Raw genomic sequence first — 144,179 nt, 5'->3', positions numbered from 1 at the left:
AGATCTGACATTCTAGACTCTTAAAATCTTGCAGACATTCAAATGGTTCAGGTTTGGATGTATATTCACCTCTGCAGGCCTGGACCAAATTCGATATAGTCACCCGGACAAGTTCAGCAAAATGCAAAGACATTTTTCTCTCTGCAAGACTGATATATCTGTGAAGCTATAAAAACTTCTGCATCTACAAAAATAGGGAGCCAACTCATCAATATCATATCTATCCATAATGCATGGCCATTTTAAAAAAATACTGTATTTACTGCTGTTAAATTCTATCCGGCTTTTGCCAAATTGTGTCCTAAACTGTAAGGAAAGTATATAAATGTAGAGAATTTTTGACCTTTTAAGAGAAAAACGAACCCTCCTACTCGGTTGGTGGGAATGTAAATTGGTGCAGCCACTATGGAGGACAGTATAGAAGTTCCTTAAAAAACTAAAAATAGACTTCCGTGTGATCCAGCAATCCCATTCATGGGTATATGTCTGGAGAAAAATATAATTCAAAAAGACATATGCACCCCAATGTTCACAGCAGCACTATTTACAATAGCCAAGATGCTGAAACAACCCAAATGTTCACTGACAGATCACTGGATAAAGAAGGTGTTGTATATTACATATATATGTATATATACATATATACATATATATACACACACATATATACACATGAACACACACATACAATGGAATACTGCTCGGCCATAAAAAATAAAATAATGCCATTTGCAATAACATGGATGGACCTACACGGTATTATGCTAAGTGAAATAAGTCAGAGAAAGAAAAACAAATATTCTATGTATTAAATTATATGTATATCTAAAAAATAAAACAAATTAATGACTATAATAAAACAGAAATAGACTCACAGGTACACAGAACAGACTGGTGGTTACCAATGGGGAGAAGGAAGAGAGGGGAGGCAGGAAGGGGTAGGGGAATGAGAGGTAAAAAGTACTACGTATAAAATGGATAGGTTACAGGGCTGTATCATACAGCACAGGGAAATATAGCTGTTATTTTATGGTGACTTTAAGTGGAATATAATCTATAAAAATGTTGAGCCTCTGTGTTGTACACCTGAAACTAATATGATATTAATCAACTACTCAATTACAAAATTTTTAATCAAAGTTTTCTTTTCATATTATTTGCAATAAGTTAGAAGCCAGCACTGTCAATAGGAACATAGTGCAAGTCACAATTTTCCAGTAATCCCATTTAGAAAATAAAAAGGAACAAGTGAAATTAATTCCAGTAATAATTATATTTATTCCAAAATGTCCAATATACTATCATTTCAAAGGTGTGATTAACACTTTTAAAACTTCTTAATAAATATTTTACATTATTTTTGATGTACGAAGTCTTGAAAATGTATTACGTATTTTCCACTTATAGAACATCTCAATTCACAATAGCCACATGTGGCTGGTGTCTACCATACTAGACAGAGCAAATTATACCATTCACACTTATAATAAATTACCTGCTCTTACTTATTTAAAAAACTTGCTGAAAAGGCTTTAGCTATTCCCTATATCAAACAAAGCAACCTTGACGGCTGGGGAGTATCTTCATTATAAAGTGAAAAATAAAGGTAAGAGCCATGGTTACATGTATGTTAATGTAACAACACCTTCTTAATTCATTCAGGACTTTACAATCTTTCTTCATATGCCAAGGATTCACTGTCACTGTGCAATGTTTTTCACTATTATCATCTTTGGAATTGAGAGGCTTCTGATGACCCTGCTTTGTGCATCTGTACATAAAAGAAAATAACAAAACAGAGAAAAAGACCTTATTAAAGATAATTTAGGGGGGAGGGTATAGCTCAAGTGAAAGATCATATTCTTAGCTTGCACAAGGGCCTGGGTTCAATCCCCAGGAATTCTTTCTTAAAATAAAATAAATAAAAAATCTAATTACCACCCCCTGCATAAAATTAATTAATTACTTTAATTAAAAGTTAAAAAAAGATTATTTAGTGCCTGCTTATCAGGCTACAAGTGCTACAATGAATGCCCCTCCCCCCATTAATTTAGAAGAAGTCTCACAGTATTTCCCAACATAAAGGCTAAAATATAATTCAGAACACTTTCTGATGGTCAGCATGATTTTAACAAAAATGTAGATAATTACCTCCCTGGTGTCAAAGCTCTGTCAGAGATGGGCACAGAAAATTTAGTAAAAATGATTTTGCAACTACCTTTGAAAGAAATGCTGAGAAATGATCTTTTCTGTTGGAAATTAGCCTGCTTTTACATTCTGCAGTAGGCATATGTGTTTACAAACCAGGCAGGAACTGGATCCTATTTTACACATACTTTAGAAACTGATTTGAATTTTGCTCTCAACCTGCAAGGCTACTTTTTAGGTAATAACATAAGCTGGCCACTATACTAAATTTTGTTTCCCTGTTTGTTTAATCCTCACAACAACTCTGTAAGCTGTTATTATTACCCCCATATAACAGATAAAGAGCTTGAGGCAGAAAATAATTTGGGTAACTTTGTAAGTGGTGGAGCTGGGTATGACTGCAGCCAGTTTGACACTCAAGTTCATTCTTCTCACCAATGTCTACATTCAGCAATGACCATTGATTTCATATTTAAGTGTGTCATTTCTAAAAGTGCAAAGCTATATTAGGACTGCTGTGTAAATGATTCTTTTGAGATGTGATTGCCAAAAAAACAAAAACAAATAAAATCAGGGTGTCACTGACGGGAGAGTGAACTGCATATGGACGGACACAAGGGGACTTTTTGAGGACACAGTTGCACAACTCTAGAAATAGCTAAAATGGCTGACTTGTACAATTAAAATGTGTGAATTTTATGGCCAGTAAATTACACCTTAATACAGCTATTAAATTAAGAACCTGGGATACCAAATTAAGACTAAAACAGATATATATATCACACAAAGAACAACAGGCAAATATCATTATTTACTGCACCATTTCCTTCTTGCAGCTTCCTTTCCTCACCCAGTCCTGAAAGGGTGATTCATTTTTAAAATAGTCTTTTAATTTATTCAGCAAATAATTTTTGACTGCCTACTATGTACCCAGGACTAGTCTAGACACTTGGAATAGATCAATAAACAAAACAAAAGCCCTGTCCTCATGGAGCTTGGTTGGAGTCTAGCTGGGGTGGGGGGGTGGAGATGACAATTCACACAACAGAGAAGCAGAGGAGGTGGCATGTTAGGAAGAAGGAACCACGGAAAAAAGTAAAAATGGCAAAGTAAAGAGAGTTGAGGGTATGGGATGAGGGTGATGTTGTATTAAATACCACAGCAGGCCACACTGAGGACTGAGGTTAGAACTAGGACTAGGAGGTGAGAAGTCCCAGGTGGACAGAATAACCATCACCAAGGCCAGCATGCTCCTCGCGTGTTCCAGAATGGGGGCATGGCTGGAGCTGCGGAGAAGGGTCAGTGCAGATCCTGTAAGGCCTTGGAGGACGTTGTAAGGACTGTGGCTTTTACCCGGAGTGAAATGGGGAGGCACTGCAGAAGGACGACACAATCTAACTTTGGTTTTCAAGGCTCACTTTACTGCCGGGTGAGAATAGTCGAAACGGGTCAGAGATGAAAGGAGGGAAGCCACTGAGAAGGGCTGTGCAGGAGGAGAAGACAGTGGCTCAGGGCAGGGAAGCAGCAGTGGAGGGAGGAGCCATGGTGAGAAGTGGCTGGGTTCTGGATCAGTTTTAAAGGCAGTGTTAAACCAGATCTATTGACAGAATTCATGTGGTATGTCAGTCAAAGTCAGAATAACTCCAAGTTTTTTGACCCAAGCAGCTGGAAGGATTAAGTTTCCACTAACTGAATGGGGGAGGTGGCAGAAAGAACAAGTTTTGGGGGGTAGGAGGACCAAGAGATCAGTTTTTACACATGTTGGTTTTAAGATATCAGAGTCCCAACTGAAGATGTCAAATCAGCAGAAGATTGTAAGAGTCCAGAGTTGGAGAGAAAAAGTCTAGCGGGAGACAGAAATGTGGGAATCATGGGTCACACAGGTGGTACAGGAAGACATGAAACCCAGGTACTCAAACATTAAGATAACCTGGCATTAACCATAGAAGTTATCTTTGAGGGCCTGCCTACTAGGTGTGGATATCAGTCCTATTTCCCGACCACTCGATTTTTAAAAAGGAACTTATGAATGAATTCGTGCAAGACACTGCCTCCAGTGGGTGGGTCCAGAGCTGGAGTGGGAGAATGGGGTGGTGCACGCTACTCCCTACGGTAGAATGTGTGTGTATGCATGTGTGTGTGAGCACTGGGATGAGTTACACCTGGCTTAAGAAAAAGAGCTAGTAAGTCTAGAAGCTGAAAGATGAAAGAACATCCAGATCTGGTAGAGGGAACAGGGGAAACACTGTGTACTGTAAGACATATCCCCATAATGCCATTTCCCACCATCCTTTCATCAGGAACACAGTTGGAAAGGGGGGAATTATGTAGATACGTATGATGTACACAAACTTTCTGACTATGTACCATTGAATATCTACATATGTAGCAAGTTAATGATATTTGTATCTGCTTCAAGTTTAATAACAAGTTCACAACAGAGGGAAAATAAAATATTGAGGACTGGTAGAAGTATCCTAGAAGGCCTTTCAATGCTCAGAATGGAAGCAAAAGCAGCTTCACCCCACAAAGAATGTCATTAAGAGTAAAGAATGTTTATATTTGCTTAAGAAATTGAGAGTTACAACTTCCTGCTTTAAAGAATTAACTTTAATACAGACACAATACTATAAGCAACGTCTATACTGGTGCTTTCTTAAAGCTATTTTTAGTTCCTGCTTGTTCTGATGTACTCCAGAAACTCTGCAAAGAAAACCTTCTATTCAAAGGCTAAAAGGAATAAAAGAAGAAATAACGCTGCATTCTTTTAAGTGTTCTCTGTACTGAAAGTCACTTGCAAATGCAGCACCCTGCCACAGGTCTACATTTTTAACAATAAAGTCCTTTGCACAAGTTTTCAATTGCTATGTGACTTTGTGTCATTCTCTCACTCAGAAGCAGAATGGAGTACCAGAAAATGACACATCATGTCTAAAACTACAGACGTGGAAGATGAACGTACACCAAGAAACAACTAAGTGGGAGGGTAAGGTTTACCTTTTAAGTTACTGTAAGTGCAGTTACACCTTCTCCCTGCTTCCCCTGTGAAGTGAAGAACTAGTCTTTTCCAGAAAAGCTCTCATTCTGAGAACTGTCTTCTTTAAAATATTTGGAGATTCTTTTTTAAGGTTCTTTCACTTTTAAGTCTCCCCCAACTCTACATCCCATAACAAGTGTTAAAATTATCCAATAGCCTATTGTTACAGAACATTCTCTACAAAAGCTGAGGTTCCCCAGGGTTTGGATCCCAGAACTCTGCTGCCAGATAATCCTAAAGTCTTCCTTTCGTAACTGACTCTTCTGCCAATTCCCAGCTGCGGGCAAATTCAGCTTGTCAGGCCAGGTAAGTTTCTAACTCTGCCTACGAACACTCTGCTGCCAGTAAAGGAAATCTCAGACAGGAAGCAAACAAAGCCCCTAGTGAGGGTTGCCTCCTTCAAACAATCAAGATGCCATCACCAAGCAAATATTTAAACCTACTGCAAAACTTCTGAAGACAACTTACAAACAATATAGTTTCTATAGATGCATACTATTTGCTCTGTAAAAGTGATTTCCAATGGAGGGAACAAAGGACCACATGACCCAAGCAATTTTTTAAAACTGCACATAACCGTCCCTCTTCACATGAGGATTCAGGCAAGCCCGTCTTACAGGTCTAGGTGTAACAGAATGACAGCACCTCTAGGAGTAGGGTGAAAAGCAGAGAGGTAGACTTTTAGTGAAAGGGGGTGATGTAATAGGCCCCATCGCCCACTTACCTCCCACCACAGGACAATCATCTCAGATCGAGAACAAACACTTTGGGAAACAGAGTTTTTTTATGTTTTTATGGTTTTCTGGTGGAAATAATGCCCTGAGTCATGTGAAGTTGCAGCTGCAAAATTGAACAGGGGACCAAATATTTTCACATTCAGGACACAAATTCTCAGCCCCCGGGTGGCCACCACATCTGCTCTCCCGTTTGCCTGTTCACCCCAAAAGCTGCAGGACTCTCCTGCTTGCAATGACACCCACCACTTCTCACAAATTCCTGCCAAGTTCACGTCAGCAGCTGGTGGTATCAAAGTCACCATTAGTACTGTTTTGAAGTCCCTCCATTACTTTATATCCCTTCTATTTTCTCTGTTGTCTTCCTAGCTACACTTGCATTCAGAAGCTGGTTACCGCACTAACATTGCCTCTATAATCAGTCCAGGATATAGGAAGTAGAGATTCAACTGTATCCAGTCCAGAATACTTGTCATCCCACTCTAGTTTCCCAACAAAATACTCTGGCATCCCTCATCTCACCCAAACAACCAACGCATTACTTAGAGGTTGTAAAAGTGGAGGGCTTTCTCTACTGGAAAACACTGTGGCTTGTGGTAGAGTTGTGATTTCAGTTTTTGCAACTAGTTACAGGCAAAAAGACATGTTCCACAAATTTTCTTCAAGCGTTTGGAATTTAAACTTTTATTAGATACAGAGCCGGCGCACTAACTGTAATCTATGAACATATGGCCATATTACCAAATAATGTTCATGTCTGCCATACAGACATGTAAGAACTTGAATTACACCTGCAGCCTGTAGGCTTTTAGAACTGGATGTGAAGCATCCTGTGAGATAAAAAACCTCCTATCCAGTCCCAGAACACCTTACAGACAACACCACATTAATGCCACTGAATACATTAGTATAGTCCATGTATGGTTAAGTTACATCTCCAATTTCTCAGAGCTGGAAAGGAGATGTCTAGAAAAGCTGGAAAAGCCCAATTACCAAAACAGCTCAAAAGTTAAAGCAGACTCCTGCACCTCCCAGAGTTGGGGGCGGAGGGGGCCTTGCCCACCACCCTGTCCTCCCCCAGGACATGGCATGTGGGGAAGCAGGCAGGAGTGGGTGGCTGGGACTCTGAGGTGGAGAGGTGATGAAAGCAAGAGTGGAACTGCTCTGGTCCTAGAAAAACAGAGCTGTAAAAAGCTCGGCTTCAGTCCTACCCGCTCCCTCTCCCAGGTTCCCTCCCACCTACGTGACAAACAGAGCACAGACAGGCACTTTCTGCCCATGATGGTGATTACTAGCAGGAAAGGGACCAGGATAAAAGCATGTCCTATAAGAGATCAGTCTGATTTTAAAGACTATGTTATAAACAATGAAGAGCACTGTCAGACTGGGACACTTGTGAGGCGCTCAAATAGGGAGGAGGAGGTTGAGGATCCATTCCCAGCACTTCCATGTCTTTTATCACTCCTATTTCTGACCTTTCCTTTGCCATTTTTTGTAGCTCTGCCATCACTGGCAGGTAAAGGGGCAGCAATGTGACTTGACCGTTTGGCTGATGGGGCTACATTTCCTAGCACTGGAATGAAAAGGCACTGGAAGAGGATCAGCTGGAAGATACGAACCACAGTCCTGGCCTGTGACAAACACTAATCAGGTGACCCTGGGTTAGTCTCTTACTCTCTCTGGGCTTCCGGCTGTTTACTTATAAAAGAAGGTTTAGTCATTCCACAAATATATCCAATATGAAATGTAATGTGAAAGTCAAACATAATGACATCTCACCTGCTTGCCTCAGGGAACTGTACAAGCACTGAACACTATGTGAATTTAAACACAGAGTTAAGAAATCTGTTGAGGTAAAGCACTAAACTGAACATGGAGATAAAGTTTTATGGATTTTCTTGGCTTTCTTTTTTAATTGCAACACTGAATTAATAGTTATTAGCTATACTCCACACCACCACCCCTGCAAATAAATGAAGTAGGTAAGCACTGCCTGGATGCCTGCTATTGCCCGATGCTAAGCAGGGTGAGGGGTATAAAGGAGGCTGAACAAGGGAGTCTTCTCCAGTTACGAGCTAAGTGAGGAGACACGTAGGAAACCACCCGGGAATGGTACCAAGTCAGTACTCAAAGCCAAGATTACAGGCTACCGATCATAAACACTGCAGGACTACAAAGAGGAGCTAGAAGTATTTGGAGTAAATAGGGAAGACTCTATGAAGGGGATGGGGCTCCAACTAGTTCTCAGGGAAATTCTAAGCTGTTTTAACTGAGTACTGGATAGGAAACGGCTGGTGACTCCTGGTTTTTAATAAGGCACAAGTTACCCTAGTAGGCTAAGTCACATAATGATTGGAACACATAAGGTAAGGCCAAAATGATGGAAGGTCGAGACTACCTGGCTGAGATCTGGTTGTGGTAAGTCCTTGACTTGACTCTAGATGTTGGAGTGTCAAAACTGTAGGTTGACTGAAAGAGGGGGGAGAGAATATCCAACAATTCAACAGAAGGAAAAATTCATGTATCAGGGATGAAAGCTCTTCATCAGAGTATCAGCAATCAGAATAGACACTTGAGACCAAAAACATACAGTTCCAGCAGCTGACAAAATGTGGAGGGTGGTGAGAGAAAGATAAATCAAAGACCATTCCAAGCCTTTGGGTATTCAAGGCTGGAAGAATGATTATCCCACTGAATAAGTGGGGACGCTGCAAGAAAAAAGATTATGAAATCAGCTTTAGACATGTTGAATGTGACATATGAGCTAAGAGTAGGTGTTCTCTAAGAAGCTCGAAATTCAAAACTGAAGCACAGATCTAGAGGACAGGCTTAAGATGCAGATGGACAAGACATGATAAATCTCCTAAAAGAAAACATAGGCAAAACATTATCTGACATAAATCTTAGCAAAGTTCTCCTAGGGCAATCTACCCAGGCAATGGAAATAAGAGAAAAAATAAACAAATGGGACGTAATTAAACTCATAAGTTTCTTCACAGCAAAAGCAACCATAAGTAAAACAAAACAACACCTACGAATGGGAGAAAATATTTTCAAATGATATGACTAACAAGGCTTAATTTTCAGAATATATAAACAGCTCATACAACTTAATAACAAAAACACCAACAACTCAATCCAAAAATAGGCAGAAGACGTAAACAAGCATTTCTCCAGTGAAGACAGAAATGGCCAATAGGCACATGAAAAAATGCTCAATATCACTAATAAACAGAGAAATGCAAATCACAACTACAATGAGGTATCAGCTCACAGCAGTCAGAATGGCCATCGCTCAGAAGTTCATGAATGATAAAGGCTAGAGAGGCTCTAGAGGGAAGGGTACCCTCTTACACTGCTGGTGGGAATCCAGTTTGGTGTAGTTATTATGGAAAGCATGGAAATCCCTCAAAAAACTAAAAGTAGACTTACCCTATGACCCAGCAATCCCACTTCTGGGTATATAACTGGAAGAAATTCCAATGTGAAAAGATACCTGCACCCCAGTATTCATAGCACCACTGTATACAATAGCCGAGACATGGAGGCAAGCTAAATGTAGCAACAGATGACTGGATAAGGAAGTTCTGGTATATTTATACACTGGAATACTATTCTACCATGAAAAGGACAAAATAAAACCATTTGCAGCAACATGGATGGAGCTAGAGATCGTCATTCTAAGTGAAAGCAGCCCGAAACAGAAAAATACCAAATGATACCACTCATATGTGTAATCTAAAAAAAGAGAGAAAAAGACACTGTGAACTCATCTACAAAACAGAAACAGACTTGCAGACTTAGTAAACAATCTTAAGGTTACCAGGGAAAGGGGATGGGAAGGGATAAATTTGGGAGTTTCAGATTTACAAATGTTAGCCACTATATATATAAAAATAGATTTTAAATAAAGTTTCTTCTGTATAGCACAGAAACCTATGTTCAATATCCAGCAATAACCTATAATGAAAAAGCCGATACAGCCACCAACTGAGGAAGCAAGAGAAGAAAGGAGAGTTAGTTATGCTGGGCTAGAGCCCACTTCTAAAACCCTTGTCAGCGACTGAGGCTGCCCCGGGTACACTGAGCCCTCCTCCCAGGGACAGGCTGACATGACCAATGCCTCCTGCAAACCTGGGGCAGCAGAGGCCGTCCCCAGGTCTGGCCCTGGAGGAGATGGGAGCAAGTCCACCTGCTCCCCCTGGGGCAGAACCCCTCCCCGCAGCCCCCGCCTCCTGACCGCACCACACCTGCCTCTCAGGAACCCACTGACTTGAAAACAAGTGATCCACGATCCTGGGGCTTTAGAGGCCGCCCCCAAGGTCAGGCCATGGGGAAGATGGGAGCAAATCCAGGGGCTCTCATGGGGCAGGCCCCATTCCATCCGAGGCCCCGTGACCGCACTGCACCTGCCACCTGGGAGCAGGCCCTGGTCTGAGGGCCAGTCGGAGATGCTCCGGAGCCGTCCGGGGCCCTCCCACCTCCCAGGGCTGTACCTGCTCTCCTAAACCCGGGTGTAAGCGGCGGCAAAAATGCGGGGTTCAGGAACTAATAATAGCGGGGTTACCACGAACCACAGCGGCGGCTGGGACCCGCCTCAGGGTCCTAACGGGACGCGCGGCCGGGACCTCACCTCCACACCCCTCCCTGTTTGCCTCCCACCTGCACAGCCCAGGCGTCACCCACCGGCTCCCCGAGCAGCACGCCCCCACCAGCGCCCCCTTAACTGCCCGGCAGCGGCAGCCGAGCCGAGGGTAAGCGGCGGCCTAGACCCCAGGCCGTGTTCCTCTTCCAGGAGCTGGTCCAGGAGCAACCGTCTCCCGCCAGCTTCCACGCCTTCTGGGCGGGTTCCGGCGTCCGCGCGTCTGTCCGTCTGCACGTGCGCGCCCCTCCTCCTCCCGCCTGCAGTGCAAACTGCTCGGGTGGGTCTCCTGCTTTACCGGACCTGGCCACTGGGGCCGGGAGGAGCCAGGTGGGGCCCCTCCTGCTCGTCCCGCCAGTTCGCCATCCCCAGAGCCTTCACCCCACCACCGACTGGGTCCTGACACTGAATTAGAACCATGACTGCCCTGGGCCAGGCCACACCCAGCCAGCCCCACTTCCCCTGCTCACCTTCCCCTCCCTGTTACTACCCTCCCACCCCTGGCCAGGCCAGGTTCCCACCAGACCTTGAAGACAGGGCTCCTTCTCCTCACACCGAGGTCCCTGCCCTGACACTCCATCCTGCTAGGTCCTAACCTATGGCCCCTACACCCACAAGCTTAGCCCTCATGCCTCACCATAGGACCCCCAACATCCTGAAATTGTCCCCCTCACCTCTCAGCCAGGTCAGTTCCACTCTGAGCGGGCCCCACACCCCTCAACCTGTACCCCCTCACCATGGGATCCCGTTCACTCTGAGTGCACCCCTACCCTGAGCTGACTCCCTCATCCCTCATCCCTGTGGTTGGGGCGGGGAAATCCGGGCTCCAGTAATGATGACTACTGCCACCAGTGGGGGATCCTGCCTAGTGTACACCTTCATAGTTAATGTCTTAGGCTACAGGGTGAGGCAGGCTGGGCTGAAGGAGGTTCCAATTCCCGCCCTGGCACCCTGATCCCCGCACCTTGTGCCTCAACTGACCCGATGGGTCAGGGTGATCCCAGGCTGCCAGCCACTGGCCTGTGGGCCTTGGGTGGTTGATGGTCCTGATGGTGATCTGGACCCCTAGGGCGGAGGCACTGGTCACGTGGAACTTTGGAGTGGGGGAGCTCAGATGGTGCACTTGAGCCCAGGGGTAGACAGCAGATGGTGGGCTGTGTGCATGGGGCTGTGTGCATGGCCTGAGCTCAGCCCAGGTGTGTGCAGGGACCTTGTTCATTCACACCAGGCCAGAGGGAAGAGGGACGGGAGCTTTTAAAAAGTCGAAGTTAGGAAGCCAAGGCTGGAGAGCAAAGTAGGAAGGTGCACTGGTCAGACCACCACGGAGCCCGCCACGACGCTGGTCCCTTGCATCAGGTGAGACTGGCAGTTGACTGGCCAATGAGACATCCCCTGCTGTGGTATAGTTTACAGGCAATTGAAGGGATTTTGACAGGTAATTTTAATCCAATAATTGTCACTTTCTCTGTGGGAGATCAGGTCCAAAGTCATGGTGAATCTGGCAGGGATCCTGCCTGAACTCCAGCCTGGGACAGTGGAGGACACACCCAGGAATCATCCTCTTAGCTCTCACCAAAGTCACTGTAATAGAGAAGAACAAATCTGACTCCATATTGGATCTGTTCCTTTTCTTGAAACCTCTGTCGTGTTTTCTAGGCTTAGTCTTACTAGTTCTGCACCTTTTGTAAAACAATGTTGCCTTTAGCCTGAAATGAACAGGAGAGCCTATTCTCAAAACTCTGACCTTTAAGGATATTAACACTTTTGCACTCCTATAAAGATAACAAGTTGCAGAATAGAAAAAGTTTGTTTTGTTGCAGGTTTTACGGGAACACCATGATCTGACCCACGTGGACAGCTGAAAAGGATTCCAAGAACAAAGAAATCCTACACCAAGAAGTTTGCAACAACCAACCACAGCCCCTCTCCTTTTTAGTAGAAAAGGAGCCTGAATTCTGACTTGGGGAAGATGGTTCTCCAAGATATTAGTCTGCCATTATCTTGGTCTGCAGCTGTCTACGTACACCAGGTCATAGTGCCTCTGTAAATCCTCTAACAAAACAAAAGTTATTTTCTATTCTGCAGCTTGTTGTCTTTATATAAGTGCAAAAGTGTTAATATCCTTAAAGATCAGAGCCTTAAAAATAGGCTCTCCTGTATATTTCAGGCTAAAGGCAACATCGTTTTACAAAAGGTGCAGAGCTACTAAGACTAAGCCCAGAAAAGGGGGCACAGGGTTAAAGCCAAAAGAACAGATCTTCTATGGAGTCAGATTTTTTTCTTTTCTATTATAGTATATTCTATTTTTGTTTTAAGTTTATAAGAATAAAGTTTAACCTTTTCCCATTTTAAATTGTGCAATTTTAAGGAACATTAAGTGCATTCACAATGCTGTGAGACCAACACCACTGCTTTCAGACTATTTCCTTCCTCAAAGTAAAAGCTTGTATACAAAGCGCACCCCACATCCTACCTCCCCCAGCCCACGACAAGCCCTAATCCCCTTTCTCTCTCTATGTCTTTACCTATCCAGGAGGTTCCCTATCAATGAAATCATATAAAAGGTGGCTTTTGTTGTTTGTTTGTTTGCCCACATATCTTAAGTAGGGACGGGTGATTTTTTTGTTTGTTTGTTTTCACGTGAATTAACATTTTTGTATTTTGAGAGGAAAATCCAGATGGATTAAAGATGAGACATACCAAATGAAGCCTTTTTAGTAACTCTGTGCCTAATCTCGTGGTAGGCACTGCTGTTCTAAGTGTGAAACCAGAGCCAGAAGGGAGATGCTTAGCTCTTCTGGTGGCAAAATAAAACCAAACCAAAGCAGAAAACAAAGGCCAAGAAAGACAGCTGGAAAGACAAACCACAGCCTGGAAAAAGCTTTCCTCATGACCCAAGGTCCGAGAAAAGCTTCACATCCCTGTGGTCCAAAAACCTCTTGAAGCCCAGTGTTCTGAAAAGAAACAAAACATACACAGGCAGTTCCAACGAGAGGCAGTGCAGGTGGCCAGTGTGTGCTAGAGATGCTCGACCTCTCAGGTGAGGACACAGGCAGACGGACAGACTGCAGGGATAGCATTGGCCACCATCACACTGGCAGGTCTTTAGCCCGGTGACAACCAGCCCTGGTGACAATGTGAGCAGGCAGAGGCCCCAGGATGTCCTATGGAGGGAAGAGCAAATGGACGCTTCTCTCCAGCAGAACAAGGTGCAGGATACATCAAAGTGCCACAGGTGCATCCCTTCCCCAGCAGAGCTGATCCTTAGAGAAGATCCCACCAAAGATCTTGCACAATTTTCAAAGATAATTTTTCTTCAGTAACATGAATTCAAAATAATCAATATGTCTTCAAGGGATTTTCAGAAGTGACCTGCCCTGGGCCCGAACGATACACACACATAAATACACACATATGCACATAAATATATACACACATACATACAGGGAAAGAGACATACAAACTGAAACACAGAGAAGGAGGGGGAGACAGAAACAGAGAGACAAGACAGAGAGAGAGGCACTGAGAGACAGAGACAGAGAGAAGGAACACTGGAGCTGGTAATGAGTGGAACTCACGCACATTTTCACAAGTCAGTCTACATGTCAGAACCTGGTCCTAAAGTCCATCCACCCTGCAGGGGAGTGTGTGGGGATCACACAAGGGTGTGGGAAAAGAAGGTAAAAAATAGGAAGACATTGTGGGGCAGCCCACCACAGAGGCCGAGATGGGACACTGGGCCTGTATGTCAACATGACAGAATGACCTAGGAGGTTGTATGCCAGAGTGGACGATGTCAGAGTTGTATTTAATTTCAGTCTCACGACTGGGACCTGAGAAGCAAGCAGCAAGGAAAGGGACTTTCTCCAGACCTCAGGGCAGACCCAGGCCCGTGTGACATGTGCTCTGCGCTCCGCCAGCCCTCTGTGGGGCCCTTCCTTTGCTGAGTCTGTGCACGAGCTCCCTGTGAAGCCAGCCCATGGGGGTGACAGATGCAATAGGTGTTTCTAGGTCTAGAGACAGGATGGCTTCTCTAGGAAGCAGGGGCCAGAATGATCCCCAATGTGCCGATGGGGGATTGGGGAGACCCTGAGAGGCATGTGGCTTGTCCAAGGTGACAGCACTTCTGAGTTGGGAGAGCCAGATCTAAACCCAGCTGAGTCCTCAGAGCTGCGGCACTGGCTGCACCCAGGCCTCTCCAGGGCAATGGGGGGGGGCTGAGTTGGAGTCACTGTGTGTGGACATGGCATGGAGTGAGAAATGAGAGTTTGGCAACCCAGAAAGGCACTTGGGGAGCTATGTGTCAGGAGGAAGCTTGGATAAGTGGACCCCAGTAAGTGACCTCACTTCCCTGGCAATAGAGCCCAACAGAACTTGGAACCGAAGTCACCAGGCACCCACTCTGTAGAGAAGTACCTACTCAACTCACTTGGTTGGAAACAGAGGCATTTTCTGCTGCATCCCAGTATCCTGAGGCTGCAGCCCCTGGAAAGCCCGCAGCGAGGGGCTGTACCAAAGCTGCCGGTGCTGGGTCAGGTCTCACCCAAGGCACCTCTGGCCTTTTGGCCAGAGAGACCCAAAGGTAACACAGGGAGGCCCAGGGCAGGCCCGCCCAGGCCGGGCCATCACTCAGATCCCACACAGGTAGACCCACGGCCCCTTTAATGCTGGTTGAGGTGGAGCAGTCATGTTGGGAATGGGTTTCTGCCTCAAGCAAGAGTAGATCAGAGCCCTGCAGGGCCGGTCACATCCACAACCCAGGTCAAAGCTGGCTGGATGTGATGTGGAGAGCCTGGGAAAGGTCCTGCTTCCCGAGGTGGAGCCCATGCTCTCTGGGTATGTCTTTTCCCTCCTGGGTGTCTGAGCTGAACAAGGTCCCGGTCTGGCCTGGCAGCAGAGGGTCGAGTGGACAGAATCGGGAGTGTTCCTGGCCGGGCAGGGCTCTGAGACTTCCAGGCCGGGTCAGCTGCTGGTCACTGTCATTGCAGAGCCAGATACCACATACTGAACAGAAACTGATGAATAAGAACACCAACGCTCCCTCCCCAAGTGAACAGCTGGTGTGCCACTCTTCTGAGGGCCACTGCTGCTCCAGGTGGGTCTGGATATGGAGGGGTCCCCACCACCATGGCCCAGAAATCAGTGGGGTAGGCCTCCAACCCAGACATCACCCAGGGCTCTCCCCAGGGACCTGCCCGGGGCTGACGGGTAGCTCAGCACACCCGGCTCTGACCTGGAGCACTGTACGCATCTCGCTGCAAGTCAGTTGGAGGACCAGGAACCCCTGAAGCAGAGCCCGAATGTCAGAAATGCAGGGCTGGTGCAGGTGTGTAGGTGAGGGAGGGGTGAGGGCTGGGCCACACAGGGAGGTGTCCCCAGAGGCTACTGTTGGGACCAGAGCAAAGAATGGCCTCAGACCACCTGTCTGGAAAAATTCAGTCACAGAACACATCTTGTGGGCACTTTCTGGGTGGGACCTGTCTGGAAAGCTCTGGGAAGGCTTCTGTCCTTGAAGAGGCACATGGAAAGGGAGGCAGGTGGGTAAATTTTTCCTCTCTCACAGCATGAGCTCTTCCACAAGACTTAAAACTCTCTCCACATCCAATAGTTACAGAGGAGGCAGGGGCAGGGGAAGTTGTCAGAGACCAACAAAAGGACGATCTGGGTCCAGCAGGAGACCCCGAGCTCCCTCCTGCCACTCCTGCAGCTCCTTCTGACCCTGAATCTGCACCTGGACTGCTGGGCAACGGAGAACCAGTTCAGGCATCACCACCCCCTGGGGCAGAGCCCCCTCTGCGACCACCCACATATTCTCCAAAATGTTCTCCAAAATCCCACCATCAGTCCCCTCCCCCTCCCCCTCGCAAACGAGGTCCCTTCCGCTGGTGATGTTTTTGTTTGGTTTTCTTTAATTTCCTTTGTTTGTTTCACATCATTTATGGCATTGTTTATTTTGCTTTTTAGAGTTTCATTAATAAAATATAGACTTTTCCTCTTTTAAATTGTGCAATTCAGGAGCATTAGGGGCATTCACAAAGTTGTGCGACCATTACTACCATCTAGTTTCACACTATTTCTTTCCTCAAAGTGAAACTATGGATCCAGTGCGCCCACTCCCCTCCCACCTCACCCAGCCCATGACAACCACAATTCCTCTTTCTCTCTGTGTGTCTTTACCTCTCCTGGGTGTTCCCTGTCAATGAAATTTTAATAAAGGTGTTTTTTTGTCCCTGCCCACATGTTTTAAGCTGGGGCTGTTGATTTTTGTTTGTTTGTTTTTACTTGAAGCAGCATTTTTATTATTTTGAGGGGATATCCAGGGTGATTAAAGATGTGATGTACAAAATGAAGCCCTTTTAGTAACTCTGTGCATAATCTCAGGGTAGACACTGCTGTTCCCCTTGTGACACCACAGCCAGAAGACAGAAGGGAGATGCTTACCTCTTCCTGTGGCAAAAACAAAACCAAACAAATCAAAAAAATTAGCAAAAGCCCAGAAAAACTGCTTGAAAGACAAACCACAACCTGGAAAATGCATTCCTCATAACCCAAGTTTGGAGAAAGGTTTCCTATCCCTGTAGTCCAAAATCCTTCCGAAACACAGTGTTCTAAACAGAAACAGAACAGACATGGGCAGTTCCAATGAGAGGCAATGCAGGTGGCCAGTGTGTGTTAGAGATGCTTGACCTCTCAGGTGAGAACACAGGCAGATGGAAACACTGCAGAGACAACACCGGTCACCATCACACTGGCGGGTCTTTAGTCAGGTGACAACCAGCCCTGGTGACAATGTAAGCAGGCAGAAGCTCCAGCAGATCCCCTGGAGGGAAGAGTGAAGGGACGCTCCTCTTCAGGACAAGAGGGTGCAGGACGCATCAAAGGGCCACAGACGCATCTCTTCCCCAGAAGTTCTGATCCTTACAGTTCATCCCACTAAAATCCTAACACACCTATTCAAAGATGCCTTTTCAAGGGTGTTCATCACAGCACTGGTTGAAACAGTCGGAATTAAAGCAACACTTATGTTGATGGAGAGGGGATGGGGTCCACTCGTTCTGGTTCATGTGGATGAATGAATGCTGTGCAGTTGGAAAAGTGGGTGTCTGGTCTCAACCCAATGTCAAGGGAGGCCTCAGGGTGGAAGTATGCAGACCCACTGTCTGCACCCAGGGTCCCATATTCACTACCACATATGTGTGAAATCAACACAGATGTAAATTGATCTGATTGTGAGTGTGTGAGAGACAGAGAGGGAGAGAGACATACTGAGAGACACAGAGACTGAGACATAAGCACCAAATAAATCATGACAGTCACCTCTGTGGGTGGGAATTACAAATCTCTTCTCTTTTAGGCAATATTTCAATTTTTTCTAATGTGTCTGTATTACTCTACTAATTCTAAAAGGATTAAAATCCTATGTTAATGTGACCCATTCATTACTCAACTATGGAGTAATTAAGGTACATTAATCCTATTTTTAAAAGAATTTAAAGCCTTCTCAGGACTAAGTTCCATGTCAGCCCCGTGACAGTAGAGGTTCTCCAGGAGGTCGTGTCTGTTCTCAATCAGCATCCAATAGAGGTGAGGAAGAAGTACCAGACTTGGACACTGAAGAATACAATAGATTACTGTTGAGAGAAATTAAGACCTACATTCACAGAGAATAATCCCATATTCATGGAACAGAAGGTCTCATTCTACTAAGATGACAATAGTCCACGAATAGATCTAAGGATTCAAAGAATGCTTACCCAAATCCCAGGTGGTGTTTTGCAGGAATTGACAATCAATCTAAAATTCACGTGGAAAATCCAGGGGCTCAGAATACATGAGTGATTCTTGAAAAAGAACAAAGTTTGAGGAATGGAAATTCAGATGGAACCCACGGTTAATACAAAAGCACTTTAAGCTGAAGATACCTGAGATTCAATAGATGTAGAAGAAAACCTGTCATGGAAGCCAATTCTCTCCTCTCCATTTGCCCTGTTATGTTAGGTTGATAAAAAAAAGCCTTTAACTTTCATGATTTAACATGGTAGTTACTTTTCTGGTTGGCTCCTGCGTGTGTATAAATAAACCGTTTCTCTCGTTCATCTCCTCTTTACCTCTGTGGGCTCTTTGGGAGGGACTCTGGATGATGGGGACCTGCTCTTTTCTCACCTTCTTTAGTGACATCTTTTGTCCATGGTGAAGTGCTTAAAAAAAAGAAAAGGCTCCTTGGTTTTGGGTCAGATTTGGAACATGTATACCTTTGGAGACCCCCTGGAGGAACAAGGAGGTTCAATATTGCTGGGAGAATTTACTGGTTGTCTTGTCCAAATGCCTAACAAGACGTTATTTGCAAGGTTCTTTTTTTTTTTTTTTAAAGATTCTTACCCTAAAACAAATACCCTATCTAAACCTCTTGGATGATCAAATAGAAAGAAAAAGGAGAATCATGTCTGGCCTAAGAACGCTTCCTTAACAAAACAGAAGGACAGAATCAGGTTCAGAGCAAAAATTAAAATCCATTTATACCATCAACCATCCCACTCTTCTGTACACTGTCCTCATGTAATCTGACAGATGGCGCCCTGGAGAAGGCCCTTTGCCCGGAACTCGTGCTCATTTTCAGAGCTCAGCCAAGCGGGAGGTTGTTCCCCAGGGCCTGAGAGGGGCTATTTGTGAAATCTTCTCTGCTGAGACCCACCGGACTGAAGGGAACTGTGTGCTCTGAGGGAGAGAGATCACACCCAGCCTCTGTGGAGGCATCTCTGAGATCATCCCAAAGGCACACAGCTCTAACTCTGGACACGGGAATTTTTCATTGACATCTTAGTTGGAAATCTCCTCCTGGATAGAAAGAAGCAGATTCAAGATGTTGCAATTGGATGGGCAGGTCGGCCTCTCGAACTTCTCGATGAGGAGGACACGCAATTATCTGCAGAAGTAGGAACACCCATCTCTGCTCTGCTGACTTCATCTACAGAGAAATAGAGACGCGGCCCTAGGGGGAAGTCAACACCCACCAACCCTTCTTACTGACGTCAACATCCCCTTTATTCTCCTGTCAGGTCTCTGCACAAAAACTGCGACTTAGCACCAAATATCACATACCCATCACCCTGAACCACTCTGTGTCTGTGTCCAACTCGAGCATTAAGGCCTGTGACATTTACTGTCAAATCGTGTCCCCCTTTCAGCCCGTCTCCCGCCATCATCCCAGCCCAACCTCGGTGTCTCTCTCCAGGTCAGCAGCACTCTTCCCACTGGCTTCCCATCAGCTTACCTTGCCCTGCTTCCATTGCTTATTCCCCATATGTTACCCACAACGGTCTTATTAAAGTATGAATCGGATCAAGTTGTTCCACTTTGCAAAATACTCTTGTGATTTTCCATTGTATTCAGAAGGATATCCAGAGTCCCTACCAAGGCCCTGTGTGATCCGGTCCCTCACCCGCCTCTGCAGCCTCAGTTCTCACCATTCTGCTCCAGCCCATCTTCACCGCCCAGATGGTCCCCACCAGGACAGCAGTGTTTGTAACTCCAAGTCTCGTACTTACACTTCTCCCGGCCTGGGAGGCTTTTCTTGTCTGTTACCTACGTGGCTTATTCTTTTGCTTCATTCAGGACTTTGTTCAAATTATTTTACCCTCAGAGAGGACTTATCTGACCACATTATTTAAAATAGCATGCACATATTTCCTATTCAATCATTTTCTCTCCTAATATGCTTTATATTTCTTTCTGGCAGTTATTAGTACCTGGCAGTACATCATATATTTATTTGCTTACTAGTTTATTGTCTGTATTTCTTACTAGACCTATATTCATGGAACCACAAATAACTGTTTTAACCAGTAACTTTCAAACCGCCTTTAAATGAATTCTTTTATAAGGTTAGAATTTCAGAGGCTTCCACGGGTTGCTTAGGGGAAAAAAGAGAAAGGATTCAGGTTGAAATAGGTTATTAAGGACCTGGGAGTTGGTTATTTATTTTATACATAGTAGTGTGTACCTGTTAATCCCAAACTCCTAATCTAGCAAAAGACCAAGCTGATTACTATTTTTAAAAGACTTTTTTTCTTTTTAAACTTGGGTTGTTTTAGATCTCTTTTCTTCTTTGTTCTTTTTCTTTTTTTTAAAGAATTTTTCTTATTTTTTTTACATTTAGGTACTGCGAATTGAACCCAGCACATACTCTACCCCTTGAACTATACCATCCCCTTCAAAGACAATTATTTTTATACTTTGATAATACCACATTGAATTAAGATTTTTTGTTCCATTTTCCCTTCATAGAGTTTATAACTGAGGGAGAGTCAGAGGAAGCCTTGGGCTATCGCTTCCTTCTCAGTGGGTTTCTACACAGCAGAGGAGCTTGGCTGTTGCCAGGCCCAGCTCACCTTTCTGCTCTGAGGGCCTATTCAGGCCACTTCTCTAAACAGCAGCATGTTAGAAGCAGCAGAAAGCCAACTAGCGGGCAACAATGACAAAACTGACCCACCAGCAGTTGGACATCATCTGCTCTGAAACAAACCTCTTAAAGCTCTTCTTCCTATTAGTGGATGGTTTTCAAAAATATTCCCAAGGAGATGAATCTCACTCTATTTTTCTGGATTTCTTTGGCCTTCTATGAGTTTAATTGCAGGCTTGTTTTTCTGCAGAACGTCTGCAGGGAAGCCAGGCAGAACATGTGAACAGACCCTGAAGGCCACGGCTGAGGCCTCCGGTCAAAACATCCTTGTTGTGCAGAGCCTACGTTCATGGGACCATTTTCATGACTGCTGTAATTAGTTCTCATCCAAGTGTCCCACCTAAAATGTTTCTAGATAGAAGGTGGTCTGACGCAGGTGAGCAGTGGGGATGTGGGATGCAGATGGCAGACAGACTGGAAGGAGAGAAGGGAAATGTTTCTTCAGGCTTCAGTTTGGAAGATTTCTGATTTTTATATGGACATTAAACTTGGTCAGGCTGAAGCACCGTTTGCTTTAAGACGGGGTGATGTACACGTATCCCTACAACTTCTAAAAAATATGTTGAAGCTGGACGTGACAGCCTAGGGGACAGATAGCTTAGAGTGACACCTACGTTCCAGGATGCCTATGATCTTGGGCTCACAAAGAGGAAAAGAATACACATATTTTTCCTGTGTAGTTCTATGTGAAATTATTTTGACCCTTGCCGGATGGTGTAAGATCAGAGATCATGTAGTCTTTCTTACATCGCAAAGATGACAATTCTTGATGAGTCAGCAGACTGTTTCTGATGGCCCGGGGTCTGTGCCAGGCATTAGCTGTCTAGACAAGTACCACACCCCCCATCCCTCAAGGAGATCACAGTGTGTCGTGGAAGAGACAAATTTAAATAGGTTTTCAAAACAATGTAGTAAGAGTCCCTTGGCATCATGTATACTGTATGTTCAGAGGGGCCCTTACACTGCCTGGGGCTGGGTTCTAGAAGGTAGGGAAGGTGTCAGAGAGGAAAAGCTTTCTGCACTGACATCTGATGGATTCCAGCAAATCTCTAGACCAGGAGAGTGCGTGGTGGGGACGGGATTCTCAGCAGCTTGCGTGTCTCATGCAGACACCTGTACGTGTCTAAGGGCACTTTGCACTTAGGGAAGGAAGGTCAGTGAGTCTAGAGGCTGTGAGGAACTAATGGAAGCTGAGGCTGAAAAAAAGCAGCAACTAGGTTATGAGAAGGTTTGACGTTAAATCAGGGAGCGTGAACTTCCTCACATAAGCAGTGGGGAATTCTTTGGGGTTTTAAGGTGGAGAGTGACACAGATTAGTCATTAAAAGTAAGCAAAGTGGATTGTTCACTCTAAAGAACAGCACTGGGGAGACTAGCAAATGGTGGGAATTAATGCAGTGGGGAGCGAGGGGCAGGGACTTAGTTGGGGGACATTAAAGAACAGAATTGTAGTACTGACGGGGGTGAGGGAGTGGAAAAGGAAAGGAAAACCCCCAGATGTATGGCACGGAAAACAGATGGGATAGTGATGCCATTGTTTGAAGAAGTAAACCTAGTTCTGAGCGAGTGTAAATCCAAACATACAGAGCTTGTGATTTTTATGGGCTAATCAAATGGGAATGTCTACTTGTCAATTATAAGTATATTTCTGGGACTGAACTGAGATGTCCTTGCTGGAAAAGATTTGACAGTTAATCATTGGACAGAGAGCAGTTGAAGCCACGGGAATAAATGCCACCCACTGACAGTTTACCAAAGAAAAGGGAAGGAGGGCACTTATGGTTCAGAAAACATGGCAGACCAGAAACTTGAAGACCCACTCACTGAAGACACATAAAAACATAGGACACAATGCCGCCAATCTTTTCTTATTTTTTTGCAGGCACCTTTATTGTGGTATGATTCCTGTACAGTAAAGTACACATATTTCACATGTTCTATTTGATGCATTTGATAAATGTTTACACCCAGAAAACCATCACCACGATCAAGACAGCTAACATTTCCATCACTCCCCAAGAGGGGCACTTTTTGAATCCCCATATTTATCCCTCCCCATCCTCTTCTCTCCCTGGTAACCCTAAGTTTGTTTCTCTATGTCTGTGGGTCTGTTTCTCTTTTGTAAAGTTCATTTGTGCCTTTTTTTAGATTCCACATATAAGTGATATCTTATAGCATTTTTCTCTTTTTCTGGCTTACTTCACTTAGAATGACTATCTCTACGTCCACCCATGTTGCTGCAAATGACATTATTTTGTTTTCTCATGGCTGAGTAGTATTCCATTGTATAAATATTTTACTACTTCTTTATCCAGTCAGCTGTCGATGGCCATTTGTGTTGTTGCCATGTCCTGACTATTATAAATAGTGCTGCTGTGAGCATTGAGGTGCATGTGACTTTTTGAATTAGAGTTTTCTTCTGACATATGCCTGGGAGTGGGAAGGCTGGATCATGAGTTAAGTCTATTTTCAGTTTTTAAAGGAAATTCCACACTGTCTTCTCTAGTGACAATGCAGCCCGTTTTGTGAAAGCAGAGCCATGCTCAGAAAGTAAAGGGTATTTCTAGGGGCCAGACATGAAGCGCAGTGAGTGTGGCCTGTTCAAGAATCAGAAGGCAGTCTGCCAGGGCTGGAGGAGAGTGACAAGGGAAGTGTGGTACAGGTAGGATCCTGACCACTTGGGGACCTGACAGGCTGGGATAAGGAGCCTGGACTTCCAGTCATCCATTGGTAACCATGGGGCTTTGGTTCCAGGACTCCCCCCCAGACGTCAACATCCATGGATGCTGATGCCTCTTGTATAAAATGACATAGGACTTGCATGGAACTCATGTACATCCTCCCATGTAATTTTTTTTATATATATACACAAACATTTTTTTATTGAGTTATAGTCATTTTACAATGTTGTCTCAAATTCCAGCATACAGCACAAGTTTTCAGTTATACATGAATATACATATATATTTGTTGTCACTTTCTCTTTCACTGTGTCCTACTGTGTACCTTAAATTATCTATAGATTACTCATGGTATCTAATACACCATGAATACTATGTAAGTAGTTGCCAGTTTATGGCAAATTCGTGTTATTTTTTGAAACTTTCTGTTTTTCCCTGAATATTTTCAATCCACAGTTAGTTGAATCTGCTGGATAGGGAGCCCCTAGATACGGAGAACCCCCAAGCTCCCCCTTCCCACCTCCTAAATTTCCACTGCAAGCACTGAAGGGGTCCAAACATAGAAGAGCACCATCTACATGCTGGAAACCCTGAGGAATTCCTTCAGTGTATGTAGCGCAGGAGAGAAGGCTTAAGACCAACTAGTGGGAAAGGAGGGCCTGCCTGGAGAGGAAGGAGGAAAGTCTGCAGTGGAATCCAGCTCGTACCCTTCTTGGAGCTAGCTGCTAGCAGTGAGGGACAATGAGGAACTGGAGACACGTCACGTTAGGGGCGATTCTGGCCGTCAGGTGCAGGGGTCACATAGCTGGGACCCAGTTTGCAAGATCAAAATAACAAGGGGGGAGAGGGGCTGCCTCAGCCCCGGGATCCTCACAACGGCCACAGCGCCATGACCCCAGCTAATGCGGCTCTCCTAGTAAGCCAGAAAAAGGAAACTCTGAGCCACGATATTGCAGATTCCAAAACAGCCACACAGATAACTAGATTTCTATGCTGACAAAATGTAACCACAAGAAACAGGAATCTTTCCTTTTCTCTTCCTTTGGACCTTTGGACAGGGAGCCACACATCTCTGATGGGAACCACCTTTAATCTGATAGAGAGCTCACTTTTTCAGGAATAAGCATGGAGAAAAAGAGTGGGGTGATGGTTTAAAGCGGAAGTCAAAGTGGAAGCCCATCTGAGAAATGGTAAAAACATGCTTCTCAATGAATTCGAGTTATGGCAAAAAGAAGGAGGAAGGTTAAGGAAATCTCTATTAATATCCATTCAGCATACAAGACTGGCCAGCCATAAAAAGACAGCACCTTAAATTAAGAATTTTTTTTTTTTGATGAAAAACAATGCCTTATTTTAAAACAAGGCTTGGGCCATCAACAACACGCTGAGAGTTGTTGATGAGGAGAACATAAATCTGCATATAGATATGTAAGTGTTCCAAGTCCACCGCTCAAAAAAATTAGTCAATCATGTGTCCAGTTGATTGGGAAATCCCGATAAGTAAATAACTCAAAAGTGGGAAACACATGGGATTAAATAGTGGTAATGAGCAATGAAATCCAAGATGTTTATACCTATATTTACTTTGTTAATGTAACAAACTTAAAGCAACTGTCTAAAAAGTAACTGGAGCACACAAACACACACACACACACACACAATTTGGAACAGCAGAGAGGTAAAATATGCTAAATTTATCATTATTGAGGAACAGGGTCTAATAGATTATTTCATTTTTGAGACTCTTATAGGAATACTGGTCCAATTGCATATAAAGTTATGAACTTAGAAATGATTTATAAAAATTTAGAGAGAATTTTCACTAAGAGGCAATATAGCTTCCAAATCACTGAAGAGAAAATTAACAATAAAAAAATTAATCAATCCAGGTGATATGGAGTAACAGAGACCATGTTTACCATCCTAAAATAAACCACAAAATGGATAAAATATATGAAGCAATGATTTTTAAGACACGTGAAAACGATCATCCACTAAGACCCTGTCCTGCCACCTCCATAACAAGGCTGCTTAGCCTCCTACTGCCATCACCATGGATGTCCACCAGGAGGCGACATTTCCTTCCTCTGCTCCTACTGCAGAGCCAGTCCTGAGCAGTCCTTTTCTAGGTTTTGGCAGGCAGCTCCCAGAAGTGCTCTCGGGGGCCTTTGTCACTTTTAGCCACCAGCAAAGGATCAAGGATGAGTAGTAAGCTTCCTTCCTCATCCAAGACCTAGGAACCTATCTAACTTCTGAGAAGCCCTTCACTCTTGTCTGCTGTCTGGTACTCTCTGCCCGGCTTCCCGAGTCCCTGGCTTGGGCAGCCTGCACGCTGGCCACAGACCATCAGAATCTGTTCCCCCACCAAGAGGCCACGTGTGATCGTGAGCAGGGCTCCAGGCCTCTGGAGCAGCGTGGCTTGGACTGCATCCTGGTCCTGGGCTCATGAGCTTCACGCCCTTGGTTGAGTCAGTTAACATCTCTAAGCTACAGTTTCCTCATCAGTAAAATGAAGACATAATCAATATGGAAAAAAAATCAGAATCTGAGGGGGACTAAATTTCTGGTGATTGAAGATTATTTTAATTTTGAATTATACAGCAAAGGACATCATACAATTTTTACTACTTCATAATTCTAAAGGACAGCTTCTACTATTAAAACTAATACATGCACATACACACAAACACATGTGCAGACACACTGGCTCTGCTCCACATACAACCCCATGGGCACACACACATGGAGTCATGTAACACACACACACTCATAACATACACACAACCACACACGTCCTCAGGTGCACACACATACATAACATACAGAACCACATACATCCCCAGGCGTACGCATGCACACACACACACACACACACAGTCATGTACCAAACACGTCCCCAGGTGCGTGCATGCATACACACACGTCTTACACACTTTGGCATTATTCTAAATCAATTTACAATTGAGGGTCACAGTGTCCATTGTTTTATCTACTCAGAAGATCCTGACTTTGGAGCGTGAAGCAGGAACCCCTTCTCCCTGGAGATGGTCTTTACCGCTTACAGTCTCAGTAGAGCCAACATAACTGCTCTGGACCTTTGGAAGTGCAGGGCCAGAGCATACCTGGGAGCTCACATCCTATACATGTAAACATGTTAAGTGCAGTAGGGTCTAAACTCCTGCCTTTACAAATATACATTCATTATAAGGGGGAAGGCCAGGTTCAAATTTAGAATTCCCAGAAACAGGGGAGTCCAGCAAAGAAAGTGAGCGTGTGGGGAGAGCTGATACCCAGTCTCTGATCACTATTCTGACCCTTTTCTTCCCAATGCTGGGTCCATCCCTTGCCACAAGGGGCCTTGTATGTGCACAGGGGGACACTCAGACCTCACGTCCATGCTCTGCTCATACCCTCCATGCAAACAGCTGCCTTTTGGCCTCTCTGTGAGTCCTGGGAATCTGAACTCCAGGGAGAGCCGATGCAGGCACTAGAAATGGGTCAGGGGCTGCTGAGACAGGGCACTTGGGGTCCTGGGTTTCTAGAGCATGGGGCGGAGCCAATGACCGTGTCCCCTTGGCCCTGCTGACTCCACCCCATGGAGGGCGTGGCCAGAGGAAGTGTCAGGGCCAGAGGGACCCTCTGTAGTGCAGGACCCAGGGCAGAGTGTCCCCTTGCCGGGTTCTAAGGGCAGAGGCCCTAAGGAAATATCTGAGGAGGCTCTAAGGTATCTTCATTCCCATTAATTAAAAAAAATAAAAGCATACGACAGGCGTGGGTGGAAAGGGTTTTGTTAGAACAAGGGAAGGCACTTGCCAAGGTCTGGCCATAGAGGGCTGGTGGGTTTGCCAGGTTGATGAGGAACCAAGAGGCCGTTAGTCTCCACTGGGTCTAAACACCTCCTGAATTCCTCCGGGTGACACTGAAATGCAGTGAGACACAGAACCCTCTTAAGATGTTAAAGTCTTCATGGTGAGCCATTCAACTCTCTCCTCATTCTTGGCTAGGAAAGCACGATAAACACAGGCCAGAAACGCATCAGCCTGTTGGTTGGTTCACTATCCGCCTGGTGCTCCCTCTTGTAGGAGCCTTTATCACATCACCCAGGGCTGACCCGGCTCAGGATTATAGCTGATTTTCCGCAGGTGGCATCACTTGCTGGTGACACGAAGCTGGCACGTTAGCCACCTCCAAAACTCTGAGGCTCCCTTAGGAGGAGCCTGCAGACCCCCAGTCTAGCCTCTGCACCACGATGCTCCTTAGTGCCACTCCCATCTTGCTGCCCTGGCCTCAAGCTCTGACCAGAACCTCGCTGGATTGTCGATAAATGTCACCCATATACCACGTCTAAGCTTGGGGTCCAGATGTAACCATGGTTCTTATTTACTTCCCATCGATTGATTGATCTTTGTGTAATCGTGTTGGCAGGAAGGCTATTACCGCCCTCTTCAGGCCTCCCCGAGCCGCTTCTGTCTATAACTGTCCTAGCACCCCAGGGGATCGGGTCTGAAGCCTGGAACTCAGACAAGATGGCACCAGGAGAGACAGGAATCCACTCCTGCTGTGGCTTCTGCTGAGGCTCAGTGTGGCCATAAAAACGGATCCCACAAGCCCTGACGTCACTTGATTTGCTGCAGGGATGCTCCCACACAGCCCCGTTTTCCCCAGAGACCGACGGCTTTCTACTTGTTCCCGAAGGCCCCACCCCCGTGGGGGCACCGGGTCCAGTGGAGCATCCAGCCTGGTTCCCCGCCAGCCCTTAAGGCCTTGGTGGGGCCTGGAACATCAACTACCCTCCCTTTAGGGGCCCGTTTGTCCTTTCCAGCCAACAGACCTAGGTCATAAGCACTTTAACTCACCTGAGGGTGTTTTCCTCAATTCAGGGGCAGTGAGGACTGGGCTTCTTCACACTCCAAGAGCCCCAGGTCTGGATGCAGACAGCCTGGCTCTCCCCTCAGTCCTGCAGGTACCGGCCACACCTGCTGCTGGTCACTGAGTCTGTGCTGTGTTCTCTTCCAGGACAAGAGGTGCACTCTGCCCCCCGCCCTGCCCCCACCAGCGGTGGCAGAGGTGGCGGACAGGCAGGTGAGATGGGGCCTGAGACCATCCCCGGAAATCAGTGCCCCAGAGGCCGCTGGTGACTAGAGGGGCCACGGGGCGGAAGGCAGCATGAGATGGGAGGAGGAGGAAGGATCAGGACAAGGAGATGAAAGGGGGAACAGATAGCACTGTGAGGACCTTGGCCATGAAAGTGAAGAAAAAAGATAGTGACAGCTGAAGCGGTGTTGGCATTAAAAGCTGCGGGCTTTTTCATTTAATTTTATTAATTACCATTACATATAGTGGCATCTTTTTATTTGATTAAAGATTAGGTGCCATGTCATATAACAGGATATAGTATGTTATTATTTATTAAATAATACATAATAGTAGATATACTAGCATATTATGTTCTGTTTATTTATTATCAGATAGTATATAATACATATGTAGGTATTTATATACATAATATATAATTCATGCATCTATATAATATATAATACATAACAATGTAGGATTATGATTAATATATTTTATAACAAGTTTACATAACAATAATGATGTAATATTACCCATTGTATGTCTTGGTTCTTGATACATTCTCACCTTAGGTGCCTTTCAGAAGTATTTATGTATTAAAATTAATATTATAAGAAACAGTTTTGGACCTATCACCCAGCATCAGAACAGGACAATTGACAGTGACATACTGTGTCCTATCCTGCACTTGGCCTCTTCTCGCAGGAAGTAACCAGCATCCTGAATCCTGGCTTACCCTTGCCTTGTGTTACTTTCACACACGCAACATTTAAGATCAGTTAAAAAAATTGAACTGCAGGTACATGCAGCGAAGTGGATGAATCACACACTCTATGTTAAATTGAAACAATAAGCCCTAGAAGGTAGGCGATAGTGTGCTATGCTTTTAACTGTGTATATATATGTCAACTAAACTCACTGAATTAAGATCAACTACAGCTCGAGTCCAGGTGGGAGAGGGACAGATAAAAGGTGAAGTGAGCAGATTTGCTGCAGGTGAGCAAGTTCCTTTCCAGTGAAATGTCATTCTCTCTGAAGCAGGAGGGAAGGCCATCTGATGGGAGTCAGGGAAGAGACAGAGGCAAGGTTAGAGGTGTGCAGAGAGCAGAGAATGTTGACACCACTGAGTGATAAGTGGGGAAATGTTCTCACTAGAGAAACCCTGGAGGATTGCCTGGCAGTGGCAACATGGTGGGCATTGATTTGTAGTCTTAGAAACCTGTGCTGGGAGAGCCTGCTGCCTGCAGGCTCAGAACAAGTAGAGCTGGGTGAACCGAGATGGAAGTCGTTCTGGTGAGGAACTGAGAAGATCAAGGCTCAAGGGGGTTTTGTTTGTCCTAAAGAGAGTGCTGACTATGGATGCAGATCTGGAAGGTGGGGTAGTGGAAGTAAGAGGAACGTGGACAGGCAGGAAAGCAGACGAGTCAGTGCACGATGCCTCAGTGAGGGTGAATGAGGGCCAAGGAGGCTGGTGGAGAAGCATCTGGATGGCTAGAGGTGGGCACTTAAAAGAGAGAGGCTGGACCTAGGGTGGAGACACGCCCGGGTATGAGCCCGGGGCTAGGGTGAATGGGGGGTGGCTGGCTCAGGCTGACAGCGAAGAAGACCCTAAAATAAACATACTGGGTGGTGGAGGGAGAATGAACTTTGACATCTTGATGGTAGGAAGCGAGGCAATACAGATCTGGTGGTCCAGTTGCTCCTGACTGTGGCAGATGAGCAGGGAGGCCAGGGTGGCAGGCACTGCTAGGAATGGATCTGGGTTTTCCAGGTGCTCCCAAGAGAGGAGGAGCAATCATCTGAAGGGGGAAAGTGAGCACAAGGAGCCCAACCCAGGCTCCTGATCAAACGAGGGGTGTGAGGGGGCAAAGTGTCAACTCCATAGATGGTGGCCAGGAAGCAGGGACCATGGGTGAAGTGAGGGGACACTCAGAGAAGAGAGGGAGAAGAGTCTTCTGGGTGTAGGGGGAAGAGAGGCCCCAGGACAAAGGAGCACAGGGGCACAGTGATGAGGATGGACTGGCTCTATGGTGACACTGCAGGGCTGGCTGGATCTTTGTCCTGAGGGCTTAATTTGGGGGGGGCTGCTGGCCTCACGAGGACACCCCTCTGAGCAGCCTGGACAAACGCTCCTGTTCCTGAGAGCTGTGTGGCCAAAACTGTTCTCGGAGGGGCTCTGCCTCCATCTTCTATCAGACTTTCCTGCCCAGCCCCCGACCGCCAGCGAGGGAGCTTGGGCCTCGCAGCTGCTTCCCATGGAGGGAGACAGGCTTCTTGGAGAAGCAAGCTGATCTTACTTTTCTCTGTAACCCAGGTCCTAGCAAAGCACCAGCGTGGCCCATTCAGAGGCTCAGATACTTAATAAATTAACTTAAAGCAGTAGAATAGCAGAGCTGGAGGAAGTGACCACTGAGCTCACAGAATTCACTGCCCACACCCCCATTCTACAGATGAGGAAACAGAGACCAAGCGGTGAAGCAGCCTTGGCCAAGGTCATGCTTGCTCCTTAATGCTGGCCTGTGTCGGGCATGCCAAGTGATGAGCTGCAGTGAAGGGCATGAGAGGGGGCTCTGGGGCCAGACAGCTTGGGTTCAAGTCCCAGCTCTGCCATTTACTAGCTGTGTGATTAATGACTGTCCTTCCTGTAAAGTGCCACCTCATTGGGTTGTCATGAACACAGAGATCCTGGAACAGCAGGACAGAGTTCTGTAAGGGTTTGCTGTTGCTTTGGTTACTATTATTATCACCAAGTGAACCCTGAAATGAAGAACAAAGACAGCAAGAATTTTTATTTTAAAGGATTTTAAAATCTGATGATGAATGTTTGATTTAGTCTATTCAAGTCTGCATTTGACCCTTATTAACAACTACACAATGGATGACTTTTGAGGAAATGTTGCTTCATGTATTTAATTCTCACTAACGACACAGGCTATTCAACAGGAAGCAGCTTTTTTCCAGGAAGAGGGACAAAAAGTTAACAATATCTCGGTAGCTCTTGGTCCCCAGTTAATTGGTTGTGACCTGTCAACCCAACTCTGGGGAACTGCCCGCTCCTCCTGGGCTTGCTGCACTGCCCCGCGGCCTCCAGGGGGCGCTGTACCCCACACGAATCCAGTCTCTTGGTTCATATCTTTGCTTCAGATCCCTCAAGGACTGCCCATGCCCCAGGGCCTCATCTGCCCGGCCAGCCTCGCCTGCTGGACTCCAGGACACCATCCTGGGCCTCAACCATCCTCTCCTCCTATCCCCGCCCCACTACTCTTCACTTTGTCCTTCAAATGTGGGCTCCTGTGGCTCTCCACCCAGCAGGGGTCTCCCCGTCCTCCACCTCGTGTAACTGCATCATCCTGCACGGTGCGTAGCAAACCCATGTGGAGTCAGGAATAATACAGAACAACAGGTGCTCAGAGGGGCTGCCTTTCCCACTGCAGGGGCCCTGGAGAGCTTTCTCCCGGCTGGTTATTCACAGGCGCTGAAGCTGTGGAATCTCGATCTCACCAATTTAAAGGGCATCATCACTAATTACAAAAGCAATCATTTTTTCAGTAGCAAAAGGAGAAAAGACTTTGTGCCCCACACCTCCAACTTTCTTCCTCCACATTCAGAGGTGATTCTCACTCTCTGGGCAAGGGTAGAAAGCAACACACAGAATATTATATTTCAATGTTTTTTTTTTTTCCCCCACTCTGAAGATTGCTTTCCCAGAACCGATGCAGGCTAGGATGGTTTGGCTTCCCTGGACTGAGGATTCAGAGGCACAGGGGGCAGGGGGGTGGGGAGATAATTCAGCATTTTTGAACCAAACAGAGACATTTAAAGGTTCTACTCTAAACAGAAAGGAATCAGGATGCTATAGAAATGGGAAAACCATAGTTGGAAATGCAGTAACGAGTTACAAGAGAATAAACATGAAGATGTAAAAAAAAAAAAGTACATCAAAATACAAAAATGTGGAAATGGGAGACGGTAGCAAGAAAAGATAGATTTTTCTCTCTTTCTTTTTTTTTTTTTTCTCATTATTCTTAGGATGTGTTGGAGCCTACGTGATTATCAGTCTAAAGGAAATAGATATAGTAATGGGTTGATATACTTCAAAAATAAGGTAACCACAAATCGAAAGCATACAATAGAGTCGCAAAAAAAAAAAAAAAAAAGAAACAAACTCAAAATGGCTTAAAGACTTAAACATTAGACAAGACGCTATAAACCTCTCAGAAGAAAACATAGGCAAAATATTATTTGATATATATCTCAGCAATGTTTTCCTAGGGCAATCCACCCAAGTAACAGAAATAAAATACAAAATAAACAAATGGGACCTAATTACACTTATCAGCTTTTTCACAGCAACAGAAACCATAAGCAAAACAAAAAGACAACCTATGGAATGGGAGAAAACTTTTGCAAAAGGTGAGACTGAACATGGCTTAAATTCTAGACTATATAAATAGTTCATACAACTTAATAAGAAAAAAAAAAATAAAAAACCCAATCCAAAAATGGGCAGAACAACTAAACAAGAAATTCTCCAATGAAGATATACAAATGGCCAATAGGAATATGAAAAAAAGGTTCAATATTGCTAATTATCAGAGAAATGCAAATCAAAACTACAATAAGTTATCATCTCACACTATTCAGAATGGCCACCATTCAAACATCCACAAACCACAAAAGCTGGAGAGGCTGTGGAGAATAGGGAACCCTCCTACATTGTTGGTGGGAATGTAGTTTGGTGCAGTCACTGTGGAAAACAGTATGGAGAGTCCTCAAAAGACTAAAAAAAGACTTACCATTTGATCCAGCAATCCCATTCCTGGGCATATATCCAGAGGGGACCTTAATTCCAAAAGATACCTGCACCCCAATGTTCACAGCAGCATTGTTTACAATGGCCAAGACATAGAAGCAAACTAAACACCCACTGACAGATGACTGGATAAAGATGTAGTATTTAGATATAGAATAATATTACTCAGTCATAACAAAGAAGGAAATAATGCCATTTACATCAACATGGATGGACCTGGAGATTATCACACTAAAGTGAAATAACTCAGACAGAGAAAGACAAGTATCATATGATATCACTTGTATGTGGAATTTTTAAAAATGATACAAATAAACTTATTTACAAAACAAAAACACACTCACAGACTTAGAAAACTAACTTAGGAGTTTGGGATTAACAATTACAAACTACTATATGTAAAATAGATAAACAACAAAGATTCACTGCCGAACACAGGGGAAAATATTCAGTATCTTGCAACCTATAATGGAAAAGAACCTGAAAAAGAATAGACTATGTATATGTACAACTGAATCACTATGCTGTATACCTGAAACTAACAAAACAGCTGTATATCTGAAACTAACAAAACATTGTAAATCAACCACATTTCAATTAAAAAAAAAGATAAGCTCTAAATACCATTATTCAAAGAAAATCTTCAACTCTTACCTCTTACAGAAAGTAAAATGGGAAGCTTGAGCAGGACCAAATTATACTGAATGAGAGGTTACATACCTTCTCCAGCACGTGGCCCATGCTACACACACATCGTGTTTTCCTTCAGGTAAGAATGGCCCTTACTGCCCAGGGATTGAGTCCTCCTGAGACAAGGTCTGTGTGGCAGTGGCCTTCTTGTCACCACTCCATCTCACCAGGAGGCCAGGATTTTCAGAGGGGAGGGAACACAGAGCTCATACACTTCAGATCTATTTCCTGAGAAAAACTATGAAAAGACCAAATTCACCTGCAGTGCGGGAAACATGAGCAGGACCCCTTAGCAGACCGACAAGCCCGAAGCAAGACGGCCCGATGTTCACATCGGAACCAGAACAAAAACCGTCTGGCCCGTGTTAAATGATCACCATCTCACCTGCAATGAACTGTTCATGCTCAGTGTCAAGGATGTTTCTTTTGAGACTTGAGAGATCAAAAAAGTCAGACCAGGGAATCCGGACCTGGTGGATGTCCAGGCTCTGCCAATGGTAGAGGCGGCCCCAAGGGGGTAGCACCAGCACCGACTCCTCCATCTTCAGCAGGGTCTTCAGGAGGAAGGCGATGTGGATACAGACGCCCCTATGGAGGCTGAAGCCCTCTGGAGGGTTGACGTCACACGGAAGGTAACTAGCAGGGAGCAAAGGAGAGCAGGCCTTCAGGGCCAGGCCTCTGCACAGGAATCCCAGCTTAGATATAACAGATACAACGGGAATCCCTGCACAGCACATGGCCTAGACTCAAGACACGTTCACCAGCTTCTGGTTTGTATAGTGGAGGCACTGCCCACCCGTCTCCATGTGGTCAATTACTTCGAGTCCGGGAGCACATGCAGAAGACATCTTGGCATCTGTCTAACAACGCTAAGCACCTGACGAGTACCTGAGCACCCGTTCTCCAGGGGCTCTCAAGCTTCTTGGCCTACAGACCCCTGTACACTCTTAATTACTGAGGACTCCAAAAGGCTGCTGTTTATGTGGGTTAAATCTATCAATAGTTCCTGTGTTAGAACTTAAATAAGAACTTTAAAAAATGCTTATGAGTTCACTTAAAAATAACAACAACCTACTACATGTTACCATTAATACTCAAGCAAAAAATAAGTATATTTTTCTAAACAAAAATCATTAATGAGAAGAATAGCAGTGATTTTAATTTCTGCAAATCTCTTTTGGACTGGTGAGAGCTGAATTCTATCTGCCTCTACATTCCCTGTTTTGTTATATCACAGACCAGGTTTTCCCTGGAAATCCCCACAGGAAACTCGGGAGTGCAAGAGTGTGCAAAAGGCAGGTGACATACTGGCGTTTCTACGAAAATAGTCTTGCATCTCAGGGGCCTCAGACACACTTTGATAACTGCTGCCCTACCCTAGGCGAGACTCTCCTACACAAGAGCCAGGCAAGGGTCCTGGCTTCTTTAATTTGTTACCGCAGCCACACCCCTCCCTTCTCTGTGTTAATGTTTCCCACAACCTCCATTACTGCAGATGAGGATGTAATCCTCAACTGGGGCCTCTAATCCCAGAAGACTGCCAACTTTGAGAGGGAAGGCCCATCTACCATCCCTACACCCCGCACAGTCTATTTTGAGTCAAGCCCTAGATAACTGCTAATCGGCACTGACCCTTGTCTTATTCCTGAGGTTTACCGAAGGAGCCAACATCTGGATGGAACTGAAATTTCCCTGCAGATAAACAAGGCTGATAAACCACCCCATTCCAACATCTGATTCTGGGGCTCTTCAAAACCCGGATAAGGCCCCGCTTCATAAAAGACAGGTCCTCTGCCTGCCCTTCCCGGGGGTTCTGGGAGGCCGCGGCCAAGCAGGGCTACCCGGATTCGCGGTCCCAGCCCCAGTGCCCGAGGGGGAGGAAAGCCCGAGGCTGTGCCCCAGCCCTGTCCTCCCCGCCCCAACCCGCTCCCCGGCAGCCACACCAACCCGGATCCCACCTTGGTCCATGTCCACTGGCCCCGCCAACGTTTACCGTCAGTGGGACGCCGCCCCAGACAGGATGTCAGCCGCCGACTGACCAGGCCAGAACTAGTCGCCAAGGCGAGCAAGCAGCCAGCCCCAGCAGCAAGCACCGCCATGGTCCCTGGCAGCTGCACACTTCCAGAGCCCGCTGCCCACCCCAGAAGCGCACACCGGCCCCCGCAGTGTGTGGCGCATGTAGCCATGGCAACGCCGCGGGGCCCTCCCCTATCGCTTGCGTCTTTTTCCTCCCGAGGCTTGACGTGAGAGGGCAGAAATTGCAGAGCCAATGGGAGCCAAGGCTCGGCCAGGATGGGGGCTGGGGTGAGGCTTATGGGGCAGCTGGGCGGGGCCGGGGCAGGCGGTGCCGATCAGACGTCCTCACCTGCAGATGGCGCCGGTTGGAGGCTGTGGCAGTGCTGCCACTAGTGGGCGGGATGGCGGGGAGGCGGGGCAGCGGGGTGGGGGCACCCTCACCTGTCCGTGTGTGTGGCTCAGCCTGGGCTCTGAGCCTCCCCTTGCATCTGACGTGGACCCAGGCTGCCGTTGGGCAAGATAGAGGACTGAGCCAAGGCACAAACGGCTGGCCAGTTCGGGCACCTGAAGTGCAGATCCGCCAGGCCCGCTGCCGGCCTTGAATTCACGCTGCTGGGCAGTTTCCAAGGAGACGGTATCTGTCCCAAGTGGGGAGGTAGTGCAGGGGTGCCAGATTCTGGGTTAGGTGCGGTCTTACAGGCGAGACACGGTGAGAGGGTTCAGAGAAGCCTCTGTGTTGGCGGGGCTAGGAATTTGGGGTATGGGGTGGGGATGGTGTGTGCCATGCTCTGTGGTCTCCCCAAGAACTCTCACCCCCAAGCAAGGGACCCTGCTCCCTCCACCATTCACTGCATCCCCTGCCTTCCCCAGCACCAGTGTCCCTGCCCCCGGAGTGTCCCATGACCTCTCCCCACAATGGGCACTGTCCCTGTTACAGGTACTGAGCTCCTGGTTGTTCCAGCCCGAGGGTGGGGGCTGTATCTGACCAGTTAGGATGCCTGGAGCCTTGTATGAAACCTCAGAGCATAATGCAGACGTGCACAGAGGCCCCTCAAGCAGGATTCCCTGCATGGCCCTCCCACCACGGACCCACAGCGCAGCTGCCACACCAGGCCAAGCCTGCTGGAAGACCGCTGGTCCCTCTCATCCTGTCCCTGATCAAGAGTGCACCGCCCACACTGCTGGGTATTTAGGGAGCCTTAGAAGAGCAGCTGGTATTTACATGGGCAAATATTTGCTCTTTTGGGAAGATTTCATGCAAAGGGATGTAGGATATGCTTTTTCTGTTGCCCTGGTACTGGTGACTAGGATGCAAACTTAAGTCAAAACAGGTTTTAGAGAGAGCTGCAAAATATCTAACCGAAAGATCACTGTTCCCCAACTAAGGCAACACCACCTGGCCGGTGGGGTCCTGGTCCCTCTTTCTGGAGGTTGGGGTTTGCATCCTCCAGCTGGGACAGAGCCCGAAACAGCTCTGAACACGCTACAACAGGCTTTCCCAGCACAAAATGCCTTTATTTTGAATCTGGGTGAAGGAACCAGCTGAGAAATCTGGGTAAATCTCCCCGGGTGTAACCATGCCTTTTATGCTGAATGAAGAGCGGCTCTCCACATGCTAACATCTTAGAACTGAATGTGTGTCGAAGCCTTCATGCATGTAGCATGTTGGGAACAGCGTTTCATGGTGAGGGGAACTATATAACTTACATGTGTATGGGGAAGCCCTCACTCCAACAGGCTTTTCCTGCGCAAACTGCCTTTATTTCGAAATTGGCTCTTGCTGAGAAATCTTGGTAAGCGTTCCTAGGTGTGACCATGCCCATTATGCTGGATGAAAGAGCGGCTCTACACTTGTTCACATCTCAGAAATGAATTTGTGTTGAAGCCGTCATTCATGTAGCGTTTTGGGAACACAGAGTTTCGTGGTGAGAAGAACTATGTAAATTACATGTCTGTGATGAAGCACTCGCTCGAACTGGGTATTCCAGCGCATACTGCCTTTATTTCAAAACTGGCTTCTCAGAAGACCTGTGGTCTCCACTGCAGGTCTGTCTCCAAGCCCAGGGCCAGCATGGTGACTCTGCTCCCCCTGTTTATTCTGGGAGGTCAAGGTGTCTTCCATGGCCCTTCCACCATTGTTTCTTTTGGAAGCAGCCCACAGATGAAATGGGCCTGAGAACAGGAGAGCTGGATGCCAGCAGCCACTGCCCAGTGTGTGGCTCCTGGGAGGGGCATCTCTTCTCCGTGGGCTCTGATCTCCCCTCCCCTCTCCCCCACCCCCACCCCTCTCCTCCTGCATTTCCTGATTGATCCCTGGATAATGGTCCATACCAGGAATGACCTGGGAGAGGTTTTATGAGTCTTTATGGGAAAAAAGAAAAAAAGAAATCTTTAGACAAATTACTGAAAGTAACTTCCAGCTTTCCCGGGAAAGTCCTCTTTCCAATGTTTAAGCGTACTTGACAGGGTGTCAAATTGCCTAACCTCTCACATCTGAGCAAGTGCTACCTCTCTCTCCAGCTCCCCGCAGCATCCACCTGTGGCAACTTGGCCACAAGAGGGCTAGAAAGCTATTTCCCCATGCCAGCGCCAGCGTGGCTTTGGAGGCAGTGGAGGCTGAGAGAAAGGGTCCAGCCCTGAGGACTGGGGGGCCTCCAGCCACAGCCAGAGGAGCGGGGGTTTTCAAAGTGGCCCAGCAGGGAAACCAGGCAAGGCTGCCTGGCCCAAGACTTCCCTGCCCAGAGAGCCCCATGAACTGCTTTGGGCCCCACTCCCCATTTGGGCCCCCTGCAAAAAGGTACCACGGGATCCACACCTGAGAAGGCAGAAAGACGGCCCTTTGGCCTGGGGTCCCAGCAGGTGTGTCCTGTGAGACCTGTGGCCACATATCTTCCTTGTCTCTCCAGGTCACTGAAGGGTCTGTGCTGGGCACCTTGGTGCTCAGGAACATGAGAACAACTATAAACTCAGAAGAAGGACAGAGAGACTCTGCCTGGAAGCAAGGATTCCAGGGAGACACCTTGCCCAGAACTGGGGGACTGTGTGCTGAGTAGACCCCTGGGAGGCAATGTGGGGCTGTGGGGTCCTCTTCAGAGAAGGGAGTAGTTGTGCTTTCCAGGGGTGGGGCCCTGCTTTGTCCAGTCATGTCCTTGTGTAAGACTCATTTACAAACACCTCCCAGTCCACCTAGGGGTGGCCTCAGGGTTGGGGGTAGAGGAGGAGAGTGAAGGGTGCAGACTTAGGGCCCCCTGACCCACCCAGGGAGCCAAGGGTCAGTGGAAACATCTTGGGAGTCTAGTGCAGGGGTGGAGGACGAGCACTAAGAACATGCCAAGTCATGCAATAAAGTGACCCATGTTCACGAGACACAGGTGGCTGTACACAAAAAGAGGGAGATAGATATTTAGACCCAAGCTCTGAGAACCTTGAGAGGGGCTGGAGGGTCCCAGGAGCCCTGAGGAACAGCTCTTCTAGGGGCACAGATATCCCAGTACACACATTTCTCATGGATGCTCTTTGGGGTGCAGAGTGAGTTACCAGGATCCTGAACTTAGTATGGAATCCCACCCCCTTGTTCACCACGATTCCTGGCAATAAATTGCTGTCATTTGTCCCTGGACATGCACAGGGGAGGTGACTGCTGTGGGGGTCACTGCAGGACTAGAATCTTCTGGTGTGGGCTCTGTGACCACAGAAACCCAGGGGGATTTCTTAACGGGAGCACCTGGAGACCATGCCTGCAAGGACCACCCTCATGGGATGGCCAATGAGCCCGTGGTACCCAGGTCACCAAGTGACGAATTTGTGCCTGGGGTAACCTGGGGGCATGTAGGTTTCTGTGGTCAGCACGTGGGCCCAGCACTGCGGGATGGTCTGCACAAAGAGGGGCCTGCCCTCCTGATGATGGCTTCTAACACCTGCAGGGAAACTGCTCCCTGGGCTCCTGGAGGTCCATATTGAGAGTGTCCTGCCAGCCATGTGGGATCACCTTCCCCTGATTCAGAGGCAGACCTCTCCCCCTTGAGGCCCAGGGGACACCTGGCTCAGGTCCCAACTGTGTGCCCTGGATACGCAGAGCCACAGAGCTCTGACACAGCCTGGGGTGTGGTCATGTCGGGGCAGGGAAGGCCCAGGGAAGGGGCTCATTCAAGGGCAGGGGCCACTCTGCAGGGATGCTGGACCTGACAGCGATGTGGTGCTTTGGAACTCCCCTGGGCTGGGTTTCTAACCAGTGGGATGGAAGGGCCTCTCCTTCCTCGGGTGCAGTTGGGGGAACTAGGTCCTTTATGAATGTCAGCCCTGAAAATGGAGGCTGCGTTACATCCATTCCTGGAAAGAAAAATCAGGCCCCTCCAGCCCAGGTGACTCAGAAATTCATTCAGCAATGTTCGGGGTCCCCAGTTTAGGCTTTGAATTAGAGCTGAGCGGCTCAGGAGGCCAGATACCTGTCCGTAGCTCCAGGAGTAGGCTTTATGCTGGGGGCAGTATCCTCACAAACACCTGTGTCTTTGTGAGACACTCCCCTCTGACCAGCTGGGAGGCAGGGTGCAGTTGTGGGAAATCGTGTTTCCATGAGCAGAGGGCCACCAAGTGGTGGGGGCACAGGAGACTGTGAGAATGATTCCCGCAAAATTTCTGGAATCAAATAACTGGCAAATGTGAAAAAGTGCATAATTTGTTTTATTGAACAGGCTGCTTATGTACATTTGGAGGGCCAGGTTCAAGGACTCTGCATCCATCCAGGACAATAGCATCAAGAGAAGAACAGACAGAACAGGAGGAAATCTGGGATTTCCCCCAGGAATGAGGTGGAACAGGGATTTCTGCAGATTTGCAAGGAGTCCCCTACCACTGAGCATGGGGTTACAACCCCACGTGACCACCGTTGTGTTTGGCTTGGGCTCTGTGTCTGGCCTGCTCTTGTATTCTTCCAGCTGAGTTCCAGAAACTCAGAGGGTGGACTTAGAGGGGCTGCGTTTGGAACCTAGTGAGGAGGTGGAGGGTCCTTTATATTGAGTCCCTTCATCCTAATCACCGTAGCTGAAGCCCAACACACCCCAGGCACCAAGGGTGGCTGTGGAGGGAGAGAAAGCCTGGCAGGCGACCTAGGTGTCCCACTGCTCTGTCCCTCCCTTGTCTTCATTCCCTTTCACCCCCGAAGGTGTGATTGTCTCGTGTCATGGTGGCCACCGTAGTGTCCCTCCCAGCAATCTCTCTTCTCCATCAGGTGGGGTTCCCACCCCCGCTCAGCATTCTCTCTGCATGGATGCTGAAGGACCTGGCCCACCTGAATTTCTGAGCTTGAGCAGTAAGTTGGAAACAAAGAAACCAATGGAAACAAAGAAGCAAGTGATTGTGGCAAAACTCCCCACCACAGAGAAGCTGCCCTGAGTGGAAGGGAGTGTGTGGGCATGCCCATTTGTTTCCTGTCTCCCAGTGCTCTTAGCTTTCTTATTGCAGACCTGCATGGTTACAACAAAATGATCTGCAAAACTGAAAATATTTACTCTCTTGCTTTTACAGAAAAGGCTGGCCAGCCTCTGGTCCGGTACCAGGCAAGTGATTGGAGTCCCTTTCCAGTTTGGAAACATCTGGGCAGGCCCAGGTTTGCAAAAGTCTTTAAGAGTAGTTAAGGAGTTTTGCTTCTAAAATTCTTTACGGCTGTATATACTTCTGAGATGCGGTTGTGCTGTGTAATTCTGAGCCGGGATTTTCTCAAACTGTTTCTCACTTCTTATACCAGACATTCGTAAATTCCAAGGGGAACTGCATATTAAGGAAGCCATGGAATTTAGGAAAAGGATACAGATCTAATTTCCTTTTAAGCATCAATATACCTCCATCATGGCAGTATTGGTTATGAGTTATTGATAGGGGAATTAAATAGTAACCAGATTAATAGAAAATAGGGGATTTTAGGTACACAGGTTCATCTTTTCAACATTTCTTGTAATATTTGCAGTTTAAGATGACCATTCCTGAGAAACAGGTAGCCTCTTAGAATGAAATAGCATTTCCTCTGAACCATACTTAATTTTTATTTCGTAGACAGCAGGAAGGGTAATCACACATCACACATTTGGGGACGTCAAAGAGAAAATGTAACTTTCTGGGAGTGCACTCCCCCATCTCCCCTGGCTCTTTTCACTGTCCCTTTCTCCCTGGAAGGCTCTTTCTTATCTTCTTCTCACGGCTGCAGTAACTCTTTCTTCCTCCTCATCCCTCAGCTGGTAAGGTTACTTTTCTACTTTGAACAAGCAAACAAGCCAACAGATGATAAATTTCACAAGCAACTCCCAGCACGTCCGCTCACCTAGTTTTCTGTGACCTCACTCTCTGTGCCCCACCTCTTATTACAGGTGACATCGAAAGCCAATTCCTCGAAAACTCCCCAGGGCCCCATCCCTCCCATATTCTCTGGGTTGTCACTCCCAAAACCATCCTCTCTTTCACTACCTCATCTATTTTGTTCTCCTGCTAGTTGGCTCCCATCAGTATATAAACGTCCATCTTCTTAAAAGAAACCAACAGCACTCCTTGACCCTAATTCACCCCCACCAATTGCCATCCTGTGTCTTTGCAGCAAATCTTTAAGGAGTTGTTTAAACACACTGTCTGCATCTTCTCTTGACCCATCCCCTTTTACACCCACTCTGGCTCTTCCCCTGATCCCTCGCTCTATGGAAACTGCCCTGTCAAGGCCATCAGTGACCACACGTTGCTAAATATAGCGGTCAATTTTCAGTCCTCATCATGCATAGCCCCTCGGCAGCATTTGACCCAGCTCTTCCATCCCTCCTCCCCCGTGTTCCTGCTTCACTCAAACTCCAGCCCATCACTCTGTCTGCTTTCTGCTTTTGGTCTACTGGCTTGTCCTTTGTCAATGTCTCCTCTTTTTCCCAAACATATACTGTGGGTGTGCCCCAGGGTTGGCTCCTGGGTCTCTCATCTCTGTCTCTACTATTCCTTTGGTGGAAGCAACCCAGCCTTGGAAATTGGCATACCATCAATTTCTCTATTTCTCCAAAACTCCCTGATTTGCCCTTTCCATCTGGACCTTTATCCCTGAGACTCACATTCTTTTTCTTTCATTAATCTTGCTTTCACATTCATACATATGTTCTACTATGTAATTACTTTTCCAAATTTTGTATCAGTAAATATATATATCATGTAAAATGCTCAAATCTGTATTATTTCCACTAAGATGCTTATTCTAACTTAGAACCTTTCTGCATTTCTGTATTTATATGAAAAAAGCGAATAGTATTTCTCCAAGCCTCATAGTTATACAGTGTGTTTGTTTGGGGCTATTATGTAACATGAAATAATGATACATCAACATAGTCCTTTTTCATTTATTTTTATGTAACACCAAGATGAGGTTTTTGCACTGAAGACTGCTTTTATTGACATTTTACCTACGTTATGGACAGTCAGTTTATGTGAAAGCCCTAATTTCTCCCCTTTTCTGATATATTTTCCATTTGCCTATATATAACATATACCTTGGCATGAAACAAAATTCCCAAATCATTCACATAATACAATTAATACATTTAAATTTTATTTTTTAAATGTTAAAAAGAAAAAGAAAACAGACTCCACTACCTATTAGGCATTTCTGTGGCAATATGTAATACACCCCTTAACCAAGACATTGAAGAACTGAGCTGATAATAGCCCCTTTCCACCTGCTCAGCCCCACCTTGTCCCATCCCCTGTGGATGGAGAGGACATCCCTCCCATTGTCCAGGTCCAGATGTTGGAACAATGTTCTTTCTCTCTTTGTCTTACAAACACAGACAGCAAATCCAGCTTGTTAGAAAATTCTGGGTACTCTGTCTTCATTAAACTCCTGCTCCCTGCTCCCCGCCCTCCTAAGAGCCACCTTCAGCCCTTCCTGGACACCAATAGCCTCCTGTTTCCATCTTTGCTTTCCTACAATCTCTCATCCACACAGAGTCAGAGGTAGCCTGCAAAAGCATACATTGAGGGGGTGGGTGTAGTTCAGTGGTAGGGCGCATGCTTAGCATGCAAGAGATCCTGGGTTCAATCCCCAGCACCTTCATTAAAATAAACAAATTACCTCCCACAAAAAACACAAACACAAAAGCATAAGTTGGACTACATCACCCCTCCCCTCAAAACTCACTAAACGGGTCATCATTTCATTAGGAGCCAAAGTCGTCACAAAGGCCTCAGGACCCAGCGTGCTCTGCCTCTCTGCCCACACTCTCCCCCTCACTCTGGGGGCCTCTGGCTCCGGCTCTTCCTCCTTCCTCCGGATCTATTCTGCTTGAAGTTCATTACTCCGTGAGATCTGCCAGGATTGCCTTATTCCCTCCTGTCTGCCTCCCACCCCGCTGCCATCACTGGAGTTTGCTCATATCACTCTTTTTTTTTTAATTTTTCCAAGCTCTTGCTACCCCCAACATGCTGCCTCTATCCTCTACTAAAACTCTGAGCCCCCAGTGATGGGGAGTCATGTCTATTTTGTTTACTGATAAAGCCCGAGAGCCTTGTGAATGGGTCTAGTTAGGAGATTCCCGTACGTAGTAGGAGCTTATACACATTTGCTGAATGAATGTAGAGGCCCTGGTCCAATCCGATGGAGCACTTCTGTGTCCTGCCCAAAGAATAACTCTCCTTTCCACCTGAGAGTGGGTGACCACTTCCTTGGTGATCAAAGGCAAGATCTTTTTGCTTTATGTTGTTAACCTTAGGCGGGGAGACTGGGGGATCTTCATATATATTTTTAAATTTGTTTCACTCTGCAGTTTGTCTTTGGTCTCTGTATAATTTTGAGAAACTCTTTATGAGTGATCATTCTTCCATCAGATTGAACAGGGTCCAGGGGGAAGGACCAAGCCTGTCCCATCGGCCATCCTATGTGTCATGTCCTGGGACCTAGTGGATGCTCAGCACGTAAGTGAACTGACAGGAGTGAGTGAAGAGATGGGAGCATCTCCTTATTGTGGTGGCTGCTCTCTGTCAGATGCCTTGAGATTTGGGGAAGGGTTTACAAGTGCGGAGAGGGGAGATCAGGTACTCTGTGCTCTTCCTGAGTGCCCTGGCTTTACCCATTTCCCCAGCCCACTCTGGGCAGCCAAGCCAAGGAGCTGGGCCACCGGGTGTTGTGCTGATCAATAATCCACCTTCACCCCAAGTCCGGGGGGTAGGTACCCCTTGTTGTAGTCTCTGGAGTCAGGTCCTTGGAGGAATTCCTCACCGAACTATGTTTTGGTCCTTTTATTTTTCTCTATAACCTCCAGCTGAAGAAGATTGTCTTAGACACATGGAAGCTGAGGACGCCTACTGTCCCCTCGGAACCCAGGTGGGGCTGCGAGTCTGCTGTTTGTACAGCCGGTGGGCTCGTGTTGCTTTGGGCATACCTGTGCCTGAATTCCTGCAGTACACTCGGTGGTAAGGACAGGGGTGCCTGGCAGGGAGGGAAGTGGGTCGGGAGACTGCACAGCTGGGGCGATGTTAACCTGGGGTGAGTGGGAGCCTGCTGATGCATGGCATCTCGGTTCAGGGAACTCTTCATGCTCAAAGGGGTTCCCACTCCCGCAGGGGCCCTTTGATCAGGGTGCTGGGCTTTCAGGGGACCACAGGGGTCCCAGTGAGGATTAAGGTGCCTTCAGGCAACGGGAAGTGAGGGATCCAGAGGCAGTTGAATTAACTGTGCAACCAAACCCAGCCCCCACCTCTTTCAGCCTTTTTCCTAATCTGCAAAACTGGAATGATATTAACCATCCCGTGGGGTCGTTGATGGGCTGGGACAGACTAGACAGTCAGGATCTGGAATTCCTCTGTCCCCTGATTGTTTTCCTTCTTTCTGACTATTTGCTCTCACAAGCTCAGTCTCTCTGTCTCTCTCTTTCACTTCTAACTTTCTCTCATGCTCTGGTTTCATTTGATTTCCAACCACCACCCTCGCCAATCCCCAGATGAGTGAATTTGATTTCTGTGTGTCAGTTCCAAATTCCCAGGAAAGATGCTCTGTCTCCCTCTGGATCTGTTGTCCAACCCATCAGTTGTGGCCAGAGGAGCGAGTCCCTCTGGGACCAGCAGAGGGTCTCCGCCCAGCCCCCCAGCCACCACTGTGGGAGCACATAGCTCCCTGAGGAGGAGGTATTGGCTGTGACCTTGTGTCAGTCTGTATGAATTTATGTCTCTTCTTGCCCCTCCTTCATCCTCCTAAACAAAGATGAAAATTAAACACTCCTGGGATTTGTGTCATGGAACAGTCAGGGTGGGGGCTAAGGGGGCTGGAATCTCTGCTGCATTTAAAGGGCTACAGTGAATCCCCAACGAGAGCCTGCAAAGGGAACACCACCAGCCCCTCCCGGCACTTAGGGTGCTGAGTCTGTGTGATGTTGAGCTAGGCTTCTGACCACAGCTCAGGGGTCTGGTCTGACCAGTTAGCCTTTGAAAACAACCAGCTTTGGATTCCTCAATCCCTCCCTGAGGTTTTACCTGAACCACCAGCTTCTGTATCTCTGAAGATAGATGATGAGGACCCTTCACATAAGCCGTTCGCACAGCCCTTTGCAGGCCTTTGTGCTGCACAGTCTGCCCGGTGAGATAACTGAGGTTGGAATTTTACTGATGTTAGAAATAGTTTGGTTTCCCAATGCACTGTTTCACTGAACAAGCAACAGAAGCCTCTTCTCGCTGATAAAAGCAAAAAAGGGACTTAATGAAAAGATGCTGGGAGGGTGTGTGGAGTGGCCAGGATCGGAACCAACCCAGGAAATGTAGGAGGTGTTAGGGAGCCCCAGGCACCAGGCTGAGCTGGGTGCTACCGGGCCCCCTGCCACCCCAGAAGGGACCCCTCTCCCCCCGACCCTCCACCTCACTCACTGCAGGTTCACATCCCGGCAGATCCAGGTAAAACTGAAGCCACCAGCGCACACCTCAATGGGGGAGTTGGCCCCATCTCAGCTGAGGGCGAGCCCAGTGTGGGGAGATGCCCAGTTAGAGGAAGGCGGTTCCCCTACTGTTCCGAGTTAAGGTGCAAGTCAGTGGCCATCAGGAGAGCCAGGCTGGACGGACCTCATTGCGGTGACTAGGCCGTCTGAGTTCACTTATTACTTTCTATGTTTGAAGGCCCTGGAGGGAGAAAAAGTGAAGGTTCTAGTACTTATTTTATGTTTCCCACGTACCAGGTGCGGTAAGCAAGCCACTTCAGACAAGGCCCAGAACAACCACGTTAATAGGCCACGAAGCAAGTCGTGCAGTCAGGCCTCTGTGGTCCCGAAACCCGTGTCCCATAGTTACCAATGGAAACTGGGGATATTTATGGGACTGTGTGCTCCTGTGGGGGCTGGGATGTGTGTGTTTAAGTCCACATCTTCAGAAACTCGGCTAGAACCACAGCCACTGATTGCAGGGAGGCAGAGGAGGGGAGGCTTCCAGCCTCTGGTCCAGCTCATGTGGAGCTCAGAAATTGCTCCTTCTGTCCTGAAAACAACACCAGAGCTGAGGGAGCTGCAATCCCACTGCACTTCTTGGATCCCAGAAAAATGGGGGGAAAAGCTGCTCCCAAACCAGAGAGGCAGCCGGGCAGGTTTGGAGAGTCACAGCTCCCAGGGCATAACCCGCTTTTGTAAGAACCCCCGGGGCAGGCAGATTTAACAGGTCCCTGAGGCCAGTGGGAGTCTCAGCGTGGGGAAGTCCGAGTGTGACAACTCCAGGGGGCCAGTCAGAGGGGCCCCATGCTCTTTTTCAAGTATTTTACCTCCAGGACCGTGTCCTGTTCTCAGAATGAAGGTCAGAGGATAACTCCTCATGCTTCCTGCCTGGAAAGGAGAAAATAACTCTATTAAAATACACCCAGAACATTCTGTTTCATTGGGGGAAGTTGTTTTTTATTTGTTTGTTTGTTTGTTTGTTTTAATGAGAAATTATTTTACCAGAGCCTAACCAACCTGGGAGAAGGGAATCCCTTCTGTGTCACCCAAATTGGGGTGGGGGGAAAGAGACACACTTGTGGAGGTCACAGCTCAGGGCACAGGCTCAATGAGAACTAATCACAAGACTACAGATGCCCTGCTCTGTCCCGCTCCCCCAACACCTTACCTCCATGTCAGTAGGGCCCCTGTGTAATGACAGGAATAAAAGTAAAGGAAGTAAATGTCTCAGGAGTGTCTAGGGAAAACCCAAAAACAGCGGGGAGATGAAAACAAGGACACACAGGCTGTTTTAGCCTCTCACACCAATAGCTGTAGCAAACTACACACAGCCTAGCCCCAGTAGATAAACAGAAAACCTCACAGAAGAAATTATTTATTTTGGTTCTCTTACCCAGTGCATTCCAAGGTGCATCCTCGCCTAGAATTGAGTGGAAGCAAGTCCATCTCAGAAGGGACATAACTGAAGAGGAATGGCTTTCCAGACTCTGATGGACAGAGAGAGCAGCAGCCTGGGTGAGAGCACGGTGAGGGGTGGGGTAGGGGGTGGGCTGCCTTCTTCCCCAAATAAGGAAACTTCTTGAGGCCAGCACAGGAGGGAGGGCCATGGGGTGGAAGCAGCCAGACTTCTTCCTGAGAACTGATGAGATGCCTCAAAGGGACCATTCAGGTACCCAAACTGGGCCGTGAGGGTGGGAGCCAGTCGGTCTGACTCAGAGCCCAGGACTGAGGTGGGCATACCGCAGGCCGGTCTTACTTGGCCGGATCCATTTCACTTCTCCGAAGCCCTGTGTAAAACATGAAGCGTCGATGGCCTGGTTAGCACAGCTCTGCCCTCAAGACTGGTTTCAACTCCTCTCTTCCCGGAAAACAGCATCTCTGAACCCGTCCTTGTTGACCTCAGAGAGATCACCCTAGTGGCCCAGGCTAGTGACCGGGAACATGTACCTTCCTGCAGCCAACCCCAGACGTCCACTGATGCATCATATACTGGCAAAGATGTGAGTTCCTGTGCATTGGTCTAACAGCAAAGACTCTGCCACAGGCCCAAGAGGTGGTGTGTGGGACATGCAGGGGTGCAGGAGTGTAGGCAGTGCAAAAGTGTAACTGCTGACAGGGGTGCAGGGGCTATGGAGTGCACAGGCAGTTCAGGGGATGCGGGGGTGCAGGAGTGCAGAAGTGCAGGCAGTGCAGAAGTGCAGATAGTGGCAGGGGTGCAGAGGTGCAGGGAGTGTAGTGATGCAGGGAGGTGCTCAGGCACGTGGCCAGGATTAGAAGGCAAGTGCACATCCTCGCAGTCAGCCTGACCCCGGGAGGCTAGTGCAATGGTTTGGGGCGGCGGAGGCGGCGGCGTGTGGGAGGCTGCCCGGGCAAGCCGGTCGATTTCTTCTCTTCCCTGCAGCCTGTCCTTGGGGGGACCTTGGCCGCCAGAGATTCACCAGATTTTGGACTCCAGGTAAGCTTGCTCCTGGGAGGTGAGGCGGTTAGGTCAGAGGGCGGCGGCAGAGGCAGAGGGGCGGAGCGGGGCTGCCCCTGGCGAACTGGTGGAATAGCTGCCTTCTCCCAGCTGCCGGGCCTGGGAGCAGCCTCTGCTGCCCCAGGTCGCCGGACACGCCTGTCCCACTCAGCTTGCTGAGTGGGGAGTGGGGACGGTGACATTAAGGTGCGGGGCCCACGGGGGTAGGGGGGCTGCCTCGCGGAAGCCGGCCAATTAGCTCCGCTCTCCCCCTCGGTGGAGCCAGGGGCGGCTTCTGCTGCCCTAGAGGTGGGACGCCAGTCTCTAGGTGAGCTTGCTCCTGGGAGGCGGCGGCGGCGGCTGCAGGGGGAGGGGGTCCGTTCCAGGGAGTTGCTCCATTTCTTCTCTCCCTCGTGGCCTGGCCTTGGGGCGACATCTACCGCCGGGAGATTTGCCTGAGGTCCGATTCCAGGTGAGCTTGCTCCTGGGAGATGGGTGCGGTGCAGTCAGGGGGCTGGTAAGGTGGTGGCTGTCGGGATAGGGAGGCTGCCCCTGGGGAGCTTGTGAATTAGCTCCCATGCCTGTGCCACGTGGCCTGCAGGCAGCCTCTGCTGGGCCAGGTCCCCGGACACCCCTGTCCCAGTTTGCCTGCTGGGGGCGGGAGGCAGGGTAGTCAGGGTGCACGGGTGGCGGGGGTCGGGGGCCTGCAGCGGGGGAGCGGGCCCATTTGCTCTCATCTTCCCCGAGGCTTGTCCTGGGGGCGGTCTCTGTTGCCCTGGGTTACGGGAGACGTGTATCCTAGTCCGCCTGACCCCGGGAGGCAGGCGTGGTACATTGGGGGTGGTGGCAGCAGCGGCAGGTTTTCCCATGGAGCCGGTCCATTTGCTCCCATTTCCCCCCATGGTTTGCCCTGGGGGCGGTCCCTGTTGTCCCAAGTTCGCCGGAAGTCCATCTCCAGGTCAGCCTGCTCCCTAGAGGAGGCCACCGTGAGGTCAGGGGGCAAGAGTGGTGGCTGCTGCAGGGGTAGGGGGCTGCCTTGGGGAGATGGTGGATTGGCTCCCGTCTCCCCGATGGCCTGGTGTGGGAGTGGTCTCTCCTGCCCCAGATCACCAGACACGCCTGTCCCATTCAGCCTGCTGGGGGAGGGGCGCCCTGGGCGGTGCCTTTAAGGTGCGGGGGTGGTGACGGCGGAGGTAGAAGACCTGCAGCGCGGAGACTGTCAATTTGCTCTCCTCTTCCCCGCTGCCAATCCTGGGGGCGTCCTCTGCTGCCCAAGAAGCTGGATGCCCGTCTCCAGGTCAGCTTGCTCCTGGGAGGCAGGCGCGATCCAGTCGAGGGACAGAGGCAGCTGAGACGGCTGGCTGCCCCGCCTAATGAGGCCACTTCTTCTCCTCTCACCTGACCTGGCCTGGGGATGGCCTCTCCCGTGCAAGATTCGCCTGACACCCCACACCCAGTCAGGTTGCTCCTGGGAGGTGGGAGCAGTGAGATCAGGTGGTGGAGAGGAGAGAGGGGCTGCCAATGTCGAGCTGAAGGATAAGCTCCCATCTCTCTGGAGGCCTGACGTGGCCACCCCGCGTTCCCAGGTCACGCTTCTCCGGGTCATATTGCCCCGGGGTTGCCGTAGTGTGCGAGGGCGGCAGGGTGTTGGCCGGGGTATGGAGCCTGCCGCTTGGGAGCTGGTGGTTTAGCTCCCATCTCTTCCTCAGCATGGCCTGGGGGCAGCCTCTTTTGCCCCAGGTCGCAAAGCACAGTTTCCCTGACAGCTTAGCCACCGGAGGTGGGCATGATGTGCTGAGGGGGCGGAGGCAGCCTCCAAGGCAGCGACGAAGGGGGCTGTCCCTGGCCAGCTGGTCAGTTTGTTCCCATCTCAACCTTTGCTGCCCCAGTTTCACAGAACGCCCTTCTCCAGTTTATTCTTCTCCTGGGTGGTGGGCGCAGTGCATGCAGCCCAAGGTCTGGGCTCTCCCCTGGGAAGGGGCAGAACTCTCTTGTTCTCCTTTGTGTTTATTCTTCAGCGAAGTGGTTACTGGACGCAATTCTTAATTCTGAGAAAGTGTAGCCTGTGTTACGGAAGAGCTGCTGGACAGTGAGGTTTCTGGGTGGGTTTTCACATCAGCTGATGCCCCAGGAAGGCAGGAAAGCTATTACTCAGAGCTTCTTAGTCTGGAGTTGGGGGATGGCCCCGCCATCCTCACCATGCTTTTTAAAAATGTGTTACTCCCCTCTTTTTCCTAGGTGACACTTTAGGTTATTGGGTCACAGATTGCTGGCACACTCATCCCTGTTCTCAAACATCTTTTAAACTTGGGTGAAGTGATAAGTAGGGGAAGATAATTTACTGAAAGGTAAGAATACTTAAATTTGCATTAAAGCTACATTCTGCCAATCTTTCTCAAATGATTTTTCTCTGATTCAAAATCCACGACCTAATGAATGTTGTACTCCTGTGTAAATCATTGATCTTCACATCACATTTGTTAAATGGTCAATGAGATTTGTTAAGTAGATTATTCCTGAAAGGAAAAGCTCAGGCTTTTGAGAATTCCTTGTCTGATGTCACCAGGCAGTCACAGTAGAAGACAGAGCTGATATAAAAATCCCTCAGCTGCCTGAACTGCAAAGCTTCTAGGATTACTGATCCCTGAAATGCAGGTGACTCTTGATGATATTCTGGGGGATGGTTTACATGATCAGATTCTTCCAGTCCTGTAAATGGGTTCTGTGGCCCTAGCCCCGAGAGAACTGGTCATAAGGGCCATATCGTGAGGGGTGGGGTGGGAAGGCAAGGTATAAGAGCTGGAATCACTGAGATTCCACACTCGCTAAACACAGACTCCAGAGCCTAATTGTTGTCAGGTTCTGTTCTGGATTTGAGAGTGTGTTCAGACATGATTCTTGCCCTTCAGGAGTCACTGCCTGAGTGGCAGTAACCTTTACGTAAATCTGTGGAGGATGGCAATTAAGTAGATGGGCTGTTATGGTTCTCAGTGTGCCCAGGCTCACTCTTCTGGGCACTCGTGGGACTAACGAGAGTCATGTTATTCACTCATCCACTGGTTTATTACCAGTGGTAATTGTATTGAATTGATCATTTGTCCCACAGTAAGTGAATTGATCACTTGTCCCACAGTAAGTGAATTGATTATTTGTCCCACAGTAAGTGAAACAAGGGATTGAATTGATCATTTGTCCCACAGTAAGTGAAACAAGGGATCAGGAACCTGAGTTTTGTCCCCTCTCCTATCACTGATTGTATCTGTCAGTCGGGCGCCCTGCGTATGCATTGTGAAATGGTGGTATTTCTTGCCCAATGGGGCTGCACTGTCAGTTCTGTGAATCAGGGGAGACACGTGGGTAGGACAGCACCCTGACACACATGGCACCCCCCCACCCCGTGAGACAGCATTGTCGATGCTCAGGTGACCCGATGTAGACCGCGGTGCTAAACCTGAGCATGTTTAGTGATCTTGGTGGCTATGAAAATACAGACTACTGGTCCCTACCTCTGGAGACTCTGAGGGTGTGCACCCCATAATTCTGCATTTTAAGAAGCACTTTAATTCTGATGAAGATGATCTGAGTGTCCCACTGAGAAACACTGGTGTGCGATGCACCAATATTGAGGATTCTCAGGGAGCGATGTCTTTTCAGGATGGTCCAAGGGCCCACACTTGGGACTTTTGCCTTGGGTTTAATTGTATGTGTTCAGAAGTGATGTCTCTCACTTCCAGTGCTTGTCAGCATGCTCTGTGCAGGGACTTGCACTCAGTAGATGGCAAAAACTATGATTCCTCAGGTCACCGAGCTAGAGTGTGAGCGGTCTTTTATTTTGGTTTTCTTTATTGCAATGCAGAGTCTCCCGAGAAGAGATTCAGACTGAAGACCGCTGGTGCCCAAGGTGTTATCTGGCAGGGCAATGAAGAATCTAGGTCCCTCTTTCACTGCTACATCAATTAAGTGGACCACTTGGAAAAGGCCAAAGCTTGTATCCCAACCATAGCCCTTGACAGTGATATTTGGCTCCAAGAAGCCATCAGATGCAGCAGGTGGCCAGAGGAGGAGCCGAACAGGCTCATGAATTGTGACATCCCCAACTTCATCAACACGGACCAGAACTCTTCCTCTGGGGAAGATAATCTCCTGATTTTGGAACCACCAATTGTTCTAGAAAATAAGCCAGTTGCCCAGACCTCACACAAAGACTTGAATTGAGAAACGTCCTTTGTCAAGTGTCTTTCTGAAGCTGTGAAGTCTGTCTTTGTATGGCAGGAAGTTCCCTTTCACAAAATTGTATGTGTTTGTGTCTGAGAGAGAGAAATGGAGACAGACAGAAAGACGAAGAGACAGAAGAGAGCCCCCTCAGAAGAGAGCTAGTTAAGGTGAGTTTTTGTGCCTTTAAAAAACATGGGGTTTTGGGGGGAACAAAGTATTTACATTGTCTTATTCTTCTCGTTGGAAACCTTGGCACCGTACTCAGTGTCAGCGTCCTTGAATGAGGGTTTCCACGGTGCGTTTTATCTGGCGCTACCACTTCCACGCTCTGCCTTTAGCATGTTGCTTTGCCTGTCAGGGCTGCCACCCTTTTAACTGTAAGGTGAGGAGTCTGGAGTAGATGATCCATCCCAGCTCTGCTGTTTTGCAAATTTCTGATTTCGTATTTGGATGAGGCTGGGATACACCCAGAGCAGTATAAACCAGGCCCTACCTCCTGTCTCTTGCTGGGTCATCCCTGAGGTCTGTGCCTTCTACTCAACCCTTTACTGAGCCCAGCTTTTGTCAGGAGCCCAAATGCCTACTGGGATGGCAGGAGACTTGTCTCTCGTGGTCATGGTGGCCGACATTTCTATTGGTTGTGTTGAAACAGCTCTTCTGAGATCCTCCGGCCACCCTTGCTCAAACCTGAGGACAGCCCTACCATTCCTTTCCTAGGAGAAGGATCAATCCATGGTGCATTTTATGACAATACTGTCCCCAGGAATGCACGGAAGGTTATCAGCTTAGTGAGGGGAGGTGCCTCTGTGTCTCTGTGTCCCTGTATCTCTGTCTGCTCACAGTGCCCTGACACCGGCTACTGAACAAGAAAAGTGCTATTCACCATGCTGTGTGTTTTGCAATTGTGTAGGTGATGGTCTTGTGGCTCGTGTGTGGGCTTTGAGCTGGGAGGGTAAAGGGCTTATAAATACCTCATCAACATATATTTGAGGTGGCCTGGTGCCACACAGACTTGATTCATGAAGGCATCAAGCCTGCACACTGGTTTGGAAACAACTTGGTTTTGATCAGTCACACTGCATGCATGACTCGCTGCTAATCTCTGGGTGTTTTTTTCATTTTATATTTATTCACCGCATGTCTTGGTTAAGCTGGAAAATACATTTATTTCACCAGAATATTCTCTGATTCTTTGTTTTCACACATCCAGTTTTTTAATTCCTTTAAAAATGATACTGTGTTTATAATGCCTCCTAATTTCTATCACTTCTAGGTTCCCAGTGGCCTGAGCCATGCACCAGATTTGATGTAGGAACTGTTCTACCAAAAGAAATCCCTTTGACATAATATCTTTTGAGGAAAATATTATTCTTTAAGACTCTAACACTAAATCGTAGAACAAAGCATGGGACATTTCTTGTAGTTAATACATGTTCATGCAAAAAGAAATTATATTTCCATTAAACAATGTTGATTTTAATAACTTTTACTAATGTGAATATTATTATTCATAATTTAAGTAACCAAAAAAAACCACAGTTATTTATTATGAAAATTGAAAACTATTTACACGGTCTCTCAATTAGAGGTAGCTTTATTAGAAGACTGAAGTGTATTTAAAAGATGGAAAAATACCCATGATGACACTATCATTTTTATTAACTAAATATCAAGAACTGTGCAGGGTTAAGATTTGACCCTCTGCAAGCTGCCTAGTTAGCATGAGGTAGTTTGTGGATGCTGCCAGAAGACAGGAGACTCCCCCAGGATCAGAGACAAAGGACTTCCTGCCAGCACAGCAGGCAGCTTGTGGTTCATGTTCATGTTGGTTCCTGAGTTTCTTTCTTATTACTGTTGTAACAAAGGACCACAGACTCAGTGGCTTAAAGCAATACACATTCATCGTCTCGCTGTTCTAGGGTGCAGAAGTGCAAAGTCAATGTCAGTGGGCTAAAACCAACGTGTGGCCAAGGCTACATTCCACACCGAGGCTCTAGGGTGGGATTCGTCTTCCTACCTTTCCCAGCTTGCAGAGGTGCTCACACTCCTTGGCCAAGGGCCCTGTGTCACTGTGACCTCTGCTGCCACTTTACATCTCTGTCTCTGACTATATAGATATAAAGGAAGAGTCTTCTAAATCTGGTATGGACACTTTTTCCTAAATGGACATTGTATCCCTATGTATGTGCAGATTAAAACCCCTTCACTCCAGGGTGCAGTGGCATCAGCTCACAAGATTATCATTCTGGGCTTTAAGTGTCCTCTTTGTATTGTCACCTGGGAACTTCTCTCTCCATAGTTAGCTCTGTGTTACTTTTGTTGTTGTATTTTACCCCACATTACTGAAAGTTTTACTTAAAAGGGATCCTAATTAGTTCTGTTTACCTGTTTCCGGAGCTGAAAGCTTCAGTTCTAGAGTATCTGTTTGATTTTTCTTAAAAATACATTCCAGTATATTTCTCTGGTGAAAGTCTTTACCCTGTTATCTATTCTCCCATTATTTCCTTATTTTCTTGAATATATTAAAAGTATTTTATAGCCTTTACTGGTAACTCTGATGCCTACATCACCTGGGGGTTTGCGTCCTTTGTCTAATGTTTCTTATTCTCATATTATCCGTCATTTAGTCTTGACATGTTGCATGTCTAGAAATTCTTTATTACATGGCAGACATTGCAAATGAAAAATCCATATGTTATCTTCCGTGAGAGGTTTTCTACCTTCCCATTAGGCAGACAGGGTGAGGGACTTATCATGTCACTCCTATCAGGCGCTGAGGTGGATCAGGACTGAAGTGCCTTTTTTCTGAAAACAGCTTTGAGGTATACTTGGCAAAATAATTTTCACACGTTTAAAGTGTACAGCTTAATATGTTTTGACATAAGTATATCCCCAAGAAACCATGACCACACTCAAGACAGTGAACATACCCATCACCCACAAAGCTTCTCTCCTGCCTTTTGTTGTCCCTCCCTCCCTCCCCATCTCTTCCCCTGGAAACCATTGATCTGCTTTCTATCAGAACATATTGGTTTGCATTTTCAAGATCCTTGTATGAATGGATTCATGCAGTATCTACTCTATGTTGTCTGACTTCTTTCATTCAGTGTAATTATTTTGAGAGTCATCTGTGTTACTGTATTAATAGCTTATTTGTCTTATAGCAGAGTATTATTTAGAGCTGAGTTTTTACTGAATAGTTTATTGTGAGCAGTGTTTGGATAGACCATCATTTGTTTCTCCATTTACTTCTTGATGGATGCATGGGTTATTTACAACTTGAGCTATTATAAATAAAATTGCAGTGAATATTTGGTTACAAGTCTTTGTATGTACATATGCTTTTCTTTTCTAAAGCACCAGATGAGGAATGTCTGGGTTTATGGTAGATAGGTGTTTACCTTTTTTAAAGAAACTGTTAAAGACTTTTCCAAAATGGTTGTGCTAATGTAAATTCCTCGTGCTGTGTATCAGTTCTGGTTGCTCTACTTCCTTGCCAGCACTTTGTAAGGTTGGTCTTTCTAATCGTATTCATTCTAGTATATATGTGTACTAGTATCTCACTGTGGTTTTTAAAAGCATTTCTCTAATGACTAATGGCATCTTTAATCAGCATCTTTTCATATGCTTATTATCCACCTGGATATCTTTACTGAAGTGTGTTTTCTGGCCTCATTCATTCATTCAGGTGTTTGCATTATTATTGAGTTTTGAGACCTCTTTATTCTGGATCAGATACAAAGAGAGACCTTTATCAGATATATGATCTGCAAATATCTTCTGTCTATGGCTTGTCTTTTCATTTGCTTAGCAGTGTTTAGAAGAGCTTTGAAGGGTCTCCATTTTGATAAAGTTCACTCTATCAGTTTCTTTTTAAAATAGATTATACTTTCGGTGTCATAACAAAGAAATATTTGCCAAACCCAAGGTCATAAAGCTTAAGCCTATGTTTTTTCTCCTAGCTGTTTCATAGTTTTAGGTTTCCTGTTAAGATCTATGATCCATTTTGAGTTAATTTTTGTATATTTTGTGAGGTGTGGATCAAAGTTCATTTTTTTTTTTTTGCGTATCACTAATTGTTCCAGCACTACTTGTTGAAAAGATCCTTTCTCCACTGCATCCTTTTTGAGAATCAATTGTCTATATAAGTGTTGGTTTAGTTCTGAACATTCTATTCTGTTCCAGTATTCTATTTTCCTGTTTTACACCAACACCATACTTTCTGATTACTGTAGCTTTATAAAAAAAGAAGTCTGAAAATCAGATAGTGCAAGTCTTCCAACTTTGTATTTCTTGTTCAAAATTGTTTTGGATATTTGGGATCGTTAGAATTTTTATATGAATTTTAGAATCAGTTTTTAAATTCCTTACATCCTGTTCTGCCAAAATTCCACCCATGTCTTTGGCCATCTCCAAAGTCACATTTTCTGAAGAAGTCTCCCTAGATCCCAGGTGAAAGGAATTTCTCTTTCGTCTGTGCTTCAATCACATTTGATAATATTTGATTACATTTATTCATATTTGTCTGTATGTACTTGTCTGATCTTTCCTGCCATATAGTAAATCTCTCAAGATTAGGAATCTTGACTTGGTTCCCTCTGTCTGCTGAGAAAACTATTTCTGTGCTTTGCAGGAGTAAGCCCTGCAGTAAGAGGTAACTGCAGCACACATCTAGCTCATTGCTTGCATATCGTCAAGGAATCCTGCCGATTTAGAATTGTTTATTGATTGTTGTCCCCAAGACAGCTCAGTCTTTTTTATTTCTATTGCTACTGCTGCAGTTTCAAAGAACAATGGGCTAATTATTTTCCAAATATCAAAACATACTGTAATTGAGTTGTGATGCAAATTATGTGCTGCGGTGTCTTAACAACCTGCTTAGTGTTCACAGGCTCCTTCACTCATGGAACTTTTGGGAGAATGTCATATCCTTAGAGATAGCAATACTGTCTTTGGCGACCTGAGCAGCAGTATCTGAACTCACTCCTGCTGTTTTCCCAGTGTCCCCTCTAGCCCTCCTCCAGCCCTCCATGGGGGGACCTGCAGTTCTGCCCTTGAAACGCCTGTTGCTTCTCAGGAAGACTTCCCTATGAAACATAATTATGTCCTTCTTGTGGGGACACTCAGTCCAGAGACCTGACAGCAGGGGAAAATGTTTAGCCTGTTTTTGGTAGAACCTAAATTCTTCCATACTTGTTAGAAGCAAATCCAATGAGGAAACTGTGTTGGCATCTAACAAATCAGCATAAATGTCTGATGAGGAAGATCAGCTTCACCATCCCACTCAGGCGTCATGTTGATGTGACACTCACCTTGGCTAACATTTTCTCCTGTGAGCAACGTAAAGTTCAAGACGTTATGAATGGCTTTTTGTTTTTCTTCCTTAGTCTTTCCACATCACTGTTTCTGGTGAGATTATATGAATCCTGCTTATTTTCAGCCCAGCACTAAACTTTTTAAAAGGATCACGTGTTTAAAAGGCTAGTGGACAATTTGTTAGAAGATAGAAATCCTTAGATTTTGGTCCTAGAATTGAATCTTGGTTAGTGGTGAATGAAAATTCCTGTTAAAATTTTAAATTCAGTGATATAAAGTTTTAAAAATAGTTAAATTTTAGTCAATTTCATTAAACACTATAGCAGTTATCTACTTTTAAGCCTGTTTCTGGGGCAATTTTGCAGTGATTCCCTCCCTTTATTGATTCCCTCTTTATCAGAATCCTTGAGAGGCCCCTGTCATCATTGTCAGTATCATCATCATCATGGAACTGATTCCTCTGGAAGATTCTAGCAAAATAAAGAGATGGGTGGGGTTATGTGTAGGTCAGTGTGTGTATATACAATAAGAACAGTTGTCAGACATTAGATGCAAGATACCCATTTCATTTAGAGAAGAATCTGGTCATGAAATCCTGATGTGGTCAATGAAGGAAGCAGTGGGAACAGGATAGTCAATGGAAAGGAGGAGGAAGTGAGCAAAGCAGGGAGCATAGATCCTTGATGAGGTGATCAGCACATTGGTGAGAATGAGGGGAGTGTGATGGCAGAATCATGTCCCTCCCTGGCCACAGGGTAGCCACCTGTGACATGTTACTGTACATGGCAAGAGGGATGACAGATATTTTAGGACAAAAATCTTAGAGGATTTCTGTCTCCTAAATTGTCTATTAGTTAGCCTTTTAAACCCATGATACATTATTAAAGATTAGTGCAGGGGCACAAATAAAAAGGATTCATATAATCTCACCAGACATACTGAATGTAGAAAGCCTAAGGAAGAAAAACAAAAAGTCACTCATAAGTGCCTTGAACCATAAATTGTTCATGAGAGGAAATGTCACACAAGGTGAGTGTCACAGCCACATACATAATGCCTGAGTGGGATGGGACAAGGGGATCCTGAGATGAGACAATAGGGTGAGTAGCCTGGATTGTCCAGGTGGGCCCAATGTAATCACAGGGGTCCTTAAAATGGAGGATATTTCCCAGATGAGTTTAAAATCAGAGGGAGGTGTAGCCATGGAGCAGTGTTCAGAAAGGCTGCTGACCATGAAAATGGAAGAAGACATTGGGCACAAGCTAAGGAAGGTGGGTGAACTCTGGAAACTGGGGAAAAAAAAACATGGAATATTCTCTTCTAGACCCTCTAGAAGGAAGGAACCCAGCTGGTACCTTGAATTTAGCCCAATGAGAACTGTGTTGGATCTCTGACCTCCACAGCCATAAGCTGATAAATCTGTGCTGGTTTAAGCTATTAAGCTTATGGAAATTTGTTACAGTGGTAGTAGGAAAATAAAATAGTGAGCAGTAGTGCAAGGGATTAAAGTCTAGGCTGGGGTGTGGAGAGGATTCTGACATTTACACCTAAAAAACAACCAGGTGAAGTGGGAAGTTGTTTTAAGGAAGACCTACCTGGCAGGGCTGTTAAGCAGACTGGAGTGAGGGGAACATTGGAGTTAGAGGAATCAATTAAATCTCTACCAGAAAAATAAGGAATAAAATGTAACAGGGCTTCAGTGTTAGTGGATGTAGGAATGGAAATGGGCAGAGAGATATAAACATTACTTTGAAATTAGCTACAGGTTTGATGACTGCATGTTGGGGAGAGTTAGCCGATGTGTGGACTGAATGTTTGCATCCCCTCAAAATCCATATGTCGAAACCCCATCTCCCAGGGTGATGGTATTGGAAGGCAGGGCCTTTGGGAGGTGACTAGTAAGATAAAATGAGGTCATGAGAGTAGAGCCCTCATGAATGGGATTAGTGTTCTTATACAGGGCCCCAGAGTGCTTGCTTCTCTCTGCTCTCTGGTCCATGAAGATAGTGGGAAGACAGCCATCTTCGAGCTGGCAATCCTCTCCCAGATACATTGACCTTGAAAGACTCAGCCTCCAAACCGTAAGGAATATGCTGGTTGTTTAAGCCACCCGACCCACGGTAATGTGTTACAGCATCCCAGACTGACGAAGACAGTGGAGAATGCCTCTGAGTTTGGCACTGATTGCCTGGAGAATGCTGAAACCCAGGGAAGTGGGCATCACAGACGTTTACTCATTTAATCCTGCCAACACAGTAGGAGATAGAGTCCACATATTCCTCGCTACTTAAAAGGTAAGGAAAAAGAGGCACAAATAATAACAACGACAACAACAAAAACAACAACAATAATTTGTCCAAGATTCATACAGAACCCCCTGGAGGCAGAGTGAGAATTTATACTCACACAGGCTGGCCCCAGAGCCCCTGCTCATAACTACTAAGTCAGATCACCTTGCTTATGTGGATCAGTTTTCTTCAACTGTGATATGAGGGTACTGTGTCCAGTAACTTATAATTTCAAAATACCTCACTGGAAGGGAATCATTAGTCGCAGGCATTACAAACCACAGAAAGCTAGACATACAAAAATAACTCATTAGGGCAAGATAACCAATAATGTTTTTAAAGATTATACCTGCTGAGCCTTTGCAATAAAATATTTATTTATAATTCGGTCTGGCTACAGAATAACTTCATAATCCTGCATGTGGCTGGTGGCTCCCATGTTGGACAGCAAGGGCCTAGAGAATTTAAATAACTTGCCCAGCCTCGCCCAGGAAGCTCGTGGTGGGATCAGAGCTATAGTCTGGGACTTTTCCTTCCTATCCAACAAGTCCCTCATGTAAGTTTAGAAGCTTCTCCTTTGGTGCCCAGCTGTCTATCCGTACTTATGACATCATGTCAGGTGTCCCAGCCTGCTCCTGAACATCAGCCCGAACCCACTTCTGCTCTTTTTTGGCCAGGTAATACCTTCTAGCAACTTCCATTGTCTTCTTGGCATCTGTTCTTACCTGGAAGGGTAGTGGCTAGAGATGGAAATGTGTCCACATGACAGGTTTTTCATAAACATAGCTGGAGTGGTCAAGAGAAGAAAACGTCAGGAAGACGAGTGGAAGAAGGTCACTTAATATACCAAATGGGTACTTTCAATGTATGTTTGTGTTTCCGAGTCCAGGCTTGTTCTGCTCGTGCATTACAGGCCAATAAATCTGGAGACCAGGTTTTGGGGCAAGAAATAGTGACTTTAATTTGGAAAGCCAGCCGAGAAGATGGTAGACTAATGTCCTGAAGAACCATCTCCCCAAGTCAGAATTCAGGCTCTTCTTATATTAAGGGGAAGCGGGAATGAGTGGTTGTTGCAAACTTGGATTATGAATTCTTTGTTGTTAGAATATTTTGTTCTTGCAGCTCTTCACCTGGGTCAGATCCGTGTAAACCTCCAACAAACAACTGTTATTTCCTATTCTGTAACTTGTTATCTTTATATGAATGGAAAAGTGTTAATATCCTTCAAAGTCAGAGCCTTGAGAATAGGGTCTCCTGTATATTTCAGGCTCTAGCCAACACTGTTTTACAAAAGGTGCAGAACCAACGAGACTAAGCCTAGGAAACAGGGCACAGGGTTAAATTCAAAGGAGCAGATCTAATATGGAATCAGATTTGTTCTTTCTTATTATAGTAGTGCCATTGAGAAGGCACTTTGGGCAGCTTTTTATAGGGTCCTGGAGGCTTTATCTCTCAGCCTGTGAGCGCCTCTATTGAAAACCCTTCATAGCTGTCTGGCCTGCTGGGAAACCACTCCACCTGTTTTGCCCTGAAGATGTGTTCTGTTTATAACTCATCTCTACTCCTTGGAAAACAACTCAATAAAAACTCAGTTGGTTTTCCACCAGCCATGGGCAGGGGTGAGGGATAGCATGTTATTATTTTATAAAAAGGTAAAAATAAAAGAAGTCTTAAAACAGCATGGGCACATAGGAGAGAGTCAATAAATGCTTCCTGGCTTAAATCAAAAGTGATGGCTCAGTGATTCCATGGCTACTGTATTTGCTGAGCTAGTTACTCCTTTGCTCCATTACACATTTTTTTTAACTGAAAAAGAAATACATGTATATGGTTAAAAAAATCTCAAACAGAGAACAAAAATACACAAGTGAAAGAAATTTTCCCTCATCCTCTGTTCTTTCAGCCCTCCCTGGAGATGCCAATGTTTACTATCCTTTGTGTGTTTTCCAGATATTCTATGCACATTCCCACCTATGTATGTAAATTCCTTTAAAGTTTTACTTATTTTTAACTTAAAGGGATTTAAATCCTCAAGTGGCTTCTGCCCCAGGTAATAGAAAAGAACAAATCTGACTCCAAATTAGATCAGTTCCTTTGACTTTAACCCTGTGCTCTGTCTCCTAGGCTTCATCTTGCTTGTAAAACAGTGTTGCCTAGAGCCTAAAATATACAGGAGAGCCTATTCTGAAGGCTCTGACCTTTAAGGATATTTAACACTTTTCCATTCATATAAAGATAACAAGTTACATAATAGAAAATAACGTTTGTTTTGTTGGAGGTTTACAGGGATCTGACCCAGGCAGATAGCTGCAAGAACTAAGGATTCTAACAACAAGGAATTCCTACACCAAGAAGTTTGCAACAATGAAGCACATAGGAAAGGAGCCTGAATTCTGACTTGGGGAGATGGTTTTCCAGGACATTTGTTTGCCATCTAGGTCTACAGAAACTTCCTATTCCATGCCCCAACACCTGGTCTCCCAACTTACTGGCCTTTCCTGCACTGAGGAGAATGAATTTGGACTGAGTAACACTCCTATCTACCTAGCAAGCTGGACACTGGAACTGAGGGCAGCTCTCCCACACCCAGGGACCTTTTGTGAGCCCTTGATGGTTCCCCGAGGGTGGGGTGTGGTTTACCCAGGAGGGATGGGGACTATGCACCAATGCTCAGGCAGTCTGCTCCTTCTGGGGTTCTGACCTTGTACCTCCCGCTCCCCGCCAGCCCAACACCTGCGACAGAGGAGCTAAGGCAGAGATCGTGCCTGCCTGTTTCCCGGCGTGTAAAAGGGGAATATGTACTCTTCCCAAGGTAGTTCTTAGCGACAACACCCGAGGGTGCTTGGTTCCTGGAGCAACAGGAAACCCAGCTCCGCATGGGGGCAATGGGTGTGATACCCGAAGGGGTTCTGCAGAGGCCTTGGCTGGAGGGCTGGACCAGGGAGGTAAAATATGAGCTGTGGGCCTTGAAGGGTGAGGAGGCAGGACTGCCGCCTCTTTCGGGGTGGCCCCAGAGGTAAAACTTTTCTCCATATCTCTGCTACTCCCCTCCCCACTCCACAACCCTGCCTTCGCTCCTCCTCCTGTCCATCTGTCTCCCTCCACTTTCCCCCTCCTCCTCTCCTCCTCCTGTCTTCTCCCTCCCTCGCTTCCCCACCTTCTCTCCCAGAACCCAGAGCACATCGCTGGCCTTCCTGTGCATGCACAGTCGGTGCCAGCTGGACAGCGGGTTGGAAGCTCCAGCTCCAAGCCTGGGATCGGCACCAAAGTCTTCTCAGCTCTGTCGCCCGGTAGGCCTTTGGCTCCTGCCCGGGGCCGGGGCCTCTGGCTGTGGAAGTGCAAGGTGGTGGGCTCCTGGGAAAGGGGTTAGGCGGCTGCGGGAGGGCGGTCTGAGTGCCACAGCCCGCGAGGGTGCGAGTCAGCATGTGTTCAGCTGAATTGTTCGGGCCAGACCCCTCTGCCCGCGCCACCGGCCCCGGCGCCCTGGCCACACCTGTCCAGGGCCAGGTGTTCACCTGCCACTTCTCACCCCAGCTGGGCTCCCCTCAGTCCGCGGATGGCGTCCCCTTCCTTTCTCCCGCCCATGAGTCCTCTCCTACCGGGCTTCCTCTCCTCGGCCGCTGACCAGTTCCCGCCACCGGGCGGGCTGTGTCCTGGTCCGGCAGGGTCTGCGGACCCGGACGGGGGCGGGCGGCTGGGGCTGGGCTGGCCTCCGAGCGGGGCTGCAGCCCGCGTCCCTCACCCCACTTTCCCTGCCCCGTGACCCCGGGGCTGCCCTCCTCTCCCTTTCCCGATCCCTGAGATCCAGCTCAGCGGTGTGGGCACTGCTCCCTGGGCTGAGAGCCTCCAGCTGTAAAGCCCAGTTTCTCCTGGTGGAGTTGGGAAAAGGAAGCACCAGTGCTAAGCGAGCTTCTCTCTCCTCCCTCAGTGTTTCTGTCCCAGGTAAGTACCTTAAACACTTTCAGGTGTTATGATGGTGGTGCTTGTTGATGCCACGTATTTTTATACTGAGAGGGATTACAGTGTTGAAAGCAAGGCTTGGTTCTGTTAAAAATGAGCTGAAGGCATTAGGCTGTGACATCCTCCATCCTTCCTTCTCCCAGGGTGAAACGTTTGATCTTCGATCTTAAAAAGATAGTTACAGTCCCTGACTAGTCCAGCCCAGCTAGTGTGTGTTAACAGGAACAGCACCACCAGAGGCGTTGGAGACCCAGGGACATTGCAGTCCTAAAGAGCTCCTGGCAAAATCTGGTTTGTTTTGTTTTTTTTGTTTTTCTTAAATTGTGCGGCAGACTAGTTGTATAGAGGAAAAATAATTGTCAAGAAATAGTTTTTCATATAACAGCTTTATTGTGATATTTTTCACACACCATGAAGTCCACCCACTTAAATGGTACAATTCAGCAGCTTTTAGCATATTCACAGTTGTGCAACCATTATTATTCCAGAACTTTTTCATCACTTCAGAAAGAGCAGTGGAAATGAATGACTTATCCACCCCTTCCCAGTGGCGGTCCTAAAGAAGTTTCTTGGCTGTTCCTGACCATAAATTAACTTGTTACATTCCATGAAAAATCTGGTAGGAATTCTAATCAGAATTGCATTGAATCTGTCTATCAAAGCAGAAAGAATGAATGTCTTTATGGCATAAACTTCTTCTACCGATGAATATATCTGGGACCTTATCTTTTCATCTGTCCAGAGCCTAGCCCATGGGAAGTCCTCACTAATTGTTGGGCTTGTGAATGATGAGATTCTATACATCGTTAGTTGCAAATGTAGCCTTTCACAGAAGAGAAAAGTAACCTCAGTGAAGCCAAGTGACTCTCTGATGGTCAGAGTGACAGCCAGTGCTGGAGTGATTCAGTGGACTTGGTGTTTGCAACCAGAGTTCTCCACCACCTACAGCTAAGGGGATAAAAGTGTTCTTTTACTTTTTTTTTTAATGGCGTTGCTTTTATTTTTACTTATTTTTTAAAATTATTTTTTATTGAAGTGTAGTCAATTTACAATGTTAGTTTCAGATGTACAGCAGAGATTCAGTAATAAACATATGCATATGTATATAAATATTTTTCAGATTGTTTTTAGTACAACTCATTACAAGAACTTGAATATAGTTCCCTGTGCTATATAGTAGGTCCTTGTCATTTATTTTATATTTATTAATGTGTATCTGTTAATCCTCCCTTTCCTGCCTGCTAACCACAGTTTGCTCTATGTCCTTGAGTCTATTTCTAGCAGCACCATTTTTGCTAGTAATATATGCTGGTTGGCTGCTTTCAGTTTCAGTAATTCCATCTTATCTGTGGGCGTTTTCCTTCTGGTGCGCCTGTGTGTGGTTTGCACACGTGATAATAGAGATCTGCATTTGGGAGAACTCCAGGCCTTGTGTAGTCCCTGGTGCAGAACGCCCACTGAGCTGATGCTTGAACTGGGAAAAAAAAATAGTAAATGTTGGAATTTCCACTATGGTTGAGACTTCCAGGTTTCTATAACCTGTTTAGCCCACCTTAATTTTGGCTGCACCCATACTGGATAATTTGGTGGAAATTCATGGTATGATGGTGTAGACACAGGGCCTTGTATGCTTCTTCTCTTTCCTTTTTCTAACACTCATTCTCCTAGGCCTTCCATATCCTCCCCCAGAAGTGCCCAGGGATGGCTTGGTGCTGCGCTGAGGCAATATTTGCTTATAAGGCTCTTTCCTCATCTCTTCTGAGCCTCCATTTCCTTCTTTGCACAATGAGGGTTTAGACTAGATAAGTGCTTTTCAGTTTCTTTTAAAGCCATGTTTCCTTTGAGAAACAGAAATTGCAAATCTCTCCTCCCATCCCAACCCTGTTAGATTTTGACACTTCCTCCAAGGAGTGGCATAGCTCTTTGTGGAAAATTGATGTGATTGTGATTCCAGGTGGCACACAAAAGACTCTTCAGAGATTTCCTGCAGGGAGAGGGCAGGAAAGGGGCAGTATGTCACACTTTCTAGTGTGAGCACTGGAGCAGGGCCTTGGGTTAAAATACGGTGTCTTACATGGCCTCTCTCTAATCTTGCACAATGTGATAAACTTCTCTCCCTCAGTTTCTTAATGTGTCAAGTTGGGGTGATAATATTTTAAGGCTTTTGTGAAACATTATACACAGAAACCATTTGTGTCTCGGTAGGAATAAGACCTGCTAGGGAGTCAGGGATTTCTATAAAAAAAAAAAAAAATCTTGTCCATAGCACTCTGTCTGTGTGTATTTTGAAGTTCCTGGAGGGTGAGGGTTGAGTCTAAAGTCCATCATGGGACAGGTAGCCCATGGGCCTGTGTGCCTCATATTGCCCCATCCATTCCAGTCCTCTTCCTCTCAGTCCAGGATGAAGTTCCCTAGTAGATTTACACAAAGGTCTTGTGGAAATGGCTTTTCATTTTATTGTTTCCCCAAGGAGGGCTGTTATCATGATCTCTGTGGTCAGATTTTGGTGACCTGAAGGCTATGCAATTGGGGGTTTTTATTTAATAAAAAGAAAAAAATTACAAGTACAAAGTTAGACTTAGGGTGGTGGCAAGGGCTATTGAAAGTAGGGACCATTAGCTTTGTTAGCTTCAGTTGCAGTGGCCTCTGGCCACGAGGACCCATCCTCGTGCTCTGAAGTTGGAGGGACCAGTGGGTTCAGTGGGAATTTTTACTGAGTGTATCTCATAGGCTGGGCATTGTCATATTTGTACTGTGTGTTCCTTATTTGAAACAGTGAGCTCATTTAATCTCAATAGCCTCTTTAAAAAATTAGACTTTTTATTATGAGATATAATGTAGATTCCCATGTATTTGTAAGAGATAATATGGAGAGGGCCTATGGACTCTTTGCCCAATTTTCTTTAATGGTTCCATCTTGCAAAGTTGGGGTGCAATTCATTACTGACTCACTAACCCTTTGAGGATTGTGTTATTGCCCTCATTTCTATTTATGATTAAACTGGGGCTTAGAGAAGCACACAGGCCTGCCCAGGTCACCCACATGGTTAGTGTAGAGTCGGGTGGAACGTGGGCTTGGGATTTCCAGTCAGTAACGTTATGATGGTCTGTGGCAGGGAGCATCATTCACTTTGCTTGTTTATTCAGTCATTCAACAAGCATTTATTGAGTAAACTCTGTGGGTCACATGCTTTCATAGAGTTATCTGATTCTTCAGCAGTATGGAGAATCAGGTAATATTTTCTTTTTTTTTAATCTGAGAAAATTAACTCTGAGAGGTTATAAACCCCCCAAAGGAAATATAGCTCGTAAATGAGGGATAGTAAATTTGTACAGTTCCTACTTCTTATGCAGGTTGTACCCTAGGCATTTTACATTTGAAAACTTCTGTAATCCAGATATATTCTTGTAAGACAAGGATTTTTTTTTTTTAATTGAAGTATAGTCAAATTTACAATGTTGTGTCAATTGCAAGGTGTTTTTTATTTTTTTGAATTTTGAATTAAAAAAATATTTTTTGAGGGGGGTAATTAGGTTTATTTATTTGTCTCATTTTTTTAAAATGAGATACTGAGGATTGAACCAAGGACCTCGTACATGCTAAGCATGTGCTTTACCACTGAACTGTACCCTCCTCCCCAAAGCAAGTTTTCTTATCCATTATTTTGCAGCTTAGGAGATCAAATAAATTGGAGTTGAAATCCAGATCTTTTGATCTCACTATGGTTCTTTGAATTATATCCTGCTGAGGGGTGGGGAAGCAGTTCCTTTATTCATTCCTTTATTCAGCAGTTTTGAGCACTGACTTTGCATCAGGGCCTGGCTAGGTGCTTGGAACCAGAAAAAAAGAAATGATCCTTTTCTGCAGGAGCCAGAAGCCTAGACCAAAAGCTGCGTAATGTGATCTGAGCTATGTTAGCCATGTGCAGACCCTGAGGACAAACTGTACCCCCGGCTTTGCTTGGGTTTCCCTTGCCTTCTGTCTGGTACACACCAGGTCACCGCAACCCAGTGAGGCCCACAGCCTGCAGCACTGTATATACCTCGATCTCCTCTCCCCTCTAGGTAGGGCCTGCAACATGAGCATCCCTGACTTCATGTAATGTGCTGAGGACCACCAGAATCTCCCCATGGTGGTCCAACCTGTAGGGATAATCTCAGAGGAGAATTTCTTTTGCATCTATAATCTAATCTCCTTGGTAAGCCAGATCAGCCCGTGCTGCTCCCAGTGGACACTCTGTATCCAATATAGGCACCACTATGCACCCGAGAATGGGTGGAGAGCCTTCCAGACCCACCGCAAGGTAATGGGCCTTGTCACCATTACCGACTGCCTCTTGGCCAAGACCTTCGAGAAGCTCCACGTGCAGAGGAGCTGTATGGCACCACGCTCTACGACTCTCAGCTCTTTGTCTTTGTGCTTCATAGGGAGGTGGCCGAGCAGCCGTGCACCGAGGTGGCCTTCAATTTATGAGGACCGCAGGGTGGTGGAGAAGAGGATCGAGGACTTCACTGAGTCACTCTTCATCATGCTCAAGTCCAAGTAGCTGGATGGGGCCTCCAACAAGTCTGTGGACAAGATCCCCCTCCTCTGCATCCTGTTTGAGCAGGAGGACTTCGTGGGACTGGACACAGACAGCAGGTAAGCCTACCTGGAGGTCCGGCCACCCTGGCTGTGTGAAGGGTTGCTTCCCTACATCCAGAAAAAGATCAGCAAGGAGGATGGCTGTCTTGTAGCCAAGGGGGGAAGGAGGTGCAGCCCGCCGGTTTTCAGACATTTAAAAGTGAATCTGCCTTTGTTTCAGAGAGATCCTTTTACGTTTAGTATGGACACTTACTCCCCCTTTACAGCCAGGAACGTTGGTGGGACCCCTGGAGTTGCTGTTCAATAGAGTAGCCACAGCCACTGACGCTAGGAGTGCTGGGGAGGAGGCTGGTCTGAGCTGAGGTGTGCTGTAGGTCAAATGCACATCAGACGCTGAGACTTGTCTAGTAAAAAGAATGTAAATTATCTTGTTACTTTCTATATTGATTACATGTCAAAATGATAGCATTTTACATATAGTAGAATAAGTAAGATCTGTTCTTAAAATAATTTCCTAGTTCTTTTTTTTTTAAATTTTTAAATGTGGCAACTGGGAAACTTTCTTTACATGGCTCTCATTTCATTCCTGTTGGACAGCCTGTCCTGGGACAGTCTCATCCCTTTGCTTATAGATGAGATGCTGAATCCTGAGACGCAGAACGAGGTGCTGGTTGAGCTGGGGGTGGAGCCAGTGTCTCCTGCCTCCCAGGCTCAGCACCTGCATGGCTCAGGCCTTCTCTCCCTACCTGACAGCCACCATGCCAAGTTAGGACATCAGAAAAACTGCCAGGGGTTTCCGAATGAGCTCCTTACTCAGGGAAAGTTGTGTCACGGAGTATGGGACAGAGCAGGGAAGATTCGTCCTCACTTTGTCCCTGTGATTAGGTCAACAGCCCCACTTTGCCTTGAAAGGGCAGACGAGCTCTTCTGGGCTGCCTACCCCCTCACCCTTTGCTATGTTTCCCTGTGTATCTATCCAGCTGTCCCTCGGGCAGAAGAGGGTGAGATGCCTTTGCCGAGAGGTGGTCGCCCTTTGCTGAGAGGTGGTCCCCCTTTGCTGGGGAGAGTGAGGGAAGCTGTGTCCCCCCTACGGCCTTGGGCCTTGAGTCTGGACAGCGCTCATGGCAGTCCCACAGGTGACGGTCGGAGGACCTGCCACGTGCTGCCAGGCCCTCTGTGCAGACGGTGCTCTGTGATTCTTGAACTTACCTAAGGTCAGATCCTACTTTCTGGTTGTTATTAAGTTGGAGGAGAAGATGCCAGTGAATTGATAAAAAGAAAGTCCAGACCAGTCCTGTGAGTGGCAGGCACAGGGGACCCGAGTCCCACCTGTGTGTGGTGCCTGGCGGGCTCTGGATGAATTTTCAGTTCCTCCCCGGACATGCCTCTATGGCTTAAGGAAGGGGCGAGGCATGTTGTGGCCATGAGCTGTACTTGTCCACGCAGGGCCCTGTGATCTACATGCCCATGCTCCCCTTCTGCTCCTTGGAGATGAAGTGGCAGGTTTAGTGGCCTGAGCAAAGCTGAGGGCACAGCTGCCAGCACCGGGCCACTAGCAGGCTGGCTCCATTCACCTCAACTGTCACCTCCTGCTGAGGCCTGAGGCGTTAATCAAGGTAGGTGCATCAGTGCAATGTAAGCAGGGACCACCTTCTCCCCCTGGACAGACTGGTGGGTGAGCAGTGGAAACCTGGAGCCCTGCCCCAGCCACCTGGCCAGTGCCTCCTCTTTTGTCATAGGAGGCACTGGTGACATTTTTGCTCAGCAACTGCTTGGCTCTGAGTCTGCAGACCCACCAGAGGATACCATCTTGTTTTTGCCTTTTGAAGTCTGTCCTTGGGATTTGGCGGACTAGCTGGATGTGTGCTTAGCCCATAGTGGTTGACACTGTCACCATTGTTTACCCAGAACCTCATGTACCAGGCATGGCTCTCGGCATCAAAATACAGCAGCGCATTAAACCTCCCTCCTGGTGGGTCTGTCTGTTCTGGTACCATAAGGGCTCAGCCAGCATCTGAACGTCAGTGAGATAACGCGGCCAGTGAGCTCGGGTCAAGCACGTTCTCCTCCAGTCACTTTTACTCCATTGTTGCTTTTACTATTCCACAGTCATTAATTTTTAAAACAATGCTTTGGTGCAGGAGCAGAGCCTAATTCTCTCCTGTTACTCTTGGTGGGAGTGAGTAAAATTGTCCAGCTTGAAGTGTTACCACAGTTTGTAGCTCAAAAGCTCTCTACAAGCATCTAGGTTAAGATTTGGTTTGGGGCGCTGACCACGTTGGTGTCACCCGGCAGTGCCGTACCCCTCAGGCCCCTGCCTTCCCTGGAGCAGGAGGTGAGGGTTGGTCTCACCATACCCGTGTCCCTGTCCTCATCAAACTCACGTAAATTTTCGTAAATGCTGTCAGTTATTTTTGTTCTCTTGTGTTTGTAATTTTTGCTGTTCCTCTTTTCCTTTTTCTATTTTCCTTTTTCTCTTGTTCCGCCCTGTGAGCATGTTGTTGGGTCTGAAAAGGTGGGCTGTGCACACCCTGTATTGGAAATAGCCAGATTGCCCTCAGTGCTGTCTCCATCGCTTTAAAAATCAAAAACTGAACAGTTGCCTTGATCCATATATTATCCTAGTCATCTTTTTATTTTCTAGGTTTTTGGAACTTTTGCTCTGTTAGCTCATCACCCACTGGTGCTTGATACCTGTTAAAATCCTTGCTTTGAGGAACCTGTTTGGTCCTCCTTATATTTGGTGACAAATGCACCCTTATTAATTTTGTTTATTTGTTTTGAAGAAGTGAGATGTGAATTGATTTAGGTGGCTGCTGAGGGATTTTTTTCATGGAGTATTTAAACTTGGAAATTCAAAATCTGCAGCACCTTGCTTGATTCTGGCTTTTACACAAATGTGCTCGGCACGCGGTTCCTGGCTGTCACTGTGTGACGTGCGTGATGGCACTTCCTGGCCGGCGGTCACTGGTGAGGTAGTGGCTGGCTTGGGGGTGAGAACCTGCAGGGGATGATGTTGCAGGAAGCAGTCACTGGTTTTTTGTTTTTTGTTTTTATTTTTGCATTCACCATCCCTGTGCTATTTACTTTACTTTGCCTTCATAGAGGGGCAGGAGCGGGTTTAAAATCCATGCCACACTTTTGTTCAATTTACCAGGCTGGTTTTCCTGAGTATCAGGACAACATGGCCTTCTCCTAAGTAGCTGGTTCACTTGGATCTGGTGGACACAGGGACCGCTAAAGGGGACCGTATCTTCCTCTCTGCTTCAGCCAGTGGGCATTTAGAGCCGGGTCTGTGGTTTGTCTCAGCAGCCATGCAGGCCTCCCTGCACCGGCCTTTACTTTTAACCCATGTTGGCAGTAAATAGCTGACTCTGTGTCTGTGCAGCTGACGTCCACCAGTGTCGGCCGTGTCGTTAGCTTGCTGTAGTGAGACTCCAATACTCCAGTCAACCGTGAAGGGACCTTGCATTCTCACAAACACCCTGGTTCATCTCACCCAGGGGAAGGGTTTCCACCACCGTCATGCTGGCCATGAGACCTGTTTCTCCTTTCATGCTCTGGTCCAAATGTGGACACTTCATCCTTCACTGACTTGGTCTCTCTTGAGACAAGCCAGACTTTCTGAAAGAGTCCATCACATTCTGGGGAGGGGAACAGAACAGAAGTAAGTGTCGCAAGTAGGAGTCAAGGCTATCTGGGTTGGCAAATGCAGGCTGGGATCTGTGATGGCTGGGCTGTGCCCTGGACACAGGCCTTTCCCGTGGCTCCCGAGAGCCCAGGGGTCAGAGTGAGAACAGCCTTGTGTGGGTTCCCCCATCCTCATCTGCTCACTGGCAGGTGTGTCAGCTAACTAGGAGCTCCCCCAGACCTCGGGCCCTTCAAAGTTCAGACCACGGGAGAACCTTGAGTCCCTTCTCCTGATCCTCCTTTGTGAGAATCCAGTGCCTTCTGAGGTGACCAGCGGCAGGAGATGCCTCCCCCTCCAGGGAGCTCCCTTCGGAGGACTGTGACTAACTGCACCTTGCTGTGAGCTTGTTGGGTTCCGTCCGTGGTCCCTGCAGAACCAGACTTGAGACTGGCTTAGAGACAGAAATGACAAGACTGATTCCAGGGCAGGACCGGGGGGAGGGAACAGGGGAAATTGAATGTGAACTCAAACACCTAGGTGGGTCCTGGGGCTGTAACTAAAATGGGGAGCCTGGGGGGTAATTGCCAGGAATCGAAGTCTAGAGTAAATGGTGGACATGAGGCATTTTTTAGATGCCATTTGTCATCCAAGTTAGGACTTCAAAGAGGCACTTGGGGCTATGAGACTGGGGCTTAGGTGAAGGAGCGGACTAGAGATACACATTGGGAGTCGTCATTCTTAGCTGGTGTTCACAGCCAAGCAGGTGGATTAGCTCATCTCGAGAGGTGCAGACTGAGGCTGAGTGGGGGCAGGGCTGTGCCTGGGTTGGAGGAAAGCCCAGACCATGCAGCTTTTGTGTGTCAGTCAGCGGCGTTTGGGATTTTCAGAGCAATGGCATTTATCCTTAAGGGTCTGGGGGTTGGGCAGTGCCACCCAGGAAGAAATCTGAAGGGAGGTTTTTGTACACATGTGCGGGTCTTGGGATGATGCAGAGGCTGCAGGGTCAGGGAGGGGAAATTCCTCAGAAGCTGGAGTGGGAGTGGGGAGTGGGGAGAAAGTAGTCACATACACCTGTGAGGAAGAGAGGGAGGCCTAGGGAGTCCCCACCCTAGAGGACTCTCTTTCCCACGAACAAAAGGCAATCAGACAGGTTTGAGGTGAGAAGGGATGGGCGCTGGGAGGGGAGCCAACCTGGAGAATGGTGCTTGGACAGTTCTGGAATAGTCTCCCTGCAAAATAGAATTAAAAGAAACCCAGACTCTTAAGAACATTGATAGTGACTGGGGAGGATATAGTTCTTTTTCTGGCCTCCTAATGGTAAGGCATGTATCCGGGGACACACAGAAGAATCGGGCAGTCTGTTCCAGGGGCTTGACCCTTACCAGGGGGAACAGTGCAAGTTTAAAGGGGGAAAAGAGCAGCGGAGGGAAACTAGCCAGGCCCCGTGTCAGGTACCAGTCGGCCACCCTACTTGCGTGTTGCATTCACACCCATGCCTCCCAGGTGGGCGGTGGCAGCCCCCTTTTGCAGATTGGGAAGCTTTCTCAGAGGGGTTAAGAAATTGGTCCATTTAGCAGCTAGTAAATGCTGTAGCAGGATTCAAGCAGGGCCTTGTCAGACTTCAAGGGCATGTTCTCTCTACTGATTCCTGTACCTCCCTGTTGTACCTGGAATGGTGAAGTGGGTCAGTTTTGGAGACTTTCAGAAAAAGTACGATTTAAGTGCCTCAGGACTGTTTCACAAAGCTCAGTGTTCTTTGATGGTTCGGAAGCACCGCAGTGCTTTACGCTCCACAGATGTAAAGTCTTACTCCTTTGACGATGACGTGGTTATAAATGACGTACAGGTGCAAAACCAGACTTAGCAGCTTCTGAAGGGAAACTCTCCAGTTCTCCCTTGATCAGCTTTCTTCCGCGTGATGTAACTGTGCTGCAGCGTAGGCCTGAGCTTTCCATATGGAGTGAGGGTTTGATATCCAAAGTTAGCATAGAACGGTCAGGTGGAGAAAATCGACGTTGACAATTTATTTTTGGGTTTCATTAGACAAGATGCAGTATCGCTTAATGGCCCATATAACGTATGAAATTGAGTACAGAACATTGCATTTCTTACTTTCTACTGAGAGCTGTCTTCCAACGTAAGTTTGTCTGCTTTGGAACTTCAGCTCAGCCAATAGGGCGCCTGTCAGTGTGTTGGTGTGATTGCATTTACACAGTGCCTGTAATCTGGGCTTCCTCAGCCCCAAACACTCCAGTGCAGAATCATAGGCTGTAGCCATCACTTAGTTATACAAATACTTCTACAACTATATGATTTAAAAAAAAAAAAAAAGAGACAGAGAGAGAGATTGCCTTTATCAAATTTCCTTTCAATTCTAACTGCAAACTGTTGTTGAGCAGCTCTGGTTTCATTTGGATATGAATATATACATTTCTTTGCATGTAACTTGGATTTAGACTAGAACACCAAGCTCTTGCTTTCCATGAGCCACAAAAATCATAGCCAAATGACACACGTATGAAACATTTTATTCTTTTTTTCTGAAACAGAATCCTTGAATTTGGGACTTGGGCTGTGATTTTGCTTTATGCTATTCCCACCCCTCTTGTCATCTCACTCCTTTTTCCCATGTGGCCTCCAAGAGTTCATGGTCTCAAACGAGCAGGTGGACAAACACCAGTTGGTCACCAAGCAGTGCTGCTGTAGAGGGAGTCCAGCCAAGAGCTAAAGGACATTTTCAGAGAAGATTTCCTGGAATAAATGGGCTCTACATTCAATTCTGAGGACAGAGAAAGAATCATCCAGGAGAAGGAATCAAGAGGGTGACTCAGGTGGCAGGAGCAGCCCGGGTAGAGGCCTGGAGGCTTGTGGGGTGGGGACTAGGGGAGAGTGACTTGTGTGGTCCAGGGTGGAGGGTGCGCCTGCTGGGGAGGACACTGGAGAGGGCCTAGTGGTGGAGGGCTTTGGAGGAGTTTGGTTTCTACTATAACTGACACAGAGGAGGCAGTGAAGGGTGTCAGCAGGAAGTGACCCTCAGGAGAGGTACTCCTGGTTTTGCTTCTGATGTTCTACAGAAAGAAGGGGTCGGGATGGGCGAGAGCAGCTCTGCCTGTCCTTTTGAGGCTCAACCCTTCATTCATTTATTCATAACACACGCAATTCTGAGTGTCTAGGGGAGAGGGGTTGGACCCACAGTAGTAAGCAAAATGTACTTGTTTCTTGAGAGCTTAGCAGTGTCAGAAGTTGACTTAGTGTAGAATGTTCTAGAAACACAGCAGGGGCACCTAACCCAAAGTGCGGACTTTGAGGGAAGGAATGCTTCCTTGACAAACAGTCAAAATGAGCCTGGAGGCAAGTGGGAAGTAACAGCAGGTCAGGGGGCCCCTGAGGTCACTGGGGACCTGGGTACTGAGGTGAGGTTGGGTGAGCAGGGTCGGGGGTGAGGCTAGAACTCTACCAGGGAGTCTCTGAAGGGTTTGAAGAGGGGGGGTGATGTAATCAAATTTGTGCTTTGGGAAGGCTGCCCTGGCTCTGTGTGTGTGTGTGTGTGTGTGCGCGCACGTGAGCGTGGGTGTGTGTAGCGGGGAAGAGAGGGAGGGTGCCACCAACTGGGGGGGTCATTAGAAGACCATTCACAGGCTGGGAGGTGACCAGTGGGAGAGGGGCTTAGGGGCTGCTTGGGGATGGCAGGGGCAGTGTGAATGCCAGATTTCCTTATGGGGAGGGCTTGTTAGCATGGTCGATCTAGCGGCACCTTGTGGCTGGAAGAAAACAGATGGAGGCAGCCAGGTGGAATTTCCTCTTCTATCCTTCCCTGCCTTGCGTGATGATCTTAGCTCAGTCAACATATGGAACAGAAGAGCTAAGTTCCAGGGTAGCCCAGGACTTTGTTGAGCTTGTTCGAGTGAGATCTGATAGGATTTAGGCTTGTGTTGAGATCTGCATGTTCACTTAGCTAGAAACGTCCCATCTTTTGGATTTCCATAGGGGTATTTATTCTTGATAAAGATTGCTTCCTTGGTGAGAGGAAATTTAATACAGCTGCTGTCTTTCTCAAAAAAAAATCTTATATTTTAAGAACTTTAATATTCAAAAGAATAGGAATATTTAAAAATGATAAAGTAAGGCTTTGGTGTAGTTTCTTTGGTTTCTGAGTTAATGTAGAGTTAGAGCCTTTGCATTAGTTAATAGCACATCCTTGTCAGTATTTAAAGAGCTGTTAGTGAGCGCCCCAGGCCCCCTTCTCAAAGCATCATTAAAGCTTGCTCTGAAATAGTGAAGTCAAAGTTCTTGTTTGCAGAAGCCAAACAGTTGGTTTATAATCTGCAGCATAGCCCCCTGTATAAAATAATAATAGGTTCAAAATTAAGAAAGTGGAAGATAATTGATTTTTTTTAAAGCTGAAACAAACTTTCTTGTGCTAATGTTGCAACTGGAAATTTTGAAAAGAAAAATCCTACTCTAATATCATCTACGTGAAATACATATATGTCTATCACGTTTGAAAAGTAACTGCGCAGTGGTTTTTGAAGTCAGGACCATTCCATCTGAGGTACTGGCAGTGACGGTTGCTGGTTTTCAAAGGAAGAGCCTAAATTTGCCTTCTTAGCATTTTTCTTTTCTTTTGTTTACTTTTCTTTTATTTCCCTCTCTCTCTCTTTTTATTTATTTATTTACTTATTTATTTATTTATTTATTTATTTGTTTGTTTGTTTGTTTATTTATTTATTTGTTGGTTTTTGTAGTGAGAGTGTTGAGTAGTGCTTTGCCAGCATGATTTGGGGGCAATTTGGGGGCAGATATCGTGCATCAGCAGTGAGATATTTCCATGCATTTTACTTTCCGGACATCACCAGGGCACATGTGGGGGTTTGTGCCTGCAGGCCGGGATGCTGCAGGACTCCCTGGTCCATCACCGTTATGTCTTGGAGCTGCTCCAGTCAGTGAATGACTTTCTGTGGCTTGGAGGTAAGGTGATCTGATGCAGATGATCAGATGTGTAACTAAAGTACTCTTACTTGAAATAAGAGAAAACCTAGCAAAAATGGCTCTAAAATACAGGATGAGGGAGGAGTATTTGCTGAGCTGCTTGCAGTGGGGAATATTCTCAGGTGACTCCTTCATTGTGTCTCCTGTCACTCTCCCCCACAGCCCTGCATGGCAGTCATGCAGAAGCAAGCATGCACTTTCTCAGAAACGCACTGAATTTCCTTGTGCATCTGTTTGTTGGCTTTTTTTTTGAAAGCACATCTTGCCCTTTGCTTAAATGCCATCCCTGCTAGTCACCTCTTACACTCATTCTTCTGGACCTTGTCCATATATAGCTGCTGAATAGATGAACAGAATGTAGTATCTCCATGTAGTGGAACATTATTCAGATGTAAGGATGAATAAAAAAGAAAAATAAATAAAGGGGAATATGAAAAAGTTCACCTGCTCTGGGAAGTCCACCCTGACTGCTCAACCCGCCCTTTTCCCTTTGAAACCCCACCTCTTATACTCCTCTCTACTCTTTTTGATAGTATTTACCACCTTCTAATAAACATTAACATTTTCAAGAAAAAAAAAAAGAGAGATGCTGATACCACTTCAACATGGACAAGCCTTGATAACAGCACGTTAAGTGAAAGGAACCAGACACAAATGACCACATATTGTTGATTTCAGTGATCTGAAATGCCCAGAATAGGCACACGCAGAGGCAAAGAGCAGGTGATGGTAGCAGGAGGCTAGGTGGAGGGGGGTTGGGGAATGACTGCTAGTGACAGGGGTGTTCTTTTGGGGGCGATGAAGTGTTCTGGAAATAGATGGTGGTGAGGGCTGCACAATCGTGAGTGTGCAGAAGACTGCTGAGCTCTGTCTCTGGGAGTGCCTGTGGTTGGGGGCGGCTTGATTTTGTTCTCATCCAGCAATGTGAAGAGTCATCTTGTGCTGAGGCCATTCTACTCCTGTGAGTGGTGAGGCTCAGAGACTTTGCCGAGTCATGTTTCTTTTTTCCCCCTTGCTGAGTGTAGGCAAAAAAGGTTTAAGCCTGAGAAAGTGCTCCATCTGCAGAAATGTCTTTTAGTTTTGCATGGTGTAAAAATCTTGAGAGCTTTTTAATCATTGAGGACAGTCTGTTGGGGGAAACAGCCCGTAAAGCCTGGGTGAGACCCGGAATAGCCACGCTTCCCTCCCTGACAGGGGTGGGGATTTCACTCCCATTCAGGCAGTGAAGGGCCCAGACCCGTGAGCGGAGTTGACAATCATGGATATTTATGTGTATCCGCTGCTTCATGTTGGATATTAATTTCAAACTGAGTCAGTTTGTGGCGGCAGCCTCATCCTGCATAAGGAATTTATAGTATCTGCTCTTTGAGGTGAAGACCTGACCGACTTGATTATTTAACAGTCTCCCTTGAATTGATATCTCAGATTCCTTTGTCAATAGCAAAACAGCAGAAATACAGACGTCCTTTAATGCCGATGTGACCTTGAGCAGGTTTAGTCTCTGTGCCTCAGTGTCCTTGTCTGCGGGTGGGGAAGATGATAACAGTGCTTCCCTCAGAGAGGCTGGTGAGGGGAGAGTGAGAAGCACAGAGGGAGGACTTAACACGAGATGCTCATGAATGACAAAATTTAGTGCTCTCAGCCTGGTGAGGCCTCAGGGGCAGAGATGTCAGAACAGAGCAGTCCTAGCCAGAGCTCGAACCGTGTTGGCAGCTGTTATGATCAGTATCACCACTGTGGGTTATCAGGTAGTTTTAAGGCTTGGTAATATGAATTCATGAATAGTGTTAAAAGACTAGACATCTCAGATCCAGTTTACATAGTTCTCAAGATTTCCTCTGAGAAATGGATATTTTTTCCCCATCTTAATTCTGAGTTGAGTGTCTAAAAAAATTTTGTAGTACTCCATCTTTTTGGTTTAATACTCCATTTCTTAAAAAAAAAAGTTTTAAATGGAGTTACTGGGGACTGAAATGAGGGCCTCATGCATGCTAAGCACATACTCTCCAAAATGAGGTATAATCTCCCCCCTGATTTTTTTTTAAACTTAACTTTCTTAGTATTCAGAGGTTAGAGGCCTCTAATTCTTTTTCTGGAGACTTGTCCATGAACCTGCAAATGTATAATTAGTGGACAAAATTTGATTTATTAAAAAAATCAAAAGAACATTCTGCCATCCATCTGAAAGGAAATGCTCATTGACTTGAAATGTTTCTCCTTTAGAGTGATTTCTAATTTTTGGTCAAGCTTAACTTATTAAAATTAATCCTCATCTTCATAATGACCAAGCTTGCTCTGAGTGGACACCTACCTAAGGCTAAAATGCTTTCCTCATGTTTTACTTCATAGCAGGTGTTTGAGGGTAGGTATCAGTGTCTCCTTTTTTGCAGCTGAGGGACTGAGAGGTGGGGCAGCTTGTCCCTAATCTCACGCAGCTGGCGGTGGCAGGCTCAGGGCTGGAACCCAGGCTGCACGGGATGCATTCTCAATTACTCCTCTGATCAGCCTTACGTTGAGTGGTTTCCCGAACTCCTGTGAGTCCATAAATGACCGATTTTAGCGATCTCAGCCTGATGGGGCTTTCAAAGGAGAGACACCAGTGAGAATGTGAGACAGAGCGGCATAAATTAAAATTGTACATTTTCACAAATGTTGCATTCTCGGGTAATGACTTAAAAAGTTTTTATTTTCTTTATTTTAGTGTTCTTTAAGCACTAAAAACAAAACATTAAAAATGATTATAGTGCAAAATAGGAGTGTGCTTTGAAAGTCCAACCATTGCTAATGATGTTGCTTGTTTTTTTCTAGTGGTGTTTATTGACAGAAAAATTTACAAAGACTGAATTGGTTTTATGTAGTCTTAGTGTGGAGGAAAAGTTTGTCAGTGAATATTGAAAGTAAAATCTTTACTCTTTTCTTTCCTGATGATGAATATGTAAGTTGTTTTCATGGCTTAGGTACATTTCCTCATTTGTGAAATTTGAGTGATGCCGTTTACCGTGTCTGACTGTGACAGGTAGACGCCTTGTATACAAAGCACCCAAAAGCTGCCTAGTAAAAATGTGCTGTCATAATGACAGATAGTTTAGAAGGTTCAACTGTGAATACTAAAGAGGGTGGCTTGTTTCTGATGCATATTCAATATGGATATATATGAATATGGATTAAAGTAACAAGGATTCAGGGTTTTGTGTGTGTGTGTGTGCAGTATGAAGTTTTAATGAAATCTGTAACATTCTAGTAAGACAGGCACTAGTTAAATTGCCTTAAGCAGACGATCTTGAAGATTATTTACACAGAATGTGTATTGTTACAAGTCAGAATTCATGTTGCTATGTAACCATTCACTCAGACATTTAAATTCGTAGGAATCTGACCAGAAGCATTAAGTTTAGAAAAATCCACATTGATCATTTTCAGGGAATAAGCTTCTCTCTTTTGTGATTAAAGAAAATTTTGATTTATTTTACTGCACTCTTAATAGGTTTTAAAATATCAAAACATTGATTTGACATGACACTTTTTTAATAGAGTAAAGTTCATGCTGTTTTAATATATAAATAAATGTTTTTGTATTTCAATACACTTGTATGATTTCCTGGCTCTTTGAGAAGTATTTTGCAAGATACTTAGATTACCTACTGTTGGAAAAATACAGATGTGACTTTTATGAATATATGCCTAGTACAGATCTTTTGGGTTTTGCTACAGTGCAAGACATGAAGCCTAGGAGAGCTTTGCTGCTGATTGCCAGGAGGACAGATTCCAGATCTCAGTCTTCCCTCCTGTAAAATGAAGTGGCTGGACTGTATTCTTTTCTCTTCTAAGATGAGTTTCCATGAGCCTGTGTCTTTTGTTTATATTCAGGAGTATTAGCAATATCAGATTAAATACTGAATACACCTCCCTTCCCCAAAGCGAAGTGCTGTATGTGCTACATAAGCTTTTAGTTATCTGATTCTTGTTTCTGATCCAACAGGCAATTTTTGTGTTGCATCTTTCCCGGCAATCTGGAAGGTCTTTTTAGCCATAGATGGCGCTATTGCACCTTCTTACAGTCTTAATATTCCTGTTTATAAAAGAAGGCTTAAACAACGTTATTTTGTTTTGATTCCTTTGCTTAATGCTTCAGGATAGCACAATGTCCATTATGTCTGTCTACCTGGAAAAATTATTCTGCTTGTATCTTAGTTTTATTCTGTCATCTCGCTGTGAACATTTCAGATTTGCTGTGCAAACAATGGCAAAATCGGACTTTTCTTCCAGTATTAGAAACCAGTGAGCCGGGATTTTATAAAACAGCTAGAAGCGGCCTCTGGAGCACCTTAAAGATGAAAAGTGCACTGATTTCCCTGAGTATTGACCAAGCCGCTGAGTGTCAATTGCTGGGAGGTGATTTGGTACATATAGGAAGGGGTGTAGTTTTTTGATTTGGGTTTGCGTGCACGTGCTGCCACTGAGCCACGTAAGCCTGAGTCAGTTTGTTCTGAATTTTTCCCTCGTCTGTGAGATGGGGATGCTCTTATCTGCTTTGTAGAATTGTGAGAATTAGAAATTATGTAAAGTGTTTACCACAGTGGGTATGTCAAGAGGGCTCATAAACTTTAGCTCCTGTTTTGTGTGAAGCCATCATTTTATAGTCTTTGGCAATTGCTAAGAAACAGGAGAATAAAAAAAAGCTTGTTTTATGATGAAAGATATTTGAGGAGGTTCCATGGTTCCTATAAACATAATTTAGCATCAGCAGAGTCAGGACCGTTACACAGTAGCACTGAACCAATGTTAAATCACAGAATTTTTTGTTACTTCATATATGTTGGGGCTTAAGTGGACCCAATATTATACATATGTTTTCTCCAGCAGCCAACTGAGAGATGGCACAGAAGAACAGGTAGGAGATAAATGTCTCCTTTATTACTGATGAAGCCACGTTCTCCATGAAATTCAGGGCTGTGGGAGAGTAGGTGTCATGATACTGTGTCCCAGAATAAGAGACTCATGCAGTCCCAGTTAGCTCTGGGCCACAGCGAGCCTTCCCTTGAGAGGATCTGCCCCAAAATGCACAGGGCTGTCCTGCCATGGAGCTGAGCATCCCGGGTGCTTCCCAAGGGTGGCCAACACTGGAGGGAAAGAAAAGGTTTCATACGCCCTGCTTGTCTCTCCGGACTCACACCTCAAACTCTCAGTGTGAGGAGGGCTAGACGTGGGCCAGGGGTCAGGGGAGTGAAGGGAGAATCGCTCTCCATGGACCAGAGGAGTGGGGAGGAGGCATCCTCTCCCTCAGTTTAAACAGGTGGTGGGATGGAAGAGAAGGGTGCTCCACAAGAGTTTATAAGAGGGGAAATAAGGATATCCTTTGGCACTCAGACTAGCCTTGAAACAGAGAAGATGATTAGAAGGGAGATTTGTAAATCACTTTCATATTAAATTGACATTTGTTGAGCACCAAAAATGTGCTACATTCTGTTCTGAGCGTTTTACAGAAATGAATCCTTCAATGTTCACAACAAGTGAGTAAGGAAGGTTTGATTGTTATCCCAGGTTTACAATGTGGAAATTGAGGCACACTGAGGGTAAGTAAGTTGGCCAAGGTCACAGAACTAGTAAGTGGCAGAGCTGGTATTTAAACCCTGGCTGTCTGGTTTACAGGCTTTGGGTGTTTAGAGGTATCTGCATCCCTGGATCTCTGTACCTCTGTGCATCAGTTAGCCCAGAAAGGTCAGGGAAACGAGAGTTACACAGGTGCTCACAGTCGTGTCTCAGACACTGTCCACGGAGAGTGCACAGTGATTGAAGTTAATTGTCTTCTGGGCAGCAGATCTGTTCGTATAACAGAAATTTAGTCCATTGAGTTAATCTAGAAACCCTTCCTGCTCTGCTTCTGTCCACGCTTGCCATGTGACTGCCTACCCATGATAGGGCCATTGAGGAGAAATTGTACTCATGGTTGAACTCTAATATTTCAGTCTGGTTTGTAGTTTCACATCTCTTGTTACATTAATAATTTAAGTTTCTGGTTTTCTTGCATCAGTGTCTCATGAGTTTGGTTACTGTGAAACCAGTCCATGGGAGCCCAGGGGTGCTGACAGTATAAGTTCTGAGCACGTTGTGGCACTTCTACCCATGCAGACCTAGCTGGAGGATTTCCGCCTTCCTCACTGATTTCCCCCAACAACAGGGTCCTCTCCCACCCCCGGATGTGAGGCTGGGATCTCTCTGAGTAGGCCAGTCAGAGACCAAGTCCAGCAATCAGAAAATGATGAGGTACCTGGAAGTGGGTTTAATAGAATAAAAGGGCTTCCAGTTAGTCCGATGGGCTGTTCGAGTCCGTTTGGTGAAAAGCTAGCTGTCCACTGTTTCTGATTGAGCTGCTCCTTTCCTGTTGAAAAGGCTGGATTAGATGAAGGGATTTTAAAAAGCAGAAAGGTGTGATTTCAAATGGTACATCCACACTGGTGAGAAGTGATGGATGACTGTGTGAGGCATAGACAGAGTCTTACAAACTTCATAAAACAGCTTTAAAAGCTCTGCCATCTGAGTGCACTTCATAAGGGTTCCAGTTCATGACTGGGCGTGCTGAGAGGGCCAATAATTGATGATGGCAGAAAGGACACGGAGACATCAAAAATGTCTCAGTCATGTTCCCTGTTTAAAGGATGTGGCACAATGTAATATATTTGAGCTGGTTCTTCACTGAACAGTTTTGAGTGTTTTCTGGGACTCCCTAGTCCCCCAGGGTTCCATGCAGCTGGGTGTCCCCTCATTGCAGCTCTGTCAGCGCTCATCCTGGGCTTACGTGGTGTCATGGGGACCTTGATGGTCAGCGTCCCCGGCTCCTCCCAGCTCCGTCTCCTCATCCGCAGTTTCTCATCCATGTCTACTTAGTAGAGTGTCTTAGAATCACAAGTGATGGTTGTCAGGAGTGATTTGTGGTTGTCTCTGTGATTGGCATATAGTCAATATTTGATAGAAACACTTGTTGTTTTATTATAATTGTGGCTCCTAGACGGCAGTGGTTTTTAGTCTGCATTTATTTTTTTTTATAACATTATTCTTATTTTTAAATAAGCACTTATTTTTATTTATTTTTATGAAGGTGCTGGGGATTGAAGCCAGGACCTTGTGCATGATAACCAAGCGCTCTACAACTGAGTAATACCCACCCTCCTTGTCTGCACTTAAAAATAAATATTTCATTACACAAAATAGCTCTTAAACACCATCATGGGACCTATTTTCTGTATAGACAATTGAATACATATGCTATTTCAATAAGAATAAATGTTGTTGGGACATACCTTTCTGAATCTGTTTATGTGTTTAAAAATGATCATAGGTAGTGAGAAACACGAGTCTTGGATCCACTACTTCTTAGGGTCTGCTTTGCCATCATGGGAAATTACATTCTACAGAGAAGGCTAATTGGGTCTCGTTGATATTTGGATGATTTAGCAGATAATCAAGGCTTTCAAAAGCTGACAGTTTTGTATTTTAAACTAACTACAAAGTTATCTTCTAGAAGTTGGAAGTCCTGAGCTTGTGAAGTGCCCAATAATTCACTGTGTATATGTCTGTGTCTCTGTGAATGTGTGTGTGGTGATTTCAGGAAGGTAGAGATAAGTTCCATATAGCCTTCTGATACCTTTCTCTTCCAGTTCAAGGTGTAGGCATATACTTACACAAATAAATTGATACTCTTTTGTGATTTGGCATATTGGTGTGAATAAGAGGTTCTCATACTTGTTTCAGAAGGGTTGGGGAGAATGAGCTTAGAAAATGGGAGGAGATAGAGGAAGGGAGGTTCTTTACACTTTGTGTAGGATGAGAAACAGTAGCTTTTCTTTTTTCTTCTAAAGCAAACTGGCACTGAATTGTAACATACTAGAATTGTAACATACTATTACTCAGAATTGCTTTTCTGACCAGATACGAGTGTCTCACATTTTTCAAGGCAACAGGAATGATGAAATGTGTTTTAGCAGTTATATATAAAAGTAGTTTTATTTTTCAAGTAAAAGGCTGTAGACTGTTCTTTTTTCCAGCTGTACAAGAAGTTCTCATTGATCCAGGTACATGATCAATGTGCTTAGTTTCTTTGGTTTTTTTTTTTTTTTTTTTTTTTTTTTTTTTTTAAGTGCTTGTTTCATTATGGTGTGAATGAATGTTTAAAATTTCTGGATTTTGATCTTTAGAACATGCTGATTTATCAGAACTGTTAAATACTTGATTGTTCTTTGGTCCTCGTTTGGTGGGGCACCCTATTGATTTCTGTTGTCTGTTAAAGAGAGAAATTCTTCCTCTAGCCTGCAGATCATTAAGTTAATGGTTTGCAGTGTGCCTTTAAAATTCTTTGAATTCATTGAGCTTGTTTGTCCAGTGAATTTTGAATTGACTCATAGTAATGACTTTACTTTGATTCTGTGGCTTTTGCTCCTCTCCACAAGAATTTGAATTCTCTGTTGCATTTTGTATACGTGTACTTAACAGGGGAGGAAATTTTGCATTTTTTACATAGGTGGGTTTTCCTACCCCCTCTGAATGCCTTCTGTAATTGATACAGCGAAAATCTGTTACTGCAGTGCTTAATTATTTCATAAACTATTTTTTGGCTTAATCAGAAACAGTGACAAAGAATGATAATAAAAAATATGAAAACCTTCCTTCCTTTGAAGAATAGAAATGAAGTGGTCAGGCTCACGCATGCTTTGTACCTGACACCCTTACTTTCATGTCATTGTGTATCATGATTCAGAGATGGAGTTGCTTCAGGTTTGTAGATTTTTGTTTTAACTTTTGTGTTGAATTCATTCTCTACGCTGATGTTTCCTGTTGCGTTTGTGGAAAGTGTAGATGAAGGGAAACAAATGTTTTGTTTTGTTTTCAGGAGGCCTGAGTTGCTGATGAGAAAAGAGTTGAGGGTGGGCTGAGGAAAAGAGTGACACTCCCTCTCTTCCTGGCTGAAATTGATGAACAATGAAATCATTTAGGTGTATTTGTATTTGACCAATAGAAGTCAGACAGCCCAAACTGTCTAGTTATGCACAATGGAATGTACTGAATTCACCTGCAGAATTAGATGCTTTACCAAGTAGAAGCAGCTTAGAGCAATCAGAAAAATCAGTCCTATTATGAGATATAAACAGAATATAATAACTTTTATTTCTGAAACTTTTCTACGTTGTTGGGTAGAGCTAGAATTAAGTTTCAAGCGCCAGGAGTTAAGAGTGTGGGTGGTTCTGTGTGATCGTAATTCAGGGATGTGTCTTGACCCTGCTGGAGTGGCCGAAGCTGGCAGGAAAAGACCCAGAGCCAGGATTTGTCATCCTAGGGTGTCCTCCATAATGGTTCCATGTGGGAGCCCATGATTGGGTTAACAAATTGTAACAGACCCCAGACGCCTGTCAACTTTAAGAAGAAAAAATGTGCTTAGTAACTGCTTTCAAGCAAGCCCCTATGCATCCTTACTCCTGTCTCCTTGCCATAAAAAGCAGAGACAATGCCTTGCTTGCATAGTTGAGGTTTTAGATAGCACTCTGCTCATTGCACAGCAATGACCCAGGCCCTCAGCTATAAACGCTGGGTGTGCATGCTGTTAGATATTCTATTATCCCCAAAACAAGGACTTGGCTAGTCTGGTGGTCTGCTTTGTAATGAACATATCTAAAGAATGTATTTTGTTCCTCTCTCCCCATGACTTCCCTAAAGGTAAACTAAGCCTTTATACTCTTTGTGGATTCTACAATCTCTGTCTTATCCTGTCTTTCCCCAAGTTCCTGTTTACTATCACACACTGTTAATGACTTTTTCCTTTGATTATACACAATAAATATGGGAGCATTTGAGAGGTTCCTGGAGTTGGCTCCCTAATCCCTCTCGCTTCCTTTCCTTTTGCCACAGTCTTGAGTAATTCATTCCGTGTCGGTAAGACTTCTGTCAGCCAGAACCCACAGTTCCAGGTGAGAAGGATGCAGGCTTTATCTCTCCTACCTGTGGGAGAGAAATAAGAGAATTGAGATCTGCTCCCCCATGGTCCCTTCCTGCCCCAGGGTCACTCCAGTTCACCTGCAGCCTTCTGGCCTCTGCTCACAGGGTCTCTGTCCCAGGGCTGACCACAGTCTTTTCTTCCCTTGTCAACATTTCCTGTGCATTTCAGAAGTTGGTCTCTTCTCTGCAATTCAACCCTGGCAGATGTGATGGTGGTCAGCGTGCTGGTGGGCAGTCCCTTGGGGACTGCCAGGAGCCATGCTGATTCTCCTGAGTCTCTCACTCGGGGTTACAGAACTGTCGAGCACTGGAGGAAGCCCATTCACGTGAGGTCAACATAGCATTACATCACTTTCATTTTATTTTTGAATTTTCAGTGGAGAAATTATTTGTAGCAAACTGTTCCAGATTTTCGGCCACCTGCTTTCCTCACCACCATTTCCTTGTTGGCTCTGGTGCTTGTTTTAAGAACCAGGTTTCTTCTCTGGTCATTTCTAGTAGCTGGGCTTGCCGAATCCTTGATCTGCATTTGAAGCAGAATTCTTCTTCGTGATGTATAACTGATTTTCCTTGTCATGTCGGAATATTTCGTGTACACTCAGCAACTGTTTCAAGTGAAATGCTCTTGTCCAATTTCGGTTAACTCACATTTGCTGATCTGCTGCTTTCATGCTGTTGGCAGTTTCTTCTTCCTGAAATAAATGTTAGTAATTTGCATTTACTATGGGAAGGTACTGGCCCAAGGTGCTTTTGTTCTTAACACTTTTAATACAATTCACCCATTAAGATGTACAGCGGATTTTACTCTATGCCCAGGATTGTGCATCCCAGTCAATCTAAGAAAATTTTCATCCCCCCAACAGGAAACCCCGTATGCATAAGCAGTCCTTCCCAACTTCCCCATCCTCCCCATCCTCCCCCACCCCCAGGGAGCCACTCTTCTCTCTCTGTGGATTTTCCTCTGCTGGGCATTTCATGTAAATCAAATCACTTCATGTAAGTGGAACCGTCTATTGTGACTGACTTCTTTCACACTGAGTAACGTTTTCAATATTTGTCCACGTTGTGGCCTGGGTCAGTACTCTATGCTCTGCTATTGCTGAATAATATTCCACTGCATGGCTGGGCCCCTCTGTTTACCCATTCATCACGTGATAGACATTTGTGTTTTTTCTGCTTTTTGGCTGTGATGAGTAATGGCGCTGTGAATATTCATGTAGGAGATTTTATGTGAACATTTGTTTTTAGTTCTCTTACATGTGTGCCCAGGAAGCAGAATTGCTGGGTCATTCAGAAACCAAATGTTCAACTCTCTGAGGACCTGCTAGGCTGTTTTCCAAAGTGGCCATGCTATGTTACATCCTCACCAGCAAGGGCTGCTTTCTCCGCTTCCTCTGTGTCCTCATTAGTGCTTGTTACTATTTTTTTGATTATAACCTATTGTAGTGAGTGTGAAGCGGTTTGTCCTAGTGGTTTTGACTTGATTTCCCTTACAGCTAATGATATTGAACACCGTTTCATTGTGCTTATTGGCCATTTGTATATTTTCCTTGAAAAATATATTTTCAGATCCTTTATTCATTTTTTAATTGATTTGCCTTTTTATTGTTGAGTTGTAGGAGGGTTTTTTTTTTTTAGATACAAATTCCTTATCAGATAAATGATTTGAAAAAATTTTCTCCTGTGTGTTGTTTTTTCACTTTCTGGATGGTGTCTTTGAAGCAAAGTTTTAAATTTTGATGAACACCAATTTATCTCTGTTTTCTTTTTTCCTTGTGCTTTTGGGGTAATATTTAATATCTGAGGTATTTTATTTAAGCTTTTATATATAAAATAACTTAATTCTTAGGACCGTTCTAGGAGACGGGTGCTGTTGTTGTCCCCAGTCTGTGGATAGGAGACTGAGGTGCAGAAAATTTCACTGACTTATCACTGTCAAAGCTACCCAGTGCTGTGGGAGTTCAGACCCTCATGTTTGTCCCCAGCATCTGTGCTCTTCACCACCATACTCCACTACTGCCTGGAATCGTTAATGAAAAAGTCTTTCCTTTTTTGATTTCTTGTTAGTTTTTTTCTCGTTGGGGAACTTATCTCCTCATTTTCCTTACAGAGCTCTGTGTAGGTTTATTTTAGGTCTCATGTAGGCAGAAGCATTGCTATCAGTTAACTTCTTTATTACTCACTCTCCAGTGATGATTGTTGCTAGTTGACCTAATGGAGTCATGCTTAAGTCTTTCCTGCTCATGACACTAAAAACAGAGTCATGACTTACAGAATGCTCAAAGAAGAAAGTACTTGATTGATTTTATTTTGCTAACCAATCAAACCAATCAAATAAAAACCCTGGTGTTGACACAGATTATAAGCCCTCTAGAATAGGATCACTGTCTTCCTTGTGTTTCATTGCTTGGTCAAAATGTCTGGATATTAACTTGCTGTCCAGCAGTTTTGTTAGGATACGGTGCTCGTGAATCATTGTAAGGACAGAATTTTGACAACAGACTGTGTTGTTCATTTCATGAGGGAAAAGATAATATAGAAATTCTGCTCAGATCTATTTTAAAACTAAGCTTGGAATTTTGAGAAGAGTTCAAGAAACCAAACAAATATCTTTTTCACTAATTTTAGATCTATCTTAGACACATTATGTTTACATAGCAGACTAATTTATCAACTAGATTTGACAAGAGGAGTATATAATTCATCGTTTGTTTTAGTTGAAATATTCTACCTGGAATAAAGTAATCAGTGCCCATAAATAAACAAATATGTTTGTATTTCTATGCAACATGGGAGCAGACTTCATATGTTTCTATATAATATATATTTAACTGTGTGTTTTCATCTGTCTGTCAGTGTTTTTATAGTTTTTCAGCAATGTTGTAACTTGAGAATTCTTCTAAGAAAATCACCCCTGTGTCTAGTGCAGTTTGTACTGTGTATCCTGTCTTATACATGGGATTCCACTCTCCTCTCAGTGAGGAATTTCCTCTCCTATTGAGTTAGTAGCAGAGTTAAAGGAACTGTGATTTCCAGGCCTTTGCTCTCCATGTGTTTGCAGTTGGCTGTCAATTACAATTTTCCCTTTCTTGAGTTTTCATTGTTAAATTAGAATTTTTGAAAATAACTATTAATATGTTGTATTGGTCACCCTAGAAACTTGATGTGTTTGTGCTTTACAGTTTTCAATTTATGAAAAATGTAAATGCACCCTTGTTTTTAAGTAGTCCTTTTTCACTAGATATTTGTTTACCTCTTTATAGTTAAAATAATTTCTTCCCAATGAATGAATCAGTGTGCATGTTTAAAAGATACCTTACTTTTTATTTTTCTTATTGTAACAGTTATATTCATTGTAGAGAATTTAGAAAATAAGGATAAACACAGTAATAACTTCACAATGGCCTCTAATCTCAACTGGAGATACAGTTGTAAGGTTTGAAATTGAGAATTACAAGTCCTCTCACGTTGTTCTTCTTTTTCAAGTACGTTTTGGTTACTGAGACCCTCGAATTCCCATATGAATTGTAGCAGCAGCTAGTCAGTTTCTGCAGAGGAGCCCGCTGGGATTGTGACCGAGACCACGTTGAATATACAGATCACTCTGGGGAGCACTGGCATTCCAAGAGCACTGTCTTCTTATCCAGGAATGTGCGTGGTTTGTCTGTCCAGGTATTTAGGTCTTCTTTAAGTTTTTTTTTCAACAATGTTTGAGTTTACAGAGTATTATTTTACTTTATTTTTTTTTTTTTTTTGCCTTTATACTGAGGACAAGTGTGCAAGGTACCGGGATCAGAAGTATATTTGAGCCCCGCCACTTGCTGCCACCATGGTTGCTGCACTCTTGCTTCACCCACTGTACAATCTTGCACAGAATAGGGCCTCAGTAACTCTCTCTTGAATGAATGATTATATGTTTGTTGGATGATGCTTGAGAGTCCTTGTGATGATTTTTTTTTTTACCATCCTTTCCCCAATTCTTAACTATGCCCTTTCTCTTCCTTTCCTCCAGCCTTGGTTTCAGCCTACCTGTGGTATTGATTTTTCTTGTCTGTAGACACTTCCTTTCACTGGTTCACGATAATGTTACATGTGGATTGTGGAAACTTGCTAGATGTCAAGAAAGAGCAAATCCATTGCATGCTTGTATTTTTAGAGTGTGTGATTCTTTTATGGATTGAAATTAAATCAGGCTGATCCCCTGAGCCCTCCTGTGAGCTCTTTTCACCTTCCTACAGGTAATACTGCTCTGGTTGCTGCATGTGCCCTTTCCCCAGCCTTGGTTTTGGAGTTGAGTAAGTCACCATCAGTGGAGCCCTCTTGTTAAAAGATGAAGAGAACATTTGCTCCTACTCCCTGGTTGGGGACTTGGATGACATGAAGTACCAGTTAAAGAATGGAGCCCCACCTCATTCTGACCCCCATTCTTTCCATTCCTTTCTCCAGGAGAAAAGAGTACAATTCAACAGTATAAAGATTGATTGTGAGCTAATGAGATAGACATGACAAACGATCATTTATTAAATATCCTTTCATGCCAGAAACAAATGTATTATACGCACAAAATGCACACAAAGCACGGTAGTACCGTGGTTACAAACGTGGATCTGAGTTCGAGTTCTGCTCTGGAGTGACCAATCCTGTGAGATGAAGAACTGGTAGGCAGGCTTAGCCTCTCCCAGACTTGTTTTCTGTCCTGCAGAGACGGGGCTCGCTTGGCGTCCCCCCTGTAGAGGTGCTGTGGGGTGTAAATGACATGCGTGGGCAGCCTGAGCACAGCTGCTCATACCTCGTAAGTGAAGGATAGCAAAGCTTTTGTGGTGATGGCTTTATGACCGCCCCGTGTAGACTCTCAGTGCTCCAAAGGGATGCCTTTTGGTTTGGGGATGGGATTCTCACTTCTGTAAATACCCAAGGATTGTGTTATTGCACCCTGCTGATTTGAATCTATTCTTTAGAGAGTACATATTGTAGATATATTTTTCAAGCATGCGTGCTTTTTTTCTTTTATTATTTATAGTTCCACCATCTCATCTCTTTGTGAGACTTTCCATGGAATCCATAAACAGCCCTAAGCTACCTGCCTCTTCACACTTCTCCGTGGTGGTTTTCTTCCCTGACTAGAAGAGGGTTTTGCACAGGAAATTTTCTCTGTTCCCCTTTTCTTGGAGTCTCTCTGTCTGTCTGCCCATCTCTCACCTGTCCATCTGTCCATTTATCTACCCACTCATTCTTCTGACTTGTTCTATGAAGCATTTCAGGCAGCTTACAGAAGAACCGATACCAAATAAACAGGTGAGAAAATGGGTTCAAGTTCAGACAGTGAGACTAGGAAGCGAGCCTGAGTGAGGGTTGCAGGTGTGAGAAACACGCCTCACCCTGTGACTTATAAGATCGACAGCAAGTGTGTGCCTGGGGCTCCCAGAAGACACAGAGAAACAGGGTTTGTGGGAGATGCTCACTGGCTGTGAAATAAATAAGTGGCTTAGGAGAAGCCCAGTCTTTCCAGCTACTAAGGCTTAGGAGAATATTTTGAGTGTCTTCCAAAATCAGAGTATTTCATCTTTTCTTTTGTCAGAGTTCTACGTATAGTTGGTTACATTCTATACCTGGAAGTTTCTCTAATACTGCTTCCCACGTGAGTCCCATGGCTCGGGAATGGGGTGGTTCTACTCATTGACGGGTGTTGGCCCAAAACAGAAAATGACAGCCTCAAAGGAGCCTGGGATTTGTCAGTTATGTTTTGTCAGTGCTGTAGATTTCAGAAAATGCTTTCACATTTTCTCTCCATCTGAGGTGGCAGCGTGCTCTCTTACCAGCATCAGGAGCTCAGGGCCATGGGATGGTGTGGGCTGAATGCACTGCCGTCAAGACAGCTAAGGTAGTCAGTGCAGGCGTGGTGCTTTCACGTAGTGCATTTCATGTTCTTTAATAGAAGGTTTCAACAGGGATTTAATTAATTGAGTTAATTAACATTTAATAAATATGATGCTTTGTTGAAAAGACAGTTATAGGCACATTATAAGCTGTGAAGACTTTAAAAACGGTTTCATTACTGAAATTTCAGTAGGGAAGATACGCAGTTTATCTTATTTATGCCTCTCTTTTAAAGTAACAAAGAAGCAGGACAGAAAAAGCAGAGGATGATTTCTGTTCTTCCTCTAGGCTTGCAGGTGCCCTCACCTCCAGTGGCATCTATCCAGACACCAGCACTGACACTGGCCATGCTCAGAACTGCCTCAGCCCTGAAGACACAACTGATAAATAAAAGGGGGCCAAGCCCTGTTACAGCAGGTGCTCTCACTTTGTGGGTCTTTATGTAACTGCACAGCGTTATTCAGGATTGCCCGTTCTACATTGTGTGATGCTGCTGCTGTGTCTCCTAGTTATTTGTTTCTGTAAATACTCGTGTACTTTCTCCAATGTGTGGTACTAGACATCTAAAAATGCTTTTTTTCAGATGAAAAATAATGTGTATTTAATATAATAAGTCTGAAAAAAGGGGCAAAAGAAGCTATCCTGGTCCCACTACTCAAAGATAATAATTAACACTTTAACATCTATTTTCTGTTCTTTTCGTCAGTGTGTATCACCTCTGTCATAAAAACCAGAGAACACTCTGTGCCTGTTTACTGTGTGGAGACCTCCATTTTCCATTCGGCTTATTACAAGTTTTTCTACAATATTCTATCTCCCCTGGCATGATTTTTAATGACCAGTATAGCATTCTGTCTTGTGGAGGCATCGCCCATTTTGCTTCAGACTTAAATAAACTTTTAAATTCCAAGTATACTTAACTGAAATACTGAAAAGAGAATAGCGGTGGTACCGAAAGGCCCCTACCTCCCTTCCCCTTATTTCCTGAGAGTAAAAGCTGTTGAAAATGTGTTGTATATATTTCATGACCTTTATGCCTATGACGTATATATATATATATATATATATATATATATATATATACACACACATACATACATACATGTATATGAGAAATCTATGTATATGTGTGTGTATATATGCTTTATTGGAAAATAAGGCCATACTATATGTTTTCTGCAGCTCGCTTTATTCACTCAGGGGTACTTCCTAGACGTCCTCCCACTCCAGACTCACCCAGTCCTTTCAGATAGAGTGGAGGGGTCTCCTGATGGTCAGGTGTGGTCTCTTGTGCAAGGACAACTTTGGTGAAAGAGTACTGTGGACAAGGCACTGGACCACGCCAAAACGCTGGCCCCCTCAGAGCCCACAGCTCAACGTGATTTACCGCATCATTGTCTTCATGGTGGACACTTAGGTTTTCTCCATTTTCCTCTGTCAGAAAGGATGTTTGACTGGCATCTTTCTTGTACAAACATTCCTGTGATGTTGTATGAGTATTCCTTTAGTTAAGGCTTCTGGAAATTTAGTCCCTGGATGTGACATTTACATTCATCACAGGCTCCTTTGAAGTGACTCTAGAAATTCCTTCTCCAGTGAGGAATGAAAAGATGTAGAATTACTTATATAACCAATTCTTTATCGCTGGATATGATTTCACTTCAGCTTTTCTTCCCACCATTGTAAACAGTGCTGTGTAAATGCCCTGAGGAGTACATCTTTTAGAACTGATTTTTTTTCTAAATGAAACGATTCCTAGAAGTGGAGTTGAGTCTGTGTGTATGCATGTTTTTTAGAGTTTACATATCCATTGACATGTCATCCTCCAAAAAGGTCGCTCACAGTTTGTTCTCTCACAGACGGACACTAGCTAGAATATCTTTTAAAAATATTTGCCAATATGATGAGCAAAAGTGCTTTTTCATTGCTTTAGTTTGCAGTTGATGACCAGTGAGGTATTGACCATTTTCCACTCATTAGCCATGTGACTTTTTAAAAGTGAATGATCCCTTTTGTCCTTTGCACACATTTAAGTGAGGGAGCTTTTTGTTGCTTTGTGACAGCTTTTTGTATGTTATGAACATTAACCCCTTGTCTTCATCAACATGTATCACAGAGCTTTTTCTTGTCATTTCTTGCCTTTCATTTTGTTCAGTAGGTTTATTTTTGTTGTGGCCCAAAATATTCTTAAGATAGTAAATGTCTTCCTTTTGGGTTTTATCTTTGGTATTATTCTTAGAAATACTTTCTTATAATGGTAAAAATCTCTTCTGTAGGTTTTTTAAATCTCTAAGATGGAGATGATTATACTATTTGTTATAGTAAGTAGAAGTTGAATTAATATGAGCAAAGAGTTGTATTTGCTGTTATTAGTAGTTTCTAATATTTATATCATTATCTGTCATTTTTTTTGTGGTCATTATGACAGGAATAGAATTTGTTCTTTCCAGGTGATTCTCTGATTGTCCCAGGACAATTATTGAATTCATACTTTGCTCTTTGATTTCAAATCCCACCTGTACAAAATACTTATGTACACTAGAGTCTCTTTTTGAGCTCATGGTTTATTTCTGTCAATCTTAACTTTCTTACTCCAGCGCTATATCTTACATATTGTAAACATTTATTTAATATCTGACAGTGTGATTTTTTTTTGATTCTTTTCTTCCATCCCAAATTTTCTTGGCTAGTATTATGACTTTATTATTCCTGAAGAATTCTAAAATACTTTGTTCAAGTTAAAAAAAAAAACAGATAAGAGTTTTCATGGGATTTTTTAGTAAGTTTTGAATTATCTTTAGGAGAACTTGCATCTTTACAAAACTGCTTTCCTCCATGCAATATGTTGATGTCTCTACATTCACACCTTTTACTTTACCCCTAAGTACAGTCCTGTAGTTTTCTCCATGTAGAACATGGACATTAATTTTGAGTTTATTCCAGATTATTGTTGATGTTTTTGTTAATTTTGTAAATAAGAATTTTTTGCTATTATATTTTTTAACTGTTTAAACTGACACCTAGGAAGGCAGATTCAGTTTGTAAATGCTCACTTTGTAACTTTTCATTTAAAATTGTAAGTATTAATTACTTGTTCCAGGATCCTTTCTTTTGTGTTTTTAAAAATTTGTTTCCAAGATCATCAAAATGGTCATAGCTAAGTAGTATATGTGGGGAGAGAGATGGAGAGAGGTAGTGTGGCTCATGTACAAACTCTGAGCAGTTTTATGGCTGCCTTTAGGCTGGAGAAGCTGCAGAAGAGCCCAGGTTAGACCAGGGGTGGCTTTGTATGCACTTGAAAGCCAGCTTTCCTACCTTTATGGTGAAGCCTGGTGGGCGTTGCAGGTAGATGATCAAGGTCCGATGAAGGTCATTGGCTGCACAGAGTGCTGTGTCTGTGAGAACTGGAGACCACTGCCATGGGAAATGCTTGGTGCCAGGAATACTGCAGGGGAGCTGGGGAGCCTGTGTGTTAATGGCTTTCCAGTCCTGAGAGTGGGAAGATCAGAATCTGCATTCAGATCTGAGTTTGAATTCATCCTCTCTTGTTTACTGGTCCTCTGACTTTTGTCAAGTTATATACCCTCTTTGAACTCCTGTTTTCTTGTCTCTCAAAATAGGAAAATTACGGCCTGCTGCTAGAGTGTTTGATCAGGGTAAATGATTTGTGTCTATAAGATGCCACGTACAGTCACAATCTCAGTGAGAAATGGGCTGTCGCCTTTCTTCTGCAACTCAGTGCTTGACAAGACATGGGGAAAACCAGTCCCTAATTTGTGTGTGATGCAAGTAGGAACAAAATTAATGTCTTGCCTTTCCCTAGCAGTATATTTACTCCTTTGCTTCATTTACTTCTTTCCTCCTTTCCTTTCCCATTTCCCCTCCTCCACCAAAAGAGCCTGAGATTCTCTCAGAACACTGGATTCAAATTACTTTAAAGGTTTGCTTATCCTCATGAAATGACAGTAACATAAAAAAAATCTGTACACATCCCAGAATTCATTGTATTTGATTTATACACACGTGCGAGAGCACACACACACACACAATCAGCCTACATCCCATTTGCTGAGGGAGAAGGACCACTTTTTCTGAGTTTTCATTCACTGAGCGTGAGAGCAAAGTCTCTTATACAGACTTTCACCTGGCTTCATGCATGGTTTTTTAATTGGATTTCTGCTTTGTGGCCATAGAAATAGTCTCCTAATAGAAGAGAGGAACTGGAGACATAGATATTCTGCTGAGATATTGGTGTCATCATATTTGAGTTGGAAAGGACTTAAGACAGCATAGAGTCGTAACTTTTTATGGGTGAGATTCCATGATAGTGTAACTTAGACAAGAACCTTGGTCTTCTGCCATCGTGTCCACGTGGGTGAAGAGGCAACTGTGTGGGGGGTGGCAGGGATCCTTCCTGCTTGAGTTCCAGGGTCTTGCTAGTTTTCATTGCTCAGTTGCCTTTAGTTTATGTCCACGTGGCCTCTCATGGGAAGGTCACTCTGTCCTGATAGACTGAGTTTCTAATCAGCAAAAAGCTCTGGACCCACTGATATTTCCCAGCGTTTTTCTGCTGACCTGCTGACACTTTATATAAATGAGACCTAAGAAACTACTGGATATAAAATCCTTAATGTTATCGTTTGCCTCGAGATCCATAGGAATGGGGTGCTGTCTCAGGCTAAGGCTAGATCTGAACAAAGATAGGGTGATAGGCTTTGCTGCTGGACCCTCCACAGTCGAATGGGATTTCCACCTTAGTTTTTAGAATCAGAGAGACGAGTTCAAATCTTGCCTTTACCAGTTATCAGCTTTGTGACCTTGGGGAAGAAACTGTACTTTTTTGTGTGCAATTTTCTTTGTCTGTAAATAAGTTCAGTATTTATTTTAAGGTTTTTGTTTCAGAATTGAATGAGCTAATTCCCTCATTTATACCTAAAATACTGATCACGTGGTTCTATGCTGGTGCCTTGGTAGTTGATTACTAAGGGACTCGGCAGTGAGAATGGGGGTGGGAGACCCCTGGATCATAGAGCTTATATTCCAGGATATGCTTGTAAAACACTGGATGTGCAGTGGACTTTTAGTAAATATCCATTCCTTTCCTAATCTGCATTGATTGTGTATATATCTTTATACTAATATGTGAACAATTTTTTATTGCAATTTAAATTTCTTTGTAGTATTTAAAATAAGTAGCTATAACAAAAATACGTGAAATAAAATGATTTGATTTTTTATTTTCTTTTCAATAAGCAAACCAAAATAAAATAGAAAAGAAAAAAGTTTTGAAGGAGTAGAAATAATTTTATTTCTGTGGAATCAATTCCCTATGATAGGTTTTTTGGTTGTGTTGTTAAACTGCATATAAAATTGATAGGTTGTGACATATTGGAAATGAGGAAACAGTGGAGACATACTACCTCCAATGCAGTCATTTTGTTACCAAGTCCAAACTCGTTCTCCTTGCTGCATGACAGGCCAATAAATCGGGAAATGAGGTGTTGGAGCAAAGAATAGTGACTTTATTTGAAAAGCTGGCATACCCAGAAGATGGCATATTGATATCCTGGTGAACCCTATTCCCCAATCAGAATTCAGTCTCCTTTTATACTAAAAAGGGGTGGGGGTGTGGTTGGTTGTTGCAAACTTCTTGCTGTATGAATTGTTTGTCCTTGGAATCCTTTGTTCTTGCAGCTGTCAATGGGTCAAATCATGGTGCCTCTGTAAAATCTCCAAAAAAAAAAACAAAGGTTATTCTCTATTTTGCAACTTGCCATCTCTACATAAGTGCAGAAGAGCTAACATCCTTAAAGATCAGAGCCCGGAGAATAGGCTCTCCTGGATATTTCAAGCTAAAGGCAACTTTCTTTTACAAAAGGTGAAGAGCTAGCAAGTTTGAGCCTAGAAAACAGGGCACAGGTTTAAAGCCAAAGGAATACATCTAACATGGAGTCAAATTTGTTCTTTTCTATTACAATTTTTTTTCCACCTCATAAATAGTTTTAGTAAGAATCATGAACAATTTTTTTTATTTTTGCTTCATAATAACGGATAAGTGCGCCAACTACATTTTTGTGAGCAGGGATGCTGTGTGTGCATTGGGGTCACAGCAAACTCTTGTTGGGGGTGGCCGACCCTGCAACATGTCTGATGCCCCGTGAGTGTTGGTGAGGGTCCCCCTAAACAGGGGCTTTCTTCAGGAACCAGCATATGGGCATTGACCTCTGGAGACCACATTTTCAGCTGCAGAAAATTTTTTCAGATACTGTGATTGAAAAATCACTCCAGCTGGGATAATTAGGGACTAAAGGAAGAGGAAAAGGACATGGAGTAGAGTCGAAGGGAAGGACAGAAGATCAGGGAGCCTGGGGTCTTGGCAGCGGGGCCTTGGAAGAGAGAGGAGCAGAGGCGGGGAGGGGCCCGGCCCCAGAAACAGCTCCTGCACCTGTCCCCATGCCCAAGCCACACAGCTTTTAATTGGCCCAGAACACTCTCCTGTCTGGATGTCACCCTGGGCAGAACTTTGAGAATCGAAGGTAAGGGGTGGGCAGCACTCACCTAGGGGGTCACTGAGGACTTTGTTCAAGTCCACAGTGCCTTTTCTGTTCATGTGTCTTCACTTGTCCTTTATCTTAGGATCTGAGAAGCAGGAGCAAGGAACTCAGGGAGAGATCCAGGAAGACATCTGACTGTGTTAAGAGACAACAGTCACAGTGACACGGGGAGCGAAGACACCTGCAGCAAAGTAAAATAACTTCACAACTATTGCATCAGAGCTGCAGGTGTGAGAGAGCATAAGCCTGTCTCAGAGTGCAGGGCACAAGCGGAAAGGAATGGTAAAATTTCCACTGACAATTGAAATTTTGTTAAATAGCCTGCTACTGTTAATTGTATCACTTGAATATATGAAGGTGTATTTCTGTGAGCATTTATAGGTTCACACAACCCCACCAGCCCCTCTTGCCCCCATCGGGGATGGTCCTTCTCAAGCACAGTGCCCCTCCTGCTTGGGTGGGCCACACTGTGTGTCTTCGCATGGGGCCGGGCTGCTACAGGGCACTGAGTCCCCGAGGCATGGCCTGCGATACACGACAGGAACATCTCTGCTCTTGACTGAGGACCTCCTTTTCCCTCTGCAGTGTAACAATGCCGGTGACTCAGTTAGAAGCATGCTTCAAAGCTGTCCATGTCCTTGCCATCCAGAAGCGGAGCCCAGAAGCTTCCAAATTTCTCCAGAATGCGGTTTACATTCACCTTCAACAGGTGAGTGTATATCCTTTTACAAGTGGAGGAATTACTGCAGTTTTCCTGGAAATTACTCACCACTAGTCCATCTGATTTTTCTGTGCTAGGATTCAGTATGGCATGCTAAAAATTCTGGAGTCAGATCTTGAAACCCTGATGAAGAAGATTATTTATTTTATTTCTTTATATGATAGTATTTTACTTTCAAAATTCAGTTTTTGGTTCTTTGAGGAATTTTTTCGGGGGTTGGAGAAACAACTTTACTCTTACCATCTTTGTGAACTGTTGCTATATGCCTCTCACCTGTCTTCTTTCACTAGTGAGTCAGTTCCATTTGTGACCCTGTCCGGGATGTTCATGTTATAAAACATAAAGTCTGTAAAAGTACAGTCCCTTTTACTCCGAAGACATTCCACAAATACTACTTAAATCTCAGTGTGGTTTTAAGAAGACAGAATCATTAGAACATGTACTTGCAGGTTGCTAGTGCAAAATCCCCAAATCAATAGTCTAGCTCAAAATCTAAAATCTTTCTAATCTACCTTGGATTTGTATGGATAAGTGAAGCAGTTTGCTAAGAACTCAAGACCAGGGTTATAATACAGGCTGTTGTAGCTCAGCAGGTCCTCCCAAGCTGACACTCTGCCAGGGGGCGGGGCCGAGGGGAGAGGGCGGGTCCTGCCATCCCTGAGCTGACAGTTTCATGGCAAAGACCTTCACCAGGTGAAGAACTTGGAGTTTCTTCTAAGAAGAGTGGGTTTGAAAATAGTCCTAAAAGCGCAGGAGTGACACAGTACCATTTGTCTCAAGTAGGTGTGAGTGGCTGTGGGGCCACTTGGGAGACTCGTGAGTCCAGGTGGGCAGTGTTGGTGGTTTCCACTTGAGCGGTGGGATGGTCAGTGGGTAAAAGCGAACAGATTGAAGGCATATTTAAGTGGTAAAAAGGAAAGGATGAATGATGTCTGTGAAGGTAGGATGGAGTAAGGCCCAGGTTCCTGGGTGGATTAATGAGGAAATGATGGTCCTGCTGTGCTCTGAGGAGCGAAAGCTGCAGAGGGAGTTCTGGGGGAAAACTGATGAGTTCAGCTGTGGATAAAGTGAAAGGCTGTTAGATGTGTGGTCTGGGACTCAGGTGAGAGCCAGTAGTGAGTAGAGGGAGGGGAGAGAGACTTTCAAATCATATTGTCTTGTGAAGATACAAATAAGTATGAGTAATGACACACTTAATACATCTATATTCCGTGTTTAAAACCCAGTAACATTTTGCTATATTGAGTGCAGAGGTTCTTAAATTTTTTTAATAGAAATAAAATAAATAGAAACAAAATAGTGGAGTTAATGAACATCTTAGAGTTAATGTGTGTCCTTGTATGTATTTTGATGCCTCATCTGTTTATAACCACAATCTACAAAAAGTTAGCTTGCTTAGCATAAGAGTTAAACAGAGGGAAGTGACACACACTGTTGGAGGTTGAAGCTGATCTTCTTGGGCAAATTATGTAGCCTCTCTGCACCTTGGTTGCATCTTCTGTGACTGCCCCCAGGCCCCTCATCACAGCTGATTTCCTAGACTAAATGTTGGGAGGGAGGCTGCTGAAGGGAGTAAGAAGTGGCAACTGCTAGGGATACTGAAGAGAGAGACAAAAACAGATTAAACCCGATAAACTGAGTACAAATACCTTCAAAAAAGAAAGAATCCTGCAGTGTTTTGAGCCACTTAGTGTAAGGGAAACAAAATCACTTGGACCCAAATCTCTTCAGCATGTGATTATTGTGGGTGGGAAGGTGTCATCAGAAAAGTGTTGAGAATAGGACTTTTGGTTTCCTTGACGTTACCAGTAAGGATGGGGAGCAGAAGCGAAAACCCCCCGCTTCACAGTGGAAGCTGCTGTTTTGTGCGAAACTGAACAAAGTTTGGAAACCAGTCATCAGCAGTGCTGGCAAATGAAGAGACTTCTGGATTGGGTGGGTCACTTGCTGTAACTTCCAGGTGACCTGCTGGCTGGGGGCTGTGAGGCGGGAAGTAGGTTTGCAGGGTGACCCGGGCATAATCCCTGGCTCTCAGGCTGCTGGTCTGACTAGCAGACCTGGGCACCCGCAGTCCTAATGGGGCAGCTTGGGATGTGGCCTGGGACACCTGCCATGCTGAGGGCGAAAAGAGGGCTCCCCTGAGGGTGTGTCCCTTCGGAGAGTGGAAACATCCTCCTGCAGGGTAGGAAGGGCCTCTGAGCAGTGGGCCAGATGCACAGGCAAGACCAGCCTGAGCACAGAGGTTTTGGTAAGCCGGAAGTCATAACAGTGGCCAGAGCAGCCTTGTTCCTGAGAGACCGGAGGGAAAAGATGCTGAAAAGGCAGGCTAGGTTCAGACCCTGTGGTGGGTTATGAGTGACAGTAAAGGACTGGTCAGGCAGGCACGAGAGAACTCTGTGGGTGTCCCAGCTGGAGCGTCATGCCGGAGGGAGGAGCAGAGTTATAGACTTTGCCACTTATTAGCTGTGTGACTTTGAGCAAGATCACCCCACCTCTCTCTATATGTATCTTAATCTGTAAAGTAACACAGTGACAAGCTCGTGTCATCAGAAGACTTAGTTTAGCTCTGATCCTCTGTGTCCAGTCCTGTCGGTGCTGCCATGCAAGGTTCTGCAGCAGCTGCTCTTACTCTGAGATGAGAGGGCATAGAGGGACACTGTAGCACCCGAGGTCAGGAAGGGGTTGCTTTAAAAGCAGACATGTAGCTGCCTGCAGCTGCAGACCTGCAGGCGGTTTGGTTGACGGTCCTGGAGAGGACTTTGGAGGCCTTAGCATCGCCTGAAGACTAGTTTTCCCTTGGGGACCGGAATTGCCTTTGCAGATTAATGTTGAAGATTTGGGCTTCTGGCAAAGCTGTTTTCAGAGATGGGTATATACATAACATATCGTATAAAATAAAATGCTTTTATTTAATTTGTGGGACTTTGCAGCTGTTGGGAAATGCTCTGTTGGCCTGGTCTCCACAGAGGACACTAGGGGTCAGCAGAGCGTGCGGGAGGGCAGGAGGCCCGCTAAGCTGCTGCGGGGGGTTCTCCCCAGCATGGTGCTCTGTTGAGTTGACTCGTCTGTGAGTTTGGTTGCCAAGTGAGCAGACAGCAAGGTAATGAGTTCTGGTGGGATTGTATAATGACAGGAAGAAAGAGGAACCCGTAGTTTTCAGGACTAGAACACTCTTTTTGTTCCTGATCCAGTGTGTTCCATTACAGAATTGATGAGTTGTGTCTATTCTGGGACTTGATTGAAATAAACGTTCAGCCTAAAAGTTGAGTTATGTTTTATTTGGTAGGAGGACTCGAGCCGGGATGACAGCCTCTCAGATCACTCTGAGGGACTGCTCCCAAGAGGTAGGGGAGGAGCTAGGATATATAGGAGCTTAACAACAAAGACCAGGTGGTTGGAACAATAAAAGATTGCTTGTTATCTAAAGAAAGCCAGGTATCTCAAGTTCAAGAATTTAGTGCTTTTCTATGTATGGGAGGAAGCAAACATATGGATCATTGAATTCATTCCTTTGGCAAGCACCTAGCTATCTAGGGCCAGTATCCTGTCCTTTCTTATTTTGAGTCTGCTCAGAAGGCACACTGTGAGTGGCTGAGAGGCTGGCCTGCAGGCATGTCCTCGCTGGGGGTTGGCAGCAGCCGCTGATGACTTGGTTTCAGCATTGTTTGTTTACTAACATGGTTACAGTATTTTCATTCACTTGTAGTATTTTCATTCACATTGCTCCCCCTTGGTCCTAAATTCGACCAATATTTTGAGAGACATTTCAAGACCAATTTTGTCCCACGGTGCTAGGATGGCTCATTCCTAGTTCAGGTGAAGAATCTTCTGAGCTGTCTTTCAAGGTGTTAGGTTTTTTATCAGGCCCTGTTGATACTAAAAGTTCTCTGGATCGCCTGTCTTACTAGTCTATTATGATCCAGGAAATGTTTACCCTTCGTTGCTCATTCCCATATCAAGAATCACACTATTACAATTATTTTATGCAGGGTTATAAATTTTATCTATTTCTTCAAGATGTTTAGCCATCGTCAATTTTGTAGGCCTAGTTACACATTGGGAAATGTAACAGACAGCAACTTTATAAAATAGACAGGATATAAATAATACAGCTAGTAACATTAATAAAGTCACGAGTAAGTATTTAATAGTCGAGAAGTTATATTTTTGGGTTAAAATTTTGCTTGTGTTTCTGATTGAGTTTGAGTGATCTTATGAGAAATTTCATATTTATGGTCAGAGTCAGAGCAGGTATTAATTGGCCAGGTGAGGTCTCCCACCCTGTAAGATAAACAGTGTCCTAAACAGAACTATAATTTCTTTTTAGAATAACGTTTCTGAGGGTTATCAAGTTAGAGCCTTGGAGTAGGGAAACACACCAAGGTAACACAGAAGTACTAGACATAGGTAATTTACCATAAACTTAACAACTGGAGTAGTTCATAATCAAAGGTAGGATAAATTATCAAAGTAACTGATATACAGGCCTGGTCCGGTGTCTTGGGTCAGCTGTCTACCTCAGATATCATCTTCTTCTCATCCTGGCCTGGTAGCTTTTTTTCCATTTGGGCATTGTTTTAAGGTGAGCAGTGCTCTGTAGGCCAGTGCACTGTAGGGGCTGTTTCTGATAGGAAATGAATCCGAAAGTCCGTTTCCTTCAGCTTTGGTGTGTATGGTCTAGTTAAGAGTACTTGATAAAGGGTCCTTCCATTCAGGTTGGAGACAGTTCTTTAAGTCATGCCTGTTCCAGTATGTATGTATGGATTATCCACTGGCTGCAGGTCATGAGACATTGGAAATTTACTGAAGGAAAGATTACTGAGCTTCAGTAACAAACCTAGAGTATCCTTTTCATAATTCAATTAAACTTTACAGCAATGTGACATAACAGCAAGGAATGATCAGGGAAGTGTCTTAGTTAATATAGACCTCAATTAACAAAACTAGAATTTAATATCCACTAAAATATAATATTTTTTCTCTCTAAAGTTACCCTAATTTTTCTCAAATATAGCCAAATCAAGATAAATTTGTTTACAAGTTAAGTCTGATTATTTGATCATATAGGCTTTTTTAAATTGGCTGTGTTGGAACTTTTAATAAGGAGTCTCAGGGTAGAACGTTAATAAGGTTTGCTAAGGCCAGGAAAGCCACGTCAAGTGCTTGTCATGGATTTCTGCCTTACAGATTTAAGTAAATTCTTTTCTATTTAAAATCCTTAAAATACATTGAGATTCCTATATCTGTTAGGAGATGATCTTCCCCATTTGTCTGATAGAGCCACTGGGGACCTAAGAGTTTTTAGTCTCTTGAGGGATCAGATAGAGAGAAAAGATAACTGTTCCAAGTTTGCTCACATAGGTATAATTTATCAAATTGCTGTGAATCATAACTAGCTTAATAGGAAAAGTTTCTTTATGTCTAGGAAACAGGTTAAAAGCCAGTAGTATTTCAAACAAAATAAAAAATTATAACCATATTCATCAGTTTACTCAGTCCCACGTAATTAATTCTTTTAATCAGAGTTTTCATTAGAACTTTAAAATTTCTTACCCAGTTTATTTCAGTGCTATAGTTTGAAATTTATTAAAAATCAGTAAATCTCCTTGAATAGAAAGCATTTTGCAAAATCATCAGAAGAAAACAATTAACTGTCTATAAATGACAAAATATTTAAAAGAATGGTCAAACACCATTACACTATAATTGATAAAGAAACCTGGTCATTATAACCAGAATTATGACTGGTAACATTTCAGATATACCAGAATTTTAGGGAGTTCATATAATTTCTAGAATATCTATATTAATAATATTTTCTCAGACAATATAACCTTAGAAGATTTATTATTCATTTGGCAATACCATGTTATTTAACATGCCAAATGAAACTTACTAGTTTAAAATGTCTCTTTGGGATGTTTCAGGGGCCCTCAGTAGCATCCCAAAGTTAACTGGAGGTTAAAAGAACTTTAATTAGAAATTGATATTTGGGGAGCTTGTTAAAAGATTTCAGAACACTTGGTCAGATAAACACATAGATCACTGTAAAGTAGTACTTATTCATTAACAAGAAACTACGTCAAAGGTAAAGGCAGAACAGATCATTTAAGTGGTATAAGATGTTTTACAATTTGTTACTGAAGGTGTATTAACATTTTAAGAAAACTTTGTCCTCTTAACAGAGAGAAAACCAAATCTAGTCTTGTTCCAGCTTATTTCTAAGATTCATTTTCTTTGCCCAAGTTGATTCTAAACTTAGCCATTTCCGACCACGTACAAAACTCTTTCCTCAGGGTCCCTCTTCCACAAGCCTTCCACAGCTTTCTATACTCATATTAGTGTGTCCCTTATTTTCTCTTCCATTCAGAAGTAACCAGCTTCAGGAGAAAGTCACTATTTTTCATTAACAAAATATAATTCCATTCTTATATCTTCCTTTACACCTTTATCTTACTTTCCTAAGATACTGAGATCATTCCCTTAATAATAGAGACTATTTCAGGGTGGGGCCAACCATTTATTGATATTTATAAACACCTTTAGTTTCTCTGTAAGAGGAAGTTAAATGTTAAGTAATTCATATTTCAGTCTTATTTTATCTGAAAATGGCATAGCTATTTAATAAAATCCTATCATTTAACTTAATTTAGCACAACTCTAGAATTTAAAGATACCAAACATTTAGAGATTATCTTAAGCATACATTTTAAAAATATATTTTAAAAATTTACCCAAAGCTTTAATTTCATTTGAATTTAAATTACTTAAAATTTTACCACACAACATTACTATATTTTTTTCTTGACAAATCTGCAACACATATAACAGGATCTTATTTGACTTTCATTAAACCTAGGTACAGTAAAGGTATTATACTTAATATTGATGACTTTAAAGATGTCTCTATTAATTAGAACATATTTAAACTAAACAATATCAAATATCTTAATAATGAATATTTTCCAGTTCACGTGATGCTGAAGGTCAATTTGGTCAGTTTTTATTTTAAAAATACTTAATTTGTAAGCTCTTATTTTTTACATCAATTTAGCAGAGCTCTTTGACTTTGATTTTTTTTTTTTTTTTAGCTGTAGAAATATCTCACATCTATAATGTGTACACAGGCTTATAAACAGGCAAAAGCTAGAGATCTCATAGCTTCACTTTAAATCTTACTTATAAGTTAGGTATAATAATAGTTGGAGTAAGCTGAATTTGCTTGCTCAAATCACTAAGGCTTACTATTTATGAAACAGACATTTAAGATTTCTTGACAAAGTCTGAGGGACCCGTCAGAGTTCTGAGTTCTAAAATGCCAAAAATTTCTTTGCCTTTAAGTTTTATCTAGTTGAGCTAATTAGGCTCAGTCCTAGGTCACTCTTTGCTGTATTTACATTTCTGATCTGCAAGACAAAGACAGACCCTTCCAGTTCCCCAGAGAACTGCTCTGTCACCCAGGCCCAAACTATCTCCTTAATTTGCTTTTTTGTATCAGTGAGAAGAGCTGTAAACAAAGAATTCCATGTTTCAAAACTTTAAGGTTTACTTTATCTTGTCTTCGAAAGCTTGCATAAGGCATTTAGTAAGGTCCCTTTTCCTTGAGTTATAAGTAAAGCCCAGGTTAAACCTCTTATTGTATTTTTTTATTAGCCACTGAATATTAGTTTTTAGTTTTACGTTATATTGAACGGCTCATATAACTCTATTGGTTTCCTTTACTTTGTTCAATTAATATTTTCTGAGGGACAGATATGTGCCCAGCCTTATAATACCAAGAAGGGGAAGCGTTTTTCCATTGAAACATATATATCCCACAACATAATTAAGCAAAAGTTTTATATAAAGCTCATTTAAATATACCAAATTTACAAACTTTTATCTCAATTTTATTAAATCTTATACCTTTAATTTTTATATTTATTAGGTTTAACCAATAATTTTTATTTCTAGAAGGAGTGCCAGAAGCCTTTTGGGGGGGCATTATATCTAATTTTATAGAAAAGTCTCTGGGATCCCCAAGTTTGAGCCAAAGAGCTTAGGCCCTTCTCAATTTTTAATCTGATTAATTGTTCTGTTGTCCCAATCATTGATCAAGTATTTCAGTCTATATATATATGTAGAATTGTCTATATAAATTCAGTCTATATATATATAAATTGATGGCCATATGATGGATCCTAAATTTGGAAAAACTTTTAAATTGGTGAAAGTTGAAAGAGCTCTCATTATAAACAACTGTTTTATTGGTACCTATTAAAATCAAGTTTAAAGGTAGAAAATATATCTAATGGTTAACCTAAGAACTTAGTTAAAAAAAAAATGGTTTGAAAAGCTACATATATATATATATGTATAGTGATTTTAAACCAATAAGATGAAGAGGCTTTTCCACATGAGAGTGGGGGTGTGGCCTAAATAAAATTCAAAAGTTTACTCTCCAAAAGCTAAAGGCCTTTGTGGTCCAGGCTGATGCAACAAAGGTTAAGATAGCAAAATGTCCGAAAATTGGTACAATCAAAGGATTGTTGAGAATCCAAATTTATTTGCGTGGCCACCATATGTACACGATACTTGTACCTTTTGTATGGCAGAGTCCAAGGTTTCCTTTAAAAAAAAAAAGGAAACATATATAAACATGCATACACAAACATAAAATTCCCAGAGAAAGATAAAACGTTTACATTTCAAGGACACAGGAAGAGAAATACAAGTTCCCCCTAAAGGGGATTTTGTTTTTATAAGTTCAGAATTCCAAAAAATGTTTTTATCAGGCCTGGTTAGTTACTTTTAGAGTGAGATTTTTTTTTTTAATTCCCAATTAAAGTAAATTTTGTACATATATAAACCTGGCTGGGGTATTAGTTGGAGGCTGGCAATCTGTCATTTCTTTTTCTTTTCTTTTCTTTTTTTTTTTTTTTGTGGTTTTGTTTGTTTGTTTGTTTGTTTTTGGAAGTTCTATTCCACATTGTAAGGTCGGGTTCTCAGAATAAAATTGCTAGTAAGATTTCCCGCAGGGAAAACACTACAGCATGAAGTCTTTGCCTCTACCACTCCTGCAAGTTTCTCTGTCACCCAAGAAAGCAGTTACCAGCCAGAAGGAAGGTCCCACTTTTGGAGTTGAAAGTTTCCTCATAAGAGTTTTACTTTTATCCCGAAAAATTCAATGGAGGTAACCAAATTGAGGAAAACATTAGATCAGCCTCTTACCTAACCACTCAGTCCTGAACCCAGTGTCTTTCAACTTGGACCCACTCAGGACGTCTCCACTTGGTGAGTATTTTCCTGGTATATTTCCACCAGCCCCACCTCGGACATCTCCTCAAGGTGGGTATTTCCCATTAACTTTCAACCAGGCCCCACCCAGTATGTCTCCACTGGGTGGGTAATTCCCCCGTCTCCTTCAACTGGAGGGCCAGGTACCTGGATACACTGCCAAGTAAATCTCAGGATCATCAACAAATATGTGAGATCCGAGAACCAGGAGAGACTCACCCAAATTCATCTGGACTCCCCAAGGAGGCGGGTGGGCACAAAGGGCTGCTGCTGGTACCAAGGCTCTGGTTACTCGGAGAGTTCAGGTGGAGAGAAGTCTGTTCTGGGTCCCTTCATGGTGTCCAAAACTGCTGACTGAAATACATGTGCAGCTTAAAAGTTAAGAGTTATGTTTCATTTGGCAGGAGGACTCGAGCCGGGATGACAGCCTCTCAGATCGTTCTGAGGGACTGCTCCGAAGAGGTTGAAGAGGAGCTAGGATATATAAGAGCTTTACAACAAAGACCAGGTTGTTGGAACAATAAAATATTGCTTGTTATCTAAAAAAACCAGGTATCTCAAATTCAAGAATTTAGTGCTTTTCTATGTATGGGAGGAAGCAAACATTTGGATTCACTGAATTCATTCTTTAGACAAGCACCTAGCTATCTAAGGCAAGTATCCTGCCTTTTTTATTCTGAGTCTGCTCAAAGGGCACCGTTGTGAGTGGCTGAGAGGCTGGGCTGCAGGCCTGTCCTCACTGGGGGTTGGCGGCAGCCACTGATGATTTGGTTTCAGCATTCTTTGTTTACTGACATGGTTGCAGTATTTTCATTCACATTGTAGTATTTTCGTTCACAGACCGATTATGGATAATCTGCAACCTTGTTAAGCAACCGAGATGGAATTACTGCAGGTACCTTCTACTTTAATAAGCTGTGTGCAAACATAAACATGGAGAAAACATACAAAAGGATTTGGAGGTGTAGGGAAGGGTTTCTGCACAGTACAGGTGAAGACAAGGCAGAATTCCTCTTCTTTGTGGGCAGGGATGTGAGTCCACCTTTCTTTTCTGTAGTGGTTTCTGAGAAAAGTTTATGGTAATTAACGAACATTGACAAATGGTGGCACACATGGCATTTAAGAGATGGCCGGCTGCAAACTTGTGTATTGGACAAGTGGATTTCATAGGCAAGTGGTCAGGTGGATGGGAGAGAGATGGAGCCCAGGACTGGGCCCAGATTCAGGTTTAAATTGCCATTTCCTCACCATAGGGCCTTGGACTAGAAGGTAACGTCTCAACTGTTGGTGAATCTGTGAAATGGGCATGATAATATTCGTTTTTCCTGGGATTGTTGTAAGTTTTAAAGAGTATTATAGCACACCTGAAGCACTTAACACACTGGCACTTAGCAGTGTTCACTGTGTGCGGCCGCCCCACTTGGCATGTGTCAGAACCGTAAAGGCAGCATGTGTCTGTTGAGGATGCACTGGTAGCCCCTTGAATAGGTTATGAATTTGGTGATTTCCTTTAATACTTGTAACTCTGTGTGCCATGGGCCGTTATTTTCATGGGCAGATGAGGAATCTCAGGGTAAAGAAGACTGTAACTTGCCCAAAGCCAGACCATAATTTTGGGTGCAGGGGTCTCGGTTCAGCATGGGCCCTTGGGACTTCTGCCCTCTCCGTTCAGCCCCAGAGCCAGATATGGGGTCGGCTGTCACCCAGCCCAGAATACCCAGCAGGAAGCAAGACATACCTGGCCCTGTGCTGCTTGAGCAACAACTCTAGAGGAGAGACAGGTACTAAATGGATAAACATAAAAACAGACGACCGCAAACTGTGATCAGCTCTGAGAAGGAAAGGAACACGTCTCGCCTTTCAGAGCTGGGAGCTTTCCTGATGGGGCTTCTCTGGAGGCGTTCATCTCAGCTAAGCAAGCTCTGCTGCTGCACCAAGGCTGGAAGGCAGGGCGAGTGTGACCAGGTAGACTGGGCCTCGTTGATCATACTCATTCCCCATTAAGTGGCAGCTGTCACGGACACTTACCTAGTAAACAGATGTTGGCCATAATCATCACGCACTTTGCTCAGTAGTTTTATTGGCCCCACCTTTGAGATGAGGTAATTGAAGCTGGAGAGTTTGCTGCATGCCCGTGATTACCTTGGAAAGACCCCCACTGGTCTTTCAAACTAGACTGGTGTGGCTGTCATGTCCCAGCCCAATGAATGGCATCATGTAGCTTCTCCCAAGTGGCCCAAATGACTGACATTGATTTTCTTAATTCGTAGGAAATGGTATGTGAAAATAAGAGAAAAAGGTAGTAAGAAATTGTTTGGAAAACTAGAAAAAAAATCCAATTCTTCCCCACCTGGGGGAGCATACCCTGTGTCACTCACCCCACTCACTTCCTGGCACTTCGTCCCTGCCGACTCCGTGTTCAGAAGCCACTCTGAGCCTTTGAAGAACATCTTGCCTCATGACACTGTTGACTAGGACCTGCAAACTCTCTGTCCCTGGTTAACTCTCTCTTCAAAGCCATTTAAATTTTATGCAGACTCCTCTGCTCAGATGTAAGAATAGCCTTTTAAACATCTTGATGCAGCTCCTTAATGAAGATCTTGGGAAGGAAAAGTAGCCAAAACCTGGGAGGTATGCACATAGTGACTGTAAACTCTGCACTTTGTGAAGTTCAGAATCAGAGGGTTAGGAGTCTCAGGAAAGGCTTTTTTAATGTAGAAAGGGGAAAGTGAAAGGACGCAGGCTTTGTCAGACTGAAACATCTCGGTCCCAGCCAGCAAGGCACCTGCGTTCAGGATGGTGTGTGGGGAGTGCAGAGTTCTCACAAAGAAAGAATTGGTGGGATGGGAGGGAGGACAGTTAGGTTCTTTACTGGAGAAGGAAAACATGGGCTGAACATTTCCTGGTTGAATAAGAGGACTGAGACATGGTGTGCTTGTACTTTGGAGAGAAGGTTTTTTGGGGGACAGGCCTAGGGAGAACGCTCTCTGGCTGGGAAGTCAGCACAACAGGGAACCACAGAGAACAGGACAGACCCCAGGGCCCCTGCTGGGGGAGGGGCTGCCAGCCAATTCGAGCCCTGGGGGCTGCTTCTGTCCCTTAGCTGGGGCCTCAGAGGTCCCTTCACTACCCCATCCTGTTGATACAAGAAAACAGATGTGGGGCATGAGAAAGGCTGTATCCCAGGCTTTACTTGAGCCCCTGGAATGTGCCCCACCAAACGTGGGTCATTGGCTTCATGCAGGAAAGAATTCAAGAGCAAGTCACTGTTGAGTAAAGGTAGATTTATTCAGAGAGATACAATGAAATGCAAGAGAAAGGCCATGAGGTGTGGGGGTTGGGTGCTCAGATTAAAAGTAGGTACACACTCCACAAACAGAGTGTGGGCCTTCTCCGAAGAGGGAGAGAGAAGGGCTACATAGAGGCAGCGCTGTGTTGCTGGTTTTCATGGGCTTGGTGGCTTCATATGCTAATAAGTAGAAGGACCAGCCTAAGGGCAAGGGGCTGGGATTCCCACGAGTTGGCCATTTCCCACCCTTTGACTTTTATGGCTAGCCTTGGGACTGCCATGGTGCCTGTGGGCGTGTTATTCACCATGTTACTATTACAGTGGGTGTATAATGAAGCTCAAGATCTGCTAGAAGTTAAATCTCTTCATCCTGAGCCTCAAGGCCTATTGGGGGTTGTATCCTTCACCATTTTGATGTTAATTGCTGTGGCCTTCCTTGAATGGCTGTGCTCTGCCCCCTTCCATCCTGTCTCACTGTGATGACACAGAGAGAGCAAAGGCCGGGCCCTGCCTGTGCTCCTGCATTTAACAGGGAGTGGGGTGGGGTGGGCTGAGGATGACTCTGAGTGGTGAGAAAAATGTTTCAGATTTTCACACGTGGGACATGGGGACCTGCCAGCAGCCACCACAGGAGCTCACCAGCATTATCGCTTGTGTCACTCATCTTTTTCTATTTTTCTTTTTTTTTTAAGTATTTAATCTGAATTTAATATCAGGTTTTTTAGCAAAGAAATTTCTCCTTTTCTTTTCTTTGGGGCTCTTTTTGGGGGGGTAGGTACTTAGGTGTATTTATCTGTTAGTGGAGGCCCTGGGTCTTGAACCCAGGACCCCGTGCACACTAAGCACACGCTCTACCACTGAGCTCTACCACCCGCCCCATCATCTTTTTCTTTTTGCTTTAGCTGCCAAGAATCTTATAGCTGAATTTCTAGTTGGCCTTTAACACTTACCCTGACTTCATGGCATCCATTTTTATGACTTTACCTCCCCCTTGTTTCATTTAAATATTGAATCTCCATTTTCTCTTCACTCTCACTTTTGTCTTTTTGTTGTTATGGTTGTTAAGCTGTGTTTAAAAATTGTTTAATTTCTGTTTTAGCAGGAGGCTGAAAGTAAATTAATATGTAAACAAACTTATCACACTTAAATGCTTTTATACATTCTAAGCTGTTTAGTAGTTACTGAAAAACTGAATTGAATATTAAAGTGATAACATTTTTACATTATTTTTTAATTTTTTACAAATGTATAGCTGATTTACAATATAAGTTTCAGGTGTACAATAGATGATCCATTTATTGTTATTGTAAAACACTGGCTGTATTCCCTGTGTTGTAAGATACATCCTTCTTGCGTGTTTACGTTACATGTAGCAGTTTGTATAAGAAAGTTGGGTAACACAGAGTCTGGGGTGTGGCTGTGTCTGACCCAGGTTCACGGTCACCCTGCCTGTTAGAGCCCAGGCCCTCACTCCTGTCTGCAGGGGTGTGTGTGGAGGCAGCTCTCATCAGCGCTGGCACCACCCTCTGAGTGGCAGTGACAGCAGTGACAGTCTGTGGACATGCAAAGTGTTGTTCCAGGAGCTTTAAATGCATTCTTGCATTTAATAATTAAAGCCCTCCTGTGAGGAATCGTTTTATGTTTTTAATGAATAATACACTTTATTTTGATTTTGATAGACTTCAAACTTTAGAAAAATTTATAGGAGTAGTACAATGAACACTTAGATACACTTCACCTAAAAGGGCAGTATTTGTCCTTTTGTGTCTGGCTTATTTTAGCATACTGTTTCAAGGTTCATCCATGTTGTAGACTGAAACAGTAATTTATTCTTTTGGTTTAATAATATCTTTTTCTTTTTTGTTTGTTTGTTTTTGGTCTATTTTAAAGTAGTTTCATTGAAGTCTAGTCAGTTTATAATATTGCATCAGTTTCTTGTTTACAGCACAACACTTCAGTTATATTGGAACATACATGTATTCATTTTCATATTCTTTTTCAACATAAGTTACTATAAGATATTAAATATATTTCCCTGTACTATACAGTATAAACTTGCTGTTTATTCTATACATAGTCAGTATCTGCATATCTTGAACTCCCAATTTATCCCTTCCCACACCCTCTCCCCTCTGGTAACCATAGTTTTCTTTCTATTTCTCTGTGCCTGTTTCTGTTCTGTAGATAAGTTTGTCTTTTTTTGTTTTGGTTTGTTTGTTTTGTTTTACATTCCACATATGAGTGATCTCATATGGTATTTTTCTTTCTCTTTCTGGCTTACTTCTCTTAGAATGACATTCTCCAGATCCATTCATGTTGCTGCAAATGGCATTATTTTATTATTTTTTATGGCTGAGTAGTAGTCTATGGTATAAATATACTACAACCTCTTTATCCAGTCATCTGTCAGTGGACATTTAAGTTGTTTCCATGACTTGGCTATTGTAAATAATGCTGCTGTGAACATTGGGGTGCAGGTGTATTTTTGAATTAGGGTTCCTTCTATATATATGCCCAGGAGTGGGATTACTGGGTCATACGGTAAGTCAATTTTTTGTCTTTTGGGAAATCTCCATAAAGTTTTCCACAATGGCTCCACAAAACTGCATTCCCAGCACAGTGTAGGAGGGTTCCATTTTCTCCACAGCCTCTCCAGCATTTATTGTTTGTGAACTTCTGAATGATGGCTATTCTGACTGGTGTGGGGTGATACTTGATTGTGGTTTTGATTTGCATTTCTCTGATAATGATATTGAGCATTATTTCATGTGCCTATTGGCCATTTGTAGGTTTTCATTGGAGAAATCTTTGTTTAGGCCTTCTGCCCATTTTTGGATTGAATTGCTTGTTTTTCTTTCTTATCAAGTGTAAAAGCTGTTTATATATTCTGGGAATTAAGCCCTTGTCAATCTCATTTATTGCAAATATTTTCTCCCATTCCATAAATTGTCTCTTTGTTTTGCTTATTGTTTCCTTGGCTGTACAAAACCTTGTAAGTATAATTAGATCCCACTTGTATAGTTTTGCTTGTATTTCTATTGCTTGAGTAGACTGCTCTAGGAGAACATTGCTGAGATGTATGTCAGATGTTTTGCCTATGTTTCCTTCTAAGAAGTTTATTGTGTCTTCTCTACATGTTTAAGTCTTTAAGCCATTTTGAATTTATTTTTGTGTATGCTGTGAGGGAGTAGTCTAACTTCATTGATTTACATGCAGCTGTCCAGTTTCCCCTACACCATTTGCTGAAGAGGCTATCTATGACCAAAAGTTTGTGGGACTATTCTTGATAATTTTGTTTATCCATTCATTGATGGATGGATATTGTTTGTAACTTTTGGCTACTCTGAATGATACTGCTATGAAAATTGATGTGCAAATTTTTGTGAGAATATGTTTTCATTCTGTTGGCTGTACAGTTGGCCCGCCATATCTGTAGTTTCCACTTCATGAATCCAGATGGCTGATTGTAAAGGGACTCGAACATCCTTGGATTATGGAATCCAGGGTGGGGGTTTCCTGAAACCAACCCCCTGAGGATACTGAGGGATGACTCTACATGTACCAGAAGAATTGCTGAGCCATATGATAACTCTAACCTTTTGAGGAAACACCAGACTTTTCCAAAGATTCAGCACCATTTCCCCTTTCCAACGGGTGCGTATTGAGGGTTCCCATTTCTCTGCCTCCTGACTGACACGTGTTATTGTCCATGTTTTGATTATAACCATCCAAGTGGATGTAAAATGAGATCTCATTTTGATTTTGATTTGGCTAGTGATGCTGAGCATCTTTTCATATGCTTATTGGCCAGTTGTGTATTTATTTAAATCCTTGGCAAATTTAAAAATTGAGTCGATTTTCTTTATATTTGTCAGTTGTAAGCATTTGTTTTATATCCTGGATACTAGTCTCTTATTAGATATATGCTTTGCAAAATTTTTCTCCTCTTCTTCAGATTGTCGTTTTACTTTACTTTTTTTAAACATTAAAACAATTTCTTTATAGGGGAGGTAATTAGATTTATTCATTTATTATATTTTATTTTATTTTATTTTGCCAAGCATGCACTCTATCACTTGAGTTAACCTCTTCACCTTTCATTTCACTTTCTTGATGATATCCTTTGTAACAAATGGTTTTAATATTGATGAAGTCCAGTTTATCTTTTTTTTTTTTTTTTATCACTTGTACTCTTGGTATTGTATCTAGGAAACCATAGCTTATCCTAGGACCACAAAGATTTATACTATGTCTTCTTTTAGAAAGTTTATAGGTTTAGTTTTTACGTTTCTGTCTGTGATCCATTTTGAATTAATTTTTATTTGTTATATGCAATAGGGGGGTCCAGATTCCAGATTCATTCTTTTGCCTGCAGATACCCAGGTGTCTCTGCACCATTTGTTGAATAGACTATTCTTTCAATGGATTGTTGTTGGCACCCTTGTGGAAAACTGACTGTAGATGTAAGTTCCCTCCCTGCATTTTTTATTGTGTCTCATAGATTTATGTATCCAAACTTATGCCAGTACCATAATGACTTGAGTACTATAGGTTTGTAGTAAACTTTAAAGTGAGTCCTCCAACTTTGCTCTTCTTTTTCAAGATTGTTTTGTCTGACCTGTGTCCCTTGCAATTCCATATGAATTTTGGGGTCAGTTTTTCAATTTTTCCGAAGAACTCGGCTGGAATTTTGATAGGGATTCCATTGAATTTGTAGATCACTTTAGGGAGTCTTAACATTTTTAACAATATTGTCTACCATTCCATGAACATTGGATGTCTTCCATATATGTAGATCTTTTAAATTTTTTTGGTGATACTTCAAAATGTTCAATGTGTAAATCTTGTAAATTTTTGTTAAATGTATCTCTCATTTTATTTTTAATGCTGTTGTAAATGGAAAGGCTGAGCTTCTTAAGGGTGGGACTATATATCAATTTGTTTATTTCTAGGATTCTTACACAGCAAATATGCTAGGTTTATATTTCCTACATAAATCTATCCACAACTCCTCCCACCCCTGTGTTATAAGAAACAAACACCCAAGTTAAGCTACCTGAATACCTATGTGGAAGTGAGAAATGAGACCTTTGGGTGGGGCACAGTGCAGATGATACTGAAAGCTTATTCAGGATGGCTTCATGTTAATTTCTTTTAAACAATCCTTTCAGTGTATATAGTCAGATACATTAAGAACATGCCCTTTTGATGTGCAGAGGAGCTAAGACTAACATTTTCAAATAATTTCTAGTGAGAGTGTTGTACTTGAAACCTAATTTGCATCAATCTTTGAAGATTAATGTTTCAGGAGCTTTGACTAAAGAACAAATGTCTTTATTCAATAACTACAACTAAATGCTCAAACAACATGTAAGAGTTTGAGCAAACTGCCCCCGCCCCGTAGTGCTGGTTGGCTGCAGCTGTAACTGGAGTCAGCGCTTACCTCTTCCAGTATGCTTGTGCTGACCTGCACAAAGGGGTTCGTCCAACAGTTTGTCTGTAGTCTGTTGGACAAAGCCATAAAACATTGATTTAATGTTGCTGGAATGGAATCTATTTTTATTAATATTAAGTAAGCACATATTGAGTGCTTACTGTATGTTGGGAATTGTCCCTCAGCCTCACATGAATACTATTTCTCTTAAAACCTCACATATTTCCTTGTTATTACCACTTTACAGATGAGACTGAGGATTAGGTCTTCTTTATTTTGGGGGATCTCATTATCAATGATTGGAAGTTGTAAGAAAAAAGATATTGATTCATCCTGAGAATCAATTTTTCTAAGAGTCAGCATTGAAGAGGGTGACCACTGAAGAAGGTGATCATTGTTTGAGTGAGACGAGCCCTGGGTTGTACGGAGTCAGCATCCTTGTGCTGGACACGGCACGTGTAGTGCTGAGTGGTGGGTGAGGCGGTGCGGCCGTGCAGGGAATGCGGATGCCGTGCAGTTGGGCTGTGCTCAGGCCCGGTGGGGCTTTCTCTTAAGGGCAGCAGACCGTCATTGACAGATTTTAATTAGGGGAGTGGGGTACTCTAGTAGATCACTTTTGTGCTTGTAGAATGCTTGCAAACATTTACTAGGCTTGGCAGGATGTGATGTGATGAGTCAGAGTAGGGTGGCTGCGAGGTGTAGCAGTGTTCAATTTTCAAGTGGTTTTCAGTCCCAGTTTTGTGGCTCAGTAGCCGTGTCACTTTGGATGATGCCCTCAAGGAAGTGAAACAGCTTATCTAATCAATTGAAGCAGTGATGTACCCACTTCCCAGGACTGCTGTGGACATCCAGTGAGATAACGTGTGCACAGTGTGCAGTGTGGTCCCCAGCACACAGTCAGCGCTGAGTGAGTGCCAGTGAATACCTGGTAGGACAGGAGTGGGTGGTTGGACTCGGTGACTGAGGAAATCTGAGCCCTGAAGGAGGGGTCCAGGCACTTCTGTGAGTGATGGGCCTGAGTTGGGAGAGGCAAGGAGACCTTGCCTCCCGACCAGGGGCCCTGGGCAGGACGGCTATGGGAGGAGCACCATGAAGTCAGCTCTTTGAAGGTGGAGTTGGAGGTGCCCTTGAGACATCTAAGTGCTGTGTCACGAGCTCACAGAGGAGGACTGGGTCTGGGCTGTGCATTTTCCTATAATCGCAATCCCTGAGGACGCCAAGGTATTGATCACTGAACTTGAAGACATACTTTACAGGACAAGTGAATAGTAGTATCATCTCTGTCATCAAAGCTCACGTCTCTTTATTCATCACTCACTTTGCTAATTGGGTACTTACACAGCTCACTTCACCGCCCTCCCCTGGGCTCAGGCTCCACAGTAAAGAGCTGGTGAGCCTCCCTCTTTTCCAGAAGAAGACACATTTAGCTGGTAGCATTCTATACCTCACCAGACTTAGAATTTTAGTTTGTTGTTTTAATTCTATTTTCTGTTGGCCATCTCCTGACAGGAGAGACGTTTTGCCTCATGGTCATGTTTCAATTAGCTGTTACTGAGAATTGCTGATCTGATCCATAGTGTATGTATTCTATTAACTTTGTAGAGTACTTATCATTTTTCTGTCTTTGCCCTTTAATTTTGTTTGCCCTTTCAATATTCTATCCTATTTGGGGCCTTACTTTTTTAATTAAAAAAGTCTCTTAGCAGTTAAGAAAACTAAAGAAAAGAAAAAATGCACAAGATACCTAAATTTAGAAAATGTCTGGTGTGTTTTCTGTCTCAGCAATAGAGGGTTCTAGAAACTCGTGAAAACCTTCGTTACACAAGTTCCTTAAAATGCTGATTAAGAAATAAAACCTTCCTTCCTCATTTTTCAAGCTGTGCAGCTAATTGTCAAGAAAGTGAGGGGAAATCCTCAGAAGCCAAGACAAACCAGAAAGCAGGGATTCTGGGAGATACGTGAGCCTTAGAAGCCCTCAGGTGCTGGTTGGCTCCTGAACTGAGTTTCAGTTGCCCTGACAGGAGGGCAGGAGTTGAGCCCCAGGCCTCTCACTCTGAGAGTTGGATGGCTGATCCTATGTAAGTCCAAGCACATCCTGAGAAGCCTGCTTTACTAAAGGGTGAATTAGAAAGGAAAAAAAATTCCTCAAGGCAAGAAATTAAGGAAAGTGAATTTTGTTGGAAGAGGGGAAAAATAGCAAATCCAATGTAAGGATATAGTTTAAAGCTGTTCTGGCATGAGAGTGACCACAAACTCCTGGCAGGAAATCACGGCTCCTCCCGGAATGAGAAGTTGTGTTTTGAATGAATCAGTAAACAGCCATTCTGAAAAAGGCCTCCAGAGTCTTCTGGATGAAGATACTGGACCCAAACACCTCTCTTCCAAGGTCTCATTTAAATAACCAGAAAGGTTTTAAAGGAAAGAAGCCATAATCATAGTTCTTTTTATTGACATTACTATATGCTAGGAATTCAGAGGTGACTATGGAGATGTCTCCTGTTTTATGGACATTAATTTCTGTTTGACATAGTTGGGGAGCTGGGTGGAGGGAGGTGTTAGTCTGTTGTAATTAGCCAGGAGAGGAGATTAAGAAAGCAGTGAAGGTGGGTGACATTTTTAGCTGAGGACAGTCCTGTTCAGTTGGCTTTTAATTGCAGGCTCGATGAGTTGCCACTGGAGGGAATTGACCTTACGGAGGATGGACTTAACTCAGGTCTCTTCAGGAAGGACAAGTGAACCTGGAGAAAGACAGTCAAATCTGTGCAGACATTAAAGTCCATGTGAACGTGCTGTATCCTTGAGCCAAATTTAGGACAAGTAGGCAGCACTTCTTGAGGACAGAGGAGCGGTTTTTAAGGTTCTCCAAGAATGAATTCCAGGAAACCAAGACGGCCAGTTGTCAAACTGTGACTTTGCTCTTTGGACGGTGTAACCACCAAATGCATTGGCCTTTTATAGGTTTCCATTTCTCTTTAATACATGTCAGGTGATGAGGACGTGGGCACAAGCGTTTGACACCTTGTCGAGGTGACTTTGGGTACCTGCCTAGAAGCACAGGCACAGCTGCGGCTGCGTCATACATCTTGCCCCTCATCCCGTTCCCCTGCTCCATGATCACGGCAGAGTGGTTCCTTATTGACCTGTCCGTGTCCTATGTGTCATTGTAACCCAAAGAAAGACCAGACCATAATAGCTTGGCTTTGTTCTATTCCATCCTTCACTTCGAATTATGATGACTAATAGTGGACCCGGTTATGTTAGCAGATGTTTAACAAGTAGGGCTCTCAGTACAAACCTTGTAATCCCTGCTTTTTGATCTAGAGAAGAAAGTTACATTCTTTCCAAATTGTTTTGATGCACTTATGTGGGAAATTGGTGTAAGTTTGAATATGTATTTCCTCTCTGAATCATCATGGCTAGAGATGAATGTGGGCAGACATGGAATGTGTTTTCTATATTTGAACTGTATGGTCCCCTAAATTCTCCCCAGCTTTTTAAAGTCATCACTGGAGTGCTACCTCCAGAGTGTCCCAAAGCATCCACCACTGCCTGTTCTTCAGACACTGTGAGTTTCCAAGTTGGAGAAGGCTGCTGGCTGGTGAGGTATTCTCTGGCACATCTCTGGCTGGCTGATGTGGGCTTAGCACCCAAGACTTGGCAGACAGTAACTAACCACGATCACGTCCATTTCTGGGACACTCATGGAGAATTTTAGACCTATGCTAGTGGCATACGTTATTTCATTTATTTTTCCCAACAATCATAATTAGATTTTATCATCTGTATTCATAAGGAAACTGTCAAAGCGAGTGATGTGCAGACTTTGGACTGGAATATGGGTCTTTCTGATTCTTGTCTCTGTTCCCTCCTCAGCCTATCCTTCCAGATGGCCAGGAGACTCTTACTCTGTCTTGAGCTTCCTGCTGATGTTACCACTCTCTTTGTTTCTAGGAGAGGAAAACAAGTCTAAACTTACTTTCCAGTTGGAAATGGAATGGAGAGTTAACGTTGAAAGCCAGGAGAGTCTGTCCTGTGATGAAGTGGTCTCTGAGCCACTTCCAGTGGGACCTCACGTCACTGTCTGGGCCCTTGCTCAGCCTGTGCACAGGTGACAGTGCAGATGTGCCGAGCAGTCTTCCCAGAGAGGGCAGTGGGTTGGAAATCAGTTTGGGGATTTGGTTTCATTTCATAGGTTTCTGAGGGTCTTGGCCTGGCATTTCGAGTGGGAGCATTCCCTGTCCCACAGGCTCGTACTCTGGGCCTGTGCAGACCTGATGTGGCCTCAGCCTGAGGCTCAGGGCCTGTGGTGAAATGGAGCATTTTAGTCCAGGGTCTGTGGAGGCTCTGACAATTCTGGGTCATGGGACATTGTCCAGGATGATAATAATTCCTCTCCGAGTTTCAGATTTCCTTGCCTGTGAGCCGGGGTAGTAATAGTTTCTGAGATGATTGTAATGATTCAGTAAGGGGCACAGCATGTGCTGGCAGGTAGCTGGTGCTTAAGAAGCAGAAGTCGCAGTCACTCTGTCAGCCTCTCACTGTGTGCTCTGTGCTTTGAGAAGTTGTGTGATTGGTGAAAGTCCCGCCCAAACCCTAGGGCCTAGATTAACTGTTGTTCCTTTACTTTCCTTTCCTTTTGCTCCTTCCCTTCTCTGTGTCTCAGGTGTAGGTAGCAGATTCCTCTGTTTCAAGGAATACGGGCCTTTCTAGTAAAAGGACAGGCTGAACACGGAGAGGTGGGGCCCAGAGGGGGTCTGGAGCGTCTGCACAGCCCTGCTTCCCTGCGTTTCTGCATCCGGTCCCGTCAGTGCACGAAGTCAGCCTTCCTCTTCCTTCCTGTGTCATCGCGTCTCTGTTTTACAGGAAAACCATTTTTACATGTCTTTTTTCACTTACATGTTTCGTTCAGATGCTTGTTGCTTTTCTCCCTGTGCTTCAGCATTCCGAGGAGAGAATTCAGCAGTGCAGTATCCTCTCCGAGCTCTATGAGTTGATCGGTTTCCACTGCAAGTCCGCCTTCTTCAAGCGGGTGGCCCCCGTGAAGCGCCCGGCCCCCGGCATCCCGGTGCCTGGTGGGAAGACCTGCTACCGACTCCTTCTGCAGACACTTCCTGGCTACAGTCTGTCGCTGGACCTGCAGGACTTCAGCAAAGATTTTGGAACTAAAACATTGCTTCAGTCCCATTAACCATGCCTGGTTTGGGCCCTGCTGTCCTGTCTCATCAGGGTGAATTGTGATTCGTTTAGAACAGGGCTCAGCAGACTTTTTCTGTCAAGGACTTGGGAGTAAATATTTCAGGGTTTGCAAACTTCCTGCTCTCCGATGCAGCTGCTCAGTTCTGCTGTTCAGACGCCAGAGCAGCCGGACAATCCACACACCCACAGAGCTTTATTAACAGCGGTGGCTGGGGCTGGATTGGGTGTATGAACTGCAGTTTGTCCCCACAGCCTCCTCACTATTGACGCCTGCACCAGAGGGTGTATTTGCGACAATGGGTGAAACTACACTGACACGTCATCATCACCCAGAGCCCGTACTTGACACTAGGATTTACACTTGGTGGTGTGCACTCTGTGGGTTTGGAAAGATGTAAAATGACATGTATCCACCGTCACAGCATCATACGGAGTAGTCTGTCTTAGTGACCCTAAAAATGCTCCGTGCTGCACGTCATTCATTTCTCCTTCCCCTCTAGCCTCTGACAGCCACTGATCTTTTAGTCTCTGTGGTTTTGCCTTTCCCAGAACACCAGACAGTTGGAATCAGACAGTTGCAGAACCTTCCCAGATTGGCTTCTTTCACTTAATAATATGCATTTAAGTTTCCTCCATGTCTTTCCATGCCTTGATAACTCATTTCATTTTAACACCAAAGAATAGTCCATTTTCTGGCTGGACCACAGTTTATTTATCCATTCACCTACTGAAGAACAGCTTAGTTGCTTCTGAGTTCTGGTGATTATGAATAAAGCTGCTATTAACATCTGTATGCAGATTTGTGTGTGGACATAAGTTTCCATTTTGTCGAGTAAACACCAAGGAGCACAGTTGCCGGATCATATGGTAGGAGTACGTTTAGTTTTGTAAAAAATTGCCAGACCATCTTCCAAAGTATCTGGGCCATTTTACATTCCCACCAGCAATGCATGAGAATTCCTGTCGCTCCACAACCTCACCAGCAATCAGTATTGTCAGTGTTCTGCGTTTTGGCAGTTCCGACAGGTGTGCAGTGGTACCTCGCTGTTTCAGTCTGCATCCCCTTGATGACAGATGCTGTGGAGCATGTTTCCATAGACTTCTTTGGCATCTAGTTTCCTTCTATGATGAGGTGTGTGCTCAGGCATTTTGCTCATTTTTTAATCAGGTTATTCATTCTTCTTGTTGAGTTTAAAGAGATTTTGGTATATTCTGGATATCAGCCCTTTATCAGTGTGTCCCTGCACTTCACCTGCAGCACCGGAGTTGTCCTTTTGATCTCAGTGGAGTGTCAGCTCTTCAAAGAGGTTCCCTGTCTTCCCTCAGCCTAAATACAGTACTTGTATTTTTCACTTTCATTGACTCATTTTGTTCTTTTGAAGTAGCAATTCCCATAATTTGTAAGTACATTAAAAAAAATGGTAATGATTGAACACCGCTTCCCCCACCAGGCTGTGTGCCCTGTGAGAGCAGAGACCCTGTCCCCACTCACCATGTCCCATGACAACACATGGCAGATGTCCATGTAAATGTGTGAAACGTGGGGCCAAACCTGATGAGCAGCTATGACGACATGTGTTGGCTACCATTTATTGAATAGACTTTTTCTTGATCTTAATTATTAAATCACATCAATGAAACATGTTTCTTTTGAAAAATAAAACAACAAAGCATACCTCCATGTGATCGGTACTTTCTACTTAGCCTTCTGACCCAGGAGGGGATGTTCACCATCATTTTGTGGAGGAAGTTGGGGAGGTAACGTAGAAGAGTGAGATCAAATAAAGTAAAAATGATAACTATCAGCTGTCTTTATTTTCACTAAGACATAAAAGTTACTTTAAACCCTATCTCAGCTGTTGTTCTGCTGTTTTAAACACTTCTCATAGAATTAAATGGAAGCCCACTAAACCCTGAAAGGGAAATTGTGTTCTCAGGATCTGAAAAGTGTTTATGTCTATTTCTTGAGAAGCACATTTTCCCTGCTGGTTACAGAAAGTCGAGGCGGGAACACAGCCATGCGCTGTGTGTGTCTGCCGGCTTCACAGGCTGCTCACAGTCATTTTCATTTTCTTGTGTTGCAGTGTATGAAGATTTTCCATCAGACCGTTTGCTCAGCCATTTCCTGAATGAGGGATTGAATTTTCCACAGGAAATCTTATGAAAGAGAGTGACAAGGCACATGGGTTTCCCAAAAAGCAATAGTTGATGTAATAAACTGTCACATTGGTGAACATTTTGAATACAAGCAGGTTGAAAATTTTATCACTAGGTCATATGCCACAAATCTGTCTTAAGAAAAAAGGATTCAGATTTTATAGAAGAAGCAGTTTGAATGAAGTTGAAATTATAATTTGTACACTATTTGTTGTTAGAACTTATACTCAGTCTTATCATAATTGCCTGTGGTAGGAACTGGATCATTATTTATTTATTTAAAAAAAAATCCACTAGGTGTTATTTGCCCCATTCTTGATGCGCCAGTGCTGAGGTTAGTTAAGTTGGGCCATTTAGAATTCTTAGCTAGGTTTTCGGGACATTGATTTCAGCCTCTTTATCTTTTTTAAAATCTCTTATTTTGTGTCAGCCTTTGGTCTTTTGACAACTTGGAAACACTGCAGGGATCTGTCTTTCCCTTTATCCCTGCCTTTGTGGGAAAAGATTTCTGTAAGACAGACTACTAGGACATTAAGGATTTTATGTGGGGTAAGTTTGGTCAGCTCTAAGGATTTCAATTAATACGTATTAATACTTGCTATTCAGCTAATGATAGCAAAATTAAAAAATAATTTAAGTATACATCAATAAGTATAGTACAATAAGCCCATTACCTAAATTAAGGAATTCAGAAACTTTTCCATATTTCTTTTATTCAGACCTTTGTTCTTTTCCTTGTCCTTTGTTGAAGTATTTGGCAGCAAATCCCAGAAGACATGTCATTTTACCCTATGTACTCAAGTAGGCATGTCTGAAAAATGAGGGTGTTTTCTTTGATCAGGTTTTTCCATTTGACCCATGTGCTCGTTAAGTACCAGCTGTATCAGGCATCTCACTAGGCATTAGGGATCCTTGGGGCAATGAGACAGTCCTGGCTTCCAAGGAAGTTAAGGGCTGATGGAAGAAACCAACACAGGAGCTTAGGTGCCTCAACTAAGGTCCCTGTGGGATGACAACAATTGGACAAAATTTGTGCAAAATAGAGAGGGATTCACAGAAGGGACTGGTCAGACTTGTAGGGCAGGCAGTGAGAGAGGCGGTCAGCAGGGCTACAATAGGAGGAATCATTTGATCAGAATCTGAAATCCTTTCCACTAACCTTCCTACCAAACCCCCAGGGCCCATCACACTCAACCCTGTGCTGTAACTGTTTTTGATTCTTGTTACCACATCTCCTTCAGGAAGGATTTTAAGGTGGAAAATATTTAAAATAAGTAATTGTTGCCAGAAGGGACATAGAACAAGGAACATGGAAACAACACAAATGTCCAACAGCACATGACTGGATAAAGACGAGGTGATACATATCTACAATGGAATACTACTCAGCCATAAAAGATGCCATTTGCAGCAACATGGATGGACCTGAAGACTGTCATTCTAAGTGGAGTGGGGTGGAAAGAGAAAGAAAAATGCCATATGACTTCATTTATGAGGAATCTAAAATGAATAGCAATAATAATAAGACCACAAATGAACTAATTATTATTTTGATTTCTTGAATATGTGTAAGAACATCTGACTGTCCTTTGTGATTGGATTACCATATTCTGTTGATTATTCTTTTGTAGTTGGCTTTATTCCTCTGGTAACTATGTAAGTTTAAAAATCTAAAGCTCTAATCTGTTCTTAGAAACTAATTAGTACATATATGTAAACTAAAAAAATGCAGTATACTCTATACATGTATTTAAATGCAATATGTGTATCTGGAGTTGAACTGTAATAATTCTACCTAATAATACTGAAAAAGGAAAAAAATAATTTATTAAAAAAATAAACACCTCTCTTTAAATATTAAAACGTTCAGTTCTGAGATTCTGTGAAAGACAACATGGAAGTAGGTTTTTAACTTTTTCTCCTTGTGCTTCAGTGAGCAGCCTGGGCTGCAGAGCTTGGCTGCCACAGGCACCCAGGTCTTACCGGCTTGCTCCTCACTTGTTGGGAGGAAGGTTAGCTGCTTCAGGAGTATTTATGCTCTTAGAAGTTGCTGAAAACCCCACAGAGCTTCTGTTTACATAGAGTGTATCTGTCAATATACCCCATTTTAGAAATTAGAACAGAAAATTTTAAACCCAAGAACTGACAAGCACATGCTGTCCCAGCATTTTTTCAAAGCAGTGGTGCCACGGTGGCTTGTGTTGGTCCTAGAAAAACTGCACCGTACACTCAAGAATGAGGGTGAACACACAGATCTCATCTCAGCAATGCTATGAAGAGGTGGGACCCAAAGCCCCTAAGACAGTGTTGAAGTCCCCAGATGTCCCAGAACACACAGAGCCATGGGACCAAGAATCCAGTGTCTCGTGGATAATCAGCCGTGGAGACCGCGTCCTGGGTCAGGAGAAGCAAAAGTAGGGATAGCAGGCACACAGTCCTATTGACAGCAAAGCTTTAAAAGTGTTGAATTGACTAAAAGTTTGGCAAAGATTTGCATTTAGAATACTACATTTCCTCTCCTGGAGACGATAGAAGGATAACACTGATTAATAGAGGATGATTGTAAAGGATTAATTATGATACTGATGACATGAGCTGCTAACACTAACCCTGCACTCAGTGTAGACTAAGACTTTTATGTACACACTTCATTAGGTCTCCACACCCCTGCAAGGTGGCATTAAGCACTCATACAACCATGAAATCAGTGACTATAAAACAGTCACAAGGCTTCCTCTCCAGCATGAGGTAGCAAAACCAGCAATGATTTTCAATGACAAAAGCCAAAATCATATATATTCGGGAAAGAAAGCAAATGAAACACTGAAGAACAATAAACCAAAAGAGCAGATGGAATGGAAACTTTTATTGAAGAAAGCAATGATTGATTCAATTAAAACAGCTAATGTCCCTGGTATAATTGAACAATCAATCCAAATTTTGGAACAGTGTGTTGTGAAATTACAGTCTCATTTAATATTGGACCAATTTGATATGCATCACTGGTGCGATGTTAGCTATTTAGGTAAATAACAATATTCATATTTTTAAGTTAACAGGAAACATAACACAGGACTCCAGATTTAGGGAGAGAATGCAAACAACTACTATCATACTCCATCCAGTAAGGACACGTGTCCCTGCGTCACCAAAGCAATGAGAATTTGCACACAGAAAACACAGTTCTCCAGTTGTGACAAATATGAGACCGTGAGCCATGAATTATGAGAACAAGCAACTGTTTAAATGCCATGGGCATTTTTTTTTATCGTCTTGAAAACATCACTGATGCTCTAGGTAAGAAAAAGAATTGTTTTACTAACAAATCTAACTGACACAGGGGTTTTTCCAAGTGAGAAGGTAATTCCAAAAAGTGCAGTAAAATTAGTCAAGATGATCTGTGCAGTGACGGAGCTGATTTTAGACTGACCAGCATCACGATTCCCGGCTTTACTCTTGCTCTCTGCTCGTCACCTCTGACACAAGAACGCATCATATGAATTTTTTTCTCTTTAGAGAAAAAGAAAGATAAGTAAAATCTAACTACAATATGTGATATGAAAAGCGGTAATGAAGTTGTCTAACATAATAATGCAGCCAGTGTAATGTAGCACTTATTAGGGCACTAGAATTTTTTAAATCATGATTTATTTGATATCCTATTTCTATCCTAAAGGAGACACTTAAAGTTTTCTACTTTATTCAACATACCTTGTGGGGGTTGTGATATACACTGCTATGGCAGTTTTCAGAGATTTAAAATCGCCTCTGTGGTTGTGGTCAGGAAAGGCAAGGCTCCCTCACAGCTGCGATGGAGAAGGAATCCCCAGAGTCAGCCTCCGGGCAGCTTCTGAACCGCATTTACTTGCACTTGGCAGAGGACACCATCAGCAAGTGTAACTCTGACAAGGAGATTTCCCCGGGGACCTGGGAGGTGCTCTAACATTGTGAAGCCACTTGTTTCCCAGTTAGGTAAGGCTTGGAAAAATAGTTTATAATAAGTGACTTCCTTTGTATGTGCCTTGTGTCCTGAGAGGTCACTAATTAGCATAGAATATAAAATACCCCATAATATAAGAATTTAGGTACCCCATCTTTCCATCTACCTGTCTATTTGTTTATCATATCTATACTTATGTTACACTTTCTATGATGTTCAATTCCGGACACCAAAAAAGAAAGGTTACAAAATATTTCTTATACAAAGCGGGGACTGGGCCTAAGGGTTAAAAACCACTACTGCTAACAATAAAAACCAGGTAATATTTTTAATCTCAATTGCATCAGACCTTCCAGAATTCCTCCCTTAAGTTCACTGTTACAATACTAATGGAATTCCTGTTCTTCCAAGAATCAGGCCTGATTGCCACCCATCAAGATGTCTGTCTGTGAATCCCTAATTGTCCTCGAGGCCCCCGAACACACCTTAAGGGATGAACCTTCTTCAGTGTCCCTACTGTAGGGGAAACCTGGAAGCCCCAGGCACTGTCCAGGAGTCACACCTACCTGCAAAATTCAGTCATGTGACTGAAATGGGACAACCCAAGTGGTGTGATAGGGCTGAAAGCTCACCAAAAACAGGTTTGGGGGCCTTACCCAAGCCCTCCGGCTCCTAACATGAAGAAGGACAGGGAGGCCCAGTTAACCACGAGACTGGGGGCTTCATTACTCCATGAATAAAGGATCTGTGCCAGTGCCACCTTTAGACAGGGAACCCCAGAACCCAGACTTGGAAGCACCCTGTCCCCTCCCCTCTGAACAAATATTCTCTCAAGACACATAGTGAGATATGGGAGTCCCGGTGAGCTCTGGAATAAGATGCAATCTGAAGGACTGCTGGTAACAAATGGTGTGGAGCTCGGGCAGCCCCCAGGGCCACCAGCCCTTCTGGTACCACTGATGCCCACACTTCCATCCAAAACAGTTTCTTCAGGACCCTTACGCACACATAACCATCACACAAAAATGATTGCTTACATGTATTTTAAGAGAAATAACATTATGAGAATGCCAAATTCATGACAAGTCAGAGTCAAGACCCGAGAGTATTTACTGGATGAGATCTCACGTGTGCTCCCCAGTGAGCTTTAAACCCTTAGGACACAGTCATGGAACAGGCATTTTCTTTCTTTCCTCCAAGTTGGCTTTAGTGGAGAACTCCGTAGACACAGGAAGACTCTGGATCCCACCTCTACTACTTACACAAAGGGCTCACCATGTGGAGTGGGATCAGCGCTGGTGCGACCGGCTCCAATGTGAGCACACCCGTGTCCAGCTCCTCGAGGAGCAGAGCTCCCCCTACAGGAGCAGAGACCCCCAGGAGCAGAGCTCCCCCCACGGGCACTGCAGTGCCTGTAAGAATCAAGTGTCTGATGAGTGAGCCTAGGGTGGGCAAGACAGGAAGCAAGCACCACTCCCTCAAGCTCTGCAGGTGATCTCTGTGTCATCTTGAATAAATACAGTCAGCAATAAAGATGTTTGACAAGAGGGTAAAAGGTAAGGCCTCCCCAAATCTCCACGCATTCCTTTAGTGGGAGTCCTGGTAGAACACATGGCGACAAGAGATGCTGGCTTTACATGCACAAGTTGGCCTCAGGGCTGCAGGGGAGGCCATGGTGCTGCCTCTGCCCCACCTCCTGCCCTCGTCCCCCAGACCTCACAGGGGCCGCTGTCTCGTTTCTCTGACTTTCTCTCCTTGGTTGTGCTGCTCTTCCAGTTTTTAAGAGCTCATAAAAGTCTCACCAGAAAATCTTTAACAATGAACCCAAGTCAAATGAAATCAACCAAGGAGACACACTGCCTTCATCTTTACTTTATATTTTAGGAAGAAATTCTTGAAGACGACTCCCTGACCTGAAGGGGTGGATGGAGGAGAAAAGAAAACAAGACAAGCATTTTTGGCCCATAAAAATTGAGAGGTAACCAGATGGTGTCTAGTCTTCATTGCACCTCTCTGCCCGCACCACTTTCACATGCCCCTCCCCACTGAAATCATCAGAACTCGACTGAAGGAGACGGCTGTGCAAATTTATTGGAAACCAAAGAAATCACTACAGAAACAGTCTCCCAAACCCAGAGAGAACACTGTAAGCTGACCAGTGCCAGGATCTGAATACTAAAACATGCAGATCCAAGCTCCGAACCCCTCCCTGGTGGGTGTACTTACAGTGGGGTTGTCGCCGTGCAGTTTGTCTGCATCCAACATGTAAAAATAAAAGGGACTCCACTTTTCAACATCACAGTCCCTCTGAAACAACCGGTGGTCAATTAGCGCTTGTCAGCAGCAAAACTCGATTTTCTCCTCTGCACGTGGAGGTGAACACACAGAAGAGACTGATGATCCCCACTGCGAGTGTAGCTAAGCGTGTCTAAGCAAACTGGCTCCATCATCCTCCTGATGATCAGAGGAGTGTGTTAGCCACGGGGCTCTGCCCACTAACGGCCAGGCAAGGAGGGCATTTTCTTACATTGGGGAGAAAAAGGCTGGAGCAGCACTCTCTGGAAATAAATTCTAATTAAAACTTCAGGTGCGGTTCCTGCAGTGGAACCCACGCCAATAGATGAGGCTCCCTCCGTGCTGTCCAGTCATGTGAACCAGACTCATTAATATACCTGTGTGTTTGCTTTAGCAAGTGAATCATGTCTGTTTTCTGGAAATTACATGAGGGAGGAAAACCTTCCAAACATGTTCATTTATTTGCTGTGGAATTTGTTTAATCCTCTTAAGAGCATTTACAATGACAACCTTCTTAAATTAGGATCTTTGCCCAAGACACCTTTCCAGGCACATGCGCTGAAACCTAGGACAACCCAGAAGCAAAATCAAAACCGTTTCAGCTGCACAGCACCGCAGAATGTGTCCAGTTTGAGAATCAAGGATTTTTTCTCCACACAGTTTTCCTCCTCTGCCCGAATTAATCAGCCTCTGCTGCTCTTGTATAATGTGTATCTTATGACTCATCTTCTCTGCCTGTAAAATGGAAATGAGAAATACTTCTACCCAATAAAATGTCATAGAACTAACCCACAAAATTATATATATTAAAAAAAAAAAAGCCAGGGCTTTATGCTGTCCAGGGATATGAATCATCTACTTAATGTATCAATTGTTACTAGAATAAACTTTTCAAAATGTAACCCCTCCTCAGAAAACTTCAACTACTATTCAATAAAAATATCACAGAAAATTTCTGAAAAAATTTAAAGGAAAATCATTTTTAACTGAATCATATTCTAGGCACACTGATTAAATTCTCTTTAGAGAACTCCGACTTTTTTTTTTAAAATGAATGACCTATAAAAATACACTGAATATTAATCAGTAAATCTTCATTCCTTATTTTTAATATTCTTAAGGTATGCTAGTTTTCTTAAATCAAATGAGGAAGTATTCTCAAGCCAATGGACAACAGAATTACCTAAGAAGACATTATAAGGCAGCAATTTGCCAAGCATTCTGCCTGAGAGTCACTCGTACCATCTCATTTTGACCTGACCGCTTGTAGGTGAGCTCCATCAGCCCATTTAACACATGAAGAAACTGAGGCTATGGGTGGTCATGTTTTCAGTACTTGGTGGAGCCAGGATCCAAACCCGGATCTTTGTCTATACAGCCTGTGCCTTTACCAGATCACACTACATTTCTCACTCTTCAAATGCACTCAGTCCCCAAGGTAACACACCTTCCTTGCGTTTCTAAGAGTTTTAGGAAGTACTGAACTACAAGGATTAATCAGACATTTGTGTGGGCTAATTTTTTATTTTCTGATTTTCCTGAATCAGTTCAGGCTGAATCCATACTACTTACGAGGAGAAGTCCTGAGGCAGAGGAGAGAGGGTAAGATAACCCAGACATAAACAATTTCAAGAGATCCACTTCATCAAGGAAGCAAAGTATTAAATAAACCACTTCAGTAACACACTTGTCAATAAACCTTGGTGTCTCTGTCTCAGCCTGAAGGAGGGTAAGCCCTCCAGCCCATCTGCCTTCCTGCCACTTACCCTGGATGATCTTTGTTCCCTCACCTGTGACACGTGTGTTCTCCTGGGAATCTTTGTAGAGATTAAGTGATAAAGCTATATGAAAAGGGGCTACTTCATTGCCAGACAGTAGGCACTAAACGAATAATAAACTTATTTTGTTTCATGAAAATGGGAGGCAAGTCTCCCAATTAAACATTCCTGATAGAATCCCAACAAGCACTTTAATTTATCTGCCAGAAATTGTAAAATAGCATTTCTTTTTTAAAGGTGGTAACCATTCTCCCTACTTTTTACCAATCCTGGCTGTTATCCTGAAAATCCATTCCCAGAACTTGGCATCCAACTCCCATATTTAAATCCTTTAAGTTTGAAATTATGATGAAGCTTGGGAACATAAAGATTCACACCATAATTCACAGAATAAACAAAGACCACAGGAACAGGGCCACCTCCAGACCCCATGTGCTCAGGACAGGCTCCAAACTTCACAAAATCAGATGCATGCTGTTTGAACAGAAAGAAAATTGAATGTGATCAAGGAGGCTGACATAGAGCACTGGCCGGCTCACGAGATGACTCCTTCACCCCCTCGTCTGACCTAAGTAATCTAACTCAGTTATCCGTTGTTCTCTAACTAAAACTAAAACAGGGGTAGAGTTGGAAAGTAACATTTTTCCTACAATATATACATATTGTCAACTAAAAATTGGCACTTGTCATCTGCCTCTGATTTGATTAAGTCATGAGCCACTGCAGCTGCTGACCTTCAACACCCTTTGAAAGTAGTTCAGGGTGGAGATCAGGAATGGGGCACTCTGTGCTCTGGGAAAATGGACAGAAAAGCCTTCAGATAGTTAGACATTTTCAGGAAATTTTATGAGCCCAAATTCTTGCATCCCCTCCTATCTAGAAAAGCACTAAAATCATTAACAGAGACACCTGCTCCTCGACTAGCAGCAGCCTCTGCCTAAACATGTACTGGACCGCATGTTCCCCTCCACCGAAATCTCATATAATGCTGAGCTCCCCCTCCTCTTCAGAGCAGTTCCTCCGAGCTCTCTGAGATGCTGTCTCCTGGGCTCTGGTCCTCATTTTGCCCCAGATAAACCTTAACGCACAACTCTCACATTGTGTGGATTATCAGCAGTGCCACAAAAATTAAGCTTACATACTGGAACTCATAGTAAACATTCATTATCAAACATTTCTTGACTTAAATTCCTTTTTAAAATTAAATAATCATTCCATTTCTTAAATATAACATCTTTAAATATAAATTAACAGATATTTGTGAATATTAGGAAAATATATTCTAGAAAAAATTTTAGCTAATTAAAAAGAAAGCTATTGTGTGGAGTGTTAGAGTTTCAAAAGTGGAAGAGAATAGTATTGTATCTCAAATTCTTGTTTTAAATGCAGAGATCCTGAGGCCTCAAAAGACATATCAATTTGCCTGATTTTATACACTGTCCTTTAACAGAAAACCTAGAACTAAGTTCCTGGTCCTTGAGAAATCAAGACTTGCTATGCTGGTGCAGGGCTGAAACTGATGAAAATGGGTGGTGAGAAAGAACCAGAATGTGGGGGCCCAGTAAGGCAGCGGAAGAAAAGTAGGGTCTCACATGGTCGTAGGTGAGAAATAAGCTCCCACAGTGCTAGTGTGATGGGCATCCCTCAAGGGCTTGAAAACTACTATTTAGCACACCTGCCACCGAAACGCCCATGAGCTGTTTAACTAGAAGTCTGACCAGGAGGCTTTGTCAGTGACACAACGAGCTATTTTCACATTAACTCTACAACTACAGGAAGAGAAAGAATAGAAAGCTGATATTAATTATTCAAAATTTACACCAAGAACCAAGGAATTTCCAGGAGAAATAGAAAGACTTGTTGGAAGTTTCATTATGTGAACTTACTGCCAATTCAGTTGTCTTAAAAGTTGTGCTATAAAATATAAAGTCCTTTATTGTTCCAAATCACATTTTAAAGAAATAATGTTCCTTAAGGGTGTTTCTGGAATTTTCTTCTATTTCCTAACACCAAATCTCAGACCTTTAAAGAAATGGGGGGTTGGCATTTCGTCCACTGTTCTCTAGGCAATTTGTAGTTCCTTCAAAGAACAAGGAGGGATTACACAGAAAAGCATTTGAGCATCAGGCTGCTTACATTTCTTCCAGAAGTCTTGGAAAATAACGTGAAAATGAACAGCAGGACAGAAACCTGGCAGTAGGGTCACTGGCTAGAAGGTGGGAACAAATGTGTTCTCCAACGTGCTCTGGTAGCCACTAGTTTAAATGAACTGAGCAATTGTTCCAGCATACACTCACCTCTACGTGAAAATCTCAACCGTTACCAGCCGCTCAGTGCAGCCCGAAGCAATGGACGGACTGCAGAGACTCCCGACGGCTCATCGAGGTGCCTTAAACCACGTGCTGGATGAGTGGTGCCTCCCCACCCCCTCCCTCCCCTCCCCTCGAGGGAGATGGCTGGTCCTGAGCTGAGCTTACCTCATAGCAAGCTGTCTCTCAGCCCTCTGACTAAAGCAAGATAAAAGCAGGAAAGCTACCTGGGACTTCACAGAACCATCCCAAAAGGGAACTGAAGCACCTTTCTTCCCTCCTCTCTGCTGCCTGGAATGTGGACCTGATGGTTGATCCTCAGGCAGACATTTTGGGCCATCAAGTTGATGGGCTGAAAATAACAGGCATCTGGTTCTCTGACCCTGGGGCCTTCATGCAAACCAGCCCTGCGGCACCGGTACCGATTGTTTGACTTCTTTATGTAAGAGGGAAATACAAGTTTAGCATGTGTAAGCCACTGCTGTTATCTGGGGAACTAGGTGTTGTACATTGCCATGGTAAGTCCTAATAATGAAGTTAAAGATTCACCAAAAACTATTTACCAAATAGTTAATAAATGATAAAGAGATCTTGATTTTTCTTTTAATGCTATTAAATGTAAATCAAGTTTCAGCATATGCCAGTAAAACCAGACACTGTGGAGAAAAAGCAACACAGAGATTGTAGAACAGAGACCCAAAGCATCATCTTCTCCAAGGCACAGAAGTACAGCCGTGACTCTACGTGCCAAGGCTGGAGTCACATGGGCTCCCTGTTTTCCTTGTCTTGGGTTGTGTTTTGTTTCCTGCCTTGGGAAAAATGGATAAGGCTGCTGGTCAAATCATTTCAGGAGCAGCTTCCATCGTGTAGAACCCCTGTCTCTTCCTTTCCTCTGCCTCCTGGAATGTTCTGACACAATTAATCAGTCCAGCCTTCTAAATTGAGCAAATGGAGCTCAATCAATCTGCTTTTAGACAGAGTTAAGAAATAGACATTAAAAAGCATAACTAGGAAATCTTATCTTCCAGAGGTCATTGCACAGATGAAATAGGAAAATATCTGTGAATCACTCTGTAAACACTAAGTACAATACAAACAATATTAGTACTGATTCTATGTTACATTCATCAAAAAAGGAAAACAGAACCCTTTTCTACCAGAAGGAAAGGTGCTTTGCAATTTTCTGTCACTTTAATTCTTCAAAATTTTCTATAAAATTGATGTCTTTAAATAAATCAGTGCACATTAGGGACTAACTTTAATTCCTTCATCTCCCCCTGTTTAATAGATATCAAGAATGATACCATTTCTAGATATTTTATTTAGGAAAGCCTTCAGTATATATGAGGCACAGAGCATGACAAATTGTCAGTATCACTTAGGATAGGAAACCCATGTTTCCTACCCGAACTTGAAGACATGAAGAAGATGCCTGACATGTCCCACTGACCTTTCAAGCTGTTATTTTTCAAACACTTGTTTCTTCTTGGTCCAGAGCAGACACGCATTTGTTGATATGAGACTCTTTAAGTGAAAATGTCAACCCATCATTACCACTTTAGAGACTGAAATCTTACCCTCCTCATCCATGTGGACATAGCATCCTTACTAATTCCTAACATGAAAAATGACCATCAATGACATCTCAGGATGCTCCAATGCAGAGGTTCTCTGCTGCAGTGAGGAGGAAAGAGCCGTGTGCTTTAAGACGCACTTACTGTCTGTAGCTCACTTGGCAAGACACTGCAACTTGTCTAAGCTAAAGCTTAAAAGTGAAGAATAGAGACAACATCCATGGCAAAGGTCATTCGGAGGCTAATTCCTTTGCCCCACTTCATCCCTTCTCAAGAGCCATGGGCAATACCTTGAGAAATGCAGCAACATGGTACCCAACTAATCAAAAAGCTGCGCTTCCTAATAATTGACAGTAAAGCAAGTGTCATCTGGCTCAACAGATCTCCCTGTGTCTCTACAGTGTACATCTACTTTTTCTTTATTTTCTTGGTTGGGGGACACTCCTTTTTTGAAAATCCCCCTCCCTGCTGTAGAAGTTCTTTGTTTCCCAATCAGAATGCAGGCTTGAAAGGGGGACAACAGAGCTGACAAAACATAGATCAGTATTTATTCCTTGATATATTTTTGGCACGTGGACTAAAAATCATTGGGTCAGTTGGACATCATTATCATATCTAATTTACACAATTGTCAACTGTCATTTTACTACCAGCTCCTGAAACAGTCACATGGTCACTAGGTTTTTTTTTTCTTCCCTTGACCCATGGATTCAATGATTTCTCCCCAGACACAATAGCTTTTTGGAAAGAAGTCTGTTTCACCTTTTGCTTTTAAACTAAACTTGCGTGCTTGACCCTGACTTCACTCTAACCTTCACAAAAACTATCCAAGAACAACCACATTTGACATCATCTCTAGATGTATTTAATACACTGCTGAGCTGATTCTTCCAGATCGTTAAAATATATATGCACATTATCCTGTGGTCCTCTTCATTTTGTGGTGTTTTCAGTAATTGTTACCCCTTTGGATACTTTATTAAGCACTTAGTATTTCTTTATCCAATTCAGTTACATTAGTATATAAGGTTTCAAAAGAACTGGTTTCTCAAAATGATGCTATTTAACATCTATGGTCTTTTTTAAATCAAGTAATTCAATAAGGTTGTCAAGGACAGCAGTGAAGTTTGTGTGTGGTGATTGCTGCTTCAGAGTCTCCGGTCCTGCCCCATGATCTTGCAGGTGTTTACGCATCCTTGTCAATGTCATCACATCAGTCTATTAGGAGCTGAAATTAAACTACCTGGATGCTAATTTTTCTTTTTAAAAAAATAAACTCAATTTCCCCTACTAATTCTTTATTAGTTCTCATACTGTGTCTCACCACTTTTCCTAATATATATATTTGGTGGGGAGGGGGGACACAGCCCTGAAAGCCTGCAGAGAGCACCAATTCTATAAGAGTAACCAGAGGTGGCCGTGGATGTTGTGTGACTTCAGCCACTGAGCATGAGCACCTGCTGTCCCTCCAACTGTTCTGCCTCCATTGCTTACAGTGCTGAAGGTCACTGCCTCTTGTAAAATTCTACAACACTACAGTTCATATATTTTTAAAATGTATAAAATTGTGAAAGTTGTCTGTTGTTTGTGTAAAATGGGGGGTAATTCCCTTTGCTCATTTCAGGCTAAACTAACTCCAGAAGGACATACACACACACACAAACGCAGTTCTGAGTGCCCCCAAGGAAAATTTTGAAAGGCTTCAGGACAGTGGTGGCACTCAAGCCTTTGGAATTTTGAGCTCTATGAAAGCATCACTTATTCAGAAATTAAGCATTATAATTCTAGATCAAGAGAATCAGAATCCCCCACAAGATACTTACTGGAATTTTTTTAAAGAAACTATCTTCCCTAAAATCCAATGATAATTCAAATATCCATGGAAAGAAAATAAATCAGTAATATCAAGCAATAATTTCTACACTATTGCTGATTAGCCATCAGCCCCAATCAAAGGACATAGAAATAAGACACCTGGAGATAAGGAGATGGAAGAGAGGTATTAAAAAGCAAGAATATAAAAGAAGTAGTGGCCTTATGAAAACCTGCTCATTTTCTTTGAAATAATTACTTGGTTAAAGGAACTCACTCATGAGGATCTGGAAATGCATCAAGAGGAAATCTAGAAGGGAAAAGAAGCAGGAGCAGGCCTCAGTTTTCTCCAAGGCTGATCCTAAATGAAAAAAAATTCCTTGACTTCCAGAATAGACAACCTGCATGGTTCCCTTAGCAGAAGAGTGAGGAGGAGAGAAAACCGAATGTGTGTCCAAACCATCCTTCACCAACACTGTTGGAACACAGAATTTTGGTGTTAGGGGCACCGCCTGACCTATAAATATAACAGAAGGAACAAGCTCTAAAAGGTTTTTGAGTGAAATATCCTTTTAGCTTTAAACCTACTCTAGGAAACATGCTGAGAAATCATGGTAAGTGCTTGAGATGTAGCCTTGCTGTTTACGTTACATAAAGGAATGCTTCTCCACATGTACCATTTTGGGAATGGAATCTGTGCAGAAGCTTCCTTCACCTAGGTTTTTGGAAACCCAGAGTTTCTGGCCACGGGGAATTAAGCTAGTTACATATCTAAAGGGAGGCAAAAACTCCAGGACGCTTTTCCATTGCAAACCGCTTTTACTTGAGACCAGCTTTAAGAATCATGCTGAGAAATCAGAGTAAGTGTTTCTACATGTCACTCTACCTTTCATGCTGGATGAAAGAACGTCTCTCCACATGCTCACTTCTGACATCTCAATCTGTGTGGAAGCCATTGTAAAACTAGATTTGGCGGAACACAGAGCTTCTGTCTTAGGGCATCTACACTACTTACATATGTAAGGGGAGGCACAAGCTCCAACATGGTTATCCACAGCAAACGGCTTTTACTTTGAAAATGGTGTTAGGGAACATTCTGAGAAATCAGAGAATGTGTGTCTAGAAGTCCCTCTGTCTTTTATGCTGGATGAAAGAATGCCTCTCTTCATGCTCAATTTTCAGATCTGTATGCATGTGGAGGCCATCCTTCCCCTAGCTTGTTGGGAAACCAGAGTTTCTGGCCAAGGCAAACTATGCTGCTTTCATATGTATGGGGACATACTAGCACCAACTCAGTTTTCCACTGCAAACCACTTTTCTTTGAAACCAGCTTTGAGAAACATACTGAGAAATCTGAGTAAATGTTTCTGTATGTCACTTAACCTTCAATGCTGGATGAAAGAACGCCTCTCTACATGCTCACTTCTGACATCTGAATTTGTGTTGGAGACGTCCTTCACCTACCTTCTTGGAAACCCAGAGTTTCTGGTCTAGGGGAAGTATGCTACTAACATATCTAAGGGGAGGCAACCACTCCAATGAGTTTTTCTGCAACAAAATTCTTTTACTTTGAAACTGGAGTTAGGAAACATTCTGAGAAACCAGAGAATGTGTTTCTAAATGTCACTCTGCATTTTATGCTGGATAAAAGAATGCCTCTCCAAATACTCTATCTTCAGGTCTGTATGTGAGTGGAAGCCCACCCTCACCTAGGTTGTAGGGAAGACACAGATTCTCTTGAGTGCATAACTAGACTACATACATATATATAGGGAGGTAATAGCTCCAATTTGATTTTACAGTGAAAATCACATGAACTTCATACTGGCACTAAGAAACCATATGAGAAATGAGAGTAAGTCTTTCTACAGCTACTCATACCCTTTATGCAAGATGAATGAACACCACTCCACAGGTCATTTCTGAGAGTTGAATGTGTGTGAAAGCAAACAATAACATATTTTGTCGGGAAAAAACAGTTTCTTTAGAATGCGGAAATACAATACATATATATATATATATATATATATATATATATATATATATATATATATATATATAAGGAGAGGTACTAGCTACAATTAGGTTAAACAGTGAAAACAGCATGAACTTCAAAATGGCACTAGGAAACATACTGAGAAATCAGAGTGTTTCTACTGTTCCCCACTTCCTTTATGCTAGATGAACAAACGCCTCTACACATGCTCAATTCTGAAAGTTGAATGTGTGAGAAAGAAGTCAACAACCTGGCTTGTTGGGAACACAAAGATTCTCTTGATTGGCGAACTACACTACATAAGTGGAGGTACGAGCTCCAACTCGGTTTTACAGTGAAAACAGCATGAAATTCAAACTGGCAATAGGAAAAATACTGAGAAATCAGAGAAAGTGTTTCTATTGATCACCATTCTCTTTATGCTAAATGAACGAAAATATCTCCACAAACTAAATTCTGAGAGTTGAATGTGTGTGAAAGCCATAAAACACATAGCTGGTTTGGAAAACAAAATTTCATTTGAGTGGGGAAATACACTAAATATATATATATATCATGAGGTACTAGCTCCAACACGGTTTTAAAGTGAAAACTGCATGAATTGCAAACCAGCACTAGGAAACATAATGAAAAACCAGAGTAAGTGTTTCTACTACAAACCATTCCATTTATGCTAGATGAACGAAAGGCTCTTCACATGCAAAATTCTGAGAGTTAAGTGTGTATGAAAGCCGTCAACCACATAGCTTGTTGGGAAAACACAGTTTCTTTTGTGTCTGAAAATTCTCTACATACATATATATGGGGAGGTATAGCTCCAACTCGGTTTTACAGTGAAAACAGCATGGACTTCAAACCGGCACTAGCAAACATACTGAGAGACCAGAGTAAGTGTTTCTACAGAAAATTATTCCCTTTTTGCTAGAAGAACTAACGTCTCTCCACATGCTCAGTTTTGAGGGTTAAGTATGTATGAAAGCAGTCAATCACCTAGCTTGTTGGAACAAACAGTCACTGTTCAGTGTGAAACTACACTACATACAAATATATATGGGGAGAAACTAGCTCCAGCTCGGTTTTCCAGTGAAAACTGCATGACATTCAAACCGGCACTAGGAAACATAATGAAAAAACCAGAATAAGTGTTTCTACTGCAACCAATTCCCTTTAAGCTACATGAAAGAACATGTCTCTGAATGCTCAAATCTGAGAGATAAGTTTGTATGAAAACCATTAATCACCTAGCTTGCTGGGATTGCACAGGTTCTTTTGAGTGGGAAACAACACTACATACATATAAATGGGGAGGTAATAACTCCAATTCGGTTTTACAG

At 44.0% G+C, this 144,179-nt stretch overlaps 1 pseudogene; it reads left to right on the top strand.

Moving 5' to 3' along the window:
- Positions 1-69,527: 69,527 nt before the first annotated feature.
- On the top strand, positions 69,528-132,521 carry LOC135322185 (trafficking protein particle complex subunit 9-like; annotated as a pseudogene).
- The last annotated feature ends 11,658 nt before the right edge of the window (positions 132,522-144,179 follow it).

Source organism: Camelus dromedarius, chromosome 9, assembly GCF_036321535.1.
Source record: "Camelus dromedarius isolate mCamDro1 chromosome 9, mCamDro1.pat, whole genome shotgun sequence".
NCBI classification, from domain to species: domain Eukaryota; kingdom Metazoa; phylum Chordata; class Mammalia; order Artiodactyla; family Camelidae; genus Camelus; species Camelus dromedarius.
Note: the sequence above shows the minus strand (reverse complement) of the source record. Positions and strands in the feature narration are given on the sequence as shown.